Below are 143,866 nucleotides of genomic sequence, written 5' to 3' on the forward strand. Positions count from 1 at the left end.
ACATGAATGATAGTAAAAGTGGAAGAAGCCCTGACCTGGATGGCCCAGGCTAGCCTGATCTTGTCAGATCTTGGAAGATAAGCAGGGCTGGCCCTGGTTAGTATTTGCATGGGAGACCACCACAGAAGTCCAGGGTTGCTACGCAGAATCAGGCAATGGGAACCACCCCTGAATGTCTCTTGCCTTGAAAACCCTGTAAGGTTGCTATAAGTCAGCTGCAACTTGATGGAACTTTCCACCACCAAAAGTGGGAACCCCCTGTGCCTGGTGAATCACCAAAGCTGCCATAAATTCTCACTGAAACTGAGATTTCTTGCTTGACTCAGTGACCAGGGTCAAACTGAAAATGCACTTGGTGTTCTGTGTTAAAATTATTTCTCAGGCACATATGGACTTGGTTTGGATCAGGATTGAGACACATAGGATAAGGTGGGTTGGATCTTCATCTCAACACCATCTCCCAAAACAAACAAACAAAACCCCCACTATTTGCCCCATTGGGAACATGCATGTTTAGCCACATGGGGAAAAGTCTTCCCAGAGTACTTTCTGGTCAGGAAAAGAGCAAGTGGAGTAGGGTTCCCAGTCCTGCACTGGCAGATGGTATGGCACCTGGGGAGGGTGAAGTTTCAAGAGGATGTGACATCATTTCCAGGTGCTGATCTAGGAATTCTCCCTCAGCAACATGGTAAACACTGTAGTAACAGGGAGAAATTCCTACAGCAGGGGTGGGAAACCTTTTTTCTGTCAAGGGCCGTTTAGATATTTATAATATCATTTGCGGGCCATACAAAATTATCAACTTAAAAAACAGTGCTCCGCTGAGGGATAACGATTCAGGCTGGCAAAATTACTGTAAATAATTGTTTTTCTATTTGAAGTCATACGGGGTGAGCCTAATTTGGCACACAGACCCCATCCTGATCTAGCTTAGGCAAATGTCTAGGTCCAGGCCTTTTTATGTAGAAAAAGCCCAGCAGGAACTTATTAGCATATTAGACCACATCCCCTAATGTTAGCATATAAGGTCACACACTCATTAGCATATTAGGCCACACCATCTGGGATAATCAAGTGCAAACTGAACTGGTGGTAGTTGGCTCCCACCCACACCCACCCCTCCTGTGTAGCTGCTCCCAGCAGACCTTTAAAGGCACCCACATACTCAGCACTTCTTCACAATGCCCACCACTCAGGAGAGAGACAGAGAGATGGGGGAAGAAATGAAAATGAAATGGAGGGAAGAAAGGGTAACAAAGGAAAACAAAGAAACGTGGGGAAGAAATGGAAAGAAAGGAAAATAAAGGGAGGAAGAAAGGGGAATTAAGGGAAACAAAGAAATGATGGGAAGAAATAGAAAGAAATGTAAATAAAGAAATGAGGGGGAAACTTACCTGAACTGTGACAGTGACTTTTCCAGACCCTGCAGCGATCCTGGCTGGCCAGTCAGGCCCCAAGGAGGCGGTTGCGCAGCACAGCTGGGCCCCATGATCCTCACCAGTCAGCAGGGCCCCAAGGAGGCCACCACATGGCTTGGATCAGCCCAGCAATCCCCGAGGGCCAGACCAAGTGATCTCAAGGGTCATTTATGGCCCTTGGGACAGACATTCCCCACCCCTGTCCTAGAGTATCACCATCACCTTCTTCTCTGCACCCATCCCCCCAACTCAAATTATTCAGAGCAGGGGACTGAGCATGGGGGTATGGTTTCCTGGTCCCCCTTGGCCACCAGTGGGGGATGGTGGGTAGTGTTGTCTGATCCAAATCTCCTGGAGATTTGGGGATGGAGCCTGGGGAGGACAGGGACCTCAGTGGAGTACAATGCCATGTCCAAGGTATTCATTTACTCCAGAGGAACTGATCTTTTTAATATGGAGATGAGCTGTGATTCTGGGGGATCCCCAGGTCCCACCCTGGAGGCTGGCATCCTAGGGGGCAAGGTATGACTTGCTGCTTGGGGCAAATGGCAAGCCTGGTCCCAATATAAATCAGGACTCTGAACCCCTATGAATGAACTTAAAAAAAATCAATAAAAGCTTCAAACACAGAACTGACAGAGCACATCTGGTTTGTCCTAAATTCAATGGAACATGCTCCCAAATTATATACATAGGATTACAGCCTTAGACAAGCCATTAGTATCAGCCTTGGCCATTTATTAACTGGGTTGAAAAGGTTACTGAGATATTGGAATGAAAACATTGTGAATGAACAAAGAGGAAGGGGAAGTCTGTATGCCTCACTCACTGCTGGAATCCTTCAGCCCCACCACAGCCTGTATCTAGGTCATGCTGAGCAGTGATATCTTCTGTAGTTGCTGCTGAGCTGCCCGAGGGAATTGCCCTTGTCCCCGATGGACCGACCTTGCTGCCAGCATGCTTGGAAAGTTGCACTCACCCGGGTGGGTTTCTCCTCTCCAAATGGCACCACGAGGGAAGAAAGAAAGGAAGCTAGTATGCCTGACCTATTCTACACAGGTTGTTCAATGGGGTTGGGAAGCAGCATTTCTTCCCTTTTCCCCATGGTGAAAAGTTGTCCCTGTTTTTTTTCTCCAATCCTACCTGCTTTGCCCTGAAGTTTCGTGAAAGATCACAGCAAAGCCTGAATGCCTGCTGGGGGCAGGAAAGCCAGATTTTCCTGACCCTACTCATGTGGCAGCCATTTCCCTTCCTGACTCTCCCCCACCCCTCCACAGCACTAATAATATCCTGATGGTAGTCAATTGCAGTTAGTGAAACCATGCAAATAAAACAGGGTTACATTTCTTTGTCCTTCTGTGCCAAGGTCAAAGATTTGGAAGAGGCTCGGAATATAAGAACATAAGAAAAGCTGAGCTGGATCTGACCAGTGGTCCATCTAGTCCAGCATCCTGATTCACACAAGACAAGAGACACAGACACAGTGGCCAAGCATTTAGAAGACAAAAGGCCAAGGCTTTCCCTTGAGGTTGCCTCCTAGCTGGTTTGCTGCCTCAAAATACAGAGGTTCCTTTTTTCCTCCACAGCTTATGGCCATTGATGGACCCATCCTCAATGAATCTTTCTAGCCCCTTTTGGAAAGGCATCTGTGCTTGTGTTTGTACTCTACATCAGGCATTTAATGAGTTAGGCCATTCCTAATTAATGTTCCTGTCACAATGCTGAAGTCAAAGCAGTGTCTTTTGCTGCTAGAGGGATATCCTTTTTAGAATTTGTCTTTTTCCTACTGTGAGCCCCATGTAGCTGCTCAGAATTGGCTGCCTGGATCTCTAACAATTCTAAGGAGAGCATTTCTTTTTTCTGCAATAACCTTGAATAAGCACAGTGGTTCACAACGCCATTTGGACAGGCTCATTCCTGACTGAAACAAGGCCTTTAAAGAAAAATAAACCTGCTTCTCAAACTGTGAATTCCTTTCCTGAGAAACATGATTAGGCATCGGATGCGTATTACCTCAGCGTATACTCAGACGCTATTAAAACAAATTACTCTATAGCAATATAAGGAAGCCCTATTCATTCACAAATCATGAGGAGGGGAGAATAGGAAACTTCCCCAAGGAGTGTGAGAAAGAACAGGTCTATTGTAAGTTCAGAAACTAACATTTAAAAATTGATTTATTTTGCTAATATCACAGAATGGGTCCCAAAAAAAGATAAAATAAACAGATCAATGCAGGTTTCACTTCCCTTCTCTCTTAGAAGAAGTTGTGTGTAAGCTGCTGATGGCAAAAGGATACTGTCTTGTCTGTTGTTGGGTGAATGTCCTTTTCTTGGGTTGTGCAGAATTTGGGTAATTAAGACTTGAGCCTGTTTAGAACTGTGTAGCCATTCAATTAGATGACCCAGATTCTTTCGCTAATGAAACTGTGTAAAGCCTGAAGAAGGTGACGCATAATGTTACAAACCTCTTTTAAGTATCTCTGATGTAATTTGTGCCATACATGAATGTTGCTAAAAGGGGATTAGAAAACTGGTACAAACCTCTTAAACATGTTATATTATACACACAAAAAATATTATTGTGCATAACTGTAAGGTGTGAAAATGTAAGATGACCCCTCCTTTTTTTATGGCATACCTGTAAAAAACCCCAGTCTTGAATTTGATGTTGGAGAAAAATCAATCATAGAAACCAGACTAAGGGGTAAGAGACAAAGACAAAAGCTGTCATTTTGTTCTAATTTATTCACTAAGCAACAAAAACAAGATAGCAGAACTACTCAAGACCAAAACACTTTATAACATTCCATTAATCAGCATAGAATATTTCAGCACCAACCTAATACTAAAAATAGTACACTTGTTCTGGAGTTGCCTCTGAAGCTTCAGCAACTACTGGTGCAAGCAAAGAAGAGGCTCATAAGCTCCAGGACACTTTGGTCAAGGCATTTCCTTGTAACTTGGAGGCTCAGTGGCATCAGCCTTCCCAGGGTTCTGGTATATCACCAGTGCCCCCTGAAAAGGGTATCCAGCACCAGAACCAACCTAGGCTTCCCAATCCCCAGGTCCCAGAGGGGGATCCCCCAGTTTTACAGACTTCCTGCCTCCCCCAGCCAGCTGGCTGGTGGGGGGAGCCCCTCCCCCACAGCCATCATGCACCTCCATGAACGATTCCCATAGGGAATGATGGGGAATTGATCCATGGGTATTGGGGGCTCTGGGGGGGCTGTTTTTTGAGGTAGAGGTGCCAAATTTTCAGTATAGCATCTAGTGCCTCTCCCCAAAATACCTTCCAAGTTTCAAAAGGATTGGACCAGGGGGTCCAATTCTATGAGCCCCAAAAGAAGCTGCCCCTATCCATTATTTCCTATGGAAGGAAGGCATCTAAAAAGGTGTGCTGTCCCTTTAAATGTGATGGCCAGAACCCCCTTGGAGTTCAATTATGCTTGTCACATCCTTGTTCCTGGCTCTGCCCCAATGTCTCCTGGCTCCACCCTCAAAATCTCCTGGCTCCACCCCCAAAGTCCCCAGATATTTCTTGATTTGGACTTGGCAACCCTAAACCAACCAGTTGGTTCTCAGTAGTTACCTAATGCCCAACCACAATCTAAGGGGCCTAACAGGAAAGCTTGGCCCATCTTAGTGGGCCCTCTCAACCAAGCATCTATGAAATGTTATTATTGCAGAATCCCCAATCACGTGGCCCAGGCCTGTCAGAAGAAACAGTGAGACCAGCAGGGGGCTCTCAAATACCAGTTCCTTTTAATAAGCAGCTGCCACCCCCAAAGAGCTCCATCATGCATGATGTGCCTGGCACAATGATATCACCCAAAAGTGATATCATTGCACTGGACAAATCACATGGGGGGGGAGACACTCTAGCAATTTGGATAAAACCTCTATGGTACCATAAAATTGCTAGAACGTCCCCTGTGTGATGGAGCTCTTTGGGGGCAGGGATCCCTCTGGGGGCCAGCTCTGTGTCAGTGGGTTGGGGGCCCCAAAACTGGGGGAACCTCCACCCCCAGTGGGAAGCTAGGAACCCTAGTATCTTGTGCCAGATACATTGACACAGATGCAATTTTTTAAAAAAAAACATTTGTTCTTCATTAAGTTTGCAAAACTGTTGTTAAAAGTGTGTACACAGTTGTGCACGTAAGGACCTTTCTGTGGATCACAAACTGTTCAATAGATTTAAAATAATCTTTTTCATATGAAACTGGAAGATTGTGAGCTCCCACTAACCTTTTGTAAACAGCAAGTAAAGATATCCTTTGCTTGTTGTAAAAGCGCTTTAAGGCCATTCTTTGACAGAGAACAAAAAAGATATGAGGAATTCACTGTGAAAAGTTTTGGGTGAAGTAGTAGAGCTGTGGGAAAGTGGTAGGAAATTAAATAGAAAAGGTTGGAGGAAAATGCTGCTTGTGAGAAATGGTTTAGATTTCAAAGCCAGGGGAAAGAACTTAAAAGTGAATCAGCATGTATCAGCAATGGAACCAGCTCCTAGCACCTTGCGCTTTCTATTTCAAATGCATATATTGCTAAGCTTTTCTCAGTAAGCTTCCAGATAAGGTTTTGGGAGAGGACTGCACCTAACTGGGTTCTTTGAGAAAGCTGGCTCAACTCAAACAGGTGTGATTTGCAGACAAAATGACTAAAGGAGTTTTGGGGCCAGAAGGTTATTAACAAAGACAAAGAAGATGACAAATTATAGAGAAAATTATTGCTAGCTTGTAGTAAAAAAAGAATGGGAAGACACTTGCCCAATGGGGCTTGGGCAGGAACAAAGGGTGGTTTGATTTTTTTTTTTTTAAAAAAAACCCAAATACTTTACATAACACACTGGGCATAATTTTAATTTGCGATATCATGGTAAGAGTTAGCAAGAAGAAACAGAGTTCCTGGATAAAGGTTCATACTGATGGTGACTGAGGAATCTGCTCTCAGGTATATTGACACACCCATTTATTATCCTGATATAGCATACATCCAGACGAAATGTTGTTTTTGCCATTTGCTGTTAGTATCCTTACAAGGAAAGCTCACTGTCTGCACAATCTCTATGAACCACCGTTAGTAATCTTGATTCAGAGACAGTTTAAGCTTCCTCTCCTCCACCATGTCATTTCCCCTACAGCTGTTTATCTCACTAGGGCAAACCACACCAACTCTAGGCTTCCCAAATCCCCCGCCTGGGCGGGGGATCCCCGATTTGGAGCCTCCTCCCCCCGCTTGGCAACAATCCAGAAAGCGGGGGGAATGGCGGCCCTTCCCACGCAGCCTAGAACCCAGCAGCTTCTCCTCTCCCCTTCCCACCGATCCCTGATGCTTCTCCTCCTCCCTTCCCTTCCCTTCTCACCTCCGATCGCAGCAGCTTCTCCTTGCTCCTCCCCTTCCCACCCAGCTCCATCGCAGCAGCTGCTTCCTGCCCCGCCCCAAAGGACCATGTGCCTTTGCACCTCCGGAGGTGGCGAAAGGCTTCAACTTTCTGTGTCTTTGTTACTGTGAAGAAGCTGGCTGGTGAGTAGAGAGCCAATCCCCTACATCAGATCTGCGAGAAGGGGTGTGTGTGGAGGAGAAGGAAACGTCGTCATTATTCCCTATGTGAAATATTTATCATAGGGTATAATGGGGAATTGATCTGGATGTTTCGGGGGCTCTGGGGGAGCTATTTTTTGAGGTAGAGGCACCAAATTTTCAATATAGTATCTAGTGTCTCTCCCCAAAATACCCTCCAAGTTTTAAAATGATTGGACCAGGGGGTCCAGTTCTATGAGCCCCAAAAGAAGGTGCCCCTATCCTTCATTATTTCCTATGGAAGAAAGACATTTAAAAAGGTGTGCTGTCCCTTTAAATGTGATGACCAGAACTCCCTTGGAGTTCAATTATGCCTGTCACACCCTTGTTCCTGGCTCCACCCCCAATGTATCCTGGCTCCACCCCCAAAGTCCCCAGATATTTCTTGAATTGGACTTGGCAACCCTAACCAACTCCCCAGGGTTGGGCAAATGCAGGGAGAGGCTGGATTGGACCATAGTCTGGACTGGAATCAGGTATCCAAGGGCCTTATCATTTTTTTTAAAATGCCTGGATCTTCAGCCATTGAACTCCCCACATCACCTCTGATTTGGTTGGCAAGATTATAAATAATTGTCCAAATCACAGTCCTTCCCAGCCACTGCTATTCTCTTGCTCTCCAAAGCAGAATATCTCGCTCTCTCTTCATATATATATATATATATATATATATATATATATATATATATGGAGAGAGAGAGAGATTCTGCTTTGGAGAGTGAGAGAATAGCAGTGTGTGCATATATATATATATATAGGCATACCTTTAACAAACTGTGAGCAGAGCACTTTGCATGCAGCTGGAATGTGAAACATTACAGAGAAATGTCTGAAGGTCATTGGATTCTGGATGGTGATGCTCATCCACATGACTATCACTGATTTTTGTCTTGAAAAAATAATGGAAAGGACTTTAGGAACAAGATGTGACACTGGGTTTGAAAAGATTTTGCTCTCCTGCCCAGGGCTTTTTTTGAGCAGGAACTCACAGGAACGCAGTTCCAGCTGGCTTGGTGTCAGGGTGTGTGGCCTAATATGCAAATTAGTTCCTGCTGGGCTTTTTCTACAAAAAATGCCCTGCTCCTGCTTTCAGAGTTCAGATACTGAACCAAGATTTTTAAGATGGCCCAGGCTAGCTGGATTTCACCATATCTTGGAAGTTAAGCAAGGTTGTCCCTGGTTAGTATTTAAATGGGAGGTGATGGTCCAAGGCTACTGCCCAGTGGCAGGCAATGGCACCCCACCTCTGAAAATCCTACAGGGTCACCATAAGTCAGCTGCAAGTTAACAGCACTTTCCACCGCTGCCAAAAGGGCACAAAGATCTAAATTCCATCTTGGAGATGCAACTGACTTCTGATTTTTGTATAAATCATATTCAGAATTTCATTTTTTGCCAGCTAAGGCGTTTGATGTTAATTTGATCAGATGGTATCTATCATCTTCTAGTCAGTTTCCTTTCAGTCAGATTTAAACAAAAAAAAAAAACTGGCATGAAACTGACTAGAAGAGTTCCATACTATATGAACAACCCTGCCCCATCCACACAACAGATGAAAGCAAAATATTCAAACACTTCAATAGCACCATTTCCCAGAGTACCAGTCCTTTGCTTTCATGTAAAGGGAAAAATTCCACAGAAGGCCAAATAACAGCCTCAAGAACTCCAGAGAAAAACTGTGTGTGTGCGTGTGTGCGTGCGTGCATGAAGTCACTTTTTATTGGAACAGCTACAGGGTCCAGATATTAAATCCAGTCTTGCAGAAGGGCTTGCTGTGATTTTCACAGAGTGGACAGATTGCCTAAGCAAGCATGTTTGTGATGGAAATCTATAGCAGGCGTGAGAGGGAACTTGGCATTACGGAAAAGTTTGGCATTTGCTGCTTTCTCCTGTTCATTTCTTTTCATCCTTTGCCAGAGCACAAGGAATACAATCTGCAACCATTAAAGGCAATTAAGGAAGCACACGACAGACTCCAGGTGGCTTCAGATTTGCAACTCTAATGGAGTGAGTGAGCTAATAGCATCTACTTGCATGTTGAAAGGCAGGGGGGGCAGGGCAGCCGATGGTCTTCCTATATCTTTGATGCTCTCTAAGAGCTTTGATTCCTCAGCAACCCTAACTAAAATTGTCTTAACAGGCAGAGCTAAAGCCTAACTCCATGTTACACATGAACTCATGTAACTAAACTCTGACTGCTATTTTCAATGAACTGAAGCAGAGGGAAAGATTTTTACTGGAGTTGTAGTGGGGTAAGTGAGTGCCCTGAACTCCCTGGTTTGCCACTCTGAGTTGTCCCCAAGTTGTCCCTATCACACATACACACACACACAGAGGCTTCCAGACTTGTTTATACCTGAGGATTAGGGATGCTTCAGCACCCACTAATACAGCTCACATCCTGTTCACCATTCATAATGAAGTAGCTGATTTATCAACAGACTATTTGTCTGTTTGCATAGCCATTCATGGCTGCTTGTCAGGATGCTTCACCATAAACTTTTCGAACAGTACAAGGTTTTTGCACAAGTGCATTCTCACACAGCCCTGTTAGCCTTGCTCCATGCCCTCAACTTCCCACCCCTTGTGCTCATTCAATAGAGTAGTGGTAGAAAAATGGGGGAAACAACATCACAGGATCCATGATTTTGGGGGGAATTCCCCCAAATCTATGATCATTGTGACAGCCTTGATGTCACTTCCAGGTGCTCATATGGTGCCAGTGGAGTGTAACTCTCAACCCAGTTGAATTATATTCTCCCCTTCTTGTGATGCCATTCCACTCATCAGGCAGTTTTTTTTAAAAAAATACAGTTCAATTAGTTGCAGATAATATTAATCAGTCAAAAATTAAAAAAGCCAACTATTCAGTGTTCATTTAAGTAGTCTTTAGTGATGTTAACTCAGACAGTTTTGGGAAAACCTGTCCAACAGGCATTCAATGCCAAACCAAATAGATCTAGTGTTAGACACAGTCAAACAGGGTAAGTTCAACTATCAGACAGATTTGACAAAAAAATTCATGGCATCCCCATTGAGGACAAGTGTTTGTAACTTTATAGATGGAAGAACAGTGGGGCATTTGTAATTTGAAGTGGGGAGGAAAAACTATCTCTGGAAAGATTAAGGCCCTTTTCCTTTCCTCCTTCAGTTCTTGATCCCACCCCCCCCCCCACCCCACACACACAAAACCTGCTTAGGGAGTGTTAACACATTGTTTGGCCTCACAGCATATGTTCATTAGCCCATTTATTACCAGGAGAAAGAGAGACGAATTTGTCCAACACTGCCAATCTCTGTCACACTTTTTGCCTGTTCAAAACTCCCATGCACACAAACAGAAGCCAAGGAGTTATTTGAGAGGAAGCACCTGAGCATGGGGCTTCCACACAAGCAGATTCTGCCCTTCCTTGAGCATCTCCCTTCATTTCAGCAAATCTTTAAAGAGAAATCAGGTTTTGCATGGCTAAGCCAGAAAGTGAAAGCCACAGGGTAACAGCTCACATGAAGAGATGGAGCAGACCTTTCTCCTTCTGCAAATTGCCTGAAAAGCTACTGGGACTGCTGTCTTTCAAATTCTTGTCTAAATTATGCAATGCAATGTTCAAGAAAGTTGAAATGCTACTGTAAATTTACCTTCAGTGGACTGAAAAATCTCCACTACATGTATTCAAATAGATTTTGTGCTTTCCACAAATTAGCAATGTGGTATATTTAAAACTGCCTTTGTATTTTTTACATTTGTTATCTACCTGCAAGAATGGAACTGAAAAGTGCTTTCAGTGGCACTATGAATTTGGTCACATGAGGAAAGGGGAGAAGAAAAGGGAGAAGAGGGAGATCCACTGTGTATGCCATGTTAAGAGGTGAGCCTTTGACCTTCATCTAACTCATTAACAGCAGGAGATGAGAGAGTTTAAAAAAGAGTCCCAATGAAAGGGAACAGTCAGGGAGGAATGGTGCATCTTCCTTCAGGAAAGCTTGATAATTTACAATTGAATAATAAATGGTGAGAGAACAGAAATTGGGAGTATGAATTGGAGTTTAAGAATGAGGAAGGGCGGAAGACTTGAAAGCACAGCAGTTCCAAGAAACTTTATTAGTGCTTCGCTGGAACAGCTCAGTGCTACAGTTGAAGATGTTTTGGTTGTTTAAAATCATTGCAAGTTGGATGGGGGAAAAATAGGAAAATAATAGAGTAAATGCTAGGGTTACTCATGTCATCATCCAGATTGCCTGTTAAAACTAAATGAACAAATAAGGGTAGTTCCAGACTAAATTACTACTACAAAACCACCCAAGATTTCAGCACCCAGAGAACAAATCTAAGCAAGACTACTTAGAGTTCTATTGACTGAGGCTTGCTCCCCGGAAAGTGCTCTTAAAATGGCACTGTGAGTTACAGCTGTCATTCCAGGATTTCAGTTACTAAGCCTGCAAAAGATTGTCTTCCAGTATTAGTTCTGCATATCATCCCCATTCTGCAGAGGACTATAGCTTGGGTTTTTTTGCCTCATTTTCACCATGCATGTTTGTCAGGTTTTCTTTTTCATTCTGCATTTCATTTCCTCCCTTCAGTTTGTTTTCTATTTCACTGTTTCCTTGGGTTTTGTGAGAGTGGCTTTGTGGCAGTTTTTACCTTGCTTCACCTCCAAGCCAAAAGTAAATTAAGAGCATTCAGATTCCCTCAGGTTCTCTCTGTCCTGTCCCTCGTAGACCATTCCCCCACCTACATTTTAAATTTATTTGCAAGCTGCATGAGTCTAGTGAAAGGAGACCCTTGCTAGTGGCTTTCATGCCACTCGGGGAAAAAACTACTCCCCTCCGGGCTGCCCTCTTCTGCTGGGTAGCATGAGAAGGCAGTGTGCCAAGCTGTGATTGCCAGAAGCCATTGGCTCCCCACATGCACAGCCAGCCCAAATGGGCTGTCCTTTCCCACTGCGCAGTTTCAACTGGGCAGTAGCAGGAGGCAGTGCTGAGATGCATATGCTGGGAGTCATCAGCTCCCCATATGCATAGCAAGCCCAACCGGGCTGCCTTCTCATGCACCTCAATTCAAACCAGGCCTCCCAGAGCCTGGTGTATTATTCTGTGTTCAGAATAAATACATTGAAGGGAAAGAATGGTGTCTACTGCAGACACAGAATCCAGTCAAGCTTAAAGACTTGACTTCTCATATTTTCTGCAGCAAGCTGTGTGTGCATATAGGGCCTACATCTTGTGAGACATTATTTGGTCCAAAATACTATTTTATTTTTAATTACCAAGTCAATGTGATTCTTTTCACCCAGGCATGGTAATATTTGCTAAGTAAATCTGAAACCAGGTCAAAATATAGATGAAAGGCCTATTTAAAAAGCCCAGGAAGCTGCTGTCCAGATTTCTAACAGGCATATATATTGACCCTGAGTCAGCCAAGTAGAGTGGCACGGGTCCAACAAGAGGACAGTTCTCAAGAGAAGACAACATCATTCCTTTAGTCGATTAAAAATTCTGCATCACCTTTTGTGAAGAGGTAATTTAGTTTGGTGACTAAATACAAACTGCAAGGAGGGCATTTTGCCCAAGTGAATTTCCTTCTGTTACTCCAGCCTGGAATGACTCTTCCTTTTTTTCTGCTTTAAACTAGTTGCTTACCAATTGAAACAACAGTTTGGGGCAGCCACAAGATAGCTGTCTTGCAGCGGCGAATGAAGTCATGCCACAATACCAGAACAGCAGGAGAGATTCTTCAGAATGAAACACACTGTAAAAATTTGAGAAGGCATCTGGTATTCTCATATGGTTATGAAATTCAGTGTGTTCAGAGAAGCACATTTTCAAACAGATATCTATTGAACATGTTTTTTTCTTTGAAAGTGACTGCATAAGAACTGGCCCTTACTATAAATACCAGCAGAACAATCTGATCCATAGGTATATAGGGAAGGAGCCAGAAAATGGCAAATTTGTATAATGTGGGGAAAGTTAAACCACATGTCTGTGGGCCAGTACAAACAAGCATGATTTCTCATCACTTGCTTACTTTGTATTAAATGGCTCTCAGCTGAATCATCCTTCTGGACCACTGCATGGTCTAAAAAAAAGACCCACGATGCAAAGAGCTGGGGCTGATCAGTGCCTGGATGGGAACTTAAGTACGTCACATGGAAGTCCATGAAAAAAAAAGTACAGTAACATCTCATAGCAGCAAATTCTGTCTTTTGTGTGCCCTTGGTTTACTAAACCAAGAGGGAGGTTTTGGTCTTCTTTTTTTTAAAGTAATATTTTCCTGCATATTTGAGGAGTTCAGCCCTGCACAGAAACCTCTACTTTGTGGGTGGCCCCACTGCACTGCCCTACCAGTTGGCATGCAGCCAGTAATTTTTCTGTTTGAGGGAAATCTGCCAAGAAATTATAGTTAACATCTTCTCAAGTTCTCTTCACAGGTTTATGTCCTGTCTCTGCCACAGACATCCTGTGTTACTGCAGAAAACCTACTCAGCATTTCTCTGTTTCCCCTGTGGTATTTTTTTTCACCTGCTTCACAGCAGATGTTGTATGCAGTGTGATGGTCACACATCACACTGCATACAACACATTCCAAAAAATGCAAACTGGGAACCTGCTTGTTATGTATTGACCTTAAAGGGTCTCAGTTCTCAGTACATTACACTGCTATACTGACTGGGGAGAGAAATGCCACTCCCCACACATACACTATCTTCTGGTTTCTCTTTTCAAGCCCTTTCTATTCCCCATCCCATTTCCCATGCTCTCTCTTCTCATCCATTCATGGAGAGGGCAGGATATAAATCTAAGGTAAATAAATAAATCCGTTTCCCAGAGCTCTGCTGATGCTTCCTCCCAGACATGAAGTCTGTCTGGGCTGTCTAGGTCCAGGTTCCAGTGCCTTAGTTGCTAGGTGATCTCACAGTCCCAACTGATCTCACAGGACTTTGTGAGATCATGGTCAGCATTTTCTGTTTTGAGGAAGTGGTGGTGTTTGATTTTTACTGAAAATCTGAAGATTCCCCCAAGTTTGTAGAAAAATCTTGTTTGCGTGGGTGTGAAAGTGGGTACAGAGAGAGAGAGGTTGAGATTGCGCAGACATTTAAATTCATACTCTTGAGCAGTTGTTCAGAATTAAAAACAAAGATTTTAAAAAGTAAAGGTAGTCCCCTGTGCAAGCACCAGTCATTTTCGACTCTGAGGTGACGTTGCTTTCACAACGTTTACACGGCAGACTTTTTACGGGGTGGTTTGCCATCGCCTTCCCCAGTCATCTACACTTCCCTCCCCCCCAGCAAGCTGGGTACTCATTTTACCAACTTCAGAAGGATGGAAGGCTGAGTCAACCTGGAGCCGGCTACCTGAACCCAGCTTCCACAGTGATTGAACTTAGGTTGTGAGCAGAGCTTAGGACTGCAGTACTGCAGCTTTACCACTCTGCGCCACGGGGCTCATACAAAGATTAATTTTAAAATGGGGTGACTTCAGGAGGAGCAGATTTTGCCTGCCTGCCTGCCCTACTGCCTCTCCTGACTGGGAGCTGGACTAGTTGACATAAATTTCTACCTCCTTCCTCTCCCCAGACATGCGATGAAAGCAGTGTGACAACCTGCACATGCCAGTTTCTAAAAACTCTCACAAGATGCTAACTCTTCTAGAGAGAAGTTGGCCATCATTTTTTGGTTTCCTGCTGCCATGGCAGTCTCTGGAAAGAAGTGGCAAGCTCTGGAAAGAAGAAAGAATCTTGTTACTATTAGGGTTTGTAGAATCTTTCGGGATCAAGTGCCGTGTTCTACTGGAGAAAGTTTTCCTTCCAGACGTTTCGTTCTCAGCTGGAAGGAAAACTTTCTCCAGTAGAACACGGCACTTGATCCCGAAAGATTCTACAAACCCTAATGATGTTACCAACCGTGAAAACCTGAAATCTTTGATAATCTTGTTACTGTCCAGGAAATCTTAAAGAAAGATCTTTTAAAGAAAGCAGAAGTGAAAAAAGTAAGGCAGCTTAGCTCCTCTAGGTATATGATAAGTGTGTGTGTGACAGCAATGATATGGTAAAGTCACAGGGGGGTGGGTATTGCCATCACCTCAGGAAACAAAATAACGATCCACCACGGAAGATTAGAAGTTCCAGGTCTGTCGAGGAAACTATGTGGAGAAATATTTTTCTCACACAATGTGACTGGCTGTGAGGTTGAAATGCCATCTAGTGGTTTTCAACAACTGTTAAGGTCATTAGGAATGGCTATAACATTTGGGGCATATCTACTTGTCTCTAATTTTAAGCAGTTTTTAAAAATCAGAGTCACAACCTGCATTTTTACCAAAGAAGTCAGAGCAGCATTTTTGAAGTTCCCAGGCTCCAGAAACGTGGCGACAGAAGGTACCTCTAAGCATCACTGTGAGGGAGGCTTAGAGCAGAGACATCTCTTTATAAAGATATTTCCTGAATCTTCCCAGCTGGGTGCTACAATGCTGAGACTAATTATAGGATGTATTCCCTGTTATTGTAGGCATTATACTGCTCTTACTGCATTGTTTTGTATGAGAGCCAGTTTGGTGTAGTGGGTAAGTGTGCAGACTCTTATCTGGGAGAACCGGGTTTGATTCCCCACTCCTCCACTTACACCTGCTGGAATGGCCTTGGGTTAGCCATAGCTATCACAAGAGTTGTCTTTGAAAGGGCAGCTGCTGTGAGAGCCCTCTCAGCCCCACCCACCTCACAGGGTGTCTGTTGTGGGGGGAGAAGGTATAGGAGATTGTAAGCTGCTCTGAGTCTCTGATTCAGAGAGAAAGGCAGAGTATAAATCTGCAGTTGTCTTCTTCTTTTTTAACCCTGTAGTTGCATTCTCTGCATTGTCTGACATATCATGCCGGATCCTTTTCTGCAGTTTCTAATTTTTGAAGCCGTGGTCCTTTTGCATGTTTTTTTTTCAGATATGCTATCATGATTGCATTATTTTGCAATCGCTCCTCCAATTTATTATCATCATCATCTCCAGAGCAGTACTCTGGAGAAGTGGCATAAAAATATCCTAAACAAATAAATATAAATATCTCACTCTTCCTCCAAACACTTCAGAGGAGCATATCTTGTCCCCCAGCATTTAGCATTTTTTCCCATAAAGAAGCTTAGAGAAAAGCTTCTTTTAAAAAGGGCACTCAAGTTGCTTCCACATTAGCTTGTCTTCAGTCTGGAACTACCATAATTTATCCAATCAATTTTAATAGAAAACATCACTGGCAGCCAATTGCATCCAGTATTCTCTCTCTTGTCCTCCTCTTTTTCAGACCTGATTTATGGTGACTTTTAAAACTTAAAACACCATTACAGTTCAGTCAAAATGGACTGTCAAAGTGACGTGGGAGTGTCTCAGGGCTACTGTTCACTTAAACAAAGGGGAACCCATGAAGCATCTCATTCCCTTTCACTCTATTGCTTTTCCTTTGTGCCAACAGAGCTTGCAGCATCTTCTTTTCCTTCTCTCCCACCTGCCAACCTACCTTTATATCTATCTCTATTCAGAAGCCACTGTCCCACCAACACACCTTCCTCTGTTCCTTCCCACATCTTCAGTTTCCCCCTTTTAGCATTTTTCATTCCCCCTCCATCTTTATTTTCCCTTTTTCTTCTTCCTTTTTCTGTTTGTCTCTCTCTTTATCACCCCATGCTGACACTGATCTTTGGAATCCTCAGCTATGGGCTGCTTAGCAACCCTCCAAATATCCATCAAGAGTTCACTATATGGTCTCATGAGATCTCAGTGGCACATATTTGAAGAAGCAGACATTGCTTCTATGATTTTGATGTTCTAACTGCCAATATATTTTTTACATTCCATATTTTTCTACAAACCTGGACTTCCCAAACACTTGTAGAACAGTACCCCTCATATGTCCCTGGCCCCATTATGTGGGTTTTATAATCCACATTTACAGCCCAGTTCTGTTAGGTGCAGGGACATTGTTCCTCCTGTAATGCTGCTGGATGAATTAATTACCACTGTGGCCACATCATTTATGAATCAATAGTTAAGTATCAGTTCTTGGTTTGTTTGGGGGGGGGGGGTTGGGGGGGATACTTCTTTTTCTTTTGCAAAACCATTGTTATTTTTTGTCTTATTTTAACTCCGAAACAGCACTATTAAAATAATTTAAAAATTAATGTGACTACACAGAAAAAAGCAGTAGTCAAGCCTCTTGGGGAAAATACTCTCTTCTTGGGAAAAATAATGGCTATCTAACAATTAAGACAGAAAAACAATTCATGAATCCTGCAGCTTTATAACTAACTAGTTACACTTTCAACAAAGAGATGGAAAATTCCATGGAGAAATGGTATCTTTACTGAACAGCACTTGCTACTTGAGTAAATATATGGTAGAATGTTGCCCATGCAAATGGGAACTGTTGGGTTTTCTTATGGAGAATACAGCACTATATTAAGTACCATGTGGAACCACAGTTTCATTTCCAGTTGCAACTGATGGCAAAAAGAGATGACAAAACACTGAAAAAGTGCTAGTGTGGAAGTTGCCCCAATGAACAGTAAGCAGTGAGTTGACCATTGATTTCTCCTGTCCAAATCTGACACTGCATCCAGTCTACCGTATTGGCTGCCTTTATTGGCTCCACTGATGAACAAAACACATAAAAACTTTACAAAGAATCTATCATTCTTTAGAAGGTGAACCAGGAATCTGTATGGCACTTGGGTCCAGTACTTGCATAAAAATCAATTTGTGTTTCCCACGGCACAGGTCCTTGGAATTCTGACTGTACTGTCTGTGGTGTGGCAAATACCTAAACACTTTCATTTCTTGAAATTGTCCTCTTGTGGAGTGCCTTGATTTTTGTAATGTCTCTCCGCTTTCCATAGTACTTTCATACAGCTTCATTTTTTAGCTGAGTGCTCTGCTTGGATTTGGCAGTTGTATAATGGGAGGAATTAAAACTACCTTGCCCCATGGCTCTTGAAATAGCTTTCAAAAGTTAAATGCCAAAACTGGAGAAAACACTGGCCATATATCAGGTCAGTGTGAGAAAAAGAAAATCTATAATCTAAGCACAGACAAGTTTCTTGGAAAAATTCACAGAGCTTGAAATAAAAAACCACATCTGCAGAATTATTTGACCCTGTGGTCTTTTTGACACTGGGAGAAAAGGGGGGGGGGTGGATAGTAATCTGGGGTAAATGATGCTTCCAGTTAGACAGCAGCAAAAAAATAGGTAGACAATTTGGTTTTTTAACAAGTGATAGAGACAATAAGATATTGAGCACATGACAAGAATTCAGAAACATTTGCCCATGTTCTTTGGTAAGGTCATTTTATAAAGGCAACAGCTGTCTTTCCTTTTCCTATTATGTTGTGTTTTTCGTCTCTCTCCATCGCACACAAAGCTAGAGTCAGATGGAGACTTTTGTGGGAGGTGAAAGTCATGGTGGAAAGTGTGTGCCCACTGAGGCATCCAGCGTTGTATCGTAGATCACATTTTCTTTTTGCACAAAGGTGGCATAGGGCTCCACCTCATTCTCCTACAAGAAAAACATATCTCTTGAGAAGAAAATATGGCTCATCTTCCAAAGAGGTTTCTAAAGTGTTTCTACAAAGGAAAGGAAGTTTCTAAAACTTGTTTCTTTGTTACATTATATACACTTGAGACAATGAGCGTTTTCGCACTGACCTTACTCGGGAGCGACGTCCCTCTTCACCGCGCAGCGTCTGCACGGATTTCACACTAATTGCTCCGCAGAACCCGGAAGAGCCGCAAAGTCTGGCAGCTTTTGCGTCGCAAATGTAAACTGGTTTTTGGCCAGTTTACATTTGCAACGCAAAAGCCGCGGGACTTTGTGGCTCTTCCGGGTTCTGCGGAGCAATTAGTGCGAAATCCGCGCAGACGCTGCGCGGTGAAGAGGGACGTCGCTCCCGAGTAAGGTCAGTGTGAAAACGCCCAATGTTTTGACTTACCTCTGTTAAAAAGAACATGGAAGGTGAACTTTATATATGTGGTCTTTTTTGCAAAGTGAAACATACTGAGCATATTGGTGTCAAAAAGACTTAACATTATTACCATAAACCATTGATTGTTTTTTAATACAATATTCAGGCATATAAACATTGTCCAGTTAATTTAATTCCTTCATTTACACCTCCCCAATGTGGCCCCCAAATGGTTTATATTCTCCCTTTATTTTATCCTCACAACAACCCTGTGAGACAGGTTAGGCTAAGAGTCCGTGATAGGCTCAAAGTCAGCTAGTAAGCAGAGCACAGATTTGATCCTAGGTCTCCCAGATTCCAATGGAATCAAGCCTGATCCTGGTTTCTCCAACATTCTCATGTTGATGTATTGCACAAGGATCAAAGACTGAACACTTGCCTGTTCAGAAAATCTCTGATTACTCACAATTTGTTATGACATCTGAATTCAAGCATGCCAACAATGTGTCGGAATCCAGACATCACAGCAAACTGAACTTTGTTTCTTGCCCATAATTTAGGATTTAGATTCCTAGATTCAGGACAAAAGCAAACACCAATTTATCGATGCACCTAGTGTCAGACATCACAACAAGCTGGGATTTATTGAGGACTCCCTAAACCAGAGTTTGTTTGTGATATCCAAATACAGTCTATGATAGAACCTAGTTTTGTAAAAGATTACATATCAAACATTAATAGCATTTGAAAAACAGATAGTCACAACTATATCTCCAATCTAATCTCTTGAGATAACAAAGAGACATTGACAACAAATCTCCACCCTCTAAATGATATTTTCTGCTTCACTAATCATCTTCTCTTAATCCAGCAATGCTATGGTAATCTAGCACAGCTACTAGGCAGTAAAAGTAAGCAACACTTACATGGCATGGTAATATTGGCTAGGACACTGTGCATATGTGCAGTGTTAAAAAAATCTGTCCCAATTGAATATAAAGATTTTCACAGCTGAGTGCATTCCTTATTTATTTGTCTCACCTGGATGCTGGGTCTTGAAATTGTTTCTGGGCTTTTAGATGTATCAGCTTCCTTTTGCCTGATATAAAAGGAGAATATAATCAGATTGCATCTCTCCAGTCACATACCACCCCAAATCAGTTTGGATCAATTTATTATGTTTTCATATCAAAGCACTAAAAGTGACCCTTTTGATTTTCCAGCTTGAGCATATTATGCACTTGCTGTGACACAACAACTCGTAAGATTACCAAATTTCAATGCAAATATGAAAGGATTATTCATTCCCAGGGCAAAGTTCTCTTATTCCAGCGCTGGTGTTGGTGCTGCTCATCTTTCCCTCCCTTGAATGGCATAATGGGAGCCCCTCGCACTCCATCCTAAGGACCTTTTCCCCAAACCCAGAGGCAGAAGAGCACCAATGTACACTGCTCTTTCTCTGCTTGAAAATGATGGTCACCAGAGCAGCTGAACAACAACCAACTTACAAAAGGCCTTTGTCATACGTACTTTCCATAGAGGAGTCTGCCGAGATAGATAAAAAGCAAAATCAGAATAATTCCCAGGAGAACACTGAGGATGGAATACAGAAGTGGCATTTTAAAGTCCAGTTTTTCACCATTTCCACCTAAAGATTTGCAAGAAGTGCCAGAAATATTAATTAGCAGGGATCAAATGAATTTAATCCATTAAATCAATGCAGTTTAAGGTACAGGACAGATTTCAGCTGAATGCTAAGAGAAGCTTCATAACAGTAGGTTGAACTCATGGAACATCTCTGCTCACTAGGGCTGTAAGACTCCTGGTGGGACCTGGATATCTCCCAAAGTTACAACTGATCTCCAGATGACAGAGATAATCTCCCCTGCTTTGGAGCCTCTATAGCATTATTTCCTATTGATGTCCTTCCACTTCCCAAACCCTGCTTCCCCAGGCTTCACTCCTGGATTTTCAGGAATTTCCCAATCTAGAATTGTTCATTCAGATGCTTTTGCACAAATGTAACCATAAGAAAGTAACTACAAATAGTCCTTGAGCTAATTTAACTTGACCATATCCCATCTCATGTTTTCACTTGCACAGCACACAGCTCACAGTCTATTTCAGCAGTGTTCCTCCTGATAGTCATTACCTGAGGTCATCTCCTTTGATCAAATCATATTTCACCTCCAAATTAGACTGTCTTTTGATTTTTGTAACATCAGTGATAGGATATGAGTATGTGGACAGTGGCCTTGGCATTAAGTAAAATTTCTCATCTGCTATCGTCTGGCAGGATCTAACACATGATGAGGAGTTCAGCAATGGGACCAGTTACCTAAGGGTAGGCAATCTCCCTCACTGGACATCTTCAAGCAGAGGCTAAACAGCCATCTATTGGGATACTCTTGCATGGATTTTTCTGCACTGAGTAGGGCACTGGATGTGATGGCCTCTAAGATCTCTTCCATCCTAGCACTCTAGATGCTAACACACCCAAATCACTGGCCTTCATTGCCTGATTCACTTCATAGCATCTGCAAGGGGTAGCTGTGACACGTATATCTCAAGCACGCATGTCAGGCTCAAATCAATGAGCTACCCATGTTCAGTCACCTTGGAAACCATCAAGCTCTATCATTTAGCCACTATCAAGGCTTCTCTCCACAGTATAGTGTTTTTCTTATATAGCATGAAACTCCCCTATACTTAATTAGACCATCAGTCCATCAAGGTTAGTATTGTCTACTCAGACTGGCAGCAGCTCTTCAGGGTCTCACTGGCAGAGGTGTTTCAGATCACCTGCTACCTAATCCTTTAACTGGAGATGCTAAAGATTGAACTGGGGACTTTCTGCATGCCAAGCAGATGTTCTAAAACTGAACCATACATTCTTCCAAAGCGCTTTGGGAATAATATTTTTTATGAAAGAATAATGTGGAGAGCATCAATAAAACTTCATAAACAGAACCTGATAACCATCCAGCATCCTAGTTGGGGTTCTTAAACAAATCAATATGAACATCCAGTACTAACCTAAGGATTTGCATGGAGATTCATTATGAGAATCATCCCAGAAAAAAACATTACAATGGAGTACCAATGAGGAAAAAGGGGTGGAGCTGTGGCTCAGTCATAGAACATCTGCTTTGCATGCAGAAGGTTCCAGGTTCAATCCCCAGCATCCCCAGTTTTAAGGACCAGATAGTAGGTGATGTGAAAGACCTTCACCTGAGACCTTAGTGAGATGCTGCCAGTCTGAGTAGATGATACTGACCTTAAAGAATCAATGGCTTGATTCCATATAAGGCAGATTCATGTGTGTGTTCAAATACCTATATCAGTCAAGGAGATTTCCTTCTTTTTAAGAAATATAGGCCAAAAATAAAATGGCTACCACACAATTGAAGAACCCCAGAACATATTACCTGTAGAATGAAACAGTGTATTCATTTCTTTGGAAAATTTATCAACTTCCTGCACACATAAGTTGCTAAGGAAGCTCACAACATAAATTAATACTTACACTCAACAATTAAAACGAATAGAATAATCAAATACCAAAGAATGCAGCCACTGATACTATGACTATGAAGAGAATGATGCAGCATAACTAAAACAATTAGAATTAGACCATCTGGGAATCAACTAATAACAAAGTAATAACATAACAAAGTTTGAGTCCAGCGACACCTTTAAGACCAACAAAGTTTTATTCAAGGTATAAGCTTTTGTGTGCACACAGATATAATTAAAGTATGTGTGCACATGAAAATCAATACCTTGAATCAAACTTTGCTGGTCTTAAAGGTGCCACCAGACTCAACCTTTGTTTTGCAGCTCAGACCAACATGGCTGCCCACTTGAAAATAATAACAAGGCAGTGAAAGATAAATAGTCATGTGGGCAGGTAAAAAGTCTGGATTTGCATCACCCATATATTTCTAACACTTAGGAGTTACCATTTAAACTAAAAATGATGAACACCGATATAAAACAAATATGTTAAAAATAGGAAGAAACTGAAACATGAATAAAGAACCTAAAAATAAAGGCAAATAAGTAGCGAGGATATAATGAAGAGAAGATGAAGCAGCAGGAAATGAAAGAAATAATCAAGATTTAAACAAAAAAGAAAGACTTCAGCTGACCTGAGGAGGCATTGAAGTAAAATGGAAGAAAGAGTCATGTACAAATTGAAGGCTGTTCTGAGAACTCTCAAGAGAGAATTCCACAAAGGGGTATTACAACCAAACATAAAGATAAGATCCATAATGTTACCTGATTGGAGACTTAAGACACGGGAACTGTTCCAAGCTGGATGGGAAATGTGGCAAGTTAAGTTATTCTCTTCAGCGCTAGAGATATTATATGTGCTTATGACAGTCTCTGTGCCATTAGGAAAAGTTTCACTCACAATGCTAAAATTCTGTTTCAGGCCCCATGAGATCTGTGCTGCTGGCTTTCCTGCGGCTGCCACACAAACAGCAGTTCCATTGGAGCCATAGGTCAGGAGCACCTGAGGAGGCACTGAAATAAAATGGCGGAAAGAGTCAGCTCAATTTACCAAGTGTGGTAGAATGTTCAAGGAAAGCATAGCTGGGTAGAGATAAAAGGGATACAGTCATGTTCTGTTTATAACTACGCTGAGAAAATGAAAAGGGTTTTGAACAGAAGTGCTGCTTGCCTTATGAGTAATGCCATTTCCATAGCAAACACATTTCCATTCTTACCAACATTCTGAAAATGCAGAACATGTAGTTTCAAGCACTGAGTCATCCATGATCCCTTGAACAACAGAACTCACTAGGTTAAGTGTTTAAACACATTCATTCAGAAAGCACGGTGGCTGTCTATGCCACTCCACACAACAATTTCTAGCTGCGCTGTGGTTTCTACAAGCCCTGTTTGACAAGAGGAAAGGAATGCCTGTGGATGGAAGAGTATAGGGCTGGTTCCAATCCTAGTAATACCCTGCATACACCTGCTTCCTTTGCAAGGACTCTCGAGAATCATAGAGCTGGAAGGGACCTCCAGGGTCACCTAGTTTAGCTCCCTGAACAATGCAGGAAATTAACAAATACCTCCCCCCCACGCACCCTTGTGATCCCTGTTCCATGCCGAGAAGATAGGGGGAGGATCCCTTTAGGATCCCTGGTCAAACTGGCTTGGAGAAAAATTGCTGCCTGACCCCAAAGTGGCAATCAGCATTTCCCTGGGCATGTTAGAAAGGGCCATGAGAACTAGGCACTGATGCAACCCTTCTGCCCTCCCTCTCATGACCTGCCTAAGTTCACAGAATCTGCATTGCTGTCAGATGATCATCTTGCCTATGTTTAAAAACCTCCAAAGAAGGAGAGCCCACTACCTCCTTAGGAAGCCTGTTCCACTGAGGAACCACTCTGCCAGGAAGTTCTTCCTAATGTTTAGCCAAAAACATTTGATTTAATTTCATCCTGTGGGTTCTGGTCTGACCTTCTGGGGTAACAGAAATCAACTCCACACCATCCTCTAGATGACAGCCTTTCAAATACTTGAGGTGGTGATCATATCACATTTCAGTCATCTCTCTCCATGCTTAACAAACCCAGCTCCTTCAACCCTTCCTTATAGACTTGGTCTCCAGACCCCTCCCCATCTGGGTTGTCCTCTGGACACATTCCAGTTTGTCAATATCCTTCTTAAATTGTAGTGCCCAGAACTGAACACAATATTCTAGGTGATGTCTAACCAGAGCAGAGTAAAGTGATACCATCACTTCACATGATCTGGGCACTATATATCTGTTGACAGTACTTAAGTTCTGTAAAAAAAATTGTCAGGTGAGGGAAAACTTTCATCCACAGAAGATACCTTCTTGTTGTGCCATCTTCTTCTTGTGCCAGTGAATAGCACTGTGTCAAGCATGGTTATTTCTGTAACATGTTTTTCTTATAGAGAAAGAGCAGGTCACCAGCTCTCCTCTGCTCCCCTCTTATTTACAACTATTGGGCAAGTAATAAATCCATCTGGCCCAAGGATGTTTATACTATAGCCTGGCTGATATTTCTTTCAAGTCGCCTCTCCCACAGGTTCACACAGACAACTCTTATCTTCTACCAGAATAGTGTGAGAATGGTTGACGTTTCCAATAGCCTAAATTCCTTAGTAATAAAACAGATAGTGGTTTAGCAACCTTTGAACCCATGACTCAAGCATGCATCTGTATGGTAACCTTTGATGATATCCTATATAGCAACTGTGTAACTGTGTGTACGTCATTAATCCCAAGGCTTGTGCCCTTGGTACAGTTCCTGAGTTTCTAACAATAAAACAGCTTTGATTTAAAACAAAAGACTGCTTATTGAGAAATATCAGCGCTTGACATTTTGGGAGTAATCTCACTTGGGGATGTAACTGAATTGGAAACTTTCTACCCCAATAGCGGAGAGAGCTCCAGATAACGGAGAAGCTTCTGAAAATCCAGAACGACTGATTGGTGAGGATCAAGGACTCGACACAGCCCCGAGACAACCTCCGTGGCACGTACTCGATGCCAGGAGGCCGGCAGGGCAAGGGTCTCCACTGCACATACAGTGACTATTCATAACCCCAATGGATTGGGGCCCCAAAAGGTCCACTAGCCTAATAGATGAAGCACCCGCTCGGAGAGAGGCGATCTTAGCGCTGCCCCCCCCCCCACGCACATGAGTGGGAGATGACAGCGACCAAGGCACTTCGGAGGCAAGTGGAGGAGTTGGTCAGGAAGAACAAGGCCCCGATCTGTTCCCAGACGAGGAAGAGGAGGAAGAACAAAACCCCGACAACTAAATAGAATAGTGTGAGAATGGTTGACGTTTCCAATTGCCTAAATTCCTTAGTAATAAAACAGATAGTGGTTTAGCAACCTTTGAACTCGTGACTCAAGCATGCATCTGTATGGTAACCTTTAATGATATCCTATATAGCAACTGTGTAACCGTGTGTACGTCATTATTCCCAAGGCTTGTGTCCTTGGTACAGCTCCTGAGTTTCTAACAATAAAACAGCTTTGATTTAAAACAAAAGATTGCTTATTGAGAAATATCGGCACTTGACACACTGCTGAACAACTCTTTTTGGTGTCATTATTTGAAAGCAATTCCGAGAAACAGCATAAACCCCCCAGCATGGATATATTCTTTTAGTCAAACAATATGCAGTTCTAGTGGGCATAATTTGGAGGAAGGGGGATAGAAAATTCTCCCTGTTGCATACTGCTTAAAGGGGGATGCTATGATATATACTGTGAATTTTGAAGGTATTTTGTAAGAAAATTTCGATGACCTAACTAAGTTTTCTCTACTCTCTGAAGTGCTTCATTATGAAACTAGTATTTCTTTTACTGCATACTGAAAAGTATTCTTTCTTCCCTGACTTTCTTCTCTTTCTGTCTGCTCTGATATTTATCTACAATTGATCCCAACTGTTTCTTTTGTTCCTCCCCGGCTTTATGCAATCTTCCAGACTTCTCATTGAGCTATGCTTATCCCTTCTCTGTCCTGGATGACAGACAGACATCATTAATCTAGATAAGATTTGAAGAACAATTATCATTAAATCCTCCTGAAGCTAAACTTTCTTGAGTCAAATTCTCTTCAGCTTTACTCTATAATATTCATTTCTACTGTGTCCCCTCTCACTACTCAAAGCATTTTTCTTGACCACCATGGACTTATCTCCTCCACATTTTATATTACTACTTAGAATTCTTCTCCTGTATGCTGACTTTTGTTCTTCCAAGTCCTTTTGCCTTTATATTTCCTTTTAGGAAGCAGTCTCATACATAAAGCAACGGATGTTAGGCCTTTCTCCCATCAGGTCTTTCTCTTTCTCATTGAGAAAGCAAAGCAGAAACATCTGTAATGAGCTGCACTTTCACACATACAGAATAATGCACTTTCAATCAACTTTCAATGCACTTTGCATAGGGTTGCCAGGTCTGTGTTGAAAAACCTGGACCCTTTAGGGTGAATCTGGAAGAGGGTGGGGTTTGGGGAGGGAAGGGGCCTCTGCACGGTACAATGCCATAGAGTCCACCCTTCAAAGTAGCCATTTTTTTTCCAGGGGAGCTGATCTCTGACAGCTGGAGATCAGTTGTAAAAGAGGGAGATCATCAGGCTCACATGGAAGCTGGCAACCCTAACTTTGCAACTGGATTGTACTGTGTGAAATAGCAAAATCCACTTGCAAACGATCGTGAAAACGCATTGAAAGTGGATTGAAAGTGCATTCTTCAGCATGTACGAAGGTATTAGATGATGATTTGCAGGAAAAGAATAGCACAAGTGGTTGCTTACCTAACACAGTTAGAGCATACTCGTGGATGAAAGTGCCCTGATCGACTGAAGTGGAGCACTTATAAAATCCTTCGTTGAAAATCTGTACCGGTTTTATAAGAAGAGCATGTTCTTGATCGGGTCTAGAAAACCAGTTAATGTTCTTACTGCAGTTTGTATCAGATAGATTTTTGCTTCTCATGTAGGATAAATGACAATTTGTCCCATTTATCAATTTCACATTCCATACTGTTAGCAAGGTTATTTGCTTTTTCCAAGGATGCACCAGTGTGGCAGACATACCAACCACTGCAGATAAATTGGATTTTTCTGTGAGGAAGGATACAGAAAGAAAAATACCATTGGATGGTGTTAAAGCTGTAATTTGGCTTGAGCAGGAATTTGTGCCAAACTCCTAGTCCTGGACCCTTCTGTTTTAAGTGATCCCACAAAGGAAAAATGATCTAATGTCTTCAGGGCTGGGATGTGAAAGAGACAGTATGTGAAAACTGGAATTTAGTGCTTGCACTTATTAACCTATTTGCTTTGAAAATACAAAGGGAAAATTCATTTTTGGATTAATTTCTCTGAATCTATCATACAAGTTGTGATTTAAAATTCATTTCCATAGATGAGACATTGTAATTTTTTAATCTCCAGTTTATGTATATTAGCCATGGCCTTTACTTTGCCTGTTGATCAAGCCATTTTATATTAAAAAACAAAAGAAACCACATAGATGTAAAATAGTGTTATCACCCGTGCTACAGTATTAATAAATTTGAGAGAATAGTCAACATTACCTTCAGTCGACTGAGTGGCAGCCTTGGTCACTGTTATTGCTCTAGCAGGTCTGTTGACAAGATGCTGTACAGAGCTGTTTTGAATGGAGCCTGTTGCTGGGAATGACCCTAAAAAGAGTCATGATACAGCACCCATAAAATCTCATTCACTCTCATATTATAGAATATATATCTCATATTTTAGGTGCTTTTCTATTTCTTTTAATTTAAAGGTAGAAAAAAGTGATCAGGCAAGTCAGACACAAATTCATGTGCCTGATGGTTAGTTATTTAAATGTGTTAATGAGACATACTATGTTCAGCAGAAGATCCCAACCCCAAACCATTTCCCACAGCCATTTCTCTTCTAGAAACTGTAGTGTGTCTTTAGCATCACATTACTTTGATAGGAATTATTAGATGTGCATATTATTAATGAAAGGGGAACCAGACTTTCATGGCCTATGACAATTTTGTTTTTTAAAAAACTTACACAGGCAGACTATAAATAGCCAAATAATGAATAATAAATATATATGGGAGGGACTGTGGCTCAGTGGTAGAGCATCTGCTAGGTAAGCAGAAGGTCCCAGGTTCAATCCCTGGCATCTCCAACTAAAAGGGGTCCAGGCAAATAGGCATGGAAAACCTCAGCTTGAGACCCTGAAGAGCCGTTGCCAGTCTGAATAGATAATACTGACTTTGATGGACTAAGGGTCTGATTCAGTATAAGGCAGCTTTATATGTTCATATCTGGGATGTATTCATAACTCCAAGCCAAATTCCAAGGTATCTCAGTAAAATATTTCACCCCTCACCCACCCAAAATTGTGTGCACACAATCTTTTGGGTGGAGAAGAAGGGCTGCTGATAGCCACCATGGGTCCTCAGACAAAGATTCCACCTGGGCCACCCATATGACCTTGATCCAAAACAAATCACTTGGCTTGCTGTTACCATGACTCTAAAGTAATAACATAATCTCTTGTCTGTCCATCAGTTTTATTTATGTTACTTCTATTCCACTTTCCTCCCCAAAGGGAACGCAAAGTGACTTCACCATTATCCCCTCCTCCATTTTATCCTCACAACAACCCTGTGAGGTAGGACAGACTGAGAGTGTGCGACTGGCCCAAGATCACCCAACAAGCTTCCATTGTAGAATGGGGATTTGAACCTGGGTATCCCAGACTCTAATTCAACACCACTACACCATGTTGGCAGGGGTAACTCATCAGAGAATAAAGCTAGGAAATTCAAACTTGGCCAGCAGCTTCAGAGTGATTGTAGGAGTTCCAGGGCCAAAACTGACATGGGAAAATCCTGGCCCAGGTAAGACAAACCACCACCACTCTGTGGTATTTGCAATAAAAGCTATGGCTTGCCTCTACCTCTTGCAGCAGCCATTTTGGGGTGGTTCTCACCACCCCCTCTCAAAATTCCGAAGGTGACTGTAGGCTCAGAAAGGTTGAGGATCCCTGGTTTAGAGTATCAGACAAGGATTTGAGAGACTGAGATGTGAATTCCTGCTGTTCCCTGGAAGGTTACTGGGTAACCTTGAGCTAGTCACAAACTCTCAGCCTAACCTACCTAACAGGGTTGCTGTGAGGATAAAATGGAGGGGAGGAGAATGGTGTAAGCTGCTTTGGGTCCCCATTGAAGAGAAGGGTGGGGCATAAATGAAGTAAGTAAATAAGTAAGTAACTAAAAATAAATAAATAGAACAATCTCTAATTCGTTAGAAAAAACTAGAGACAGGCAAAGTCCCACCTGTTACAAAATTTGAGGCTTACAACATACATATATCACAGTGGGCCCAAATATGACAAGCAGATGGTGAACATCAGGCCAGTGCTGTTTCTTCTCATGATCCTTTGCAAAAGAGTACATCCTTCAACACAGCTAATACAGAAAGCCACAGAGATTACAAAAAAATGTCATCATATAACGCCAGGTAAAAGGTGCAACTTACCAACTGGGACCATGATCACTGTGACAGCAAGCAAAATTCTGTCACTCCAGGTCTTCATAACAAAATGAATGTCAGATTTCATGTCTCACACAATTCTCTCACTGCCACGTCCATTGTGTCATACATCTAGCCACTCTTTCCTTTTGTACAGTCCTCTCCTGTCCAGCTAGCATCTCACTTTTCCTTTTCACATCCCTAGCTTCCCGCAGCAAGTCTGTGTGTTCCTGACTGATTAGGTCCTTATGGCTGGGGAGGTTCCTCTTTCTGCCTTGTCACTGACTTAACAGGGCTTCCTGTGCTCACTGTCAAAAGTGAACCTTGCGGAAACAGCTCAAGACTCTTTGCTCATGATTTCTCTGTACAAAACTGATGTCTGGGTGTAGATAAGCTTCTCCTGTTGAATCTGAGAGGGGAAAATAATAAAATTTGTACATCAGCTCCAATCACCACTGAGAAGGCCACTTATTTCTAAAGCTTTCATTATCTGACACTTGTCTGAAATTTTACAGAAGAGATGAGTTGGAGCTGGAACGCTTTGTGTGTGCTTTCATTCCAGCTACTTCTCTATTATTCTCCTGAATTAAGGAACAGAACATAAATTATTCTCCTGAATTCAGGAACATAAATTAAATAATAAATAAAAGTACATTTTATATCTCCAGTGGTAGAAAAGAGTAAGAGTCCAGTAGCCCCTTAAAGATTAACAACATTTGTGGTAGGGTATGACAAAGCAACAATCATTTTTACCCCAACAAAATGAAGAGGTAAAGGTCCAGTTGGGAGGGAAGGCAGCATGGTAGCCCACGGAAGCCAAGAAGGATTAGTACTTGGATGGGGGACCACCAACGAAGACTCTGTAGAAGAAGGCATTGGAAAACCACCTCTGCTTCTTGCTTGCCTTGAAAGCCCATTGCTGGAGTCACCATAAGACAGCTGCTACTTGATAGCATTTACGGTATGTACATAAAGGTCCAGTTCTTCCCAGACTTGCTAACTTTATATAACATTTCTGTTCATAGCAAATTAACCTGAAGTTGGCTGATGTCAAACAGGACACAAAGTTGTCCAAAGAAGGATATAATGTGTGTGTGTGTGTGTGTGTATGGGTAGAAATATGCCCACAGCAAGAGCTTTGTTTACTGTTTTGACATAGCAATACACAGTGCTGAAGAGGCAAGCCATTGACCATCCACATACTCTCAACCTTCCCGGCTCTTCACATAAAAGCTCCTGGTATTAGCACATTTGAGCCTCCATGTTCAGATGCTGGGCTATGGCATTCAAGTATTTGGCTGACCAATACTAGAAACAGAACACTACACAAATGCAGATAGGTGACTTGCAAAGAAGACCACAGTCTGAGTTCATAGCAAACATACGAACAGAGTTCCAAACATTTCTACATCAATTTATTTCCCCAGAATATTCAAATCCTACCCAAATCAATCCCAGCCTACATCAGCTCCCTATCCATTCTTGCTTCCGATGCCTTAATGTGTTAGGGTGCAAAGCGTTATCCTGAACAGAGCTATACCTTTCTTCCATGGATTTAGAAGGGTGTCACTCTCCTGAGGATTGTACTGTCAAAGAAAGGGTACACAGCTGCTGTCCAATCAGCAGTTGCCTGACAGTTCCACAGCAGTAGCCTTCATGAATCACAACCGTTTCCCCACTATGCCTCAGAATTTTTTTCACATTCCTTTGTGCTCTTTCAGCAGCACCAGCTCTGAATCACTCTATTTTTTAAAACAAAATTCAGTCATTCCAGTCACGTTAATTTTAAAGGGCTGGTTTTCCAAAATGTCAAGTGTCAGCATTCTGTGCATCTTTAAAGAAGAAGATACAACAGATGTAATCGAGAACCCTGCCTGACACAAGTAAAAAAAACCCCAGAATGACCTTAATGAGAGCCAGCTTGGTGCAATGGTTAAGTGTGTGGATTTTTTTGGGAGAACTGAGTTTGATTCCCCACTCCTCCACATACACCTGCTGATGTGATCTTGGGTCAGCCACAAGTTCTCACAAACCTGTTCTGCTCAAGAGCAGTTCTGTGAGAGTTCTCTTAGCCCCACCTACCTCACAGGGTGTCTGTTGTGGAGAGGGGAAGGAAAAGGAGATTTGTAAGCCACTCTGAGACTCCTTTGGCTAGGAAAGAGCAAGATATAAATCAAATCTCTTCTTCTTGATTGTAGACACTTGAGTTTGGTTAGTTAGAGCATAAATCATAACTTATTGTCAGGGACTGCTTGTGGGCATGGGAAGGAGCAGATGACTGATAGGTAAGTAAGAGGTGCATAACAATTTATCACAACAGCTTTGACTGTAACCTCCAGTCACATGGTAGGTTCAGCATTACCACAGACATCACCATTAAAACAAAAGAAAGGAAGAGCAGGCAGAATGGGCTTATTACCTGGCTGGAGATGACAGATATCCTCCACCCCATGTGGTTATAGCTGCTGCTAGGTAGTCTTTCAAGCGGCTATGCTGTTTCCCAGATATTTGTTTCTCCTATGTTTGGTTGCTGTTTTTCAAGCATAACTCATTCAGGGGACCCAGAAAAAATGGTGTAAATCTTCCTATCCCTAATTTGTCAGATGTAAATGAGAAAATAGCAGGCTTTGATTTTAAAATCTCCAGAAGCATTGCATTACAAGTATATTGCACTGATGAATTCATCCAGACATGAAGGACTCTAACCTAGGATGCAGCTGTTATATTAAGTAGTTTAAATGCTATGTTTGTGGTACAAGCAGAGACTTGCGGCCCAGCACTTACCATGACATCCTATGCAATGCACACAGTCAGAGGAATGTTTGAAAGGTTTGCTTTCATTGCTTATTCTGAGAAACACCCACATACCCAAAAGGCCTGACGCAAACTTCCTTTTGTGCCACTCATACAAATGATGATTTTAACAAGGGTTTAAATGTATTGCCTATTTCTGGCTTGTTGTGCAAATACAGTTTCCCTATTTTCAATATTTTGCTGATTTGCCATCTTCTGAGCATGGATGTGTATGTGTGGGGAGGTATTTGTGAATTTCCTGCATTGTGCAGGCGGTTGGACTAGATGACCCTAGAGGTCCCTTCCAATTCTATGGTTCTATAACTTCAGCTCTATAATTAGAAACAGTATGCAATATTTCTGAGAACTGCCATGAATAAGCAGGGACTCATGTTTCATCCCATCCCCCCACCAAGCTCATTCATCACTCCATCTTTGGTCTGGTGACCCACTCTTCCCCCATGCAGAGACCTGAGATTAACTCTTGCGGGAGGGGTAACCTGGAAACCCTCTCCTGCCCCCCCTCCCCACCACTCTGGCCTCCAACTCATCTAGGATTGCCAGATCCAGGTTGGGAAGCTTCTGGAGATTTGCTGTTGGAGCTTGGAGAGGACAGGGACCTCAGGGAGGTATAATGCCACAGAGTCCATCCTCCAATGCAACCGTTTTCTCCAAGGAATGAGCTGTAATTCTGGGGGATCCCCAGGTTCTGCTTGGAGGTTGACATCCCTAGTTGCCAACAGCAGACCATGAAATTTCTGGAGATTTAGGACAGAACTTAGGGAGAGTGGAGTTTGGGGAGAGGAGAGAGCGTAGTAGGCATGTAGTGCTATAGAGTCCATGCTCTAAAGCTGCCATTTTCTCCAGCAGAATTAAGAGTTGCCAGTCCGGGGGTGGGGGGGGAGGATCCCCTGATTTCACAGGCTCCTGCCCACTGCTGGCCAGAGGGGGGAATCCCCACCCCTGCCAACAACCACTGGCAGCCACCCCCTCTCCCTTCCCTCCTGTAAGATTTAAAGAGACCTCCAGCTGATTGGTGGGAGCAGGTGGCCCTCTGATCAGCTGAAGGGCTCGTTAAATCTTGCAGGCGGGAAGAAAGAGGGGCAGCCTCCAGCTGCACACCTGACTCCAAGCTGAGAATTTGCTGCTTGGCATTTTCTATTTATTTTATTTTATTTAGGCAATTTATAGTCTGCTCTTTCCCCAAAATGGGCTCAGGGTAGATGACAACATTCTAAAACAGTATAAAACAACAGTTAAAAATCAAATCAAGCAATACAATTTAACAAATCATAAGAAGGCATGGGCAGCCCTCACTTGCAAAACACCATTTAAAGGGAAAGTTCCCTTCAAATGGTGTCCTGCAAGCAGGGCCAGGCATGCCTGCATTCCAGGTGGCAAATTCACCATTGGGATTTGAGGCATGCCATGCAGGGTGCCCACTTGCAAAAACCATTTGAATGGAACCTTCTCTTTAAATGCTACTGGCATTGCACACACCTGAATTCCAAGCGGCAAAATTTGCCACTTGGAATTCAGGCATGCACGGTGCCTGACCCCGCTTGCAAAACACCATTTGAAGGGAACCTTTCCTTTAAGTGGTTTTTTAAAGCAGGCCCCGCTGGTGCTTAAAAGAGGTCACTTCTGTAGGATGTCATCACATCAGGGATGCCCCCAAAGCCCCTGGCAGCCCTCAGCAGAACTGATCTCTGTAGCCTGGAGATTATTTGTATTTCTAGGAGAAAACAGGGTTGTACTTAGCTGTAACTGTTCTTCATAGACATCTTCTGTGCAGTAGACACTGGAGGATTATGCTTGTGCAGGCCAGCCATGAACATTTTTTCCCTAACGAAAAGGCCCTAGAGAGGCACCCCTCCCCTCCAGAGCTGGAGTCACTGTGTCTTTTGGCAATCCCTGCTGGGGCCTGGATGTTTTTCAGAGAGCTTGTGTAACTGCCCCCGTCCTCTCAACTTCGTATTTCAAGGAGGTCTCCCATCTCCCATCCAAGTACTTGCCAGGGTCATCCCTGCTTAACTTCTGAGATCTGATGAGATTGGGTTTGCCTGGGCAATCCAGGTCAGGCGCCCCTTGCCCACCTTTTTGAGTTGAATGGATCATGGCCACGGAGCAAACGTGGATACTGATTTGCCCCTCCCTACAGGTGTTATGTTGTGCATGGAGTTACAGATGTGCAAACTCTCTAAAGTCTTAGAAACTCTTTAAAATTATAAAAAAAGCAGTTTTTCCTTTAAAATGATAAAAAGCTGCTCCCCTGCTATGAAGCCTCCCTCCATCCTCCTGCACAGTGTACTCTTGAGGCAGAAGTGCTGGTCAATATGATATAGCCTCTGTGATGCAGCGGTCAGAATATCAGATATGGATGGGGATTTTTTCCTCCTGCTGCCACAAAACTCACTGTTGGATCTTAGGCCAATCACAGGGTGGATGGGGGAATTAAATGGGGGAGGGAGGAACCATATATTCTGCCCTGACCTCCTTGTAGTTCGGGTGGTCTACAAAGTAAAGGTAGCATGCTTTGTGAAGGTGCTCAGAACCACCACACACATACAAAAAAATCCTATATCCAAATGCCTGTTTCATTTTCACAAACCTGTTTGAAACACTCTAGTATCAATACCAGTTTAAACAGAACTTCACACAACAGGGAATTGTATCTAATCATTCCATGATCCATAGAATGCTTCCTTAAATTCCATCCTGGGATTTAATCCCACCCTTAACCTCATCCTGGTGTAAAACATGTGTAACTGCATGAGCTCAATTGTATTCCCTGTTATGCATTTCAGGTGGTAAAAACTACTGTGGGGGTGGGGAGAAACTGTCTTTTGTTTATGAAACTCTATATGTATGCGTTGAGCTTCATACCATTCCTCCAAACCATTTCATGGTGCTTTTTGTATATTTCTTGCCACCTTGTGGAGAAAACAGAAAGCAGATGCCTTCATGCTAGGAGAGGCAAAAACATCATTCTAAAGGTGTCAAGGGTAATGCCAATTTAGAATGGCCCAGAATTCTTTATAACAGAAAATGCAATTATAGGTTATTCTGTATTGGACAGCTAAAAACGTTTTGCTGACAAATTTAAGTGAGACTGATGTGTTTGCATATCTGTTTCCTGTGCCCCCACACACTCGCCTTCTATTTTTCCCCCTCACACTATTATTCCTCTGGTCTTCTGCACATGTTTTTTCCTATGCTTATACCACTTATCTTCTACACACAACTTCTTAAAGTGACTTTACATACTCCCACATTCTTGCAAAGGGATGGCTTCCAGGTAGCCAGCGTGGTATAATAGTTACTGCATCAGGCCAGGATCAGGGAAACCCAGGTGTGAATTCTAGGAAAACTCACCGGGTGGCCTTGGACCAGTCAACCTTTTTACACCTTAACCTACCTCACAGTATTGTTGTGAAGATGAAATGGAGGGAAGAGCAACTGGGTCTCTACTGGGGTGGAAAGCAGGAACATCACCTGCTAGAGTTACATATAACGATCACATCTGGTAACAAGTAAAACAAACCTCACAGTGATCCACTTTACTGTAAGAAAATTAGTATACAATTCTATCAAACTGGACATCTGGCAACCTTAGCCCTCATCTTTGGATAAGGGCCTAGTATAAACCCAAGCTGGGAGACTGAGGTCTAAGCCTACCGCCCCCTTTGTCATCTCCCAGAAAAGCGCTGTGTATATGTCATATGCTTTAGTAGGACTAGAAACAGGTTCTAAGCTGAGCACCAGACTTATCTCAAACTCCCCCATCCCATAAACTCTGAATTTATTGAAATATTTTTATGTATGAAGATGATATTGGATTTATACCCTGCCCTACACTCTGAATCTCAGAGAGGCTTACAATCTCCTTTACCTTCCCGCCCCCACAACAGACACCTGTGAGGTAGGTGGGGCTGACAGAGCTCTCCCAGAAGCTGCCCTTTCAACGACAGCTCTGTGAGAGCTATGGCTGACTCAAGGCCATTCCAGCAGCTGCAAGTGGAGGAGTGGGTAATCAAACTCAGTTCTTCCAGGTAAGAGTCTTCACACTTAACCACTACACCAAACTGGCTGTATAAAAGGTAGGGAGTCTTAGGATGTGCACACACACTTCCCCACAGTAGTCAGCAGTGAAGCTAGAAAACAAGGAAATTCTGTTTGCCAGCTCCAGGTTGGGAAATACGTGGAGATTTTGGGGGTTGAGCCTGAGAAGGTCAGGGTTTGGGATAGGGAGGGACTTTAATTGGGATATTGCCATCAAGACAAGCTTCTAAAGTAGCCATTTTCTTCAGGTGAACTGATCTCTGTTTTCTGGAGATCAGTTGTACTAGTAGGAGATCTCCAGCTACCACCTGGAGGTTGGCAATACTAACAGTTCTAGAATCTCTGATCTGTAGAAGGGCCTGGGCCAGCAGCAGCTTGTACAAAATGCTGCTTATTCAATGGTTGACTTCAGTAACCCTCATAAGATTTTGACACCCAAAGAGACAGGGAAATACATTGGCATACATTTCTTTTTAAACTTGATATTCTGCAATTTAGTTTCAAACCCTTCCCCACATAACAGCTCCGTAACAACCCACTTCCTGGCTCCCAAGACCCCACAGGGTTCTGATCATTACTTTCTTAACCCCACCTTGGCTTGGGCCAAAGGACCTTCTCTTGATGTACTGGCTCTACGCTTCCCTCCCCTGCCCCCCCCCCCCGGCATAGGTAGGAAGATGAACACCACAGCAGTCTACCAGTCACTCATTTTATCTCTGCTTGAGAACCCAGCACAGGCAACAGGTAAGGACTGAGAAAGGGGGAAAGGGTGCGGTTATTGTGTTCAAGACTGAGGGATGAAACTAGGAAAGGATTCAGGTGATTGCTAATGGTACAGATTCTTGAACAGCAGGTCTGAGAATTTGCATTTAGTTTTCAAATTTACGAATGTACAGGTTTTTTAACTGATTCATCTGTGCTCTCACTGTTCCAACCTTGAGAAAGGTAATTTATTATGAATAAACGACCTTATGCCCAGATGAAATCTTAGAAACAGGAATGAAGAGAACAGTTTTGAAACAAATGTTCTCTGGAAAATTGCATTCAGTGCTCAAAGGTATCTACATCATACCTTCAGAGGAAACAAACTGGATTGTCTTCACAAAGACACCTGCAGGGAGCTGTTCCTGTTGGCAGCAAAGGATAGGAATCTTAATAATGGATTTAAATTAAGGATGGTAAGGTATCGACTGGATATTAGGAAAAACTTTTTTACAGTTAGAGTTGTTCAACACTGGAATCAGCTACCCAGGGAGATGGTGAACTCCCCCTTGCTGGCAATCTTTAAGCAGCGGCTGGACGAACACTTGTCAGGGATGCTGTGTTGGGCAGGGGTTGGACTAGATGGCCTGTATAGCTCCTTCCAACTCTATGATTCTACCTTATCTTCTCTGAAAGCACTTTGGCGAGAATCTTAGAGCTTGTATTTTACCTTTTAAACTGCAGATAGATAGAATACAAGCTTGCACGTATATTTTTATTTCTAATTTCATTGATATATGTGTATACTTTTTGTGTTGGATTCTTGTATGTTTAATAATTTCAAGAGTGATCAGACTGCTTTTAAATGTAAAAAATCTTAAAAGATAACAGGGAGTGCTCTTTGTCTTAGATACAAGGTTTTTATTTGACACCGGAACAAATGAACTTCTGACCTCTTTTCAATCAGAAGACTGATTATCTGTAACAAGATGGGTTATTAGAGACAGTAATTATCTCAGTACAGCCCTGTAGTGGTTAACAAACTGCTTTGGTGCAGATAAAGAGACACTTAGTTTCCATGCTGCTAGCAGCCAGACCCCTCCTACAGATGGGCAGTCTTACATGCACCCCTCTTCAATTATCACCCCCAAAATCATTTGTACACTGTACAGCTTAGCCTATAAATGGAACCAAGATGGAGGTGAGGCAAACAAAATGAACGCTGGTCAGAGACGAGCCTGAAAAACTATTTTGGGTCGGTAATTCAGGGAACTGACTTGCTAATATCTCTCTCCTCACCCCAAAAGTGATAATCTCAACAAGGAAAGGCAATACCCTACCTTGACATGACCTCATCACATCTGGTCCACATCACTTCCCCTGCCTATCCACCCTAATTAGCAGGCTATTTGTACAGTTCAATAACCTCTCCCATCCTGTATTCAGGGATCATCAGAGCAACATTATAACTTTTAGTTTACATCCAGCAATCTCATCAAAGAACACTAAGACTTTCACTTTACACCAGGACAGGCTCAAGTGCCATTAGCATTTCTCATGCAAATCATTACAGGTTTCCCTTGGTCTTTATCCATCCATGGGAAAACCATCTCCAAACACATTGCTTTCCTCCTAAAAAGCAATTCATGGTATTGTTTTAGGGGCACACACATCAGACTGCCTTAGGGCTAACTTTTCCTATATCTGAGCACATTTTGTCCAGTGCAGTGTGTGGATGATCTCAGTACTAAACATTGTACCCCCATGTATTTGCAGGCTTCTTCCATGTCTTCAGGAAACACTAGCCATTTCCCTCGTTGTCTCCCACAAATCTTGACCTCCAGGACCTGGTAAATATTGCCCACCCCTAATTACTTCCCTGTCACTTCCTAGAATCATAGAGTTGGAAAGCACCTCCAGGGTCATTTAGTGCAACCCCCTGCACAATGCTGGAACCTCCCTCACACATATACATCCCCAGTGACCCCTGCTCCTTTTTACTTCCTCTTAGTTTGTGTATTTCCCCCATGTATATATATTTACTCTTTATTCTTTTATTAATAATAAATACTTTTCTGGTTTTCCAGCCTGGTTTATTTGAGAGTTCTCAGGGAACAGTCCTTGTAAACATTGATGGAGATCCCCTAGTTACCCCTTCTCACTGTGTCTCCTTAAAGCTAATTCCTCCATCTAATTAGAAGACAACCCATTTGGGTCTGTTTTGAAGTAATGCTTCCCCTATGGGTGGGATAGTACTGTGTTATAGAGGCATGGGGCTGGAGAAAGTATGATTTTTTATTTTGTTGAGAAAAGAGTATAAGCTATACCTTACTAATCCTGGTGGAGGTGGGAAGAGCCATCAAATCACTGCCAACATTGCAATCTCAGAGGGTTTTCGAGGAAAGAGATGAACAGAGGTGGTTTGCTATTGCTTTCTTCTGCATAGCAACTCTGGACTTCATAAGAACATAAGAGAAGCCATGTTGGATCAGGCTAATGGCCCATCCAGTCCAACACTCTGTGTCACACAGTGGCCAAAACCCAGGTAACATCAAGAGGTCCACAGTGGGGCCAAACTCCAGAAGCCTCCCTACTGTTGCCTCCCAAGCACTAAAAATACAGGGCATCACTGCCCCAGACATAGTGTTCCATCCATACCTTGCAGCTAATAGCTACTGATGGACCTCTACTCCATGTTTATCTAATCCCTTTTTGAATCTATGTTTGTAACCACCACCACCACTTCCTGTGGCAGTAAATTCCACATGTTAATTTCACATTGGGTGAAGAAATATTTCCTTTTATCAGTTCTAAACCTACTGCTCCTCACAGGTCTCCCATCCAAATAGGGCTACCTTGAGCTATGCAGGTCAAGACCAATTTTTCTTAGTACATTTCTTCCCACATTGCCACTGACAAAGACATTTAGCAGATGAACACACACCCAAAATTGCAGGCATTTTATAGGGAAAGAATAATTTACACTGAAATTGTGAACAGAGTTACATCCTTCTAAGCCCAAAAAAATAAAGTTTAGGTCTGTTTAAATTTTCAGCTGTGTTGGTCCATTACAATTATAATATTAAAACTGTAGGATAATATCTAAGAACAAGCCAAGATATTACAGAAAAATCAGCAAGTTTTGTGTGACTCTTCAGGTTGGATGGAATGCTGACAAAAGCAGTGCTGCCGGGGGTGGGGCTGGGGGGTGGGGGGAGGTTGGAGGTCTTTGAGGGTGTGCTGAAAACACTGCAGTGTGGACTGTGGTGCAATTTCTGGAGCACAGAAAACGAAAATTGAGAAAAACCGAGAAAAAATTATTAATCCATATGATTACAGTTGCTAGAATCTTATATGCAAAATATTGGAAAGTCCCCAAAATTCCTGATAAAGAAGAATTTTTATCGAAGTTATTGGAAGCTGCTGAAATGGATACTTTGACTACAAGGTTAAGAGATGGAAATTTGTAGGAGTGTAAAAAGACTTGGGAACCAATATATGTCTGGGCCAAAAGTATGGGAATTGTTATGAGAAAATAGAAATTGTATATAGTAAAGCCCCCAAACTCCTTGTATAAATGGGTGGAAGGGTGGTGGTGTGGGTGATTGTAGGAATGTCAGTTATGTTTATGTTAGTATGTTGTGTACTTACAATAAAGTTTAAATTTATTAAAAAAAAGGATCGTTCTCACCCCAATCTCTAAAGCTGCTGACTCCACTGTCCTTTCAAAACACCCTCTCCAGCTTCTAACTCCTTCTCCCCCACCCACCTGCTTGGCCACTGCTTCTCTCTTCTGACTGACTAGAAGCCAGAGGGAAGTTATAAAAGAACAGCTGAGGTATCATTAATGCATGGGTGGACATTCCTCCAACCAGTGTCAGTTTGTACACACCACTTTATAAAACATTCCTTAGCAACCTTGATGGAGAAATAAACTGCCAAAGACAGCTGTGGTGCTGTGAGTGAAAGTAGACTCACTGCGGTCTGAAGAAGACTGGAGCCCTGCAACCACCCAATTCTCCACAGCAAGGCAAGAGACCAAACACACAAAGGTTCCTCAGGCTGATCCATTGATAAACCAATGGCCATTTAAACAGCCGCTTTTGGGAAGGGCACTCAAAAGGAGAGTAGTACAGGACACCCGTAGCACCTCAAGCCCTGCAGTACCCAGCACAGCAATCCTTGAAATCTTACCTCACAGTTTTTTGGGGGTTTTTTAAATGCAATTACAATCTAAACTACAACACATTACATAACATTTTGTTACAGGTCCCCACTTGTATATTACAAAAATATAATTGAACATGTTGCAATTTTAAAAGTTTATTTTGAAGAAAAGACCCAGCCAACATGGGAAGTCAGGCATACCTAAGAGCACTGAAAGACAGACAGTGCAGCTCTATACAGAGTTCTCCAGTCTAAACCCATGAAATCAAATGGGTTTAGAGTAATGTTGCACAGGATTGCACTGTAATATACAGTTCAAGCACATATTGACTGCAACCCAACAGATTCTTGCTTTAATATCTAAGTCCCAATGAGTTCAGTGGGTCTTAAGTAAATACAGAACCAGACATTACAGAAAGATGCTTGACCACCATTGGTTTTAGTAATATACAAATTCAGCTCATACTTTCATTCAAATGTATTGCTTAAAATATAGCAATTGATTTGTTCTAGCCTAGCAAATGTATACACTGTAGTACAATGCTGAAGATGGAGCTGTATAAAGAACTTAAACTGATTTATTTTGCAACCTTTACAGAGTTTTTGAAAAAAAAGAAACAGGGAAGTCCTTCATTCCTTTCAGAGACAGGTAGGAATAACTGTCATGAAGATAAGTGAAAACTTCCAGCTACATGAGCTACAAAACATCTCAGCAAATGGATTCCAGAATAGTACACAGAACTGTGGAAACAAACACATATGATTTTCTGTGAGCATCAAGAGAATGTGATTATTTCTTTCCATTCTTCCATATGCAGCTGCTACCTCTGTTTCAGTAAGAATAATGTATGTATGATTACCTGATTGGAAAGACTTGAGGAAAGCACCCTTGTGTATTCTTCTTTATGAAATCTTGGATTTCAATCACATTTTTTGCCATCACAGATTTTGGTGCTCTGTCAATTTTTGTTAATATAAACTGAGAGAGAAAAAATTGAGGCATTTTTAAAAAAAAGTTTGAATGCTTTGCAAAGTACATGTTAGAGTTCAAATTACATTTATAATCCAACACATATAATTTAACACTCTTGTCCTCTATTCAGCTTTTCCTCACTCCAGGCTCCATGCTAATGTGGATTCTTGTGAGGGATGAAATTTAGTATTTCATTCACTATCTCTCTCCAAGAAGAAGTGATGCCATGATGATACACAAGCTGAAACATTAGAGTCAGATCCTCTACCACTATATAGTATTTCAAAAGGTAATGTGCACTAGATGGAGTACTGGAGGTGAATGGGTTCAATACGTAAAATTTTCCATTCTCTGTAAGTCTTTCCCATCTTCTTCCAGTTAGATATTTAGATAAGTATCTGATATTTTCACAAGACAGCCTACAGTAGGGCAGGCAACTTCTTTAGAAGTGGGGGGCATCTTGTAAAGTTATACCTTGCAATCACATTTCCAAATTCATCTCCACAGACATGAGGATTAAAACAAGATGTGCAGGTGAAAACTCACTCCCCTCCCTTGCAAGATGCCAACTGTAATCAACAAAATCTCTTGTAAAGACCCTGAAAATCAACTTGTATTGTATTTTGTGGTTGTCAACATATGTTATTTATCTTGTACTTTTCTCCCTTTCTCACAATACAAGAACTCGTGGGCATTCGATGAAATTGCTGAGCAGACAGGTTAAAACGGATAAAAGGAAGTACTTCTTCACCCAAAGGGTGATTAACATGTGGAATTCACTGCCACAGGAGGTGGTGGCGGCCACAAGTATAGCCACCTTCAAGAGGGGTTTAGATAAAAATATGGAGCACAGGTCCATCAGTGGCTATTAGCCACAGTGTATGTATGTATATAACATTTTTTGCCACTGTGTGGCACAGAGTGTTGGACTTGATGGGCCGTTGGCCTGATCCAACATGGCTTCTCTTATGTTCTTATGTTCTTATCTTGCAAAACATGTTTCCAATTCACATACATCTAATTTTCAAGAAATCTTGGCTGTTTTGTTTGTTTCTTCAGATTTTTTTTAAAGTTAAAAGTCTAACAAGTAGTTTTCATACATTGGTGAATTAACCAAAATAAGATACAAAAAGGTTTAAATCTCCAATTCAAAACAATTAGCCAAAATGTTAGACTGTACCAATACTTTCTAATTTTAACATACAATTTGAGTATCATCACTTCAATATACTGCATTTTCACATTTGATGAAGTAAACAAAGAGCATAACTTACAACATAAGGAATCCCAAATTCTTCCAACATTTGTATAGCAATATGGTCTACTGGCTGAATTCCTAATACACCATCCACTAATAAGAAAGTCCGTTTCAAACTAGAAAAAATAAAACAAAGCCCACTAAGTTTCTTATGATACAGTTTTTTAACAAATTGGTAAAATGCTGTTTGGATCCTATTACTGTTAGGTGGATCTCTAACTGGTTGACAAATAGCACCCAAAGGGTTTCTGTGAACAGTTCCTCGTTCTCTTGAAGAGGAATGACATGTGGAATGCCTCAAGGAGCTGTTCAGGGTAAGGTTGCCAAGTCTAATTCAAGAAATATCTGGGACTATGGGGGTGGAGCCAGGAGACACTGCGGGCGGAGCCAGGAACAAGGGTGTGACAAGCATAACTGAATTCCAAGGGAGTCCTATGAGGAAAGGCTGAAGGAGCTGGGTATGTTTAGCCTGGAGAGGAGACAATTGAGAGGTGATACGTATCATATGATCACCATCTTCAAGTACTTGAAGGGCTGCCATATAGAGGATGGTGTGAAGTTATTTTCTGTTGCCCCAGAAGGTCGAACCAGAATGCACAGGTTGAAATTAAATCAAATGTTTTCAGCTAAACATTAGGAAGAACTTCCTGACAGAGTGGTTCCTCAGTGAAACAAGCTTCCTTGGAGAGGTAGTGGGCTCCCCTTTGGAGATTTTTAAACATAGGCAAGATGACTATCTGACAGCAATGCTGATTCTGTGAATCTAGGCAGATCATGACAGGGAGAACAGCAAGGGTTGCATCAGTGCTCAGTTCTCATGGCCCTTTCTTACATGCCTAGGGAAATGCTGATTGCCACTTTGGGGTCAGGAGGCAGTTTTTCCCCAGGTTGGTTGGGCCAGGAATGTATGAGGGTTTGGGGTCCTGTTGGCATCTTTTGGGCATGAAACAGGGTCACTGGGTGTGTGTGGGAGAAGTATTTATGAATTTCCTGCGTTAAGCAGGGGATTGGACTAGATGACCCTGGAGGTATTTTCCAACTATGATTCTAATCAGAACTGAGTTAACTACAAGAGAAACCTACCCTTCTCATTTCTGCACAGGAGCCCATACAGAGAACTATTGTACCACATCTCTCTACCTCTTCTATAGCAAAATCTTCCTTAGCATTTGGCAGCAGGATACAGATGATCAAACTATCTTCAGTGAGAGAACTCACAGAAAAACTTACTCATTTTAGGGGTTCTAGTTCCTCTTTCAAGAAAGAGTAGGCTTCCCAATCCCCAGATCCAAGCGAGGGATCTCCTGGTTTTACAGGTTTCCCCCCGCCCCCAGCCAGTGGGGGAAGTCCCACCCCCACAGCTCTAGATCTCTGGCAGTTTAGGGAATATTGGGGAATTGATCAGCAGATATCAGGGCCTCTAGGGGGGCTGTGTTTTGAGGTAGAGGCACCAAATTTTCAGTATAGCATCTAGTACCTCTCCCCAAACTACCCTCCAAGTTTCAAAACGATTGGACTCGGAGGTCCAATTCTATGAGCCCCCAAAGAAGGTGCCCCTATCCTTCATTATTTCCTATGGAAGGAAGGCATTTAAAAAGGTGTGCTGTCCCTTTCAACGTGATGGCCAGAACTCCCTTGGATTTCAATTATGCTTGTCACACCCTTGTTCCTGGCTCCGCCCCCAAAGTCTCCTGGCTCCACCCCCAAGGTCCCCAGATATTTCTTCAATTGGACTTGGCAACCCTAAGAAAGAGTGAAGGGTATTTGAAAAATAATACTAATATTTTTCTTTCTTTTACAACCTTTCCTTTTCTCCCCATAGAGGCCCAAAGCAATTTACATTGTTCTCTTCCATTTTATCACCACAATTATGTGAGGTAGGTAGGTTAGACTGGGAGTGTGTGACTAGCCCAAGGTAACTGTGGCAGAAGCCCAAGCTTCTATGGCAGAGTGGGGATTTGAAACTGGGGTCTCGCAGAGCTGAACATCATACTACACTGTCACACCATATTTACATGTTGTCTTTGAATGTGAACTAGTATCTCTCACTACTGAAAATCACATTTTACTACTTGTTATAAAATGGGATGGAAAATGCCATTTTGTTTAACCTACCCACAGAATCCTAAGGACAAGATTTAAGTTAAAATACAAGAATAGGGATACTTTCTGAGTTATCTTACTTCTGGCGCTGGGTTAAATAAGGCTCCACCATCTCTGCAAAATCTTCAGGTGCCCTGTAGCCATAACCTGGCATATCCACCATTGTAAATAATTTCCCCACTTTGAAGAAATTCATTTTCTTTGTATGACCCTGGAGAAAGATGGGAAGGCATTTGTCTTATTCCAATTAGTAAGTAAAAGACAAAGTATCTTGAGACTGTGGCTGCCTTACTGAAATGTCTATTTATAAAAAAGTGTTCTGTGTGTTTTAAGATACATATCTACCATTTATCTAATGTTCCTTACATAAAAATGCAATCATACACTGTGCTAGGGAGAGAAAGGCTGGGAAAAGGAGGCTGGGTAAATCAGGTTGGAATCTCTGTTAATAACGAAAATAACGTCTAAATGAAAGTTTCCTGATCTGTTAATTGTGCTTATGACATCAAGAATGCCCCTCAGACTCACACATTCCTTCTTGGCCCCATGTGCTCCTCCTTTGGTTAAATTGCCATCTTCTCTTTTCAGTGCTAATTAGGGTTAGTGCCATAATTAACTTTAAATCAGAGTCCAAGACCCACTTCAAGTCAGTTTCACACTCTGGCCTGTGGCTATTGGTGTACAATGGTCTTAGGTAGATCCAGGTAGGCAGCTGTGTTGGTAAGCAGTAGAACAAAGTTTGAATGCACACAAGGTACACACAAAAGCTTATACCTTGAATAAAACTCTGTTGGTCTTAAAGGTGCCACTGAATTCAGACTATTCTAATGATCTAAAGTGCCAGATGTCAGGTTTAACTACATTATGTTTGCAGAGAACCAAAATCATAGTAGCCACTATAAACTGATCCATTATTATATATATTAACTCCAGTGGTAGCCACAACCAGAAGATTTGTTTGATATGCAAACTGTCTGGATTGTGGTGGTTTGCTCACATAAGCAAGTTACTATTTGATGCTGCAGTCTAAGTATGGCCACGGATTTGCAACACGGCTCTTGGAGCTTCCATTCAATGAACTGGATTTTCAAATAATTTCCAGCACCCTCTATCAAACTGAATTATTTCCATCTGTTACATTTTAACTTAACAATTCAGGACATAACAGAAACATCTTGTTTTCTGTTTGGTTCAGTTAGTATAGACTTCCAAAGTAATACATCACCAAATACTACTTACGGGATGTTTTGAAATTCTAACTTCAACATCAGGAGCCAATGCAAACAAGGCTTTTATTAAGGAGGATTTTCCAACATTGCTTCTTCCTAAAAAGCAAACCTAGGGAAAGAAGTGGTTTTACTGCACATTTATCCTGCTCACCCAATGGTAAGCATATAATTTATTTATTAAGTTGGATTTTCAAACTGTCCTCTGTAAAGACAGGGCAGTGTACAAGAATAGAACATATTCATATAATAAATACATAGTTAAAAGAGTTAAAATACAATAAAACCACAACAGTCAACCTGCAGAGGATGGTATCTACAGAGTGGTAATTTTGGAGAAGGATCAGGAGTTCTGCAGGTAGAAAATCAGAATATTGTTGGAATCAATTATGAAAACTGGACAAGGTTGTATTTAATGAATTCAACTATGCTGCAGCCCAAATATAAACATGTTTACCAGGAAGGAAGTTTGAAGAATTCAATGGAATTTGAAACCTAGTAGTTCTAAGACTGCAGCCTTATAAACTAATTTTAAAACTAATGGGATTTAATGTTCACCATGAAGTGTTTTAATGCTGCTGCCTCCCATAAACATGTTTAGGAATACAGGTTTGGTTTACCCTCCCCTTTCTTCACCTCACCTCAGGCTGTGACAATTGTGGGATATGATCCATCCGGACAGCAGAGATGAAATAGTCAATGATGTGCTGCCGTGATGGTATGAAAAATGCCTCTGCTCTCTTGATGTCCTCCTGGCTAGGGCTGAAAATCTGAAAACATGAAGTGTCCACACCAGGGGCCATATATTTTGTCAGCTGTTGGAGAGGTGAAGCAATTCCTGTGTACTGTTTCTCCTGTAACTGCAGAACCTCTGAAAATGAAGCATATTTGGCTGGGGTACTGTCTCTGGCCACAACCTGCCTCCGCAATAGACAGTTAATTATTTGAAGCTTTGTTGCTTTTGTTAACTGGACCATCTTCAGTCATAGATCTTCCAAAATGAAGTGATTCATCAGCTAATTCAGAAGTTTTATCTTAAAAAATGAAACTTTCACTCAGTGCTCTTCAGTTGAAAATGCTGTTCAAAGAGAATGAAGCCTTTTTTTTAAAAAAAAAATAACAATTACAACCCCAATTAGTTTTTCTTTTAAACCCCCCCTTCCAATATTTTAAAAATATTGTTTCAAGTGCTTGCAAACTGCCTCAAGCACCTTTGACAGAGGAAGTGGAGTAGAAAGTTTTAAAGTACATAATAATACATATTAAAGCACTGTGTTCATCTTAGTATGGAGGTTAAGCCACACAAACATTAGGAACCGGATGAAAGGGAAAATAACTCTAAAAGAGAGAAAGCAACAGCATTCTTATATGAGAACCTAACTTACAAAACGGGGTGGTTCCAGAATAATTTGAAGACTTATTATTTGCAGGCAGAAAATCCACACTTGTTAAAATAAGATTTACAGCTTTTTTTTTTTTTTTAATAGGTATCAGAACTAAGGTTAGATGTTCCTAAACTATAATGTTACCTGACTGTTGACTTCATCAGCCCTTAACTCTTTTCATTAAATCAATCCGCAGCCATCAGCATTTTGTCTACTCATGACCACTAACACTGAATAAGGATACCAGCCTCCAGATGGGATCCGTGGATCTCCTAGATTAGAATTACAGCTCACCTCCAACCTACAGAGGCCAGTCCCCTGGAGAAAACAGATGCTTTGGCCAGCAGACTCTATGACATTGTATTCCAGTGAGGTCGCTGTCCTCCCCAGGCTTCCATTCAGAAATCCCCAGGAATTTCCCAACCTGGATCCGGCAAACCTACTCCCCTTTCCCCTGCCGGTGTTGAGGGAAGACCTGTCAACCCTAACACCAACTAAAATTCTTTTCCCACTTATTAGTATATATTTAACGTATAAAGACAAGCCTCTATAGGTCATCAACAAAGATGGAAGGGGAAATAACAATAGTAGGAAGAGCGGGAAGCCGTCTCTCAAGTAGCTGATGAAGGAAGGTGAACTTAGTGCAGCTCAAGCCCATCTGGCCTTATTACTGAGTAAGTCCCATAAGAACATAAGAGAAGCCGTGTTGGATCAGACCAATGGGTCATCCAGTCCAACACTCTGTGTCACACCGTGGCCAAAAACCCCAGGAGGTCCAGCAGTGGGGCCAGGACACAAGAAGCCCTCCCACTGTTGCCCCTCCCAAGCACCAAATACAGAGCATCACTTGCTCCAGACAGACAGTTTCAACAATATGCTGTAGCTAGTAGCCACTGATGGACCTCTGCTCTGTTCCATATGCGGCTTTCACGGAATTGTGCACAGGAACGAAACTCAAACGTACTACATGCCTGCAAACTCACGCTTTTCTGTGCAGCAGACTCCAGGACTCAACCAACAGCAGCGCATGCTCTCAACTCCTTGATCCGGAAGCCAAAATAATCGGCCTCCACTCCTTCCTGGACAGATTATACGCTTCGTCCCGGTTATATCTTTGCATTTGCAGTGGAATTTTTTTTAACTTAAAAAACAACCACCGTGTTCTGTTTACGGCTCTTGCTCATGTTTAGAATGAGCTTTGTCGATTCAGAGAAAGAGGGCAAAATACTTCAGTAGCTCTACTGAGCATGCTCGGTAGTATTGTGCAGCGAAACGGCTGTCCGAGTTTTAAGGGTCATCTTGGAACGAACGGGAAGGAAGAGGTTTTTCCCTCCGTAGGCACTAAAAGAAGGAGCTGGAAAGGGCAATGGCGGGACTTCATTTGATTTGAGGAGGCATGCGCAAAATAGACCGGGCATGCTCCGTAGTATCTAGTAGACAGCCTGTGAACGGGTAGAGGCAGTCAGTCGTGAGGCTAACAGGAAGCTTGGTGGGAAGAGCCAGGAGGGGAGCGCCTCTTGCAGTCATGGCGGATGAAGAGGAAGACCCCCCTGTAAGCGGGATGCGCGTTGGCCTAATGTGAATAGCCCTGCTCAGGATTAGGCAGGCGGTGTTAAAACAGAGGGGCTGGGGAAAAGGAGCTTGGTTTTATCCTCCGTTGGCAGACCTGCAGGGGTTTCCTGGCTGACGGGCAGAAGTGGGGTGAGAAAGTCAAGGAGCAGGTTAATATCTGACGAGACTCGGAGGTTCTGCAGTTTCCTTAAAGACCCCTGCACACCCGTGGGCTGGAAGGCCCGTTTCCGATGTTGTTATTGCAAACTGCGAACCAGCTGCAGGGAATCGTCGGAGGAGGAACTGTTTGGACGTCCCACCTCACCCACGTCCCCCCCCCCCCCCAAAAAAAATCTCAGTAATTTCCCGCGCTCTCTGGAAGTTGAGCAGGCTAACTGGTTATTGTTTATTATTAATTTAGTACATTGTTGCCTTGTTCTTCCTCTAAGCCTGGAGCTCAGGGCAGTTTATGTTGTATTCAACCCTCTATTTTATCTTCACAGTAAACCTATGAGGTCGTTTAGTCTGAGGGAGAGGTTGGTCAAGGTCACTCAGGCAGCTTCATGGGTCTCCTGCTTGCTCAGATGCTCAGCTTCTAACCACTATAGCTTACTGGCTCTGCCTGGCTCTGTTTTTCCTGTTCCCTCATTAAGTGATGCTCAGGTTTTCTCAGCATTGTGATACTTCTGGAGCATTGCAGAGTTTTAAGGGAGTTGCCCCCTCCACTTCGTTACCTTGCAAAGTCACATCTTTCTGCAAACTGAGGGGATTTTTTTAGTGTCAGCCTAAAGAGAATTATATCCTTTTGAGCCCATTGATGTAAGCCTAGCTTAGTACAGTCAGTTTGGTGTAGTTGTTAAGTGTGCAGACTCTTATCTGGGAGAACCTGGTTTTATTCCCCACTCCTCCACATGCATCTGCTGATGTGACCTTCAGTCAGTCACAGGTTCTCACAGAGCTGTTCCCCTTAAGAGCAGTTTGTTAGAGCTCTCTCAGTTCCATCTACCTCACAGTGTGGGTAGGGGATGGGAAAGGAGATTGTATGCCACTCTGAGACTCCTTTGGGTAGTGAAGGGTGGGATATAAATCCAATCTCTTCTAGATAGAGATACTACTCTTGTATTTTGTATAGCAGACAATACCTTGTGTAATTTTTTGTCATCTGCACAGGGGCCAGTTGGTTTACTGTTGGATATAGCAGTAACAGTCTGGCTTAGTACCATGACTTGGTGTCTGATGGTTTACAGAGTAACAACATAAAAACAGGTCTCTTATCTGAGGCTACTAAAATCCAAAGTGTGGCAAACTGATCTGTTTATTCATGTAGCTATTTGGTGGTGGAGGTGGTAACTATACTTTTCTGCAGTACCTTTCTCATTAACTGTGGCACACTAATCTAGACTGCCTGCACATCTTGTTCATCCTTGTCTTGGATTTTGTTTCTATTTAGTTTGAAGAAGATACTGAGGAAGCTGGTGGAGGCCCAGATGGTGCACAGGGCAAAAGGAAACGGTTGTTCTCCAAAGAATGTAGGTTTCTGTTATGTGGCTTACACTGTTCTCCCCTTTCTAAGGCATCTCCCTTCCCCCCCCAAATAAACTTGTTGAGTATTGAAGTTACTGAGATATCTCAAGGCATATCTTCTGGCATCACTGTTTTACCACTCTATACTTGTTCTAATGGATAAACCAATATAGAAAACTTCTAATGCAGTACACATCTGCTGTCACGTGTGCACGAAAGCGTGGAGAAACACCATTTTAGGTTATGGTTATCTGGGAGTTGGCAGGAAGAGGCCATCAAACTGGAGTCAGGCTTCGGCCTAGTCTCTTCCTCCTCCCCCCGCTCCCCTCTGGTCTGGAAGCAGCAATTCTGAGGAGGCCTTCAAGAGAGGCAGGAAGTCTTTCAGGCTGGTCTCCCAGAAGGCTGCAGGCGGGAAAACCAGTTCCTGCACAGGAACTGGGTTTTATATTGGTTTTTGGCAGGAAGCAGGCAGTTTGATTGGACTGGTGAGTTGGTTCTGAATGGTATGGTCAAGGCCAGTTGTATAGTAGGGAAAGAAGGAGCATTTTTCCCTACATCAATTTATGTCTTCTGTTCACCTTTTTTAAAAAAATGCCTGTATATAGTTATAAATTTTAAATAAATGTTTTGTCTGTTTAAAAAGGTGTAGTCCCTCTGTACCACCAAGGTTCCACAACCACCTTAGACCACACTACTGTTAGAGGGACGTTCAGGGAAGGCATACAGTTGGCAAGGGTGCCAATCCTCCAGGGGTCTCCCAAAGAAGGACTGTGGTCTCTGTGTTAACCAGGTGCTGGGTTGGCAGAGGACCTTGAGGCCACAGAACTGGCAAGGGGGATTGAGAGTCCTGTTCCTCTCAGTCAGGAACCCCTAAATTGAACAGGTGGTGGCAGCGTGCCCTAGTGGTGGGAAGAAGATAAGCTCCCTTCAGGAGTTGGCAACTCAAAAGGGAGTTGATGGGACCGGGTCTGGAGGCAGAATCAGGCCAGTTTCACCACACCTTGAATAAAAGTTTGTTGGTCTTAAAGGTGCCACTGGGCTCAAACTATCACAGCTACTCACTTGAATCATGCATGCATGTGTGTTGTTCAGTATTTTGTAATTTGATTTGTAGCTTGTTTGCACACTCCTTGAAAAATATTGTTTAAATATGCTAGCAGTGTGAAAACTAAGCATGGAGTATTTGTGCATGGTATATCATTTGTTTTTGTGCATGCAATATCAATTGATATTTTAGTCACTGAGTGAATGGGCGTGTGTGAACTTAACCTGGCAGATAGGATTTAAAATAGTCTGTCCTCATACCTGTATTTTTTGGTGCCTGTCATGTTACTCAGGGTTGGTTAGTGTAGTTAGATTTTAGGCAGTTGCTTTCCAAGTAAAATAGCAACTTGTTTCTCCTCAGATCCAAACAAGCTGGTTTAATATTTAACACCAACTTGATAGAGACATGCAGAACTCTGTACCGGAGAACTGTCTTTGTCAATATTCTATATTAATTCAACTTAAAGTCTTTTGAGGCCTTTTCTGCCAGTGTTTTGATGGGGTGAGAGGAATCGCCTTTCCTCTAGTCTTTGATGTAGCAGCTCCCTGAACAGTCTTTGCCTTGAGACTGGCTGTTGCCAGGGCCTAGCTATCTCCACAGCTGTTCAGCCCTCCCTCATCTACAGCTTTCTCAGCTCTCAGGTTTTTCCATCTCCTGAGAGGATTCTCTGCTGCAGCTACTGAGACTTTAGGTCTGTCCCTGTTTCCTGAATTTCTTCTGATCTTCGTCTCAGCTTTTTTCTGGCTGACTAAGCTAGGTCTCCTTATACATTGCACGAGGGCTGAAAAATCTGACTTGATTGGCTGCTATCAAAGTTTGCTAAAAGGGCCAATAGAATTGCTATGTTCTCCTGCTGTCTGATTTGTCTCTCTCTAACCAGGCTAAGGGACCAATATGACAGCGCTATTTTCCTCCTCCTCTAATTGATTAGTTTTACAAAACCTAAATTTAGGTTTTACAAAACCTAAATTTGCATGATTATTCAAATTTCTTTTATACACACACACACCCCTTAAATTCATTCTAATACATATATTTACAGTTACACACACACCAATTATACATGGGTTTTTTGGTTTCTTCACAAGTGCCATTTCGAGCACCTACTACATACTGCATGTTGGGATGCGTGCTTTCCCTGGGTACTCAATACCTTTATGTTGGGTTCTCAAGACCTGTTGCTGTTAGTTTTCCTGAAGCTTTATATAAATAAATTGTCCTGTGGATGTTGCACCATGGATCTTCTTCTGAATACTTCTGCACCTGTGTACACCTGTGAATAGTACTGAACATGGGTGAGGAGGATTCTACTCTTTTTTGTACTGGTGGAAGATGATAAAAATGGGGGAGCAAATTACATCTTCCCATTCCTTCCCCCAGACTTAGGGAACTGCTATATGTAGACTGTAGTGCAGTAGACCAGTGTTGGGATGTGGCTCTATTTACCATGTTGGAATCCTTGGCTGGATTGCTAGCGTGGGGCAAGAAAAGCATCACTGTGTGGAGCATACATACTTGTAATTGGCAGTGCCTTTCAGCTCTACTTGGTATGTATTTTTATCTAATTTCACTGGTAGTTTGCCCCACCCCAAAAGCTTCGAATAAGTAGCATTAGCCTCCCCATATACTTAACTGGCAGAGGAGACACCACCTGACATCCCCACATAGAAGTGCTACTGTGCAGCCCAACTTGAACATCAAATAGCAGATGAAATTTGAAAAGCCTTTAAAAGTTTCTGTAAGATGCTGCAGACTTGGGCTTGGTGAGTCTTCAGAGAAAACTAATCCCACAGAACTGCAGCATTTACTAGGGCCGAGTATCCTGTCCCTTTCATTTAATCAAATTCTTCAGAAACTGTTCCCCAAAACAGCAGCTCTGGTGTGGGTATGTGCCCATTTTCCACAGTGAAAAAACAGACAAGGAATTCATTTAGTTTCTTTGCCATTTCCTTATCTTTTTTAACATTTCTTTATTAATCTGAGCTTGAAAACATACATATGATTGTCAGTTGACATTGTCAATTTTTGTAGTGCTTAAGAACTCTACAGAAATTCACTATGTGGTGTTTTTATATTAGTGTATTTGAAATTAGCTTGCTTAAAGATTTTGGGAGAATCTTATTTATTTACACTTATGATCAGTTAATGAAGACAGGGTGCTTGCACTCTACATGACACCATAGGAGGTTTTTTTGTTTCCACAGTGAGATGCATGATGTATGGCTTTGGAGATGACCAGAATCCTTACACTGAATCTGTGGATATTCTTGAAGATCTGGTCATTGAATTCATCACAGAAATGGTAGGTCTTACTGGTATAGTTGCACTGAAGTGGGGTAGCCAGAGTAATGGGACTTGGGTTGTTTTCTTCCTGTGTTTTAGTTTAACTTGAAACTGAGGCTAGAAACACTTGAGGGAAAGACCTGTACTCATGCTAAAACATGTTGCCTGGGTGAAAGGCAGGCAGAAAATTGCCTGTAAAGAGATTGCACCATGTGTCCACCTGAATGTAGTCTTCTCCATTTACATGGGTGGCTGTTTAAAAATACCCAAAGGCCAGGCCAGAATCTCTTACTTTTTTGAACATGTTAGGGAGATGTAACCCAAACAATAAATTTTCCACATGTAGAAAGTTCTTCATATGGGATGGTAGTCATGAGAGAGGACTGCATCATGTGCAGCATATTTAAATTTGTCTGCAGGCTGAATTGTTCAGATGCCCCTCATAGGCAAGTGCTGTCTACTCTGACTCATAGTGGTTTGGAGGAAGGGAGAGCAATGTTATGGATACAGCTTTTTATCAGTCCTGGTATCAGTGATCCTTTAACAGGATGCTACCCATTCAGTGTGGGCCTTATCCATGTAAAGTATGTTGTAGTCTTCTCCCAATTAAAAAAAATATTCAGTAGTCTTTTCAGATTGTAGTATATGGAAGATGCCCCCCCTTAATGTTTAAGAATAGAATTCTGATTTCATATCGTCCCAAGAACTGTGTTTTTGTAGTAAACTTGTGAGAAAATTGGGTTCAGGAATAGTTACATCAGCAGTCTATGGGTTCCATAGCTGAGGATTTAAATCTATCATGTCCATGTCTAAACCCAGCATCCTTAATTTGTGCAACAGAAGTGTCTGATTTTTCAAAGATGTAACATTGACTTCCCCAATACTTATATTAAGACATTAAACCTTTTATTCTTGGTTGTGCAGAGTTAAAAGTTCTGCTGCTGCATCAAGAATGCAGGCCACCATACATACATTCGTATGCTGATGTGTGCATCCCAAGGGAAGAGCATTCATTTGCTAGCACACCAGATTTTACAGCTTGATTCCCTTTGTTTACCAGGAAGTAAGTTTGGGTCCAACAGAACTTGCTTCCAAGTGTGTCAGATATTAACTTACTAACTTCAGTCCCTGATCTTTTTTTGTGTATAAACAATTTTATTGGTAACATATGGTAGCAAATCTATATCAATATCTTACAACTTAAAGAAAAATTTATCTATCCCATATCTTACTTTTCCCCCACCCCTCCCCCCGTTATTTGACCCCCACCAGTGTTATTTACTTTAAAAAATCCCAAATATTAAAGGTACCCTTAACTATTAAGAAAACCAAAAGTTATATTCTTCTTTTAAAACTTAATCATTATCAAAAATTGTCCAATGTCCTTTTATTTTCCACTCTTTTTCTACGTATCTTCTGAACTTCTTCCACTCCATCTTAAAAACTTCCAAATCATAGTCTCTTAATATTCTTGTTAATTTGTCCATTTCACTCCATGTCATAACTTTTATAATCCAATCCCATTTTTCTGGAATTTTTTCTTGCTTCCACAACTGCGCCTACAATGTCTATCTTCTTTTGGAAATGTTTCCATTTGTAGTCCCAACAGAAAAGTCTCTGCAGCTTTGTTAAACTCATATCCCAAGATCTTAGAAATCTCTTGCTGAATCATCTGCCAAAACATTTTAGCTCTTTCACAAGTCCACCACATATGGTAGAAAGAACCTTCATGCTTTTTACATTTCCAACATCTGTCTAGCATCTTATTATTCATCTTTGCCAATTTTTTAGCAAAAAAAAAAATCAGTGCCTTTTCAAAATTTTTATTCATGATCCTTCCCACCATTTTCTTTGTCATATATCTTATAACAACATTTCTTGGTAGATTATTTTTCTTGGCAAAAAGTGAATTCACTCTGTACACATAGTCATACATATTTTTAGTCTCTTCAGGATCTTCATCTAAAAATTCTGCAATTATTTTTATTATATATCCTTTCTAGTCACCATCCTCCACTTCAGGTACTCCTCTCAGACGTATCTGAGTTTCCATCAATTTGCAGTCATGGATTGTCATATACTTTCATTGGAATCATATACTTTCATTGGATTGGAATCATTGGATTGGAATCATATACTTTCATTTTTCCTTCTTCTTCCTGCACTTTCTTAGATGTTTCCCCAGTTTCCTTTCTGAGATCTTCTATATCCTTTTTAATCTCTGCAATAATTTCTTCTTTCGATTAATCTATCATCTTCCTTACCCCTCTCATCATTCTGGCTTCCATCGCGTCCAATTGTTCCTGCATCTTCTCCAATGAAAGAGCCCTTCTTCGGGGCTGCTTGGCTTCAGACATTTAAAAACACCCAAAATTTTAACCTCACAGATTTCGGATTTAACTGTCAGGTTCAAAAGATTAGGGCTTGCTTTTTATAATAAACTTAGTTTCACCTTCCTCAGAGCTTCCTAGACCAAGATATAAATTTTTAAAACTTTTAAACCCTTCAAAAAGCAACGAAATTTTAGATCTCACCGATTTTCATTTTGACTGTCAGATTCAAAAGAGTAGGACTTGCCCTTTACTTGCCCTTTACGGCAAGCCCAATTTCGCCATCCTCTGAGCTCCCAAAGTCCAGATATTTATTTTTAAAGTTTTTAAATTTTCCAAAATTGCGGCTGCAACTTTTTATTACTTCCTGCAATTTCTTTTCCCTTTTAAAAATTTCTGAGGACCACACAAATAATATGACCAATAGTTATCTTCTTACCCTGTTTTCAGTTGATTCCAACAATTTATACTGTCCTGAATTCTTTTTATAACAATGTTTATAATTTAGCCTCCCAGCAATGGCCGCCGATGTTTCTCAATGGTATATATTCCTAGAGTAGGTTTTCTTTCCACTACTTCCTGTTTTTGTTACCACAAAGTCACAAGGAGATCTCACAATACTTGACATATTTCCTGTCTTGCTCAGATGTGCTGCAGGTCTGTTCCAGTATGACGATGCTGCTTTTACTTCCAAAACCGCAAGTAGACAAAACAATAAATTCCTTCTCACTTTTTAGCAGTTTTTAACACTGTCCTTTATATTTATAAAATCCAAATTTCACCTCTTCCTTCCCTCTTCTTCCAAGCTCTCTATATTTTCTTTTCCCACCTTTTAACTTTGTCCCTTTAAGCTATAAATAGCTCCGGAATGAAAAAATAATCTTCTGTACCTTTTCTTCCAATTATCCAAGTTTCCACTGGTCTTTCAAAGCTTTAGATGTTTAGCAATGTCCAAGGTTAGGATCCTGATGAGCTTATGTCAAATAAATGACTCTGGGCAGTTCTGCAGACGATGACTATGCAACTTCTCCTGAGACCCCTCAAAGAAGTCCCCTCCGGGGTTCCCTTTTAGCCAAGGTAAATCTCCTTAAAATTTTCTGAGCATGTCTTGGACTATTCTGTAACTGAGAAAAGTAAGCAGTAGGCATTAATTTGCCTTCCACTACCCCAAACAGAAGTTCCAGCCTGCTCCTGTTATGAGAGACAGCTCAGCTCGGCATTTTCCTCCCCCAGAAGTTCTCTTCAGTCCCTGATCTTTAATGTTAGAGGAGGCTGGATCTTGCAGAAGAGTTTGTGTAAGGAGTTGGCAGAGTGGCTATCTTCTTCCAACAAGCTACTGTTTGTCCCAAAAATCTTTTTTGGGGATCAAGGGATGGTAGTATAGTGTGGAAGCTGGGAACAGGCAAAAATCACCTCTCAACTGATGTTTTCTGAATTAAATTCATTGTTTCTTACCAGACCCACAAAGCAATGTCAATTGGACGGCAAGGACGAGTACAGGTTGAAGATATTGTGTTCTTGATCCGTAAAGATCCACGGAAGTTTGCTCGTGTGAAAGACTTGTTGACCATGAATGAAGAACTGAAACGGGCTAGAAAAGCATTTGATGAAGCAAATTATGGATCCTGAAGCCTTTTGTGTAGCAGATTCGTAGTGCATGCAGAACATAAAAAATGCTTCTGCTTTGAACTGTACTTTTTCCTTGGAGCCAGGAAATACATTGATCCTGCTGGACCAGCTTGCTTCGTTTGAACTACAAGCCTAGTTGGCTGCCTGCTACCAACAAAAACTGCTCTAGTTAACATTTGTTCACTCAGTTGTGTCAGGAATTTTTTTAATTTTGTAAGTGTATGTAATATAAAATTGGTTGTCCATTTTTCTTTTAAAGATAATAGTAAGTTTTAGAAATAAGTTTGGGTGATCCTTGGCCTCATACAGTGGGGCGTGCTTGAACTTTCATTGCAAACCCTTTGTTCAGGGAGTTCATTAAACCTCTACTATGAAAACCTATGTGAACAGGTTTCATACCAACAGTAATGGCTTCGAAGTGCAGTTCTGTTTTTAGTACTGAATTGTGCTTCTGAAACAGAGGTACTAGATGTATTTATCCTTTTAACAGTTCTACTACAGAGTCACTTTCATGCTTAGTAAGCAAGTTCTGCTCTCTAGTGTACATCTTAAAATGAAATCAATAACTTTCTATATACCTACATGTTAAACTGAGAATCATTTAAAGGCAGGGTTTTTTGGGGGGTGGGGTTGTATTCAACCTTCAGTAAAAATCTGGAGTCCATAGTCATGGGTCTGTTTCACTGTTCCCTAATGTGGTACCTGTGAGTGTTCTGGCATTTACTGTGTTTTCACTGAAGGCAAGACTTCCAGCCTTCATGCAAATAAAGAACTTTTGATCTAAATCCTCCCCACTGCTCACTGCAGAAGGATCCAGAATCAGCTAAGCAGGGCTTGCTGATCCATTGTGTAGCAGTGAGAAGGAGTGGGAAGATGGGGTAGGCTGGGGGACATGTGATTTATTTCAAGCACAGCACAAGGTAAGCCAAGAACTTCTCAAAGTCAGGGCAGGGACTACAGGGAGCAAGTCAAGTGGCTGCCTCCCTGGAGAAGACAAAGAGTGCTATATGCTGAAGCTGGGAGTAAAACTTGTTTTATTCCCTAGTTAGGTACCACCTTCATGCAGCACAAATGGTCCATGCACTTAACCACTACACCAAACTGGCTTTCCTACATAAGCCAAAATGGCAGCATTTCATTTTCAAACCTGATGTGAGAAAGAAATAGGCAGACAGAAGGGGAAAAAAGAAAGAAGGTGCAATATCTTTGAGGGGGGATGATCACCAATGTAGGAAGGGAGACTGAAACTCACCTTCACAGTTTTATGGGTCCTTCTCTTGGAAACATTTAGAATTGCTGCAGTGTGTGCCTAACACATTGTAATAGAGCATACCTTTGTTTCATAAAAACACTCAAAGACAATCAAATCCAATTTAATGTAATATAGCACTATATGCCTATTGCTTCAAAAATGTCATCAATATCATCTTTACTCTTACTAATTTCCTCTTGTAGATGGGCAGGCTTTCCTTCTACTGCCTCATCTGGTTCCCCAGCTATTCCTCTAGTACAGCTTTTGTCAGCATCTCTCACATTAGATGAATACTCAAACTGCTGAGCAAAAGAAATGGGAATGCCACCACTTATAGTATCACTACAGATAGTCTTTTTCCAGTCAGGTACAAAGCAAGATCGTGTCTTCTTTGAGTTATGGCTTAGATTTCTGGAATGTTTGCGCTGCCTCTTTAGTCCAAGCCCCTGCTTTGGTTTCTGCCTAGAATATGACACTGTTAGGTATCTACAGATAGTCGTTTTCATGTAACCCAGTTTCCTCTGTAAACTGTAAAAGAAAGAGATGAGCAGCTGTTAACAACAATAGCAACAAGGAAGGCTGTTTTGACATTACTAGTTTTCAAACAGCCTCCACAATGAATCCAAATTGATTATTCTGCATAAACAAATATTTTGTACAAGACGAGAGTTCTAACTAATCCAGAACAGCCTCCATTATTATTTTAAGTCCCAGACAGGAAGCAACACTTTTAACACCATGCCTTCAGCTGGAAACATCCTGCTTCACACCTTTTATAAGAAGCCTCCTGTGACAGTTCCACACAGTGATGCCACAGCACCTTGGTATTACCACTCACTCTATTTTCATACTGATTTGATAGGATCAGATAATGTTTATAAATGATGTTACTACTGTGAGAGAAATAGAGGATCACAATGACAGGATCTGGGAGACCTAGGCTCAAATCCTGCCCTTGTAAGGGGGAAAAAGGAGGATATAAATTTTGTGCATAATAAAGTTCCTATTCCAAGGAGGCTTGCTGGTGACATTGGGCCAGTTGTTCCCTCCCTCTAGCCTACCTTGCAGAGTGGCTACAGGAATAGGCCAGAGGGATGAACAGTAGTATGTGCTGCTTTAGATTCCTACTGGGGAGAAAAGCAAGGTGCTTAAATTAATGATCTAGGACTGCTGTGCAATACTAGCACAACACTGCTAGGAAAGATACACACACATGCACATGGAATGGGAGAAAAGATAGTTTGCATATTTCTGGATTGAAGGGGGCCAGAAAAGTGTAAACAGGGAAGTAAAGATCCTGTGAGACAGGGAACCAGAAAGGGTAATGTAAATTTCACATGCTGATAAGATTTTTCGAATGAATAAATTATGCAAGGGTACATTTTAGCCCCTACTGCTTCTTCCCAACCTGATCATGCTCCCTCAGTTACAGACTTCATAGTCAAGAACAGTTACTGAACAGGCAGTGTATTGCCATAATGAACACACCTGCATCCCTGAGCTTCCACATGCTGCAGATGCCTGATTTTCAAAAGCTTCATTCCCAAGCAAAAAGCTTGTGATCTAAGTTTCTTGCTTTTGCACCAGTGGATTGTTGTTCTGAGTTCATTAGACAGTTCTTCAAAGGAATGCACTTCTTGCAATTTAGTCAAAAAAGGCTTAAGATGCTGAGATTTAAGGGATGTAGATCTCTTTTTAAAATGAGGAGGCTTTACTTGGAATTTGTTCTGAAATTAAAACAAAAAACAAGGAAATTAGTACCATCAGGACGTGTAAAAGAGAACCGTTTATCCTCTGCAGAAGAGATGCTGAGCACTAAATATTACACAAAGTCTCAGAAGTAAACTAGCAATCTGCTTTTACCACTGATGTGAATAAAAACTGATGTGATGCAGAATGCCTTGCCACTGGGGGCATGCATACCTCAACAGCACTTCAGATATCAGCTAGGAAATTCTACTGTATCCAGGGGAATGAACATATGCAATGAACATATGGAGCAGAGGTCCATCAGTGGCTATTAGCCACAAGGTACAGATAGAACTCTCTGTCTGGGGCAAGCGATGCTCTGTATTCTAGGTGCTTGGGGGTGGGGGGGGCAACAGTGGGACAGCTTCTAGTGTCCTGGCCCCACTGGACCTCCTGAGGGTACCTGGTTTTTTTAGCCATTGTGTGACAGAGTGTTGGACTGGATGGGCCATTGGCCTAATCCAACATGGCTTCTCTTGTTCATTAAGCAGGCTTAGCATCATTGTATTAGCTCCTCCCCTCTACAAAGAGGAAGGAGGGACAAAGTTGTTCACATTAACAAAGCATTCCTAGTACAAACAGAACTGTTCAATATGTAATTTATCTAGCAACTAAACATGCAATAAGACATTGCAAAAATGACTAGCCTTCACGCTTACATTGTAAACTTAGATTTACTAAATAACTAGAGCTAATAATATAAGCAGCCTTTCACAACTAATCAATGCAGCTGAAGGGAGCTTCATATATTTAAGATATGCAATGTAATTAACACAGAATGATACAAACCATCTCTAGCAGTGCAGGATCAGGATGTCTACATAAAGTCCTAACATCGAATACTAAGTCATTTCCAAGATCTAGGAGAAAAAGAACAGTTGATATAATAGTAATGTTCCATTTGTTTAGGATCATAGCCAAAGTAACAAAATTGTTCTTGAAATCAAAAGTGCTCACATTTTTCCTCATTCACTGTTACAGAGCATCTGTCTTTGGGAAGTAAATTTTCCTAGCAGTCTGGTTACATGGCATTCTGGGACAAGCAGCTAAAAAATTTACAACTTCAAAAGCATCCACACAATTCCTGGACCAAAGAAGGCATGATCCAGTCCACTTCAGGCAGACTACTCTTACACAGAGGATTCCTGTAGGCTCAGAGCCCTGTCCCCCTCCCCTCCCCAGTCCCCTACACACACCTCCTGTTTCCCCATCCAGCTTGTAGACAGCTGGTTTCAGTGGGGATATGAAAGGTGCAAGGCCTCATGGCCTTATATGATGCTTGTATGCATATATGTAGACAGAAAAGTGTGTGTGCAGAGAGATATCTAGGGTTCTATTAAGCCTACAGAAATCCTCAACATGCAGCTACTGCACCCATAGTAGATTGGATCATACTGTTGAATTAAAGCTAGTCATGCAGTTCTAGCAATTTAATTATTACAAGGAACTGGGAAAACCAAAGACAGGAGAACTAAAAAAGACTGCTCACACATTTGTTGTACAAGAATGGTCATCATCACCTATCTCTTCCACATTAAGAGGTTGTTACCTTGGTTGGTTCTGTTAATCTGAACTGGCTGTCCAACATCAAGGGATTTCAGCATTTTGTTTGTGAGTCTTGAAGGAACTGCTGCACGCACCAACTTCCTGGCCTTGCTTACTGAAAACCGTTTAGATAGCCATGATGTTTCAGTCTTTTTTTTAAATGCCTTGGGCATTTTCTTCTGAATCTCCAAGTAGTCAGTTCCAAGAAATTCATTTATTTTAGAAGGAAAGGCAAATTCTTTAATATAAGGCCTTGGCTGACTTTGTGAAACTTCCTGAAGCAATTCAAACAGGCTCTCATATAAAGAACTGAGGCTTTTTAGCACACCTCTGTAAAGAATCCTGATTTTAAAAAAGAAAGGGGAAAAAACATGAAAACACTCATATCTGTTAAGCAGCAGCCGTCTCTTATGCCCATTCTTTTCTCAAAGGACTCCAGCACCTTCCCAAACCTATTTCTACCTCCATTCAGTTGACCTAATCAACTCTCACCAATCGTAATGCTTAACATCGAGGAATCCATGTTTGAATTACTGATGCCAGACTGACAGAAGGACCGGGAAAAATACAGTGAGAAGCTGAAGATACCTTCTCTGCCATTTTAGCAGTCCTTTTAAAAGTAAATGCTTGTAGATTGTTTTCCAGATTTTGGCATCTCAAACTCGATGGGGTCCACGGAGCTCGCTCGCGGCAGCCCCCTCAAACCAGGAGGTAGGAGGGGTGCCACAGCTGTGGCACCCCAAGGAAGACTCTGGAGGGGCCTTCTGATAGCAAAGGGCTCCACAGGAGCCAGGGAAATGGCAGCAGCTAGTCCTTGCCTCTTCTGGCTGCCCCGATGCTCCTCCATCGCAGTCACCATGATGGCAGCAAGAGATGAATACCTGCCTGCTTTTTCTAACAAGCTTCTACTATACTATATCATATTTCTACCTTAAACATCGAGATGCTACAGTGCAAGTAAGTCTTTCTTTTTATTACCACCAACTAATGGATCTTCTGGTATAATGCCAATCCAGACTGTTCAAAAAAAGGGGGAAGAGGAGGATATTTCCCCCCCTTTCTCTTTTCCCGAGTGAGGCTTCAAAAAGACAAAGAACAAACTTAACAACTCTTAAGAATTTAAATTGATCTGAACCGGGGTATTTGAATGGATTTGGCTTACAACTAAACAAGCTACAATAAGAGTATTGTTTTATCTTAATATGGTCTGAATAAAAATCACATATATTTTTAAGAGAAATGCTTCTGATATCTGATTGGGATGGAATTGATTACAAGCGGACTGTAAGAGGAAAGCACATAGCCGGAGGAGATTCAGAAAGATAGATTATCTGGGACTTGGGAGTTGGTTTTTTAACTGATTACCAGACTGAGTTTAACTGTAGAGAAGATAACGATTCAACCAAATGAAGCGTTTTAAAAAAAAAGATGTTATGGTTGCCATATCTTCCTAAAAGTAGGAAATCGGTTTGTTGGCAGAGTTAATACAAGATAAGGTGGAAATCTTTGTTTTAAAACACAGCAAAATGGAAAATATATAAGAGTGGACTGATGAAGGGATCCCAGTGATGTCTATGGAAATGAAAGAGCTGGATAAAGATCCAGTTGGAAAGGAGTCGAAAGAAATCAAAATGGAGACATTGTGTGCAGCTACGAAAAGGAGACGAAAATCAAGCCGGATTAAAGCTTTTGCAGGAGGAAGCGATGGCGTGGAGATCTCATTGTTTTCAATAAAATGGATATATGTGCTAAAGTGAGAAAAGGCAGACTACTTTAAGAAGACCAAGTTGTGGAAAGCTTTTAAAAAGAAGGGATTATAGATTGTTGCTCTTTCTGGTAATTGGTTAACATGGAATTAATAAAAGGGAACTGGCGTAAGGCCTTGAATGGCTCAGAAACGACAAGCAAGACTTCCAGAGAAGCGTGACTTTGAAATGGCAAAGAGACTCTTAAAATCAGAATGCTGCTTTTCTGCTTGCTATTTGAATTATGAAGCGTATATTTTTAAAGTTAAATAGAGCAATTTAATAGAGAGTAGATTATAGAGAGGCATGATTTTTTCTATGGGTTAAAATAAATAAGGGTGAGAGAGGAGGCCATTTTCACTTAGAGATTCTATTTTTTTTAATCAAATAGAGCATTTTAATAGAGAGTGGATTATAAGAGAGTATACGATTTTTTTAATTCAAGAAAAATAATAAGTATGGAAAATGAGGCTGTCATTGCTTATTAAATTTGTGTCTGTTGTTCTTTCTCTCTTAGGGTAATATGAAAATAGGAGATATAGTCTCCAAAATGTTTAATGAAGTTAAATACTTAAAGTTAATTACTTAAATATCTAACAGATAAATAACTAATTTGGATCAATTTTTAATAATCTAGACAACACAGGTATTTGGAAGCTTTAAAGATCTGTTCCTGCTTATTTTTTACTTTTTTAAAATAATAGATCCTGTTGATAATGTAACATAAAGTACTACTAGTTTTATTTTGGTCTTTTATTGTTTCTATTTTTATTTTTTTTTATGTTGGAAACAATTAACGTAGTATTAAGGATAAAATGATTATATTCATCTTATCTGCTTACTATTATGGTTACTACTGTTAAAATTAGTACTTATCCCTAATATGGTTAAGATTACTTAGTGGCTTTTATTTTGCGGTTGCCTTTGATGCTTTTCTCATTTGTTGGTATCAAAGATGAATAGTTTAGATTCATATTATAAGCATAAGTAGCAAAAAAAACCTATAATAGAATATGACTGTAGAATGTAATGGTTGTATTGGATTAAAATGTAAGACCTGCCAGTAGAAAAAATTTAATATCAGGTTTGAAAGGTAGAAATATAACAGCTATATCTATTGCTTTTCTTTGTTTTGTTTTTCCCCTAATTCCTTTCCTTCTTTGCTTCTGTATCCCCACATTTTCCCCCCTTTATACTGAAAACCAATAACATTTTTAAGCATAAAAGTAAACGCTTGTTTTCCAGTTGCAACCAGGGAAATGGCATTTTAGGGTAACTGATTTATTTTTGAAACAACAATTTTATTTGTTTGGAACACAGCTGATCTGATCAGTTACATCTCTGACCCAGGACTACACTGAAACAAGTAGATGGTTTTCAGTACAATCCTAAAAAGAGTTAGGTACATCTTTCTTTACTCACTGACTTTTTCAGGCCAGCACTGCTGCAAAACAAGACAGCATACTTGCAGCTGCTACAGTAATAGCCAGTTTGCAAATAAGGGCATTTTCTATAAGAGCCTAACCTTTCTCTCCTCTGTTCCTTGCACCCAGCTCAGCCAGATTTTGCAAAGAGGCAGCTGGGGTATTGCAGAAAAATATTAATTTTCCTCAATTTCTCTCTCTTTACCACCCTTTTCTTATTCATTTCTCTCTCCCTCCACCTAATTTTTCTGTCTCCCCCTCCCCCCAATTTATTTTCAGTTCATGATCTCAAGTCCTTCTCATCCCTATCCTTCTTGGCAACAGAATGTACTTAAGAGCAGTACAGCAATAAACCTTTGTTAACATCGTGAACAGAAGGGGAAGAGGGAGTTTATATTGCTCTATGATCTAACAAAATAGCAAAAGGATGTTTCTGTCTTCCCCCCTTTACCTGCATGGTAATGGAACATTTTCTGTTTTAGTGGTTATATATGTGAAACAGAAGTGAAAACTCCCAGTTCAGACACTGGATTGTTGTTATTGTTGTGTTGGTGGAAGATCTTATAGTCCTTTATAAAGGCTGCTTTGCTATAAAAGAAGAGTTGGTTTTATATCCCACTCTTACTGCCTGAAGGAGTCGTGGAGCAGCTTACAATCTCCTTTTCCTTTCTCTCCCCTGTGAGGTAGGTGGGGCTGAGAGAGCTCTGAGAGAGTTGTGACTGACCAAAGGTCACCCAGCTGGCTGCATGTGAAAGAGTGAGGAATCTAACCTCATTTTTCAGACTAGAGTCTGCCGATCAACTACTACACCATGCTGGCTTTTTAAAATATCATTTAAATTTAGATTTATAACAAATACCATATCCAGTCTTTCTCCCCAGTGGGGGCCCAAAGCTGCATTGTTCTCCTATCATCCATTTTATCCTCACAACAGCTCTGTGAGGTAGGTCTGGCTGAGAGTGTGTCACTCAGCAACTTTCCATGGTGGGCTGGGGAACTGAGTGTTAAGAGAATCATGACAGGCTGCTTAAAAGCTCTCTTATTACATGTTGCCTGTCAGGAAGATGACCTGGTGCAGGGTGTTCCAGCTGGCTATGCAACTTCCACTGTCATTCTAGGGCTGGTGGCCAGTTTTCAAACATAGCTTTATTTTCTAAGTTATACCTGCCACAAATAGGGACGCTTGACTTCCGCTACAAATAGCACAGGGTGGTGGTCGTTTGCCAGGGTTGTCCCATGCCTTTCAATCTGAGCTCCCACAACCATCCTTTGCCAACTTTGAGTCTCCTAGCTTTATTCTCTGGTGAGTTATGCCAGCCAGCATGATGTAGGACCAGAATCTGGGAAACCCAGGTTTGAATCCCCACTTTGTGGTGGAAGCTTGCTGGGTGACCTTGAACTAGTCACACACTCTCAGCATAACCTACCTCACAGGGTTATTGTGAGGATAAAATGGAGAAGAGAATGATGTAAGCCACTTTGGCTTCCCTTTGAGGAAAAAGGCTGGAAATAAATAAAAGATGGACAGACAAGCCGATTCATTTTTTCCTATAGGTTCATGGTAACAACAAGCCAAGTGAATTCTGTACTTATGATACATTGTGTGGATCAGGGTCCTATGGAGGGGCCCAGGTGGAATCTTTGCCTGGGGGGCCATGGTGCTTCTCAGTAGCCCTGGTGACCTCACATGCCACAGTAAAGCTACTGATGGCTGGCAATGTGTGAAGTTGATACTCTGCTCAGGGAACACAAGGTAGCATGTAGAAACAAAACAAAAATGTTTTATACATACCATAATCTGCTCAGCAATCCCAAGACCACAGTGTTGTGTAGAATGTGTTCTTCCAAACACAGATGCTTAAGATACAAACTGAGAAGCTTGTTGATCAAGGATGGACAACTGACCAAAAAAACCAGCATCTACAAATAGATGGACTCGGAGTGTAGAAAATTCTAAGACAGGCCCAAGGAAAAAACTCAGAAAATTATTTAGGCCAGGGGTGGCCAACGGTAGCTCTCCAGATGTTTTTTTGCCTTCAACTCCCATCAGCCCCAGCCAGCATGGCCAATGGCTGGGGCTGATGGGAGTTGTAGGCAAAAAACATCTGGAGAGCTACCGTTGGCCACCCCTGATTTAGGCTAATTTACAGAACCACACAGAGTTGCAAAAGTTAATAATGGAAAACTGAAACATACAACAGGACACTTCCTTGATAAATACAAGAATTTCTAAACAACCCTGTCTTGCCTGAGAAACCCACAGCATCTCAAGCCTTCATCTCAAAATAAGAACTGCAAGAAATTTCCAAACTTCTACAATGCAATCTTAAAAGCACAATTACACCTTTTTAAGTTCACTGAAGTCAATTGGCTTAAAGGCATGTCTGTTCAGGATTGCCCTGTCAGATCTCAAACATTTTAGAAGGATACAGAAATGCTGTGCAACAGCATTTAAGTAAACGTAGCAAGAGCTTGCAGCCTCCCAAAATCTTCACTAGCACCACTTCAATCACAGGTTGGCTGAGTACCAAACTCTCTTTGGGATGTTCTGATTTCTGTTTCCTATAAAATAAGAGAAAAACAGAAGACACATGGACATTATGGATTGGCAGCCTTCTTTATTTAACGCTGGCATGTACCTGGCTTAATACAATTTCTTAATATCTGATTCACAAGCAGAACATTTTGCCATGGATTGTTCCTTTGATAATCATTTTATTATCTATTAAACTTAACTGTTTCACTTTTGTTATCCGAGTTTTCCTCAAAAATGGCGAGCATAGCAACGCTGCACAGGGCTACTCCAGTCTATGTCTGTTGAAATCAATAGGCTTAGGCTGGAGAAACTGCATAGGACTGCACTGCATACCTCATTTCACATAAAGGGCTCCTAACATGCTGGATTGGTCACACAAAAGGAATGGAAGGACTTCAACTTCCATTAATGGAAGATCTTTAACTACATGGTATCTTTACTTTCTACTTCATAAAGAAGTGTAATTTGAAAGCTTCCACAACTTTACATTACTATACATCTGTTCATCAAAAACTTTATTGCCCTGTAAGCTATAGAACCACAGGCTCAGGTTACAACCCTAACAACACTTTATTGGAAGCAAGCCTCGCTGATAATATGGGACCTACTATCGAGTAGATCTGTTTAGGATTACTGGTGAAGTAAGCCAGTTTATGCTACTTACATGGAGCCCAACTCCGCAAGTTTTTCAACTGATTGCTCCAGATTCATTAGATTTAAACGCTTCAAACACTGTTGTACCTGAAATAGAAAAAAATCACATATATTTTCACTTTACTTTGGATGATTAGCTTTAGAAACAAGTCTTTAATCTTGGAAGTCTTTACTTTTATACATGAGCATAAGAAGAGCCCTGCTGGATCGGACTAATAGTCCATCTAGTCCACCATCCTGGCTCACCCAGTGGCCAACCAGTTCCTCTGGATGGCCAACAACAGGGCATCGAGGCCAAAGCCTTCCCAATGTTACCTCCTGCCTCTGAATGTGAAGGTTCCCCTCAGTCACCATGGCTAGTAGCCACTGATAGACTTATCCACCATGAATCTATCTAAGCCCCTTTTAAAGTTGTTTATTCCTGTAGTCATCACTACATCCTATGTCATTTCCACCTGTTGACCCAACATACAATTGTCTGAATTTCTAATCTATGACAAAGCAGCTAGTATAAATAAAAGGAACAGCATTCAAACACAAATTTACCAAGAACAAGATGGGTAGCCATGTTAGCCTGTCTGTACCAGCAGAAAAGAGCAAGAGTCCAGGTAGCACTGTAAAGAGTAACAGAATTTGTGGCAGGATCTGAGCTTTCATGAGTCACTGCTCACTTCTTCAGAAATATGAAATTTTGTTAGTCCTTAAGGTGCTACTGGACTCTTGCTCTTTTCTACTGGTACCATGAACAAACTGTCAAAAGTCCTCATCCCATCCCAGGCGAAGAACTTTACTGCTCTCAAAATTTTGCTCTACTATTAAAGAATAACATGGCTATCCATACAAATCTAAGTTCATACATTATCTTCATCATCCCTGATACATTTATTTATTTCCCTTGTGGCTCAGCAGGTTATAATTCCAAACATTAAAAATACACAAGATATAGTAAAAACCCATTTATAAACCTCCCCAAGAAAATGACTGTAACATAAAGCCCATTAAAAGCCACTGTCTACAAAACACGCTTATAATATTTTCTTATAACTTCTAAAGTAATGCCTTTCTCAGGGAGCCTGCTCCACAAGCAGAGAGCTTCTATGCGCAAGGCATGGACCCTAGTCTGTCAAGTCAGTCAGAGGACTTGGATGAGATACTTCTACAGCAGATTGCAAAGTTCTCTAGGAGAAGGGATACAGTGATCATGGGAGATTTAAATTACCCAGAAGTCCAACTCTGCTAAAAATGAAAAGTCAAACAGATTCCTGACTTGTCTTGCAGGCAACTTCCTTTTCCATAAAGTGAGGAAGGAAACAAGGGGATCTGCTATCTTGGATTTTATTCTCACTCACAAGGAAGAATTGATTGAAGAAGTAGAAATAGTGGGCACCCTGGGCAGTAGTGACCATGTGATTTTGGAATTTGCAGTCTTAGGGAAGGGAAAAGCTATACGTAGTCAGATTTATAGGTTGGACTTTAGAAAGGCAAACTTTGATAAACTTAGAACTATGCTGGGTAAAACCCCATGGTCAGAAATACTTAGGAGGAAGGGGGTTCAGGAAGGGTGGGAGTTTCTTAAAAGCAAAATACTGAAAGCGCAATCACAGATGATTCCTATGAGAAGAAAAAATGGAAAAAGCCTAAAGAAGTCAAAGTGGCTCCATATACAGCTCTCTAAAGACTTGAAAGACTCCTTTAGGAATTGAAAGGAAGGCCTTATAACCAAGGATGAATATAAACAAATCACCAGTGCTTGCAGAGAAAAAGTTAGGAAAGCTAAAGCTCAATATGAGCTTAGGCTGGCCAAAGATGCTATAAACAACAGAAAAAGATTCTTTTCTTATGTTCAGAGTAAGAAAAAGAGCAAGGACACGGTAGGCCCATTGCGAGGGCAAGAAAGTGAAATTGTAACAGGTAATGAAGAGAGGGCAAAACTGCTCAATTCCTACTTTTCCTCAGTCTTCTCTTTTGAGGGAAACAGTGCTCAGCATGGCAAAAACAGAACATATAAGGAGGGTATGAACTTCCAACCTAGGATCAGCAGAGGGGTAATACATAAACACCTAGTTTCTGTAAATGAAACTAAGTCCTCAGGGCCAGATGAATTGCACCCAAGGGTTCTAAAAGAGCTTGCGGATGTAATTTCTGAGCCTCTGGCTATTATTTTTGAGAATTCTTGGAGAACAGGAGAGGGGTTGGAAGATTGGAGGCGGGCAAATGTCCCCATCTTCAAGAAGGGGAAAAAAGACGATCCGAGTAACTACCGACCCGTCAGCTTGACGTCTATACTTGGAATAGTTTTAGAACAAATCATCAAACAGGCGGTCCTGGAACATTAAAAAAGAATGGATGTGATTACTAAGAGCCAGCTTGGGTTTCTCAAGAACAAGTAATGTCAGACTAACCTGATCTCTTTTTTTGAGAAAGTGCTTACATTGCTGGATCAGGGTAATGCTGTAGACATCATTTATCTTGATTTCAGTAAGGCTTTTGATAAAGTTCCACATACCATCCTTGTTGACAAGTTGGCAAAATGTGGTTTGGATTGCACCCAAAGAGTGCTTGTGAATGGTTCCTCATCCTCTTGGAGAGGAGTGACAAGTTGAGTGCCTCAAGGATCTGTCCTGGGACCCGTTTTGTTCAGCATCTTTATCAATGATTTGGATGAAGGAATAGAGGGAATGCTTATTAAATTTGCAAATGATACTAAATTGGGAGGGGTTGCAAACACAGAAGAAGACAGAAACAGGATACAGGATGACCTTGACAGGCTGGAAAACTGGGCTAAAATCAATAAAATGAATTTTAATGGGGATAAATGTAAAGTTCTGTGTTTAGGTAGGAAAAATCCAATGAATGGTTATAGGTTGAGGGAGACTTATCTTAGCAGTAGTATGTGCAAAAAGGATCTAGGGGTTGGTATGATCTAGTGGATCATACGCTGAATATAAGTCAACGGTGTGATGCGATAGCTAAAAGGCAAATGCAATTTTGGGCTGTATCAACAGAGGTATAGTGTCCCGATCACGTGAAGTGATAGTATCGCTTTACTCTGCTCTGGTAAGACCTCACCTGGAGTATTGTGTTCAGTTTTGGGCACCACATTTTAAGAAGGATATAGACAAGCTGGAATGGGTCCACAGAAGGGCGACGAAGATGGCGAGGGGTCTGGAGACCAAGTTCTATGAGGAAAGGTTGAAGGAGCTGGTGATGTTTAGCCTAGAGAGGAGGCAGCTGAGAGGTGATATGATCACCATCTTCAAGTACTTGAAGGGCTGTCATATAGAGGATGGTGTGGAATTGTTTTCTGTGGGCCCGGAAGGTAGGACCAGAACCAGTGGGTTGAAATTAAATCAAAAGAGTTTCCGGCTCAACATTAGGAAGAACTTCCTGACCGTTAGAGCGATTCCTCAGTGGAACAGGCTTCCTTGGGAGGTGGTGGGCTCTCCTTCCTTGGAGGTTTTTAAACAGAGGCTAGATGGCCATCTGACAGCAATGAAGATCCTGTGAATTTAGGGGAAAGTGTTTGTGAGTTTCCTGCATTGTGCATGGGGTTGGACTAGATGACCCTAAAGGTCTCTTCCAACTCTATGATTCTAAGTGGGTTACATTAAGTGGAACAACCTGAAGGTGGCAACCAAAACAGCAGTTGACACAGGGGGACATATGGGAAGAAACAGCTCTTTAGACAGTGGGTCGCGAGAAATGGTGACTGACAACCAGAAGTTCAAACGGAAGAGTTCTTCTAATCATCATGCTTACATTAATTCTGAGGCTATTTTTATTTTCTGACCTGTCTGAGAGACCAATATGGCCTATGATGTCTCATTTGGTAGTAGAAATTATGCATGATGGCATGCAAAGTTTCTCCTTCTGCAACCACAGCTTTACTTTTGAGAAGGTTCTTGACCACATGACACCTCTTCATAACAGATGAAAGGCATTTCACTAAAAAAGAAAAACATAGTAAGACACTTGTATGCCACTGTGCAGTAATCCAGTTCAACAAAATAATTATCACAAGAAATGTGGCTCAGGCTCAGTTAAACTCTTTTTAAGCCCCCCCTTCAACTTGCTCCCATAACTTCTGAGAGTTCACATCCACTTGAAAGTCAACATTTTTTTCAGTTCTCATGTTGAAAACGAACACATCAGATTCCCAGAATCCTTTAAAACCCAGAATTCAAGGCTTTTAACAGAAGAGAGATGCAGTGCAATCTTGTGCACGTGTTTACTTGGAAATAAAAATGAAGTTAGCGAAGGACACTTTCGAGTAAATGCATGTAGAATTGTAACATTCAGTATACGCCTCTTTTTCTAAACATGTTTAACTCTGACCGAGGCACAAACGTTAAATTTCTGAAATATACAGTGTTAATCAGCTAAATTCCAAAAGAGTCCAATACAGAAACCCAGCACGTCTGCAGCTAGCAAGCTTCAATGAACGCGCTCTCACATGATTTTAAGCTTAAGAGCCTTACGACATCCCCACCCCTCTTCACCTGAGGGATGTAGGGCTGACACGGCTACCGTGCCGCTACAAGCGGGCCACGGAACATCCAGCTGATTCCACACCTCACCGCTGCCTGCGGGCGCCGCCATTTTTCCCGTGAGGAGAATGTGGACTGAACCAAATTACAGGAAGGGGGGAGGCGGTTGACGGCTTCAACCAGTCAGTGGCTAGGGGGAGACGAGATTCCGGAGGGGATGTGACTGCTTGTTCTCATAAAGCGGAAGTAGAGGGCCTGCGCTGTAGGTTTTAAAAGTAGTGTTACCCAATGCCCTTTTTTGGGTTCTTTCTGAAAAGCCGATTAAAATACTCTTTTGGGGTTGGAAGGCTAGGAATATTTCTAGTTAGTGGTAATTATCACAGTTTAAATAGTAGAGGTATTTATAATGAGATTTGTCTGAAGTAGTCAGTCGGGAACTATGTCCTCTTTATTCCTATTCAAAATATAGTAAGCTTTTCGACCAAGACAGCACATTTTCGGCGGCTGCAGTGAGGGCTTTTTACGAGCAGGAACACAGTTCCGGCTGGCTTGGCATCAGGGGGTGTGGCCTGGCCTAATATGCAAATGAGTCCCTGCTGGGCCTTTCCTACAAAAAATCCCTGTGTGAAACAATGGTGATGTCCGGGGTGTGGCCTAATATGCAGATGAGTTCCTGCTGGGCTTTTTCTACAAAAAAGTGCCCTGGCTGCAGTAATTGCAAACTTCCAAATAAGGCTATTTTTTACAGCCTAGTTTTTCTGTCTTCCTTCCCTTGCTGCCAGATCTTGCATAGGGAGCTAGGGTGTTGCAGCAAAATATTAATTTTCCTTAATTTCTCTCTTTACTACCCTTTTCTCGTTCATTTATCTCTTCCTCTACCTAATTTTTTTGTCTCCCATCCCTTCCCCCCCCCCCCAAAAAAAATTATTTTCAGTTCATGGTCTAAAGTCCTCATCACTATCCTGCTTGGCAACATAATGTACTTAAATACAGCAGTAAACCACTGTAAATATTATGAACAGAAGGGGGAGAGGGAGTTTATATTGCCCTATGATCTAACAAAGTAGTAAAGATACTTCTGCCCTCCTCCACTCTTTACATGCATGATAATGGAACATTAATCTGTTTTGCGGTTATGCATGTGGAACAGAAGTTGGAACTCCCAGTTCAGACACTGGGTTGTTGTTGTTGCTGTGTTGGTGGAAGATCTAATAGCCCTTTGGAAATGATACTTTGCTATATAACAAATGATGTAATTTTTAAAAATGTAATTAAAATTTAGATTTATAACAAATACCATATCCAGTCTTTCTCCCCAATGGGGACCCAAAGCTGCATTGTTTTCCTGTCTTACATTTTATCCTGACAACACTGTGAGGCAGGTCTGGCTGAGAGTGTGTCACTCAGCAACTTTCCATGGTGGGCTGGGGAACTGAGTGTTAGAGTATCATGACAGGCTGCTTAAAAGCTCTCTTGTTACATGTTGCCTGTTGTGAAGATGACCTGATTCAGGGTGTTCCAGTTGGCAGTGCAACTTCCATAATCATTTTAGGGGTGGTGGCCAGCTTTCAAACATGTAGGTTTCTTTTCTACCTGCTACAAACAGACTCTGCTTCCACTACAGATAGCACAGGGCAGTGGTCACTTGTCTCACCTGGGCCAGGATTTTCCCATGCCTTTCAGTTTGGGCCCTTGAACTCCCACATGCATCCTGAAGCTGGTGGCCAACTTTGAGTCTCCCAGTTTTATTAGCTGGTGGCCCTTAGTCAGCATGTCAGCATGATGTAGTGGTTAAAGTTCTGGACTAGGATCTGGAAACCCAGGCTCGAATCTCCACTCTGCAGTGGAAGCTTGTTGGGTGACCTTGAGCCAGTCACAAACTCTCGGGAGTCTCAGCATAATCTACCTCGCAGGGTTATTGTGAGAATAAAATGGAGGAGAAGAGAATGATGTAAACCATATTGTGGGGGGGGGGGGAAGGTTAGATATTTTAAAAAAGCAAATAAATAAAAGATAGACAAGCCTTTCTCCCCCTATCTATTCATAGTAACAGCAAGCCAAGTGAATTGTTTTGTTATGATACATGGATTGGATGAGGGTCCTGTGGAGAGGCCCAGGTGAAATCTTTGTCCAGAGGTCCTTGGACTCTTGGCAGTCCTGGTAAATCCCCATTAAATTCAATGAGACTTATTTCTGAGTGAGCAACAAATTGGCTTGGTAGGTTACTAGTCTTGTCCAAAGCAAAAACTGTGTCTTGTGTAATACTTTTTAATACTGTAGTTCCAGGTCATAAAAGATTTGTTACATCCTACTGAGGGAGCATATACAGCCAGTATGTGTTTATTTAAGTTCGGATGTGCTACAGAGAATTTGGGGAACCTTGAGAAATCACGGGGGGCGTCATATGATTTGGAAATTTCCTCCCCACATCCAAATGTCTCCATACATGATTCTCAGGGGTTCTCTCCCCCCTCCCTTTTAGTTGGTTCAACTGCTCTTAGCATTTGTGCCTCCTGGAGCATTATTGAGTCTTTGCATTATTTGGTTAGTTCACAAAGTTTTCAGCATATTTGGGAGGTGCCTTGAATTAGAAGAAACCCTAGCCTACCTGTTGCTGACCCAGTTTTACTGCTTTTGTAACTGAAAAAGCAACCCAGTTGGCTACTGGATGATGTGGTGGTAGTTTTCATCCCACATCCCTACAGTGCGCAAAAATGTTACTACAACTTTAAGAAAGAGGAGCCTCATTCCCTCTAAACAGCAACACCTGCAATTTTTTTGAGCTATGACTCCACCCCCCCTCCACCACCCCCCTTTTTACTGGGCTATGGAGTATGAGGACATAAAAGGGTTCAAGGGTGCATAATTTATTTCTCTGTAAGGCAGCCAAGTTTGCAAAAAATGGGGAAAGGGGGAGGGCAGCCTTCTAGTATGCATTATAAAAAAGATCTTGTTAAGGTCTCATTAGCTGAGTTTCTTCAATACTATGAACAGCCGATCAGTGAGGAACAAGCATGGGCTATTTGTTTCCAGTGTTGTTATAAAATGAGAGAGTTAATGGCTCAAGGAGGAGATTCTGTGTTAAAGATGATAGTCTTGGAAGATATTAATAACCTTTACATCCATTCTGATGGTAGTGTGTCTTTCACTGTACAGCAAAGTTTGAGTGGTAAGAATGATAATTGGAAGCTATTTATATTAGTCTTGTGTCTCTGTGGTTTTTTGGGGGAGGGTTTGTTTTTCACCATTAAGTGTATGTTCTCTTCATTATTTTTAAAACTCCTAGTATATTTATCCAAAATTAGGTTCTATTACTATTATTTGGCCTTCAACCAAAACATATTCATTCAGGGGATAGAAAAGTGTTATTTCTAGAAGTATGAGAGTGCTCCTTTGCAGTAATTTGACAAATTTAGTGAAGGAATGGTTAAATGTGCAGCTAATTCCTTTCTGGTTTTACTCAGCTGTTTATAATGCTATATTATCGTTTTGCAATTAATTGTTGTGCTGTTATAGTATTCCTTGATTTGTTTTTGTGCCTCTTTGTGCAGTATGAAACATAAATCTTAAAAGTTTGATCCTGTTTGGTAAAAATTAAAGTAATGATAATTTCTTAGCTACAGGTGAAAATTTTCAGAAATGTTACAATACATGATTGTATGTGTATATGGGAACACAGCGAAAGTAGAGGGTTGCTTCACAACTGTTCAGTTCTTGATTTTCTGTGAATGTGGTGAGAATGCTACAGACAATGAAAATGAAGTTCTAGGAACAGTAGGCTTGTCAGGTCCAATTTAAGAAATATCTGGGGACTTTGGGGTGGAGCCAGGAGCAAGGGTGTGACAAACATTGGAGCCCCGTGGCGCAGAGTGTTACAGCTGCAGTACTGCAGTCCTAAGCTCTGCTCACGACCTGAGTTCGATCCCCAGTGGAAGCTGGGTTTTCAGGTAGCCGGCTTGAGGTTGATTCAGCCTTCCATCCTTCCGAGGTCGGTAAAATGAGTACCCAGCTTGCTGGGGGGGGGGAAGTGTAGATGACTGGGGAAGGCAATGGCAAACCACCCCATAAAAAGTCTGCCGTGAAAACATTGTGAAAGTAGCATCATCCCAGAGTCGAAAACGACTGATGCTTGCACAGGGGACCTTTCCTTTTCCATTGGAAATAAGGATGGGGGCACCTTTTGGGGGGGCTCATAGAATTGGACCCCCTGGTCCAATCTTTTTGAAACTTGGCAGGTATTTTGAGGAGAGGCACTGGAAGCTATGCTGAAAATTTGGTGCATCTACCTCAAAAAAGCAGCCCCCCGAAGCCCCAGATACACAGATCAATTTTCCATTATACCCTATGGGAATTGGTCTCAAAAGGGAATAATGGCGTGCCCAGCAGACATTTCCCTCCTCCGCACTTCTGATGACCCTGAAGTGGGGGGAGGGTCTTCAAACCACAGGATCCCCTGCCCCCGCCTGGGGATTGGCAACCCTAAGGGACAGCAAGGGGAAGAGATTAAATAGAATGTATGTAGAATGTCTTTTTGCAGTTCCTGCTTCCTATACTTATAATGCAGATTTGTGTGTTAGATGGAGAGCAGCTTCAAATGGTGCTGGCTTTGAGTTAAGCCTAGCTTTTTTGGGTAAGAGGCAATGAATTAAACTTCACAGGTATTACCAGATTCTAACAAGTCTGCACTCTTCAAATATTATACACTTTAACATTTCTTTTCCCAAAGGCTACTGAAAAAACTAAGGGCTTTTTTTGCTATTTTTTGTATTCTTCTGTCACCTTGCTCATGTATCCTTTCTTTTTCTCTCTTTCTTGTTCCAGACAGTCACATGACTCAGCAGCAGAATGAAAGGTTGGAAGATATGGTAAGGCTCAAACAATTATATGTCCTGTATTCTAAGCTTCAGTGCAACACAGATTGGCCATGTCTCATATATGGTACTTTGGTTGCTTGTTGATGAAAGAATATATTGTCATCTTGCTAGTGCTGTTCTCAAAGGAGTATATTGGAGCAAAATGAATAATTAGACTATGGGAAAGTCCCTTCTGGATGGATAGGGCTCAGCAAGTATGTTCCTTTTCTGGGTACTCTCTACACAAGTGCAGTTCTGGGTTGAAGAACAGCTCTAATACGCTTGGGTCTGTCCAGTTACAGAAGCATGCTATCTGTTGTTCTTTCCAGGCTGCCTTGCTGAGCCTGTGGGCACAACTCAGATTTTGAGAGCAGGTAATAGGTGCCAAAAACAAGCTGCAGGGGTAAGGATCAGCTATAAAATATTTGAGAAGTTCTGTGGAAAGTATCTTTTTATTCCATGATCGAAATAATTTTGAAATCAGTGTTCTCTGTAGAGATCTCTCATGCTCTTCTAAAGTATTTTCTACTCCAGCAAAGTGTAGGGAAGCTCTTAATGGCTCTTCCTTTGGAGAAGAAACAAGTAGGCATCTGGAAATTGGGAGGGACCATGATGCCCATTGACACCATGTTAATGCTGGACATAATCCTGGGCCACCCTATGAGCACTCTTGAATAGGACTAAGACTGTACCTTTAAGAAGGGCTAGGTATTCACAGCTGAGTGCACAATCACATCTCTGGAAGAAATATTGGTTGGAGGCAAGCAATGCTTAGAATGGAGCTTAGACCTTCATGCTGAAGAGAGGAAGTGGGTTGTTCATCTAAAAGTGGAATAGGATTTCCTGATGGGGTATAATAGTGTAAAATTATGCAATCATAGTAGGGTACCAGCAGCATAGGAATATCCCCTTAACTATCTAAATTATCCATTTGCGCATGTTGTGGCCAGCTCATAGTGCCCAGGAGCAAGGAGTAGGAAGGCAAGAAATGTGAAATTGGCAGTGATGCATGTTGAAATGAAGAGTATTTATGCAGCTATTCCTTGGAGGCTATCAATATAAATGGTTTGATAAAATTTGCATTGCTTCCAGTTTCCATCTGAAATTACCATTCAGCAACTGCTTCTATGGACAGAAATTAAAATTCTGGAATTGTTAAGTTCTGCTGACTTATGCCATCTTTACCTTGTAAATGTTGGCAAAATTGAGGTTTATGGTCAGAAAGGGTAACATTTGATTCTCTACGAAACTGGTTCCCTAGGAAACGATTTCTCTATGCCTTAGTCTGATGTTGTCTTTTTGAATTAATAGGGTATCCCTGAATTTCCTTTATAGCTCACAGAACTACTGGGAAAGTTGGTTTACAGAGCACTGGACTGGGGAATTGAGAGCCATATGGAGAGAGAGTTGAGTGAGTCCTTGGAGAAGCTAATATCCTTTATGCTGAAGTTGAATCTAGAGGCAACACAGTCAGCAGTGACTTTCCAAGATGTCATCAAGGTTTTGCTTTTGCTTTTATTTCTATAATCTAGCTACACTTTTAGGCATTCATTCTTGCTCTGCCCAGGCCTCAGATTCAGTGGGAGCTCACAAGAGCGCAGCTCCTGAACCTTTCTGAGAGTTCCACCTCCTTGTCCATTGAATAGTATGTGCAGCTGCATAATAATCCCTGGATGAGCTCCACCACCTATTTTTCTACAAAATGACCCCTGGCTGTGCCTGAATCTCCATTTTAGAATAGGGAAACTGGTTTGTGCTGTAAAAATTGCAATGGCTTTTTACAATGGAAAAATGGAATGGGAAGAGGAAATTCGGACTATATTATGGGTTCTTAGTACTCCAATGGACAGGAAGCAAAGGAGAAGAAAGCCATGTATGTACCATGCACATACTTCTTGTGTGTACTATGCACATACTTCAAGTAATTGCCCAAGTATGTGTGTTTTTGTGCCATTCTAACTGTCTAAATGAATGGTAATATCTTAAAGCTAGATATTTTAAGGTTCTCTGGGAAAGATGGATGTAGAAGTTTTATTTCCGAAATAGAGGACTTGTGATGGATTATGGGTAGCTTGTTTTTTTCATGCCTGCCTGATAATCAGCAGACAGCATAGCATGGGAAGGCTATTGGTAATACCAGGCTGACTCCCTGTGATTAGAAATTCTCTTCTCCTTTATGATGTTCAGTCCTTTGGAACCTAAATAAACTTGAACTCTGTATTCTATTTCATTATAAATCTTTTAAACAGGAATCCAGAGATAACTTCTCCTTTTTCATTTTAGATCTGTGAAGATCACTTTCTCAAGCCTTCTGAAGCTGCTGATCATTACACCGTGATCTGTCGAGTGCTCTTTGCTGAGTACATAGAACTTCAGAAGCTCATGTTGACCATACAGAGATGCAAAGAGGTATTTTGGAATGCAGATGTAGTGTCCACCTGTTTTCTTCCATTGCAACATTTTCATTGTGTTGTCTTTTGAAGCTGGAAGAAAAGTTATACAAGGGGTTAGGAGAAGATGTAGTCTAACTGCTTTGGTAGAACAAACAAATTACAAAAGTCTTTTAATGTCTTTCAGTATTTGGGAAGAATGGATGTTGAAGACTGCTGTCCAAGGCAGAAGGCTAATGATTGGGTAGGGATAACCGTTTGGCTTGTTTCATATTAAGTTTTACGTTTTAAAAGTTCTCATTGAATTGATGAAAACTCATACATACAGCAATTACTGTCCTGTAGGGAACAATGTGTGAAAATTCAAGTAACCCCAACAACTGCCTGGCTAGATTAAAGGTCCATCTAGTCCAGAATTCTGCCAACTGGATGACTTGGGAGATTCATTGGCAGGGAATGTGGCATCACCAACCAAAGTTGGCCCAGTTATATACCATTTCACTCTCTTAAGTGCATTGCCTACTTTCCCAAGCAATGGGAATGAGTGTCTTTAAAATATTTTGCTTAAAGCAGAGCACCACAGAGGGAGGGGCAGTAAATATACCCGTGTAAATAGGCACTTGTAGATTGTATCGGATTCCCACACACAGCCTCCCTTCAAGATTTGACACGTTCCAGCTGAGGCTATCTGGTTTCATCTTTGAACTTCCTGTGGCTTCTAGCTGCTGCTATACCACTCCTGTAACTTTTAGGATCATTTATTCCAAAAGCTGCTGAGTAATTCCTATTCCTCCATCATTGGCTTCCACAAAAGCATCAACCAACCATCCTAGAATACCACCTATCTGGGAGCTGGCCAGAACCTGCAGTGCTATATCTCTATGTGCCTCTTTCCCAAACCCCTTCAGTGATTCTGTGCAATCTGCAGTGCTGTGTATGATGGGTGTTCATGTGGCCCTCACTAGTTTCATTCAAGGGACAGTTCAGTTGTGATACTCCTTTTTTTTTTTAAGGAAAGAGAAAACTAATTGCTCCCCGTGCAGATTAGGCTAGTCAGAGGCTGGTGTCACCTGTGTCCCAAATCTGTTGCCTCCTATAGCCATTCTGCTGATATTTTCATGTAGAACATAAGAACATAAGAGAAGCCATGTTAGATCAGGCCAATGGCCCATCCAGTCCAACATTCTGTGTCACACAGCGGCCAAATATATATATATATATATATATATATATATATATATATATATATATATATATACACACACACACACACACTGTGGCTAATAGCCACTGATGGACCTCTGCTCCATATTTTTATCTAACCCCTTCTTGAAGGTGGCTATGCTTGTGGACGCCACCACCTCCTGTGGCAGTGAATTCCACATGTTAATCACCCTTTGGGTGAAGAAGTACTTCCTTTTATCCGTTTTAACCTGTCTGCTCAGCAATTTCATCGAATGCCCACGAGTTCTTGTATTGTGAGAAAGGGAGAAAAGTACTTCTTTCTCTACTTTCTCCATCCCATGCATTATCTTGTAAACTTCTATCATGTCACCCCTCAGTCGACGTTTCTCCAAGCTAAAGAGCCCTAAGCGTTTCAACCTTTCTTCATAGGGAAGGTGTTCCAGCCCTTTAATCATTTTAGTTGCCCTTTTCTGAACTTTCTCCAATGCTATAATATCCTTTTTGAGGTGCGGCGACCAGAACTGCACACAGTACTCCAAATGAGACCGCACCATCGATTTATACAGAGGCATTATGATACTGGCTGATTTGTTTTCAATTCCCTTCCTAATAATTCCCAGCATGGCGTTGGCCTTTTTTATTGCAAACGCACACTGTCTTGACATTTTCAGTGAATTATCTACCATGACCCCAAGATCTCTCTCTTGGTCTGTCTCTGCCAGTTCACACCCCATCAACTTGTATTTGTAGCTGGGATTCTTGGCCCCAATGTGCATTACTTTGCACTTGGCCACATTGAACCGCATCTGCCACGTTGACGCCCATGTAGTGTTAAGCAACTGCTTTTTGGAGTAGAGGAGACTAATGAATTAGATTGTAATTTAAAGGCAAATGTTAAAGTTTCTGTAATGAATACTTCAGCCTAAGTCCTGTCCATACAACTGTTATGCAAGTTCTTGTACCTATGGCAATGCAGAGACAGTTTAAGTAAGGAACTCCGACCTGAGTCTCTGAATGTATGACACTTTCATATTAACAGTCATTTGCTATATTAAATGCCGGGTACCATCTTGGTAAAATATGTTCTTCAATCTGAGCTTCCTTTTTAGGCTGATTTATGGCAAGATGTACTTGGTGGCTTGCAGAAGGGTGCGAGGCTCCACAAGGCCATGGAACACCCACAGCCCAGGACTTCTTTGAAACAGTGTTCCTGCTCTCTGTATGATACAGTGGTAGATGATATCAAAAATAAACACTACACCCTCCATAAGGTGAGTAGTATTGGCCAGGTAGGGGTGCCAGCCTCCAGGTGGGATCTGGGGACCCCCCAGAATTCCAGCTTATCTCCATTCTAACTGCGATCCTTCCCGCTAGAGAAAAATGGATGCTTTGGGGAGTGGACTCTATGGCATTGTACCCATCTGTACTCTTCATCCCCAAAGCTCCAGAAGTTTCCCAACCTGAAGTTGCCCCCCCGCCAGTCAGCTGGCCACTCATTTTATTATGCACCCTTATTTGTCATCGTTGGAGTGTATTATACTTCGTACTTGGTAAAGATGAAACTGCTCACTGACATGCCTGTCTCAGAATTATGGTCTTGTCAAACAAACCACATTTACTGTGTTATATCACAACACAGTCTTGTATTGGACCAACATTTTTTTTAAAAAAACCCTGTTGTATCCTTTTGGCTTTGTACTTTTCATAGTACCCCATCCCCTAGAGAAGAAGACCTTTAGCTTTGATTCATTGTGTTTATTTGAGGGCCAAAGCAAGGAGGAGGATACGTACGCTATATCCAAGAGATAATCGGAGTTTTTGAAGTGGCTATCCTCAGTGCAGTGTGTATGAGTGAGAAAAGACTTCTGGAGAAGGTTGAACATTGGCATACAGGAGCACAGCATTAAAAAAAGAAAACCTTGGATAGAACTGATGGGTGACAGCCATTGTTAAAACTTGGCTCATGCTCTCTGCCCCTCACCGATTTTGTGGTATTATTGGCAAGCTTTGTTACCAGCAATGAAAGCAGTTTATTTTCTTAGAGTGAATATAGGGATAAAATGTGTTATTTTCAGTTTCCATCCAAAGCACATCTGAACCTTAATGTTAACCTAGGGTTCTTTTTTGTGTTTGAAGGCATGAAGAAAACATTTGCATCAACAGTGTAGTAGGCAGGGCTTCTTTTGAGCAGGAACGCACAGGAATGCAGTTCCAGCTGGCTTGGCCAGTGCTCCGGCTAAAAAAAAGTCTCCAGCAGAGGGAAGGCGCTAGGCAGCCATGCACTCCCAGACCACGCACTCCATCCTCTCTGCCACCTCCAGCCTCCCAATCGGCTTGTGAAGAGAACAAGAGATAAATTCATAGAACATGGTCATGTAAAGAGATGTGGAGCCGCCCATGAGCTTCCTGGGAGAAGCTGGGCCTTTGCAATTGCAGCCAAGAATCATTTTGTTTTTACATTGTTTGTGCTGCAGCTAACACTTCTTTTGGGTTTTTTTTTTTGTAGTACTTCCTCCAGTGTTTTAAATGTATAAGGGTTTTCTGCAACCCTGGGTATCTTCCCAAAGTTGCAGAAATATTTCTCAACTTTTTACATGATATTTTAACAAAAAGATTTATTATACAAAATATCAAAATGTTGACTATGCAAAGTAAAGAGATAGTAATATGTGACAGTCTATATATTTTAAGAAAGTATAGCAGATGCAGACTTGTATTTTTTGAAAGTATTCTCTATGCAGATTAAGACTGATTTGTAATCTTTATTTCTTATCCCTTCTTATCCCCTATTCCTAATTCTTTGAAACTAATAAAAACTTTTAAAATCAGAACATTGTAAGAGCTACATTTGTTTGTTTACCACAGGAGTGAAATTGTTGCCTCTTGGCAATACAGTTCTTAGAGAGTTAGACTCTTCTAAATCCATGGACCTCAACAGGCTGAGAAATGAGTAACTCTATTTACGATTACACTGTCAGTATCTAACTAAATGGCTTAGGCTTATGATGTTCTTTCAACATCTTCATAACAAATCTGACTTTGTTTGGCAGGCATCGACACGGCAACTGAGAGAGAGAGTCTGCCAGGCACCCAGTCTGCATGATCAGCTCATGATGGAAGTGAAAAAGCCCCCGAAGCTTCGACCAGTCTCTGCACACAAAAGTAAAAACAAACAAAAAGGTATACAATACCTTAGATGTGAACAACGACTAAAATAGCTTAGTTATTCAAATGACTGAAATGCCTAAGTGACTTATAAAGGCGGTACCTTTGTAATGTAATGTAATGTAAAATTTTATTTATACCCCGCCCTCCCCCGCCAGAGCAGGCTCAGGGCGGCTTACAACATTTAAAATGAACAATACAATAATAAAACATTAAGAACACATTAAAACCAATCAGTGATTAAAACATTCCTAGACTAACAGTGGCGGTAAGCATTATTAATTTAGCAGTAAACATTGGTACCATCATTAATGAACGCCTGTTTGAAGAGGGCGGTCTTGCAGGCCCTGCGGAACTGATCTAAGTTCCGCAGGGCCCGCACCTCCTCTGGGAGCTGGTTCCAGAGTTGTGGGGCTGCGGCGGAAAAGGCCCGAGTGCGGGTGCTTTGCAGTTTTACTTCTTTCGGCCCAGGGATATTCAGTTTATTTTTGCCTACTGACCTCAGTGCTCTCTGGGGCTCATATGGGGAGAGACGGTCCCTCAGGTAGGTCGGTCCTTGGCCATATAGGGCTTTAAAGGTTATGACCAGCACTTTGTACCGGATCCGGTATACAATCGGCAGCCAGTGCAGTCCGCGCAGCCCAGGCCGTATATGCCTCCATCTTGGAAGACCAAGTAGTAGCCTGGCTGCTGCATTCTGCACTAGCTGCAGTTCCCGGGTCCGGTATAGAGGCAGCCCCATGTAGAGAGCGTTACAGTAGTCCAGTCTTGAGGTGACCGTCGCATGGATCGCCATCGCTAGGTCCTGCCGCTCTAGGAAAGGGGCCAACTGCCTCGCCCGCCTCAGATGAAAGAATGCTGACTTGGCAGTGGCTGTTATCTGGGCCTCCATTGATAATGAAGGCTCCAGTAAAACACCCAGGCTCTTCACCCGTTGCGCCGTCTTCAGTGGCGCCCCGTCAAAGGCCGGGAGAGATATTTCCTTCCCCAGAGTGCCACGACCCACCTGGAGAACCTCTGTCTTCGCTGGGTTCAACTTCAGCCCGCTCAGTCTGAGCCACGTTGCAACAGCCTGCAAAGCCCGGTCCAGGTTCCCCGGGGCGGAGGCGGGCCGGCCGTCCATTAGTAGATAGAGCTGGGTGTCATCTGCATATTGATGGCTTGATGTGGTTCTGCTTCTGTTAATCATGGTTCTATATAGGAACTGTAAAGGAAAGAAGCAGTGTCTATGTAAATAAAGGCATTTAGCTATTTAACAGCTCTTACTGGTGGTTCAAATCTTTCAGAACGAGGAAATGTTAGGTAGAACAAATACTTTGTGATGACAATACAGTCGTTTGAAAAACCGCATTCAGAATTCTGGTCTGCGGTACACTGCTCATTATAGTAGTGTCCAATGATATGCATATGTGAGTGTGCTGTCACAGTATCAGTTATAATTTCTCACATTCCCTTTCAATAGAGTCTCTTCAGGTTTAGCTACCAGTAGTCAAATGATACATGTGTAACTAGCCCAAAGTAATTGATGTTATTAAGTGATCTTGCAGTGACTGGTATTAGGGGGACAGTGTTTTTTATTGAGCAAATGGATAGTTTAAATAAGTTAAATAGATGACACCAAAACTGGAGAATAAGCTCCTCAAAAAGAGTTAAGCTTCAGAAAAGTCACAAACAGTGCAGTTCTAAGCAAAATTGTACTGTGAACGTTATTTGAAAGTTCATTGGGCTCCAAAACCTAATTTGTGAAATATCAGATATACCAGCACAAAAGTTGAACGTGTCTTGTTCAAGAAAGGTGGGGACAGAGAGGCAAGGGAGAAGTTATTGACAGCTGATAAAACTGCACATATTGGTGATATTTGCCCAAAGGGGCAAACTCTGGATTCTAGAATGTGAGATTAAATGGAAGGAAGCGTTGAGAACTGTTGAAGGGGAATTTGGACACAAAAAGAGAAAACAGTTTGAACCCAGCTTTTGCCAAATAAACATTCTGTATTAAGCTGGGAAATCAATTCAGATTTGTCTCTGCAGCCTTACCTTGGCAGAAACACAGCATACATGACTAGTTTTGTTTGCTTTATTTACATGCATCCTTTTTCTTTTGTTGCCTTATGATGTGTTCTGTGGCTTTTCAGAAGACTTTGGCAAGTTCTCCTCAAATACTCCATGTGATATCATCCTTGACCAAAATGTTGGCTCAAATATAACTGTTTCAAAAGCTAAAAAGCTAAGGTTGAGTTGCATCCAGTCAGATCCCGAACTTAAGGTATTTTTTTTCTTACCACAGGGTACTGTAATGAAAACAAAAATTCTGTATTGGTATCCAGTTTTCCTTGCAATATGTCGTCTAGGTGGGTGGGTTTGCAGCTTTCTATCTCTTCAGTCTCACTAAATGTAGTGATTGTAACCATTCATTTCTGCAGGGATCTCCAAGTACCAAAATATTTAGCTCTGATTTTTACAGAGAACCTGCAGTGGAAGAACTGCAGGGGACCTGACTAAGTTTTAATAGCTAGGATTCTGCGGTTCAAGCAGATTGTTCCGTGTGCAACTGAATTATGTCACATGTTGCCACTAATGCAGTTCTCCAGTGTTCCTGTAGCTCCAATCATGCTTTTCTGTTGTATATTTATTGGTAAATTATTAGTATTTTGAACTCCTAAACAAACACCTTTAGCACATATTTTTGACAAACTGTGTTCTACAAAACTTGAATCAGTTCTGTGTGGGCAAGCTAAAACTAATGTGCAAAAGTAAAATTTAAAATATCCCTCAGTATTCAGGTAAACCTTGTTTACTGTGAGCTCAGCCAGTATTAATGCATTTGACTTGTATATTTTGAAGTGCACTTTTAGGCAATTGCTTCTTTCTCCTGTGAAATTGGTGGGTACTAAATATTTAATTTTGACTTAAGTTGTTCCTGCAGTGTTAAAGGTCATAAGAGAAACACTAGAGCATCTTCAGCAGATTATTTGCCAGACTCTGTAGACACATGGTATATTGTCCTTTTCTAGAACCACATAATTGATCAGCAAAGTGTATTAAAGTCCTCTTAAGAAAAGTACACGTCTGAGGTTAATACAGGCTTGGAGATGGCTTCATTCTATCTCTGTTACACCTGCAGGTGAAGTTTTTGTTGCCATTATTACTGATATCATTTTAAGATGAACTTGCTTAGGTATCTAGAGTGAAGTTTGAGCCCAGTGACACCTTTAAGACCAACAAAGTTCTGTTCAAGGTCTAAACTTTTTTTGTGTTAAAACAATTTTTATTGGTAACATATGGCAGTTATATCTAATACTAACAAAATATTAATAATTACTTAATGGCTTCCCCATACATTACCCTTTTCCCTTCCCCTCCCCCCCAGTCTTAATTATAAACATTGGTAACATAAGGTAACAATTTCTATTTCTACATCCTTAATCATTTTTCACCACCATCCCCTATATTACTTTCTAATTACCCTCCCCCCGTTACTTGGCTCCCGCTGATGATAATAATTCAAAATAATAATATTTAAAGGTAATCTATTCTAATCAAGAACCAATATTTATACTCTATCTTCTAAAACTTAATCTTAATCATTATCAAAAACTAACATTTAAAGATACACTTAACTACTAAAACCAAAAATTAGTATTCTTCTTTCTTCTAAGACTTAATCATTATCAAAAATTGTCCAATGTCCTTTTACTTTCCACTCTTTTTCTGCATATCTTCTAAATTTTTTCCACTCCATCTTAAAAACCTCCAAATCATAGTCTCTTAAAGTTCTTGTTAATTTGTCCATTTCACTCCATGTCATAACTCTAAGGTCTAAGCTTTCATGTGCCAGCACACTTCTGCAGATACATGCTGCACCAAATAAATTACATTAAAAACTGTAAGATCTGTGAATGGCAATAAATTAGCATGAAATACAAGGATTTGAGGGACGGTGGCTCAGTGGTAGAACATCTGCTTGGTAAGCAGAAGGTCCCAAGTTCAATCCCTGGCATCTCCAACTAAAAAGGGTCCAGGCAAGTAGGTGTGAAAAACCTCAGCTTGAGACCCTGGAGAGCCGTTGCCATTCTGAGTAGACAATACTGATTTTGATGGAACAAGGGTTTGATTCAGTATAAGGCAGCTTCATATGTTCAATTAACAAAAAGACCCTACCAATTATCTTAATCCAATCTCAGCTAGTACCCAGTACTTACACATCTTGACTCTACCTGGCCTTTCCTGACAACCAACCCGCCCTCTCTTCTTATTTGTAATGGTTGAGGAAATTCTGTTTCACTGTATCTGAGGAAGTGCACTTGTACACGAAAGCTTAGAATTTGAATAAAACTTTGTTGGCCTTAAAGGTGTCACTGGACTCAAACCTTGTTCTGCTGCTTCAGTCCAACACCTGCATCTGTGTTCTAGAGTGCTTAGTTTAAATTGTTGCACAAATACATTAAAAATGATCAGATTCCTTTACACCAATACCGGAGAGTAGCGTTCAGTTTTAGCTTTAAAAAAGAGATGACAGACAAAGCTTTGATTTCTTGGCTTCATTCCTAGTTGTTGTCTACTTGCACTCGGAAGCCATCTACAAGATGGTCATTACCAACCCTTGCAGATTTGATGGGAACAAGATTTGCAGAACATGTGGCTGAAATGAAGGATTCCAGCCAAAGAGTCAGTATATTTTCTTCAAGGTTGCAGGTACTTCAAAGGAACATTGCTACCTCTTCCTGATTTATTTCTTCCAGAAATGTCACTCTTGTCTTGTAAACTTGATCACATCATTTAAGCTTCCAAATCATTGACTACAAATTGGTCATTTTAAAAAATTTTCCTGGTTTAAATTTAAAATACCAGTTTGCTCTCCCTTCCCAAGCATCATAAATATCACTGGTCTTGGTTTCATAGTTACTGGAACAAATCTAAAGATTCAATCCAAAGCAGTGCAAACAGGATACAATGAAGGACTGCCTCCTCCCACGTTGTCCAGTCCACCAGTTAAGATCGGCCAGAAACAGGTCTGTGGGAGCTAAGAGGGCACCAGTGAGGATTGTAACTTGGTGTAAGAGTGAGGCTCCAGACAGAAATTTCTTGTTCACATTTGACTGTGTCTGGAAAGCCCTTGGAAGAAAGGCCAAGTGAACCCTCATTACTCACTGGCAAGTACATAAGGCCTTTGGGACTAGGGATGGCTGGCATCCCTGGAAGCTTTCAGGGCATAACGTCAACCCTCTGAAAGCTCCATGGTATTACTGCAGGTTTCCAGAGTGTTGGCTGTCTTTGCGGCTGAGTTTTCACCAGGATTTGACATCATGTTGCTCTACATCATGTCTGCCTCCCCCCCACACACACACTATTTTTCCCACTGTCCTGGGTGCAAGGGCAGAAGGAGGGCCAGGCTGTCCAGAGATCATTCACCAGAACCAGGCAGATGGCATGCCTGTTTGGAACCCAGTTGTTTCCCACCCTACTTTAGATGAAGCTTCTCTATTTATTTAACCACATTAAAATTTTGGTGCTAGTGCACCCATTGGGGTTGAGAAAGAAGTTGCCAGCCCTGAAGCGATCTTTTTCCTTGGAAATCAAGATTTAGAATATGCTACTGATCTACGTGCTGTCACACCAAACAGAATTGGAACTTCTACAGATTTTATCATCTTGTACTGCAAAAACTTGGCAACTCACTTGTTGCTTTCCATTCCCTTACAGGTTTGTCTTGCTTGCCATAATGAGTTGTTTATATGGCCTTACATTTGTCATCTTTGTAGCAGGTAAGCTGATTTGAAGCTCTTTTTTATGATTGGATGAAACAGGTTTTCCTGTAGTTCACACTAATATAATATTCTATCAAGCCTTATACCCATTCCAGTCAAGATGGGAGCGAATATAATGTTTGAACTCTATGACTAATCATAAAGATAAAGCACCAGTCGTTTCCATCTCCAGGGTGATGTTGCTTCACAGCGTTTTCATGGTAGACTTTTTGCAGGGTAGTTTGCCATTGTCTTCCCCAGTCATCTTCACTTTTCCTCCAGCAAGCTGGGTACTCATTTTACTGAGCTCCGGAAGGCTGAGTCAACCTTGAGCTGGCTACCTGAACCTAGCTTCCGCTGGCATCAAACTCAGGTCATGATCAAAAAGCTTGGACTGCAATACTGCAGCTTTACCACTCTGCACCATGAGACTGCACCATAAATTAGCTGTGGAAGACTCTTCACTTGATCTTCTACTAACTGGCCTTTAAATGCTATTGTAGCTATTACGTGTCCACCACATGGAAGTCTTCAGTGAACATATGAAGCCACTGTAAAATCACATCACACCATCAGCCCTTCCACCTTGTCCTTATCTGTTCTGATTTGCAGCAGATCTCCAGGATCTCTGGCAGAGAGAGGACTTTCCAGTTACTTGAGATTTAGTTTATTTCCCAGGATCTTTGGGGTGTGCTTTGCTAAACAGACCTTCCCAGAGAAAGTAAAACACCCCAAAATGTATACTGCCTAAAAATGGGTGATCTTCTGCTTTCAGTTTTTTATTAACATTCATGGACAATTCTCTGTTGACATGCACTTATTGCTAATACTTGCTTTGCAGCTCGCCTGCTTGTAAGCATGAATGTTGTTGGAGTATACACAGGGATATTGGGGGGTGGGGCAGGATTCTAGGAGCCTGTTCTGTTTTCTCAGATCTCAGTCCACTCCAAAGGATTTCTGTACGAGTGGCATCCTAGCACGTACTGAGACAGATCACAACCTTATGCCCTCCACCCCACTCATGCTCCCATTCCATATTACCACAACTATTGACTGGCTGCACCTTTTTTATGTAAAGGGTCAGAATTGTTCACTGTTGCTTTCTCAGTGGATACTGTTACATGTCCACAGGAGTTCATAAAATCAGTGCCAGACTTCAGTGTCAACACCACTTCCAAAAATCAGCAATCCACAATTGCAGTATTAAAGTCCTGAAGGTGTAGGGTATATTTTAACGCCCCCCCCCCAATAGCTGTTTTGACTCAGATGGCTAGCCTTTCTACAATGAAGCCCAAGTCATTTCAGACAGATGTCCTAACCACAGGTTTGTTGACCTGAAACTGTCAAGGCCTGGGGCCTTCCTAAATGTAGGGCTCAAATAATTTTTTCATTGGATATACGAACATTAACTTTTATGTTGAAAGACTGGGAATTGATTCTGCCCTCTAGGCTCTGACAAGTGCTTGCTGGAGCTGTTGGGCAATTCTCTTCTACCATTTGAGCAGGGCTTTTTTGGTAGAAAAAGCCCAGCAGGAACTCATTTGCATATTAGGCCACACCCCTGATATCACCATTGTTTCACACAGGGCTTTTTGGTAGAAAAAGCCCAGCAGATGCTCGTTTACATATTAGGCCACACCGCCTGAGGCCATGCCAGCTGGAATTGTGTTCCTGTGCGTTCCTGCTCAAAAAAAGCCTTGCATTTGAGAAATATGAGCATTTTCTTGCCATTGCCCCAATTCAAGCCTTTAATGGTAACATGTGAAATAACTGTGCTGCAAACCCACAACAATATATAAAGAAACTGTGAGAACCAGTGCTTGTTTTACTCGTTAGTATCATGGCAACTAAGTGTCTTATGTCTTTCATTTTAGAGTGAACTGTAAGGATTGCTGTGTGAAGGTATGTTTTCCTCTTTCAATAGGTTATTGATCCATGAAAGGTCCTCTCCTCTTGTTCCAAGACTACTAACCTTTGTGGGAACCTTTTGAAGAATTTTGTTTAAATACTTTTTAAGAACATAAGAGAAGCCATGTTGGATCAGGCCAATGGCCCATCCAGTCCAACACTGTGTCACACAGTGGCCAAAAGACCCAAGTGCCATTAAGAGGTCCACCATTGGGGCTAGAAGCCCTTCCACTGTGCCACCCCCCCCCGCCAAGCACAAGAATACAGAGCATCACTGCCCCAGACAGAGTTCCAACAATAAGCTGTGGCTAATAGCCACTGAGGGACCTCTGCTCCATATGCTTATCCATTCCCCTCTTGAAGCTCTCTGTACTTGTAGCCACCACCACCTCCTGTGGCAGTGAGTTTGTATCTGAACTTCCAAAAAGCTCCTGCTCTGAGTAGCATGCTGCCTGGCTTCCAATATATTTAAAAGCTTGTTTTAAAAAATTAGCAATTTATCCCCAAATTCATTCTTGACATACCATGTTGCAGAGTTACATTTGGTGCAGCAGTCCCTTGTTTTGTTTGAGGGTTTGCGTGCAGTTGCCCTGAATCCTGCAATCTTTCTAAATACAGCCTGGTTGTATGCATGCATATGATAAACAATTGATACAGATGTCCAGAGATGACCATGCTGTGGGCCCAGTCAGGATCTGGTCCATGTTTCATTTTTAAATTACTTCATTAGGATTTAAAAATGGCAGCAGCATCAACAGGTCAGACCTGTGAACGCTGTCACATCTAGTTTGCCCCTCACTAGCATAACAGACAGGTGCCATTTGGAAAACCTTAATATGTGTTGTGTGGATTGCCACACTGACTTATAGCCAGTATATGAAATTCCCACATCATAATACAAATTAAGTTAACGTCTCCTTGAAGAAGGTTTCAGCATCCTGAGTGAGGGTAATGCAAAGGATGTGATGGGTGTACAAAGACTGCATGACTGTTTTCTATAGTTGGTAAAAGTAGTCCTCTGTGTAAGCACCAGTCGTTGCTGGCCCAAGGGGTGATGTCACATCAGGACATTTTCTTGGTAGACTTTTTAACGGTGGTTTGCGAGTGCCTTCCCCAATAATCTACACTTTACCTCCAGCAAGCTGGGTACTCATTTTACTGATCTCGGAAGGATGGAAGGCTGAGTCAATCCTGAGCTGCCTACCTGAACCTAGCTTCTGCTGGGATCGAACTGAGGTCGTGAGCAGAGCTTGGACTGCAATATCACAGCCTACCACTCTGCACCATGGGGCTCCTTCTATAGTTGGTACTGTTCACTAAATGCCATGACATTCTTCTCTTAGGTGACGATGCCAGTCAGGCCCTGCATACGCCTTCCACTTAACTTTTTCAAAATCATAAGATTCAGCAAAGAAGATCTGGCCCTACAAGGTCAGAAAACTCCACAGCTGTTATATGAAATAGAACACTGGGATTGTTCAAGGTAGGAGTTCAAAAGCCTACATCACTATGTATCCATAGGGCAAAATGCTAACTGCACTAAATACTCTGTGTGTGTTCAAAAAATGGGATCTGACTCTTAGGTGGAATAGAGAAAATCAAAGAAACTGTGGCTATGAATTTGTATCTTGAAAATAATCCTTCAGAAGTAGACTAATTTATAGATGCCAGTTCAGAGAGCCACATTTAGGAGCAAATAATATATGCCACTAGAACTACATTCTGACTCAACTTTAGCTCTTCAGAATCCCACTTCATTTCCCAAGATGCTATTAATAACAAATGAGCATTATAGTCTTTCTCCTTAGAAAAAAAACGGCATCAAACAGTTAAAAGGGGAAACAAGAATTGTATATAGGCTACCACCATCTTTGGCTCCTTCTTGCATTCATATCCTGCACCTGCAGCCTTTTACTGTGATGAAAATCATCATGTGGTCAAGGTCTCCCTTAGAACCCTGTGAATGGTGTTCAATACCCACTTCTAAATGCAGGTGGGTATAGTGCCTTTGGAGTAGCAGATCTCACTGCAGTCCAAAACAGGCTGTCAAATTGTCACTTGCTTGGTTCTTCTGGGTCAGTAAGGACTTCCATTTAATTTTGCTACTGCAAACTAACATGGCTATCCATCTGGAATTATTATCAGGGATTTATCTGTTCCACTTGTTATAAGAGACACCTGCATGTTTCATAAACTGCAGCAGGTAAAGGATACAGTCTCTATAATTAGCCTGTAAGTTTCCAGAATGCCATTGTGTTGAGAACAGAAGTCACACACACAAAAAAATATGAATTAGCAATATTTCTAGTAAATGAAGGCCTACCAAGGCAGCCTTTAAAAATATTAAGGGAATAGTTTGTAAAGAAGTCCCAGGGAATTAGTTCTATACAGCCACTGCCTTATAGACCCTTTCTGACACTAGAGGGGAATGGATCCAGGGCTGTTAGAAAAGACTGAAAATAAATTCTTCCTTTTTGTAACTTCTAGAGTACCTCTGGTGCTTGAACCTCATTGCTTAACACCGCCCCTTGCATCTCGCACTAGAAGCATGATGAACTGGCCATCTCTGGACATCTGTATCAAATGTGAACAACACCTTCTGGAGATCCTCTCCCGTCAGGTTCAGCAGAAGAGTACTTGTAAGAAGAGATCCTTGTCGTGGACTGAATGGGAATAATATTCCCCCTGCTCATTTGGAGGAAGACAAATGTGGATTGGTTCCATAAAGACCTAGACAGAAGAACCCTCCTGCTAGTTCTCTGTAATTTTGAAGGGCCAGATACTGTTATCTGCACTTGGGAAGTTGCACTTAAAAAGAAAGTTATTTCAGAGAATTGGATCACATGGCATAAACAAACACTGAAGCACTTTCATAAGCCAGGCCGAACCCTCTCTCCCTTTTGCCACCTCTGAAGCCAGCACTTCAAGCACGCCACATTGAAGCTCACTGAATGATTAAAACTATGTGCTTAGCACAAAGTCATAATGTAGGCTCTGAACGGGGTGGGGGGGTGACATCCTATTCCCCAGATATGGAGTGACAACACTCTCCAGTATTCATGTACCTGGAAGGAAATAGATAACCACACCACTAAGCCCTCTCACTTTTACACACCTCCTGAGTATTCCATGGAAAGTCATCTGAGAAGAGCTGTAGATCGCCCTCTAAAAATTCTTTAGGATATTCTTTTGTGCTCTTTGCTCTCCTCTCCCAATGTGCTGATCCTTGTCTGGCAACATATGTAACTATATAAATTAGGGGGGTTGTTTTGATTTCTGAGTCTTAAGCAGGATTTGTTTTCCCTACTGTTGAGAATTTAAAAACCATTTTGATATTTCTGAAAAGATGGATGTGAAGAATGAAATAAAAGAGCATTTTGGTGAAACTGTCATGAAGAGGCCAAAAGGTTTGAAAAGCAAAGTGAAATTGTGGGCCATAGTAATCAGAGAAGGTTAAGAATTTCAAAACTAAAACTATTTCATCCTTTTAGACCTGCCATATTGTATGGCCTGCTAGTGTAACGTTTAGTTGTATGTCAGCATCCTTGTTTGCATTTCCTTCTCAAAAGCTTCATTGTTTCATTTCACTTCCATTGATTTCAGTGCTGCTCTAATCAGGGCAAGTACAGTTGTGGCTCACCCAGTAGGCATATCTAGGCAATTGCCTAGGGTCCCAGTCAGTGCCTGAGATGGAGAGGCACCAAGTCAGGCAGCAAGTAGCAGTCCCAGGTGTGGTTGCACCATGGGGTTCAGGCAGGCGCAGCTCTCTCACCTCACCCCAAGGTTCCCTTGATGCCAGGCAAGGCTGGGACAACTGTTGGGAGACTTCTGAGGGGAGGGCCTCCTGAGTGCCCTGCAGCTGTGCTCACTTGGTCGGGGGGTGGTTGGTATTGGTTGGTGAACACCGAGGAGGAAGAGTATTTGGCGGAATGTGTATCCGCTCAGGCTGTAGTCTGGCTTTGCTCTCCACTCTAGCAGCATCCAGAGAAACAACCTGCTCCCAGCCACAGGATCCAGCAGAACTTGGCAGAAGCACTCCAGCATGCTTTCTCACTCCTTCACTCACCTGCAAGCCAACTACTGCTTCGCTTGGGCACTGGATGCCTATAGACCAGCCAGGCACTTCATCCCCCTCTTGGCAGCTGACACAGGTGCAGCCTTGTCAGCTGTGGATGACATCAGCCTGTGACAGACCACCTTGCGTGGTGGGCCTGGCTGAGGCTCCACTTGCGGGGAGGGACAACACACTTCTTGAGGTCCCTTGGTTTGTCACCCTTAGTCTCTGAGACAGCACTGGCACCTACAGCAGTGCGTTCATCTTTTGCATGGAAGCAAATCTCACTGAATTGCACTGGACTTATCCCCCACATAAGAGGAAGAGATTTGCAGCCTGGGTTTTTCATGACAGCTACTCAGCCAACTTCTTTCTTCCCCATCTTGAGAGGAAAGGGCTAGGGAGAGCAAGCACAAGAGGGTGGTCTGAATGTGGGTACCTTTCCTGTAGCACAGGGAAGGGCATAGTTTCATCGAGGGTGCCGAAATCTCTTTGGCCAGCCCTGATTGCTCTTCGCAAGCATTGTAAGGTGATAGATGATCCTTGAACCAGCAATCATGGATGAAAAAGCAGTTGCAATAAACCTATTAGAACAATTCTTTATTGTAAGATTTACTTTACAGTCAGTGAAGCATCTATAACACGCTAAACTTTCGTGATTTCCTCCCAACTCCTGATGTCCTGAAAGTCTCTAATTGGATTGTAAGGCAAGGGAGAAAATATACAATGCAACGTTTGATTTGCTCATTACTAATTGAGTCTACTTTTGGCACTCTTAACAGCTTGTTTTGATTTACAAAGTTCTATTGTTTGGACGTAAATGCTCATTGCTAGTTGTGGTGACCTTCTGACTGGCTTGGGCAGGGCAAGAAGCTACAAGTTTCCCTTTCCAAACTAGGAAAACATCCCTATCTGGCAAGGTGGGAGAGTTACATTTGAATACTGAAAATACAAGTTGGAAATGCTTTGTGAAGGACTGAAACTTGCAACCCTGCAGAGTTTTCTTCTAGGGTCCAAAATTGCGGAATGTTTTTCATGATCCTAAAAAACATCTTTCCTCCTTGTCCCATGTCTGATAACCTGAAAAAAATGTGGAAAACAGATTGGTGAATACTGAAGATCAAGGGTCATTGTAGAAAAACAGGTGGCGAAGCTCATCCAGGGATTCTTATGCAGCTGCACCTACTATTCAATGGACAAGGTGGGAAGGAGGAGGGGGAACCCTCAGAAAGGTTCAGGAGCTGCACTCCTGTGAGCTCCTACTGAATCCAAGGCCTGCTGAAGAAGCACATGCAGAGAAGCAGCTGCAAGTCTGGCATCTTGCTCTATAGGACCAATGGACATGGCAAAACTACTGGGGAAAGTCATATTTGACACACTAACCAAGAGGGTGCTCTGTGTGGTGTGTGTGTGTGTGTATGTATATGTATATCTATATATAAAAGAGACTGTATAGCAATAGCATAATTTGTCCCATCAGCAGTGACATCCCACAATGTCAGGCAGAGAGCACCGATTGCCTGAGATTGTTTTAACTTGATTGAACTTGCCATACCAGAGGTGGTGGTAGTAAGGGTGGATGAGTCATCCTGGCCAACCCAAGATGAGGCACATGCTGCTGCTCTCCCAGGTCCACCCAGAGCAGAGGGCTCTGGTGCTTTCTCTGCACCCAAGTCTTGGAATCTGCTGACATGGCCAGGGTGGGAGGGGCTTGGTGGTAGCTCAATAGCTTAAGCTGGCTTGAACCTGGTGATACTGCCCTGTAAGGGTCAATACTATGAATGAAAAAGTGAAATGATATTTCTGGCAGCCACAGGCCTCATCCTCAGCAAACTTTCCACATAAATAACTTGGAGAGCCTGCAGTTGTAAGCACTCATGTGTCATGGTTTTCATGAGGTATGGGGATGTGTTGCCCACAGCCCATTTCATCGGGGCCCTGGGCAATTAATGTTATTTTCTATATATCCTAAGGGAAGAGACTGTCTGTCACTGTCCTTTTGAGCCTTGTTTACTCATTACTATTCATCACCTGGTTGCAGTCTATTGCTGTGGAACATGAAGTTTCTGTCAGCTGTTGTCCACATCTGGGGTTGCCCCAGGGTTGGCTGAAATCTTCCTGCTGTCCAAGGCAGTGATGTGGCACAAAAGGGGGTATACTGCTAAGATGGCTCTTCACTTTTCAAGGTGCTTCCACTCATGAGGTTGAAGATGGTAGTTTTATGTTGTGAATACATAAGAATATAAGAGAAGCCATGTTGGATCAGGCCAATGGCCCATCCAGTCCAACACTCTGTGGCACACAGGGGCCAAAAAAACCAAGTGCCATCAGGAGGTCCACCAGTAGGGCTAGAAGCCCTCCAAATGTGCTCCCCAAGCACCAAAAATACAGAGCATCACTGTCCCAGACAGAGAGTTCCATCAATACACTGTGGCTAATAGCTGCTGATGGACCTCTGCTCCATATGCTTATCCAATCCTCTTGAAGCTGTCCATGCTTGTTGCTGTTGCCACCTCCTGTGGCAGTGAATTCCATGTGTAAATCACCCTTTGCAGCATGTGGAAGTTCCCTCCCTCCCAGAATGGTCTTGACAATCATTTAAATGTCACCAAAGTTTATCTTGTATGTTGTTTTAATGGAGTACTTGTAATTCTGAGTTGATTTCAGTGGTGGTGATATTTTGGTTCTTTGGCTGCATTTTTAATATAGTCCTAACTGCTTGAGGCTTCCCAGTGGGGGCTACTTAGTCATATGAATTGCCTTTATTGCTAATTTGTCTTGGATTGGCCTTGTGATGGTCTGTAGTGTGCTTTGAATATACCATTGAATTGAAAGGGATTTTCTTTTTTTAAAAAAAGAAAATGTCAAAGCTAGCTCTCCAGATACCATGCTGCCCCAATTAAACTGTTAAGGACCAAAACTTTAATCCTAAAGTTGCTTTATGAAAGTGCTCCACTAGGTGGCAGCAGATACTACAATGTCCATGCAGGCTTATTTATGCTCCATTGTGTGGTAGAATGGGCTTTACTGGTGTTGGAATCCATCACCTGGTTGCAGTGAAACAGACCCTTTGAAAAAGTAGACTTAGAAAAGAGACTAGATACGTTAAAGATGGATTTAATGTAAGTGTGACCGCACCCTAGGTGTGGGCATTAGAATAAAGTTAAGAGTCCACTAGCACCTTTAAGACCAAAGCTCATAAGATGAAAGTTCATATCTTGAATAAAACTTTGTTGTTCTTAAAGGTGCCACTGGACTCTTAACTGCTTCAGACCAACATGGCTGCCCACCTAGACCTATCTACATGTGGGCATGACATCAGTGTCTTCCATAATATCACTATAAAACACTTGTGCCGTGGTTTTTTACTTGATAAGAAATAACTTTTAATAAGTTTTAACTTTTTGTGTGTGTACCCACCTTTGCTTCTTCCTCTCTCCTCCTACCTCTCTCATACTTTCTCCCTTCTATCACCTTTTCTTACTCTCTCTCTCCTCCACACTTGTCACTTTCTTCTCTTTCTGCCTCCCTTCACTGTTTTTCTGCCTCCCCGCCCCATCTTTCTGCACCATCACTCTCCCAGCCATCCTCCTGCTTCTCCCCCCCCTCCCTGCCCTGCCCCCCATAGCAGCAGTGGTGGTGGCAGCTCTCCAGGAATCATGAGTGATCTCCCACCTCCAGAGATCAATTCCCCTAAGGGTTGCCAGCCCCAGATTGGGAAATTCCTGGAAATTTGGGGGTGGAGCCTTGGGGAGAGAAGCAACCTCAGCAGGCATAATGCTATGGACTCCACCCTCCAAAGCAGCCAGTTTCTCCAGGGCAGCTGATTGCTGTCACTTATAGTTGTAATTCTGGGTGATCTCCAGTCTTCACCTGGAGATTGGCAATGGTAGTTCTTGTGGAGAAATGGCTGGTTTGGAGTGTGGAGTCTATAGCATTCTATCTGTATGATGTCTCTCCCGTCCTCAAACTCTATTCTTCCTATGCTCCATCCCTCAAATGTCCAAGAATTTTGTAACCTGTAGTTGGCACCTTTTTCTCCTTCCCACTCAACAGCCATCCTACCTTAATCTGCCCCTCTGTCTGCAGCCTTCCATATCTACCCCCCTCCCAAACAGCATTTACCTAGGAAGACTACAGTAGTCTTTCTCTACAGTGTGGACCAAAACACCTTGCATTATGCTCATCTCATTTTTATCTACACAAGAACCCTGTGAGGTAGGTTAGCCTAAATATATGACTGGCCCAAAATCACCCAGACAGCTTCCACAGCAAGATGGGGATCTGAACCTGGGTCTTGCAGACCTACTCTGAAGCTCTAACTTGCTTTTTTGGGTGGTTGCTATTGAATGGTAACAAGCAGCCAGACCTCATTGAATCATGCAAGTCAAATGGTATCAAATCAGCCAGAGAGTGCTGCTAGGTCTTGGGTTGCACCTGGAGATCCCGCCCCCCCCCCGGCTCCGAATTACAACTGAACTCCAGACAACAGAGATCTTCTCCCCTAGAGAGATTGGCTGTTGTGGCATTATATCCAGCTGAGGCCTCTCCTTTCCCCAAACTCTGCCCTCTTCAGACTCACCACAAAATATCCAGAAACTTCGCAACCTGGAGCTGGCAAGCCTTGTAAGGCCTGGCCCAAAGGATCCCGCCCTTAAAGGCCCTGCCCCCTTTTTCTGCCCTTAACTGAATGAACCAACCTTGGGATACTATGGATGCCTAGCAACAGCCACAGAGAAAACCCATTTTTAAAGCAACAGGAGCTTCTTTTATCATTTTCAGCTTTCTAAAGCTACCCAGAGTCGGTGAGGGGCGGGGGGTGAGGATTAGATTCCATATTTTTCTGCAAGCCTTAGGGCCCTTTTCAGGTGTGCAGAATGACCTGCCTTGTCTTTTCACAGATCCAGTCACTGGATTTAAGGTATCTTAACTTCATTATTAGAATATAAGATGTGAGGATATGTTCCAAAATGGTGGTATCCACAGGTAACTCTTCAATTAAAATTTGATTATTTGCTTAAATGTTTTTTGCACATAGGGTACTTAAGGCAAAGTTGCAAAGGCATACTTCTACTGAGGAAATTCTAGGGGACTAAACCTAAAGGTGATAGAAGGGCATAAAGAACATGGACACAATTTTCATACCTTAAAAAAATAATTTTGACAGGATGTAAATCATGCTAGTTAAAAAAAAAACTTATAAGACTATGCAGTTGACCTGATTAAAAGTTGGTCATTTGTGCTTGGGCAACAATCATTAATTTCTTAATTAAACAAAAAGGGGGTGCTGATCCAAATTGTTTTATGGATAGACAAAAAAAAGGAATACTGTATGAAATGATACTTCAACAGTTGTACATGGGAGATGTACAAAAGCAAATTCTGTCAATTTCAGATCATAAACTGGCAGTGCAGTATAAAAATTAATGCCGATTGGTAAGTATGGCACGCAGGGCTTTTTTTGAGGAGGAATGCACAGGAACGCAGTTCCGGCTGGCTTGGCACCATGGGGTGTGGCCTAATATGCAAACGAGCTAAACAACGGTGATGTTGGGAGGTGTGTCCTAATATGAAAATGAGTTCCTACTGGGCTTTTTCTACAAAAAAGGCCCTGATGGCATGTATATTTACTAATTGGATGCATGCCACGGGATTAAAGACTTAACTGATATGAAGAGACAGCGTACAAGTTCTTAATGGACTTCCTGCCCTCTATTAGTGTTTTATAATAAAACTTTTAATAGTGTTGAAATCCAAGTCAAATAAATATGGACATGTAATTAAATGGTTAATTGCAGGCAGGGCTTTTTTTTGTAGCATGAACTCCTTTGCATATTAGGCCACACACCCCTGATGTAGCCAATCCTCCAAGAGTTTACAGGGCTCTTTTTTGTAAGCTCTGGGAGGATTGGCTATATCAGGGAAGTGTGGCCTAATATGCAAAGGAGTTCCTACTACAAAAAAAAGCCCTGATTGCAGGTATGCTTAAAGGGGATTATAGTCAAATGAAGATGCCCCAGCGAAATACTTGCCAGCAGAGACAAAGATCAGTCAAAACCACAATTAATTGAATGGAAGAAGGATGAAGAAGGATGTTTGAACTTGACTTTTCAGACTCCAAATGAATTCTTGTTGCATCTGAATTCGAATATATAAAGATCAGCGGCAGGTTTTACAAATGTGGTGGCAATGCCCTAAAGTACTAGAATATTGAGAGATAACCACATATAGAAAGGGGGGGGGGTGCAAAAAATTTTTATTTTTCCAATTTTAAATGTGTGGAATTGGAATGTCTGGACAGCTGCCCGAAATGTTGGATGTTCTGAAACAGGTGAATGTATTGTAAAATGTATAGCTGGCCAGAATAGAAGCATTGACTTGTATTCAACAAGCAGAAGCTACTAAAGAGGATGTGGCCATTTGCTTTCCCAGGCATGGTTGTGAATATGCTGTTCGATATACAACACAATAATATCTGGGCAACCACTTAAAGGTAAAGGTAGTCCCCTGTGCAACCACGGAGTATTTACCGACCCATAGGGTGATGTCACATCATGACATTTTCTTGGCAGACTTTTTATGGGGTGGTTTGCCATTGCCTTCCCCAGTCATCTACACTTCACCCCCAGCAAGCTGGTTACTCATTTTATCAACCTTGAAAGGATGGAAGGTTGAGTCAACCATAAGCCAGCTACCTGAACCCAGCTTCTGCTGGGATCAAACTCAGGTAGTGAGCAGAGGTTGGACTGCAGTACTGCAGCTTACCACTGCGCCACGGGGCTCTCTACTTAAAGGTATGCAATGCAAACTAATTCTGCAACATATTCAATATTTTGTAATGTCTCTGCTGTATGACTTGGAGATCCACAAAATATAAACATTTGACTAAGAAGCTGTGAATAATTTTGTTCAACGAGCTAATATTTCCAGACTCTAGTCCTAGAGTGTGCTGAAATAAAATATACTCATGCTGAAGGAAAGTAACCACAAAACATCTGAAGCTGGGGAGGGTGGGGGAAGAGGATGGTTGTAACTGCCATGCAGGCCCTATACACTAGTCTGAGGAGCTGTTTTTATTTGTTGGAAAACCTTTTGTCTGTCAGATAGCCCAATAAAGATGGTTATGCAAAGAAGTTTGGTTAGCTTAACATTAAGGTACAAGAAATTAATTGGTTTATGTGTGAACCCCACTTTGCCTGACTTCTTTCAGTTTCTCAGCTAGAATGACTTATTTGAAGTCTAGCCTACTGCCTGTAACAAGAAAGCCATAAGGGAGGGGGGAGTGTGTTGTTCAACAAACTGTAGTTTGTGAACTGAGACACTTCAGTAAACCACAGTGCAATCTATGGTAAGTAAACCAGTTACAAATCCTAAACGGAAATCCTAATTTGTTGGTGTCTGCATTCTGACATCTCTCTTAACTAGAGCCTGATAAAACGATAATTTGTTGTTCTATCTGAACATAGCCTTTCCTTTAGAGAGCAGCGACTTTTCAATTGATAAAAGTGGGGAAAACGTCAAGTCTATCCTGTTCCTTCCTTTCATATAACCCTCAGCTGTTATGTAACTATCATCTGGCTTTAATTACATGATATATAACTTGGGTTTCTCCAAATGGGAACCCAAAATGGCTTACAATGTCAATAACATAGCCCTGCTGGATCACACCAGTGCTGCATCTAGTCCAGTATGCTGTCTCACACACAGTAGCCAACCAGCTCCTCTGGAGTGCCAACAACAGAGCATATTTCTCCTGATGTTGCCTCCTGGCACATGGATTCAGAGGTTTGAATGTGGAGATTCCCTTTAATCACCATAGCTAGTAGCCATTGGTAGATTCATAGAGGACTGGCTTCTCTAATCCCCTTTTAAAGTTGTCTGTGCTTGTGGCCATCACTACCTTCTCTGGCAACAAATTCCACATTTTAATCACTGTGTGTGTAAAGAAATACATTTTGTCTGTCTTCAATCTACTGCTCATCAAATTCATTGGATACTTTTGAGTTCTAGCATTTTGGAAGAGGGAGGAAAAGTTCTTTGTCAACCCTCCTTACCCCATGCATAATTTTTTTTAAAAAAACCTCTGTCATGAAGTGGATTGACTCAATCAAGGAAGCCATGGCCCTCAGTTTGTAAGACCTGAGCAAGGCTGTTAATGACAGGAAATTTTGGATAACGTTAATTCATAGGGTTGCCATAAATCAGAGGTGACTTGATGGCACTTAACAAGCACACACATCATCCCCTTACTTGTCTCTTTGGTAAACTGAAAAGACCCAGGCTTTTCAGCCTCTCCTCATAGGGAAGGTGCTCCATACATATACCTCATCTTCCATCTGATCAAGAAACTGGGACGGGTACCCTTGGTAATCCTTCATCTTTGAAGAAACAGGGATTATTTCAGAGCCAAGGAGTGATTCTCATTCTGCCCCCAAGTTTCAATGGACATGAGTTAAAACCTCTCCTGGGGCTTCTGCAAACTTAGTTGTGTCCTTTCTCTCCTCATAATTACTCAGCTCATAACAGGTTCTCGTAGAATGGCGGCAGGCTCTTTTGTTCTCTAGTGTTTTTTGTGAGACAATATCTGTCAAACCAATCCATGGAGATAAATCAAATGCACACACAGCCATGGCTGTTAAAGCTACAAGTGGCTTCCTCCCTCTGCTGTTTATTGTGGTGGCTTATAAAAGAAAGTATGGAATTAAAGGGCTGGAAGGAAGGGTAGGGAGTGGGCAGAGAAAAGTGCTTCCAGGAAAAAGAAGTGACTTCTAAAGCTCTGTTGCCTTGTTGAAGAATAGCAGTCTGTGGTTGCCATGTGAAAATACTAAGTTGATTGAACATGAAATGTTCTGTTTACATGAAAAGGGCCTCTAAAGGTAATAACTGGGTCTCTGTCAATCTGTAGCATTTGTACTGGTGACATATTTCTTTGACTTAAAATGCACCCTTCTCCAGGGTGGTTGTGGCAGCAAACCTCTTTCTGACCAACATGCACATACTGTATGCATATGCATTTGGATATTTATACCCTGTTTTTATTCCCAGTCAAGAGCCAGAGAAGCTTACAACATTCTTCCTTCCTCCGATGTTATCTTCACAACAACTGTTTCAGGGTGAGAGTGATTGGCTCAGCATCATTCGTCAAGTTTCCATGACAGAATACTGATTCAACCCTGCATCTCCAAGACCCTTGTGGCATAATTATTGGCGTGTTGGCATACAAGAGACATTATTGAAATATAGTTTTTAACATTTAATGATCTTAACCTCTGTTGAAAAACCTCCAAGGAAGGAGAGCCCACCACCTCCTAAGGAAGTCTGTTCCACTGAGGAATTGCTCTAATGGTCAGAAAGTTCTTCCTAATGTTGAGCTGGAAACTCTTTTAATTTTAACCCATTGGTTCTGGTCCTACCTTCTGGACCCACAGAAAACAATTCTGCACCATCCTCTACATGACAGCCCTTCAAGTACTTGAAGATAGTGATCATATCACCTCTCAGCCGCCTCCTCTCCAGGCTAAGATGGAGAGCAGGATGGAGAGTAGCCAGGTCTTGGAGGAGGAGGAGGAAGAGGAGAGAAGGATGAGAGGAGGAGAAGAATAAATAACTATTTATACCCTGTCCTTCATTATCTGAAGGAGTCTCAGAGTGTCTTACAATATCCTTTCCCTTCCCCTCTCCACAGCAGACACCCTGTGAGGTAGGTGGAGCGGAGAGAGTTCTGACAGAAACTGCTCTTGAAACAGAAACTGCTCTGTGACATCAGCAGGTCACATCAGCAGATGCACGTAGAGGAGGAGGGAAATCAAACCCAGTGCTGGCCTGTTGAGGTGCTGGCTCTCTGGTCCAGAAGCAGCATAGGAGCAAGATTAACACAGAGTGGTATGCAGTATTTTGTTCAACGCTGGGCCATTAGCTGTGGCTCATTGCTGCCTTAAGTGTTGCACCTGCTCCTGGCAATGGCCAGATGTGTTCTAGTGGCAGGATTACTAGTTGTACACTGTGTAACTGGTTCTGCAGATCCTCCCAAACGTAATTACTGATTCATAGATGACTGAAGGTACTAGTCTTGTGTACTGAGTCCAGACTTGACTCTCCTGGGTTTTTGAGTCCTAAGCTGAACACTGCCATGCAAAGAAGGAAGAGAATAATAATAATAATAATAAAATTTTATTTATACCCCCCTCCCCACTGAGGCAGGCTCAGGGTGGCTTACAAGGTATGGCAAAAGCCATGTTGAACAATAAAACAGTTATACAATTCAATACAATTTACAATTTACCATTAAATTTTTACATAATCTAAAACAGTCTAAAATCAGTCTAAAATAGTCTCATCTCATTGCTATCTCAGTTATATTAATGTTAATGATGGCGTGATGTTTATTTCAGGCTCCATCTTGGAAGGCTAGCTGGAAGAGGCCGGTTTTGCACGCCCTACGGAATTGGCTAATGTCCCATAGGGCCCGCACCTCTTCTGGCAGCTGGTTCCACCATTGGGGTGCTTTTATAGAGAAGGCCTGTTCTCTAGTTATTTTTAGTTTGGCCTCCTTTGGCCCAGGTACTTCCAGAAGGTTTTGTGAGCTGGATCGCAGTGCTCTCTGGGGAACATATGGAGAGAGGCGGTCCCTAAGGTAAACAGGTCCTCAGCCATATAGGGCTTTAAAGGTAATAACCAGCACCTTGTAACGAACTCGGTAAACAATTGGCAGCCAATGCAAAGATAAACAATATAAACCAAATGTTCTTGCCCTGAAAACAAAGCTTGAAATAGTTACAGGAACACCAAACCCTCTTTTGGTGAGAATGACCTCCTGGAAGGTCAGCTTAGGATCAAGCTACATTTCATCAAATCAGCAATGAGGTCCTTGTGGAAGCTCAGTGTAGAAGTGCCACAGAGTGATTTGGACTGAGACTGTGGTATGGGGAGAGAAGGGGCATCTGCTACCCCCATACCATTTTCCTAAACTAAAACATACCCCTGTGGAACATCTACATTGAGTTCTCACAGGGAACTTGTAGTTGATGTCTTCCTGAAAGTGATTATCTGGTAATGGTGAAAGGGGGAGCACTGTTGTTTAACTCTAGTTCTGTAAGCATGCGTGGTTACTAAGAAAAAGTAGCAGTAACAATGGTTGGAAGGAGAAGAGGGGAGGGGGGAAGATTAGGAGTGTTATACTTTTAAAACCTGCGCGCGTTGGTGCTAGGCAAGATTGTGAGGGAATTCACCAATCAGTGAGTTCCACAGGGGGTTTGGCTTAGGTATATAAGGACTGTGCTGCGACACAGAAGGCGGAGTCGACGGGTGGAAGCTAATCTATCCGGGCTCCCCGTGCTTTGCAAACCACGTTCTATTAAACAATCCTTGTTGGACCCACCCGTGTATGAGTCATTGTTTAACATACAACATCTGGACAGGCTCTACACGTAACAATGGTAGCATGTAGTTTGGCCTTTACTATAGAAAACTATTAGACTCTGTGTAAAGAAGTGCCATGACCTTTGGATCTTCATACCTTTGCTTTCCAAACTGTCCTGCTTTGATGTACCTGGCTTTCTCTTCCTAATGATTACAGGACACTAATCTGAGGGGCAGTCCATCTCCAGCTCATGCAGATTCCCTGAATGGGTTCAGCCTCTCAGTATTTGTGCCTGTATAGTTATATAGCTGTGAGGGAAGGGGCACTGCCCAACAAAAAAGTATTCCTGCATTGTCATATTATGGCAAACTATAGTTTAGATTCCCAGTTTATCACCCTCCGACAAACCAGAGTTTGGGTGGCCAAACAGTAACAGTCAGAATTAAGATTGGTTGCCTTTTACTGACAGAATCAGCTTTGCTGGCTACCAACAGCCACTCAGGTGGGAGAGAGGAGTATACTCAACCAATGGTATGCAAGTACTCTTTATTGATAGTTTGATGGGCTGAAGGGCACCACAGTCCGAACCAGTCCCAACAAATCAGGGAGCTCAAATTTGCCAAGACAAAGGGGGTTTTAATATAAAGGATGTTAATAAATAGTTCATATGCTGAAAGTACTTAGATACTTTAAATGCTTGTTTTTAATGAAAAGGAAATAAGTAATTGAGAGCGTAAATAAAAAGCTGAGTAAAGAAGGTCAGAAATATGTGAAGAGTATCAGAAATATGAACTTTAAAACCCTTCTCCTCCCTCCAGCATTTAACTTTTCTCACACAGATATTATGCATGTCTGAATTTTCACACTAGTTATGAAATGTTCAAGATTTCCCATTTTAGTATGCAATACAAAATTGCCTGTCCTATTATATATCTGAGCTCTGTAATAGTGAAAATAGAATTGACAGGCAGGATCTAATACAAGATACGCATTATTCCTCTTTTCTGTATCCATGACAAAAAAAAAATGGATACAGTCAGAAGGTATGATAAATACCTCAGTAATTACCATGCTCCATTATGGTAGGAATTCCTTAGAATGGAATGGTGTACTAATGGCTCTCTTTTCCCCCTTGTGATGGAGCTGTGGGTTAAGTATGATAGATATAAGACAATTTCAGAGCATTTGGGGCCAAGGCAGAGTCTGCATCAATAGTAGCTGAACTTGAACAGACCAATAAGCTGATGCTTTCCCTCTCCTCCCACCCCCAATTTCTCGATCTATATGTCTTTTCTTAGGTGCTTTGTTATGCCTTTAAATACCTCTTGGGTCTTTCCAAGGTCAAAGTGGGGAAGGGGAAGTCAAGCTTGAAAGGGGCTGTTTCTAAAGTAATGAATCTCCCTAATGTGTGAGGATGTGCAGTTTCTTGGTGAGAAGGGGTAATATTCATTCTGCCCCAAAAGTTTTGTTATTCTTGATGTTACACATTTTTGTTTCTGTCTGAGTCAACAGGAAACACATTATGGCTTCCTCTAAATACTCTGTTCTTATCCATTTTTAAAATTTCAGAGGCTAACCCTCCATGTTCAATTTATGCCAGTTTCAATTTTTAACAACAGAATGGGAACTTTAAAGTGTTTCTTTAAATACTGATTTTTCAAATGCTTTACTCTGTGTACTAGGTACATGAAACATGCCTAGTGTTGTGAATGAGGAAGAGTGTATTAACTTGGGGAGGGGGCAGGCAGTGATCGCCATTGCTGCGCAATGAAGCATCCTGGACCTTGACACTACTTGGGGGTGATGCTGTAGCACTCACCCAAAAACTCAACAGGGTGTGCCAGAAGTGATATAATTGCATGGAGATAATGGTTGCTCTTCCCCTTTGGCCAATCTGTTTCTACCCACCCACCATCTTGACATCAGCAGATAGCGGCCAAAATTGCCAGGAGTTTGTCTGCCATAATCAGGCACCTGGCAAGCCTAGCCATATGATATAGGAACTGTAGTAAAGTACAGAATTGGGCACAGTTGAATAAAAAAGTTGGCTGGAACCAAACCATGATATGGAAAATCCATGATCAGATTTTCCTTTAAATTTTAAAACAAATGCAGGAATCTCCAAATTTGGTTACAGCAGCAGAGCTGAAGAATGGGTGCTCAAACCCTGTGCCCTTTTCTGTACCTAAATTACGTTCCCTGACTCTGAATGTCATCTGACCTGCTGGGAAAATCATACAGGTACCACAATGATTTTTCCATTGCAGAAGTAGGAAGCTTCTTTAGATGACAGACAAGGTCACAGGGAAAAGCCCAGTACAGCTGTCTAATGCAAACCAAAGCCCTCTAGCCCCCCCCCACACACACACCAGTTGCAATCTTGTCATAGAGGGGTGCACATCACATGTAGTTTGATCCAGCTGCCAACCTCTAGGGGGAGACTGAAGACCTCCCAGAATTACAACTGATCTCCAGAGAACAGTCCCCTTGGATAAAATGGCTGCCTTGAAAGATGAATGCTAAGGCATTATACCCTGCTGAAGTCCCTCCAGTTCCCCTGTGGTTCTTATGGCCCTCTGCGTACAGTAGTATCAGAACTGAGGGAATGAATCTGAATCTATGGCTGTAAAAGCATGTGTGCCTACATGTGTGCTTGTATAGATGAGGACACCTAAGAAGGTCTTCAGTTTATGAAGCAGCCTCCCCAAGCAACCAGAAAATAAATTAAATATTACAATAATATTTACTTTGGGGGTTTTTTCCATAAACTCCAGTTAATCAAGAGCTGAGCTGGATAAAAAGACAGGGCTTATGTCCTCATTTTTTCCTTGTCTCCTGCAATGTCAAAAAGTCTATTAAATTCTATTTATACAGATCGTTTTCAGAACTGTGTTTATATTATTGTGGGGGAGGAACGGGAATGGGAACATGAAATCTCCATCCAGAAAGTGTCTGGCTGAGGATGAAAAAAGATTCTACAATAATAATAAAAAAAAGAACACTGCAGCACATATGCTCATCTTTCTTGCGCTCTTATTCTCCCTCTTTCAAACTGACTTATATGAGACTGCTGGGAAAATTCTTCCTTGAAGCAGCACAAGGACTAATTTGGATCAGGGCCAGAGAGTAGGGGAACGAAAAGCTTTAGCTTCCCCCCACACACACACACACACGCACACAAGCACTGCTGCTTCCCCACGTTTTGTGGTCCTATGGGTGTTATTTGCCACCTTGGAGTGCTGCATGTGCTGTAATCAGTATGTTAAACCCTACAATGGAGAACCCAGCCCTGACTCATGCAAAAATATATTGTCTCATTTTGTCCACAAATACACAGTTTGGAGGGATGACATAAATGTTGCCTTTCCTGGCAGAACTTTTCTCAAACTGGGATTGGGGGACCCCTGAGGGTCCTCTATGCACTCCATGAATCTTTTGTAAGGACACAAGATAGGACCTTCTCATGCGCCTCCAGTTAATACGAAAAGGGAACCTCTTCAGTTGTTGTAGAAATGTTGTAGGAGTCTCCATTTCAACAGGAGAAGTGGGACTAGCTTCCTCTTCTTTCAAAGGATGAGCATGCATACAGCTGCTACCACCCACAGTCACCTAGCTCCCTAGTCACCTCCAAACACTGGCAAGAAAATATTTAGATTGGTGACCAAGTTCTGGTAGCTTGTCCATACGAACTCTATTGAGAGATGGTACTAAGAAGGTACATATTGTTACTTGAGGTATAAAACTGAACTGGTTTTCACTCTGTTTTCTGATGCAAATGATTTTATCACAGAGCTATAGAGATGCTACTACTTCCATTAGGATTGCCAGGTCTCTGTTGGAAAATACCTGGAGACTTTGGGGGTGGGTCTGGGAAAGGGCAAGGTTTGGGGAGGGAAGGAGCCTCAGCAGGGTACAATGCAGGTTGGTTTTTGGACCTGCCAAGTGATAAGTTTGTCAGTTGGGGGAGGGTAGTGTTGGGCTCAGAGAGTCGACTTTGAAACTGTCCCTGTGTGGGAGTTCCCCGGGCCCTGTTCAGGGCATGGGGGGGGGGGGGTTGGGCTTTGGTCCTGTCCAGTGATCAAGTTGTACATCTATATGTGGGTCCACTTGGCCGCACTGCAACAACTGAGCCATTCCTCTGTCATCAGTGCCACTAGGTTTTTCCTTCTTAGTGCTGTGGAAACCTATAAGTGGAGGACTGGAGCACCCTGGAATCGCCTTGATAATATGCCAATGCTTAGTCACAGAAGACTATAGATTGGGCTAACAGCAAGTGTGATCATAAGCCCAAATGCTGATATTAGATTTTTCCTTTGTTCTAGTTACAGTACAGAGCTCCTTGTGATCCCAGTGTTGGGCTATACACCTTTGCCGTATGAATCTACTGCTGTGGAGCCACAATCTCCAAATTGTATAGATTGTAAGTTACTGCCGCTTTCATTGTGTGCATTAAAATTTGAGTTCCTTTTGAGTTGTTAGACCTGCCCATATTGAAGACTGTCTTGAATGCTTCACATGATGAGATGAGTAGTGAAGATAAGAGTTCCCATCAGTCTCTTTACAATGAGTTTTCAGTCTATCTCCCTCAGTTACAAATGTAGTGATGTATAAATACTTACTTTGTTCCAATCTATGTTGCCCCTAATCATATTTTCTTGTTTGAAAAGGAGAGAGATGTTGTCAATAGAAGAGGATCTCTTCAAAAACAGTTTACTCAATGTTATTACCACTATAAAGCTTCTCAGGTCATACCATGGAAATGTTTGCCACACTCAGGGTGATCGCTCTGCCCACTGCTATACATTGTACTTGAAAACAAAAATCCTCTCCAGATATTGAATATTGTCTCTCTAGATCACTGTCCACCAAGTCAACTAAAAACAAGTAGGGGAGCTAAGTAATGGCAATTCGTATAGTATTTCCTGAAGAAACAGCCTAGCCTCTGGTTGGGGGCTGTATGATGAATTCCCATCTAGAGACTGTAATACTACATTGTGAGGAATCTGCATGCCTTCTACATTAAGATTATTATCTGAGGTGTTTTCCAAGTAAGCTGGAACAAAAGTGTTAGGACCTTGATCTCTGTACTTAGAGACTTGAGGATCAAATTACATCCTGATACAAAGGGACACCCAGCAGATGGCATCCCTGGCTTGACTCAGTCACAGGCATAAGTTCAGAACCCATTGTGAAGATGGATTCTAGTGGTGAAGACTACCTCTATTAAGTACAATGCTTAGTCTTTCAAACATGTTAATATTACAATCCTGACAGCTAAGAATAAATGTAGATTTATTCCAAAATCTCAGGGGAGGAGGAAGATTTTATTGTGAATCTCTCTACTTGGGAGCTTACCCCTCTAGAATTTAAGGTACTTAGACTGGGTCTTGGTTTTGTCCCCACTTCATGATATAGTGCTATCAAAACCAGAGTTGATTTTTTCTGATTGATTAGAATGTTAAAATTTAAAATCTGGATTGAGGTGGCTTGGCGGTACTGCTGCTGTTAGACCTATCGGCTGCGTTCGATATGGTTCGATATCGGCTGCGTTCGATATGGTCGGCTGCTCACCCGCTGCCTCGCCGATGCAGGAATTCGGGGGCTAGCCTTACAGTGGCTCTCCTCCTTCCTTGAAGATCGGGGACAAAGGGTGGCGATTGGAGGAGAACTGTCCCAGAGACACCTACTTAATTGTGGAGTGCCTCAGGGGGCAGTTCTCTCCCCGATGTTGTTTAACATTTACATGCGCCCCCTTGCCCAGATTGCCTGGAGGTATGGGCTGGGTTGCCACCAGTATGCTGATGACACCCAGCTCTATCTGACGATGTCCCTATAAATCTGGACCAGGCGTTGCAAGCCGTGGCGAGTTGGCTCAGGCTGAGTGGGCTGAAGCTGAATCCAGCAAAGACAGAGGTCCTTTGCGTGGGTTGCGGCGGGCCAGGAGGGGAGATCTCCCTACCAACCTTTGACGGTGCGTCACTGATACCAGTATGCAGGGTCAAGAGCTTGGGAGTGCTACTGGAGCCTTCCTTGACAATGGAGGCCCAGATAGCTGCCACTGCTAAATCCGCCTTTTTCCACCTTAGGAGGGCGAGGCAGTTGGCCCCCTTCTTGGAACGTAGCGACCTGGCAACTGTGATCCATGCAACGGTCACCTCAAGGCTGGACTACTGTAATGCCCTCTACATGGGGCTGCCCTTGTACCGAACGCGGAAACTACAGCTAGTGCAGAATGCAGCGGCCAGGCTGTTAGTGGGACTACCACGGTGTGAGCATGTACAGCCCTGGCTGCGGGAGCTGCACTGGCTGCCAATTGTGTACCGAGTTCGTTACAAGATGCTGGTTTCAGGAGATCCCACAAAAGATATCTCTAGCCTAATTAAAACAATGGTACATGAGGCTTTGGCTATGGGACATATTGAATTATCCACCTCCCAATTTTTAATTAATAATTTTCCTCACATGCCCATTTTTTACATCCTACCCAAAGCTCATAAACCTCAGACCACCTCCAGGCAGGCCAGTAATTTCAGGCTGTAATTTCATTTTGGAACCTTTTGTCTACCTATGTTGATGCTTTTTTTACTGTCATTTGAGAGATACAAAGGATTTTAGCTCTAAAACAGAAGGCATGAGAGCAGATGTCACTGCTTTGTATACAGCAATTCCACAAGATGAGACTATAGAATGTATTAGATCAGTTTGGGAGAACAGAGATCCTTGCTGGCCACCTACACAGTTTCTGGTAGAACTGGCTGAACTAGCAATTGAAAAAAACTATTTCAGATATAAAGAAGATTTTTTTTAAAAAATGCAGAAGTAGTGAGTGTCAATGGGTAGTAGATTTGCCCCTAATGCAGCAAATCTATTTATGGCCCAAATAGAAAAGGAATTTATTCATAACAGAACAGCCAGCCCATTCTTTGATACCATTATATTTTATAAACATTATATAGATGATGTGGTGCTTCTTTGCAAGGATGCCAGCAAAATTTAGAAATAGTAGGGTGATTTAATACTTTACATCCAACTATTAAATTTACAGGTGACAATAGTTTGGAACAAATTGATTTTTTTGACACTACAGTCTTAAAACTAATGATAATAGTTTGGCAGTGAAAATTTTCTGAAGCCAACAGATTGTAATTTATTTCTCCATTTCAAATCCAATCATCCACAGCATATGAGGGAAAATTTGCCCATCAGTTAATTTCTGCAGGTACAAAGGAATTCAACATTTGAGAGAGACTTTCGTATCCAAGCTACATGTTTGGTGCATCAGTTTAGACAAAGTGGTTACCCTGATCATGTCATCAATAATGCCTTGACAAGAGTTAAAGCTTCTACCAGAGAGGAATTGTTACAGGACAGGACAGTTCAACAGGACAGTAGGATCAAATGTGCTTCAGATTATACAAGTTTAGCAAATCCTATTAGAAAAACTATTCATAGGCATCAGAAGATTGTTAGTCACTTACCTGGTTGTACTACACTTGGCTTAGGAAAATACAGATTTTCAGGAATATATTAATCACAGTTTATCAACTTCCGCAAAGACAAAAATATTACTGCCAAAGGCCACCATAAATGTGGATCCTGCTCAATTTGTCCATTAGTGTGGGAAACATTATATCAAAATCAGAAATATCAAAATTCAGTAGAGCCAGTTTACTAGTTGTTCTACAAAAAATCTATATATCTAATGTTTATGTAAATGTGCATGTAAAAGTTTGTATGTTGGGTCCAGTATGCATGCCATTAGGGTACTCATGGCTGAACATAAATCTAGAATTTGTTGTAAATATGCTGATGCCACCTTGACCAATCATTTTGTCAATATGGGCCATAAATGTGATCATTTTTTATTTATTATTCTGGATCATCTAGATCCATGTAGATATGCTTGGGAGGATACACATAAAATGTTATTGCAAAAAGAGGCCCAATGGATACATAGAGTGGGAACACTTTCTCCTGGGGGACTGAATTCTTCCTTGGATTTGTCATCATTTTTTTAAAATAAGAACACTGAAAAGCAGTGCTGGATCAATTTTGTACGTTTCACTTCTGCTTTTGAGTGCTGGTCTCCTCAATTGTATTTGTTAAGATTGATTAAGACTAAAGAGAAACCCATGAATTGGTATTGCAAAGAAGCCCAATGGATATATAGATTAGGAATGCTCACTCCTGGGAAACTGAATTTTTCTTTGAATTTGTCATCATTTTATTAATTAAGAACACTGAAATATAGTGTTGGATTAATTTAGTGTTTCCCACTTTTGTTTATGAGTGTTGGTTTTCTTAACTTTAAAATGAATGTTAAGACTGATATTTGTAGCTTTAAGAATAGAGAGAAACCCATCCGCTTGTAATCTGTTGCCTTGCAATTCGTGTGAATATTTTTAAGAGCAGTGTTAAACATAGATTGGTAGGAGACGTTAATTCTGACTGGTAAGAGATATGGAGCTGAGCCTAACTGGAATATTTTGATCGGGACCTCAATTGTACATATGTATTAACAGGGCTTTTTTGTAGCAGGAACTATTAGGCCACACACCCCTGATGTAGCCAATCCTTCAAGAGCTTACCGAGCTCTTCGTACAGGGCCTACAGTAAGCTCCAGGAGGATTGGCTACATCAGGGGTGTGTGGCCTAATATACAAAGGAGTTACTGCTACAAAAAAAGCCCTGTGTATTAATGGTGAGTGTGACTTTGTTTGATGGATTAGATGCATTTATATAGTGAATTTGTTGTGAGTTTAATTATTCTTGGTGTTGCTATTTATGAGTTTTTTGCAGAAGACTTGCCTGAGTTTTCCTAAGGAAGGAACAGGTCCGAAGCGCTGACTATCCGGAACTGCGTAGTTTTCATTTGGAACAGATTCTGTTTTCTACAAGCCCCAATATATTGATGTTCAAGGACTTGCAGAATTTATATAAACAGTTTATTCTATTGTGTGCTTGTTTTGGTTCGTGAAGGAAGTATGCTGCCTTAGATTTGTGCTGTGACTCAGAAGTGGTTTTGCTACTACCTATTTTTTGACATCTGCTTTCCATAAATGTTCATAAATTGGTTATTCTATTATATACATGTGTTTGTAACATACTGTACTTTGGTTTCTAAATCTGTGCATACATTTAGTCTGTTTTGACTACAGATTTGTTTTGTTATTCTACTGATTGTCACACAGGTCATAGGGTGGGGACCCTGGACCCTACCTGTGTGCTCCATAATGTCATACAGACACCTAGTTTCCAATGAAATGAATAATTTATTGGCTTTATTCATTGCAAACAGCAGCACTGGGGGTAGTAAAAGCAGCAAGGGGCAGGCGCCGCGCTTGTCCTCCTTCCCTCTTCACCCTGGCACTTCCTTCTCTTTCTCCTGACCTGGTGCCCCTCAGCTTGCCTCTAAAGTGGCTTGCCTGCCCAAGAGATGCACCATTCTGAGTGCACAGCACTGGCTAGCTGGTGCACATGTGAGGGAAAGCAAACTCCCAGCCGAAAGTCTCGGTCTGCTGGCTCTTGTTTGCACTTCTGCCCCCTTTTCTCTTTGCTCCTCCTCTCTCCAGGATGAGGAAGCACTCTCCAGTGTTTGAGCTCACTGGCTGCCCTCTCCTTTCCCACTCCCCCAAACCTGCAGGGAGCAGTTGCAGAGATGAGAAAAACAGTGAGGGTCGGTCAGCCTCGGGAAGGGACTCTTGTAACCAGCTACCACTCAAGGTTTTTTTTTCTTGCAGTCAGCTGCCCAGCTTTTAATTTTATTTTTTAAAACTTGTTGTGACATCGTTTGTGATGTCATTTTGGACCCTGCAGCCTCCCCTAAAATTTTATCCACTGGGCCCCCCCCCCCAACTAAAATTTTCTAGCAACCCTAGTAGGTAGTTTGCCTGACTGGGGCCTGTCACAATGTGGAAGTAGTTTTCCATACCTGCATGGAAGAGGGAATTTTAGCTGGTGCAGCCTTTCTACCTGTTTGTGCTGTTGACATCCCTGCTTCTGCCAAACTACAAAAAATGTAAGAGCTTTGCCTCCTTTGAGGGTTCTCACCCCGCACTAAAGTATTATACTTTTTTTGCCATAACAGGAGAAAAATACACACTTTTGAGTGTTGAGAACTGATTGATGCGACTCCTCGCAGGCCTCAGTTTGCTAGTTAAACCAGTGCATATTTGCAATACAGTCCTTCAATAAAACGAAAGATTACAAACGATGTGGTCCAGATGTTAGTGCCAAAATCATGTACCTGGAGAGTATTCTTTAGCCCAAATAACGCCTGATGTCCTGGGGAGGGAGGGCAGACCATGTCCTTAGCTTGGAAAGTTCTATGAATTCCAACTAGAGGTGCCAATCCCCAGGTGGGGGCAGGGGACTCCCCAGTTTGGAGGCCCTTCCCCAGCTTCAGGGTCATCAGAAAGTGGGGAGGGGAATATCTTCTGGGCACTCCATTATACTCCATGGAGACCAGTTGGAGAACTGATCCAGGGATATCTGGGGCTCTGGGAAACCTGTTTTTTTAGGTAGAGGTGCCAAATTTGCAGCATCATATCAGGTGCCTCTCCTCAAAACATTCTCCAAGTTTAAAAAAGAGAGGACCAGGGGGTCCAGTTCTAAGAGCCCCAAAAGAAGGTGCCCCTATCCTTCAGTATTTCCAATGGAAGGAAGGCATTTAAAAGGTGTGCAGTCCCTTAAATTTGATGGCCATAACTCCCTTTGGAGTTCAGTTATGCTTGTCAAGACTTGCTTCTGACTCCACCCCCAAAGTCCCCAGATATTTCTTGAGTTAGACCTGGCATCCCTAATTCCTACCAACCAAGGAGGTGGAGACTGTTTGCAAAACTCTTCCAAAAATCCAGCTGAAATACACTGACATGCTATTGAAAGGGGTTGTTTTTTTTTTAAAAAAAAAAATTTAGAATAAGACGAGGGAGGTAGGTCACATTAAAAAAAAATTAGATCAAGATTGCCACAGATACTCGCAGTAGAATTACAGGACCACAACAGTGCTTCCAGTGGAGTTTTTCAATTGCATTCCGTTAGGCAAGGCACCAATCCTAAGAGTATGCGTATCTTTAGCAACAGGTTTTGCTGCAATCTGTGACTGGAAATATTTCCTCTCCATCATTCAAACAGCACAGGTCATTTTCCCCCCTTCCTTCTTCTTTGGAAAAGAGGCATGGAAACGGAGAGAAATGTTCTGTACCCAGGTACCGTAGTTTGGTATAAGGTGTTTGTAACAAGAGATTCCTTCCTTCGAAGGGGACCCTCTAAAAGAAAACACAAACTTTTAAAGTACTTGTATTTCAGTAGGTCAACTTTCATAGAAAGTTCTCACAATCAAACATAATATGCATACACATACATGTGTATGGATGTGTGTAGATCGGGGGCAGGGGCAGCCGTTAAATAGCCTTGCTGAGAAAGGTATTTCTTGTGGAAGAAAAAAGGCAGGCCCCTTGCTCCCTACTGAGCCCATTTCTCCTGCTTTGCTGGAGCTGTCAGGCATGAATCCCAGTAGCATTCCGTAACTAATTGACAGTAATGGGGGCCATTGGGAGTCTAAGAATACATGGCATTACCCAGCATGCACTGGAACAAGGAGGAGGGAGGGGGCTCAGAGGGCAGCTGTGGGGGAAATAAAGAATGTCTTTTAAACTCTTTCTCTTTCTCTCTCTCTATTTTGCACAGCTTTTTTACAGAGATGTGGATGAAGCAACTAAAAGGCAAATGATTTCTGGGAAACTTTATTTCTCTAAAATTAAGAAACAATGCGTGATATACACACTTCTTTTCTGTCATCCATAAATGTCTCAGTGTGGGACTATGATACCCTGAGGTAGAAACAGATGGGATTTCCATTTAAAGTTAGTGAAATCTGAAGAAAGAATCTCTAGGTGGTATTCCTCCCCCCGCCCCCACACTTTCCAATTTAGAACCGTCCATAACATAGGATATTCTGCTGACACTCCTGTTGAGTCGTATTTCCTAACAGCAGACCTCTCTGATTGAAAATCCCCTCCAGGTGAAGACCTTTTTCTTTAGACTGAAAAAAAAACCCTTCGCATTTAGGTGGGGGATTGATGGGGGGCTGGCACTGAAGAAGCTATGAGATTTTCCTTGCTATTATAGTAACTAGTTCAGTGGAGTGTTCCAGCTTTAAAAATGCCTTTTAAAATCCTTAAGACTCTTCATTTCACAATTGACAAATGTGAGGGATTCTTCACATTCTGACTAAAATGTTCTGAGAAAATTAGCTAAAACAAAACACCCCCAATGTAGCAGGATGGGTCTTTCTGCTATGATTCTCACACAAAGCTTTCTATCACTGTCCTACAAGAGAGAGAGAGAGAGAGAGTTTGGTCACCATTAACATGAGTGATTATGTCCAGAAGCTATCACAGAGGAGCCTCAAGGGATATTTACTCAATGAAGTGGCACTTTTAGACATATGCAATTAGTCATTTATAACCCTGCATTCTTAACCAAACTTTGTTCATGAGGTAGCTTATAATAAACACTTTAAAAGCTAAAGCTCTAAATAGTCATCATTAGCAAAATTTTAAAAATTAATGGCCGGCAGCAAAGAATAAGAGACCTATCAAACCAACAAACTTCAGGCTCTGGTAGTTAGGTAGGTAGGTAGGAAGGAGGAAAGGAAGCTTACAGAGATGGCTAATGGGACATAGCTGTTCTCTCATGTACTACAAGGGTAGCATAGGTCTGCCACCACTTGCCATAAGATATTCCGCATTGCAAGAGATTGTAAAAAAATAGCAGCTCAAATAGCAGCTCAAATGTAAAATGATTGCTTTTGGTGTTCTGTAGATTTCTGGTCTATTTCAGGTTTTCATCATTAGGATAGATAACTGGGTAAACTATACTAGGATGTGAAGCTGCCTATGCAGTCAAACTCTTGGTTTATCAAGGTGTACAATCTACTCTGTGTGCAATCTACTCTGACTAGCAGCAGCTCTACCACCTTTTTAAATGAGAGATGCTGAGAACTGAAGGGCCTACTACATTCAAAACAGATGGCTCTGCCACAGGTCCACAGCCCCTTACCACCATAGCTACTTCCCAAGTAGTTTGCATTCTGGGGGCGTGGATAGCAGTGGTTTTCTAAACATACATTACCAAATGCTAATGAGGAAAAGAGTATCTCTTTGAAATATTGCTGCTTGGTAAGGTTTAGTTAGGGAGAGCAGATGAAATTAAGATCAGGGTCCTGTATCTTTAAGTACAGAAGAAAGAAGTCAGCAAATGCAGAGATTAGTGAACTGAAAGGTACAGGAACCTTCTCTCCCCACCTCCCCCTCCCCCCCCCCCCCCCGCACCCACAATTACCTTGTATGTTTTTTGTTCTCCCTTCATTAGAGTCTTGTCCCTGCTGAGTAGTGTTAGTTGCCAGGGAGTAGTAGGCATTCCTCTGCCACCATACCCAATTGCCTGTGACAGGGGTAGCCAACGGTAGCTCTCCAGATGTTTTTTGCCTACAACTTCCATCAGCCCCAGCCATTGGCCATGCTGGCTGGGGCTGATGGGAGTTGTAGACAAAAACATCTGGAGAGCTACCGTTGGCCACTCCTGGACTATGGCTGATCAGGGAGGGAAAGGGGGGAAGAAAAAATGACATTGCCGGTGCCATGACATCATGTCCAGGTGAAACTCCAGAAGGTGAAACTCACAGGCTACAGCAACACTGGCTTTACTGGGATTTCTAAAGCATCACAGGGGTGGATGTGATGTCTCTTCTGAGTTTTCTCCTGAAACTTATACCACAGTACCCACAACACTTTTCCAGGGCTCTGCTCCTGGAAATCTCCTGGAGGTTGTCAACAACACTGGAAATTCTATAGCCAAATCATGTCTAGACCATGGATTGGATCCTGATCAAATTTTCTGCTGGGAAGGCAACAGAATGAAGAGTTTCTGTGTGCTCCCTCCCAGTGTAGCTCATCTCCCCAAAATGCTTCTCCTGCAGAACAGGATTCCTAAGAGCAGCATGAGCAGTAAGTGGGGGATTGGCAGTCAGTTGGGGGAATTTGTAAAGATCACCTCTGTAGTTGGGATCCAAACCAAATGAGCAGCATTTGATGCTGCAGCTGACTTGCCAGGTGCCTCCGAAGATAGCTAAGGCCACACAACTTGCAGCCTAATTTCTACCTACAGTAGATAAGGTAGCTGAAACTGTCAGACTGCCAGATCATCAGACTTTCTTTAGGAGACATTATTTTTCTATGCCATCTTATAACTGAGTTCTCCAGGCAACCAACAAATAAACAGACAAATATTCAATGAAGTCTATAAACAGTGAGACCGATTTCCCATTCACCGTATGTCGCTCTGGCGTTCCTCTTTTCAGCGTAGCGTCCTTCCGATTTCCCACTATCTGCCCTGAGGCTTCAGCAAAGATTGATGTTTTTGTGCAGCAAAGAGAAACTGGTTTTTAGCGGTTTCTCTTTGCCACGTAAAAACACTGACACAAGCTGAAGCCCCAGAGCAGATAGTGGGGAATTGGAAGGATGCCGCGCTGAAAAGAGCAACATCAGAGCGGCGTAGGGTGAGTGCGAAATTGGTCTGAGTCTTGATTGACAATTGACACAGTCAAATATAAACCAATAAGCAGGAGCAGCTAGCTGCTAGAGCTAGTATGGTGTAGTGGTTAGAATGCTGGACTAGGACGTTGGAGGCTCAGGTTTGGATTCCCCCCCTGCTATGGAGTCACACACTCTTAGTCTAACCCACCATGCAGCTTGTGAGGATAAAACAGAAGTGAGGAGAGGGATGTAAGCTGCTTTGGATTGCCAGTGAGGAGAAACAAACAAATCAAGAAAAAAACCTTGGGGAAACAAATATGTCAACCCTTGGAGTCCAGAACTAAAATGGGAAAATGCAAAGAGGAAATGTTGTGGATGAAGTGCCACAACAAAAAAGGCTCTGTGGAGAGCAGTCAGCAGGGGTCAGAGTTCTGAATCAGCATTGGGGAGACCCATGTAAAAATACCTGCTTGCCATGAAATTCACTGGGTGACTTTGAGGATCATGTACACTTTTCTGAACTCCTTGGAGGTAATTTTCTGAACTCCTTTGAGTAATTCTGTAAACCTGTATGCAAACATTATGCAATATTAGTACTTCAGGAGAGGATATATCCTCAGGAGACCAGAACTTGTCCTCTAAAATATTAGACATGAAGCACTACAAAACTATGTAAATATGGAGTCTGATAGCAGTGCATGCTTTCTGCACAGGGACTATATCGTAATGTACAGCATCTATCACTATATAGATATAATGTGATAAATCTGTGGCACAAGAGGTGGGGGTTATTTCTGAAGCTAACACACAAACACATACATGTGACTTACTATAAAGGCATAATATATAAAAATGTTCCCTTTACATAAGCAAGCCTAATTACATTTCCCTTTCCTTGATATCTGGCTTTTACTGACCAGCACCTTAAAATGAGAGGTAATTAATGAAGCTAAGGTTGGCCATGCTGACGGGGTTAGGAATGAGAAGCATCTTTTTAAATAATAAAAAAGATAAGTGATGAATAGAGCAGCTAATCCCAGGAAATCTTGAGAATATAGTGCGATGCCTGTGAGGCCTCTCTTTTTCTTTTCTTTTTAATTTTTTTTCTTTTCTTTAATTTCGCTGCAGCACATATAATCAATTATGGCCTGAATCAGGGATAAGGGGTGGGGAAGCACTTCAATTCATAAATCAATTTTATACGGTCATCAGTCAGGTTGCGAATGCAAATACCTCTGTCGGTTTAGGTTATTCAGAATTAATTGACTCCCACCGGGGCTGGGCTGCAGATGGAGAGGAGCTTTCTCACAAAGTCTACTCGGACTCAGCATGGGGGCGGGTGGGCAGCCTTCCTCGGCTCCTTTCCCCACCACTCTCTGTATTATACTGTGGTATAGAAGATGAAGGGAGGTGAGTTTTGTGTATGAGAGCAAAGAAGGGGGGAATGCTTGAAGAAAGAAAGGGATATGCAAAGATTAAAGTGCCCACTGCCTCTTCAGCTCATGGACACTTTTATGTGATTAGAAATGCATTGCTTTCAAGGGCAAGCTTTTAAGCCACGAGCTTCTCAAGGAAGAAAACAAATAGAAATGCCGAAACTCAGTGCTCAGAGCTTGAACTGGTCTCATGTCATTAAAGAGCTACTTTTCTATTGGTTGTCTGGCATCTGGGCCACTGTTTTAAAGTCAACCCAAGGTCAGGAGTGGTCATAAGTCATGGACAACTAGTTCTTGGTGGGGGGGAGCATTTGCAATCAGACTCCAAGTAGACAGCAATCAACCTTTGTGGAAATGTGACTGTTTAAAATGTCCTGTCTCTATTCCTGAACCTCTTAGCAGAGGGGCTGTGTGGTGGATTTTCATGTGATTAACAGGCCAGACCTGCTTGTTTTCTCACTATGATATTTGATACCATACGTAGATTTTTTAAATATGCTCTCATGGTGGAGCTGGACACCAGAAAAAGATCCCATAAAACACTGAGGAGTTTGGTTTGGCATGTCATCCACACCTGGCACCATGAGATCACATATGCAGAAATATGCTTCAGGGCATAGGATGAGTAATATGCCGAGAGACAACAAGTTATAATGGCCTGTTAAAAGAACATAAAGGTAATATGGCTGAGGAAATTGAAAGCACTTCAATCAAACACTGAGACACTACATAGATTTCTGTGCCTACGTTCTGGAGGCGGGGAACACTCTCAGTTTCATATGCTGTAGTACATATCTGGTCTGGATTGCTACCTCTCTTTATTTCAAACAAAAACCAAAACAAAAGTGTTGTGTGGGGGCTAACTTTGACATGTAAGTTATGCACACGGTGTCAACCAGCAGCTCATACCCTCCCCTGCAACATGGATAATCTTTACTGTGAAGCAAGAATTATATGTGCAGATACCTGCACAATTAGCTCCAGCACACAGTAATGTATGAGCCTTACTATTGTGTCCCACCAACTTTTAATGGTTACTTTGTTGTCTTATTTGATTTGAGAAGGCAGACCAGAGAAAATATACAAATAGGTTATTTTACCACAGTTTGCTTCACAGAGGCACTGATAGCGAAGCCATCTCCGTAGGCTTTCCTGTTAATACAAGTGAAGAGCAGGTAGCTGTGCGCTGAATCCTTGCCCTTCCTAGTTTCTGAAAGCTTGCCAGTAAGGCTGCTTGGGTGTTCAAGGCAGTTAATGCCTCATTGAGAGGCAGTGAGGGCACCACTGCTTTGGTCACTCTCATAAATGAACTATTCTGGGAAATGGATCTCCAGGACTTCCCAGCAACTTTTGAAACTGTCAGCCATAATATTGTTGTGAAGCACCTTGCTGGATTAGATAGTGATGGTATTGTATTATGGAGGCTGTGATCCTATCTGAAGGCTAAAAGCCAGAAAGTAACATTGGGCAAATGCTTCTCTATTTAGTCACTATTGGCTCAGGGTTACTCATTCCCTAATAAAGTTCAGATTGGACTACTGGGGGGGGGGGTTGCCAGGTGTTTGGGAGGAAACTTCCTGCCTCCTGCTGGTTCATCCTGTTTAGCTGGGTGCTGGGGGGAAAGTGGGCTATCACTGTTATGCCAATGGCATTACTTCCAGTGTATCTTGGAAGTGATGTCATCATGTCAGGCAACACTCTAGCATTCACCCCATAGAGTTTGTGAATACTTGAGTGTTGCCCCTACATCCTAATATCACAACATCATCAGTATGCTCCTCTGTAAGGTGAGTCTACTGCTGGTTGCCAGCCTTGGGCTGCAATCACACGCACTAAATAATGCACTTTCAATCCACTTTCCAACTGTGTGACAAAATCCAGTTGGAAAATGCATTGAAAGTGAATTATTTAGTGTGTGCAATAACAGCCTTGGTCTGCCAACTCTAGATTATTGCACTCTGCATGGAACAGCCTTTGAGAAGTGTTCAGAATTGCAATTTCCAGTGCAGCAAAAGTTAACTGAGCATGCTGCATATGATTCCAGTTTTAAAACATCTGCATTGTTTTCATATAGTTTTCATGGACCAGTTCAAAGAGATCAAATGCCTAAAACCAGATTACCTTAAAGGTCTTCTCCTTCAATACAAAACTATCTAAACTTTGCATCATCATCAGAGTCCTTGCTCTGTTTGGGGTATAGTGGATGGCAACATTTAGCAAGGCCTTTTTGGTGGTGGCCAAAAGAATGCTCTCATAGGGAATGTCAAGAGAATCCTCCCTTGTAGACATTTAGGGGGCAATTTACAACTTTGCAATTTTGCCATGCCTTTGGTTATAGCTTTATTAGCCAGTTGGTCAGACTGATTTCAGTTATGCTTTTAGGGAATACTGCATTAAATTGATTGGTTTCTTTTAAGAAATATTTTGGTAACTCCTTAACTATTGTGTTTTAATTTAATTATTGTTGCTAGTTGACTTGAAGTTTGAAGTAGGTAAGAAGACTAGATGTAAACATTTTAATAAACCTAATAGAGAAATAAAGAAACCTACACATCTGGGTTGGAGGTGAACTAGGCCTTTATAGAAACAAAAGCAAAGATGCACAATGTCCAGCTATATGATTCATAAACAAAATTGTCTCACAATTATCAGTGAAATAAAACTTGTAGAAGCACCGCATACAGGCCAATATGTGACAGCAACTCTCAAAGAATGCAAAGAAAGCATTTTTGCCAACACATGAGAAAGCAATCTGGAATGTGCTATGTGTGGATCAAAACAGTATCCTTGTTGATAATCCAGAGTTATATCACTTTTCTTGAAATAGAGGAGCAAACACGATTCCTGTAGCTCTCATATTTCTAGTTGACACATACAGAAAGTTTGCTGTTTTAGATGAAGCCAGAGAGAGGCAGGTGCTGCACAGGGCTCTCCCCCAACTCTCCAATCTGGCAAATGCACATCAACGCTTTCTGTCTGAACATTTTCACTTTTCAAACACAGAGTCCACAACATAGTCCCATTAGTGAATGTCAAGCCTGACCTCCAATAGTTTTTGGGCTTGCTCCATTTTCAGCTCACCATTTCAATGGACATAGGCCAAAGCTGAAACTGGTCTCTGTTCTGAAATCCATAATTTTGCCAACAGTGACTTGAGCAAAGGTAGTTCAATGGTTGTTTTTCATTGCATCCAGTGAATAGTACCTTGGGCAGTGCTGGCACCACTCATATACAGTATGAATTTGGAAAGGAAAGGGTATCTCTGGTTGACTAAGACCAGTCGTATCAATAGTCCGAAACCAGAAAAACCCCATGTGACAGGTGGAACTGGTAAACTGGTTTGGACAGCATTAATGCCCAGGATCAGCCAGCAGCCTTTCACTCAAATGCCCACCTTGGGAAAAAGGATGCAGTTGAGGACAACTATAGAATGAAGGGAATAAACAGAAAGTTTCCACAGCCAGAATTCATATAGTCAGATAACAGAGCTAGGGAGGAAAAGAGGAGTTGGAGAATGTGATAAAAGGAAAAGTTGGGGACAGGAAGGGGCTTTCTCCAAGGACAGCAGCTTTTGGATTTAATAATAGCAGTGGGTAGATGAACACAAGAGCCTTGCTGGATAAGAGTAACCTTCCATTCTTTAATTTGTACATCAACAACAACAACAACAACTTTTATTTGTATCCCGCCCTCCCCGCCGGAGCAGGCTCAGGGTGGCTAACAACATTTCATACACTAATTATACAATCATTAAAACTACTACATTAACAGTGTAATTAAAATTCTAGTTAAAATTCTAAAATTAATAAATATGAATAACATATATACTGGTGCTATGATTACGTTTACATTTATGATGGCGAGTTCTTTAGCAGTTTCCCTCTTATTCGGTGAAGGCCAACCGGAAGAGGGTAGTCTTGCAGGCCCTGCGGATCTGTTCAAGGTCCCACAGGGCCCGCATTTCCTCTGGAAGTTGGTTCCACAGGCGTGGAGCCATAGTAGAGAAAGCTCGGTTGCAGGTGCTTTGCAACTTCACCTCTTTCGGCCCGGGGATGTTCAGCAGGTTTTTCTCAGCTGACCTCAGTGCTCTCTGGGGTTCATGCGGGGAGAGACGGTCCCTAAGGTAGGCAGGTCCTCGACCATATAGGGCTTTAAAGGTGATAACCAGCACTTTGTAACGAATCCGGTATACAACTGGCAGCCAGTGCAATTCGCGCAGCCCAGGCTGTATGTGGCCCCACATTGGGAGCCCCGACAGCAATCTAGCCGCCGCGTTCTGCACTAGCTGCAGCTTCCAGATTCGGTACAGAGGCAGCCCCATGTAGAGGGCATTACAGTAGTCAAGTCTCGAGGTGACCGTTGCATGAATCACCATTGCCAGATCTTGACGCTCTAGGAAGGGAGCCAGCTGCTTTGCCCGCCTCAGGTGGAAAAAGGCTGACTTGGCAGTGGCTGCAATCTGGGCCTCCATTGATAGTGAAGGCTCCAGTAAAACTCCCAGGCTCCTGACCTGGCACGCCGCTTTCAGCGGCGCTCCGTCGAAGACCGGGAGAAGTATTTCTCTTCCCCGGGCGCCCCAATCTAGGCAAAGGACTTCTGTCTTCGCTGGATTCAGTTTCAGTCCACTCTGCCTTAACCAAGTTGCCATAGCCTGCAGAGCCCGGTCTAAATTCTCTGGGACGCAGTCAGGCCGGCCGTCCATCAGTAGATAGAGCTGGGTGTCATCCGCATATTGGTGGCACCCAAGCCCGTAACTCCTGGCAATCTGGGCAAGGGGGCGCATATAGATGTTAAATAACATCGGTGAGAAAACTGCTCCCTGAGGCACACCACAATCTAGTGTGCGTCTCTGGGACAGCTCGCCTCCGATTGCCACCATTTGTCCCCGATCTTCAAGGAAGGAGGAGAGCCATTGTAGGGCTGACCCCCTAACCCCCACATCAGCGAGGCAGCGGGTCAGTAACCGATGGTCGACCGTATCAAATGCAGCCGACAGGTCTAACAACATCAGCACCGCCACACCACCTCGATCCAGATGCCGTTGGAGATCATCCACCAGGGCGACCAGCACTGATTCCGTCCCGTGGCCCGGGCGAAAGCCAGACTGGCAAGGGTCTAAGATGGAAGCGTCATCTAGAAAGCCCTGTAGCTGCGACGCCACTGCCTTCTCTATAAGTTTACCTAAGAACGGTAAATTAGAGACCGGTCGGTAATTTGCCAATTTGGCCGGGTCTGCTGTACTTTTTTTTAGGAGGGGACGGACCAAGGCCTCTTTTAGAGGCATTGGAAAACGCCCCTCCAAGAGGGATCTATTTATGATGTCCCGTAAAGGACATCTAAGCTCCCTCGGGCAAGATTTAATTAGCCAGGAGGGGCATGGGTCCAAATCACAAGTTGTAGGGCGCTCAGAAGAGAGGATTCCGTCAACTTCCTCCAGGCTGAGTGGGTTGAAATGATCCAGGATTAAACCAGAAGATGTTCAGTTTACTCAGGAGAGTAAAAGGAAAGATCTAGGAATGGCTGGAGATCTCCCAGAATGATAATTAGTCACAAGGTAACAGAGATCAGTTCCCCTGGAGAAAATGGCTGCTTTGAAAGGTAGACTCTATGGCATTATACTCCTCTGAAGTCCCTCCCCAAACCCCACCCTTTCCAGGCTCCAACTCCAAAATATCCAAGAATTTCCCAACCCAGAGCTGGCAACCCTAGACTCAGTTCATTACTTCCCCTTCCATATACACACACACACACTGCCTCAGAGATTAATGGTTTCGTCTCCAGGAAGCTCCATGGATTTTGAGGAGCTCAGCAGTGATTCTGTTGCTATCTTAGTCGGGGCCTGGAATCTCAAGCTGTCAGAGTTTCTTCTAGGTGTCCTATCCCTTGAGTAAAGGTCCTGTTTCTTGGTTAACTTGAAGAGGTTTGGGAAACAGCTAAAGAGTCAATGGTGGGAAAACTGGTACTGAGTCTGACAGAGGACACCATAGAGTCTGCTGCCTCGATCTGAGCCGAATGGCTCCTGAGATGCTGCCAGTGTGGCACTGGGGCTTAGCCTGGGTTGCTCCTGGGTGCCATTTGTCTTCTGGGAACATTGACCCCATCAGCATCTTTCCTGGTAAATGGAAAGTCGAGTCTATCAGTGAATATGGCTGAAGATAAAACTTCTACTTAGGGTTGTCAACCTCCAGGTGGAGGCTGGAAATCTCCTGGAATTACAACTCATCTCCAGACTACATAAATCACTTATTTATTTAAGACATATACTCCATGTTTCCTGAGGAGAAAAAATCACTGCTTTGAAATTATGCCCTACTGAGCATGGCATTATGCCCTCCTGAGGTACCTCCACTCCCCACTATGCTGCACCCACAGAAGGGCAGAAATCAGCAGGCAATGGTTTTCATAGCATTGAGGACACTCTTCCCTGTTAGTGTCTGTATGTCAAAATGTTGTTAAAGGCTCATCTACAGTGACTAGTTGAAAAAATTATCATCCTTCTATTCCTATACATTGTTAAAGACCTTCCTGATAACAGCTCTCTGTTTTATGTAGAATAGGTTTTTGCCTCTCACAGGAAGAGGGATCAGGTGGTATTTCTTACCTTAGAAAACAGGAATGGTTTCCAGAAGATAATGGGAAAATAAACTGCAGTGTTGATTCAGTTCTAGAGCTCTCAAAAGAATGTGTCAGAAATATAACCCACAGGTTGTTGTTAAGACGATGATATAAAGATTAGTCAATGAGAGTGATTTTGCATCAACACACAATGGTGGTTAGTACACATTAACTGTTGTGCTGTAAGTGCTGCAAGTTTCTGGAGCTAAATTCTGCCTAAAATTATGCCCTGGGCAAAACCTACAAAAATCATGTTGTAAGGCTGAGAATCCCCCAGTTTGACAAAGCAACCCTAACCCAGTTTGACAAAGGAAAAAAATAATAATTTCCCCCTGAACATGATTACTTTTTTTTCTAGGCAGAACGGGCACAGAGACGTCACAAAGACTGGCTATCTCTGCCTAGGTGGTACCTAGCTCAGATACCTATTTCCACATTTTTTTGAACACAAGATTCAGTTTTAGTAGATTATCTTATCCTCAGCACATAGCAACCCTAACTGCAGAACACTGCAAATAGTAATTTCCAGTAGAGCTATTTTTACTGAGGGCAATGGTCAGTAGAAATTCAGCAGGTCAACTATTGGTTAAAACAGCTTCACTCATTTGGTTGTAAAGTCACAATGTAGACATATCCTCAGACTCCTATATAGACTTTTCCCCTTGTCTTATTTTCTCTTGTGGTATTGAGTGGAAAGTGGTGACAGCCTTGGAAAATACAGTCTTACATATGGGAGATTTGTACCAATGTTTTTTTTTTATTATTATTTTTAAGAAAAGCTAAAAGTGTTTTTGCAAAAGTTGAACCCATCTGTTGGGATTTGAAAACCTTTGCCTTTTTTTTGGCATTTCACATTGGAAAGAAATTTCTTCCTCACTCTTCCCCTTATTAATGAACTTTTTTCAAATTCTGAAAATATATATGCTGCCTTTCAGAGGGAATAGGTTATTTTCTCACTTTCACAATATGGAAATTTGCAATATTAGGCATCTCTGTTGTAGATTATTAGAGCCTTTTAAACATGGAAACACCTCAAAATATCACTTTAAAAAACCTACTGAAAATCCAAGACTATGGATTTTTGGCTTTAGGTAGCATTTGCCAGACCAAAAATCCATGGCTTTAGAAGCTGGTATTGCTGACATAAGCAAACCCCCAAATTTATTGCAGAGCCTCTTTCACAGGGCCCTGGGAAAAGAATGAAGGCTTTAAAACCCCTGGTGGGATTTCTGAAGAATTTACAGCCCTCTTTCCTAGAGACACTAATGTTTTTACAGCCTTGATACCCATGATTTCAGTGCCCTATGAAACTCATATCTGAGTTCATGCCAGGGGCCCAGGACTTATGCACTGCTGGAAGGCAGCCAGTAGTACTGCATGGAGCCATTTATTTCTAGAAAGGATGAAAACTGGGGAGAGGCCAGGGGAGGGGAGAGAGAGGGAATATAAGGTAAAAAAGGAAGAATAGACTCTCTTTAAAGGTGTAATATCATTTGCACATTTCAGAACTTTTTAGAAGTTCACATTCATACTGCTGCATGCTTCTTAAACTCGCACTAGCTGTTATGGCTGAAAGAAGGATTAATGGGTGCTTTCACACAAGAGATTTGGCACAACCTAGCCACGCCTCCCATTCAGGTTAAATGTGCCTGATCACACAAGCACATCTGCCCTCTGGGCCCCACCTGTTCTCCCACCGAGACTTCTCCTCTCAGGATTAAAAAGCCACCTGGAACTTCCTGAATCACATTTAGGTCACATATTCACTGGCCATCTGAATGCCTGAGTGTGACTCATAAGTGGAAGAGTAGTGTGATCACACCAAGCTGTTTCTGTGGCAATTTGGGCCTAATCAGCAGGACATCCTAGTCTAAACAAGCCATTGTGACTGCTCCAATGCTCTGATACTTTGATCCTGGAGAACAACTGGAGGTACAAGCAGATGCATCTAAAGATGGTTTGGAAGCATGCCTGTTTCAACAGAAACAACCTATTGCTTGCATTTCAAGAGCACTGATACAGGCCAAGTAAAATTATGCACAAATCAAAAAGAAACTCTTAGTGATTATTTTTGTCATGACTACATCCTACCAGTACATGTTTGGTGCCCAAATGAAGCAATTTTTGCCAAGCCTATTGAAAAGGCTCCAGCACGACTACAAAAGATGCTGCTATAGTTAAGATCATAACAGATCTAAGACCATGACAGCATTAGAACTGCAACTGACTACCTCAAAAGACATACCCGGTCCTCTAGTTCTCAGGCCAGTAGTTGGCCAAAGAGAATACCAAGTCCTTCCTAGGTCTAGCGGAGGAGAGGAAGTTTTTCTCTCCCATCGATTGTTTGGAAAACAATTAAAGGTTGAATTGGTAAAATCGATGGCCAATAGACAATTACAAGATTGCAACTGCAAGTCCCATTACTGAGTGCTTCAGTTCCAGCTTTACAGTCATCCAGACTATTGTCAGAGGATTGCAAGGGCATGTTCTAGCACAGCTGGTACACATGAGGGGTGTCTTTGCACTGAGGAAAGCTGCTGATATCACTTATGACCATTAAGGCCTCTGCTGCAGTCTCAGTAGTCTCACATGAAATATGGCTAAGAATTATACAGCTCCTACATGCTAGGTCAATAGTTTCAACCTATGCCTTCTAAAGTGATAGGTTATTTGTGGTCACTTCAATAAGGTTTTAATAGAAATCTGATATTGGAAAAATGTATCTCTGTTTGGTTCAACAGAATTCAAACCAGGAGGATGCAAAGAATAAATGGGCATAAGTCTGATATTAGGAAACAAAACTGTTATGTATGTGCCTTGAAGTATGTACTTCCTGCCGGCTCATTGGAGCCAGGAAAGCAGAGCTTGGAGACTGTATAACAATGGGTAGTGGGATCCAAATACCTGCCACCCTGCTCCTATCACAGACCCCTGCCTGTTGGAATGAGCCAATGGCAGGCTAGCGCGGGAGATTAGAGTTGTATATAGCAGGGGTGGTCAACGGTAGTTCTCCAGATGTTTTTGCCTACAACTCCTATCAGCCCCAGCCATTGGCCATGCTGGCTGGGGCTGATGGGAATTGTAGGCAAAAAATGTCCAGAGAGCTACCATTGGCCACCCCTGGTATATAGGTTTGGCCCACAGGCCCTTACTCAGTCTTTGTTGGAAGCAGCCTTCACCATGCTTTCCTTAATAAAGAGCTGTCCTCACTATGATCTCATCTCTGCAATGCTTTGAACCCACTATATTACAAAAACATTCAAAAACTAGTGAGGGAACATTTAACCTTCCAGGACATTCAGTTGCTGACCTAAGAGTATCTATTCTCTTACAAAGGAATTTCAAAGGGAGATTAGAAATAGGAAGACTGCTGAATTGTAATTGATAATGAAGCTCAATGCATCCTCCAGGACTAAATTAACAACTAGGTTTCCTGTCTCATTATCATAGATATTTGGCATCTGAAATCACTCCACTCTCCAAGATATAAGGACCAATGGACTCACATTCTAGCTTCATCTGAAGAAGTGAACAGTGGCTCACAAAAGCTCATGCCCTGCCACAAAGGGGGTGGTTGGGAACCCTACAGAGGCTGGATATGGCCCACGGACTGCATGTTTCACACACCTGATCTAGATCCTCATTCCTCTATTGGGAGACTATGAAGACCTTATTGTAAGGCAGAGAAGAGCACATTCAGGGGACCAATAAATATCTAGGTGGGCCAACTCAGCAGACATGCTGACCAAGGGAGAGAACAGTTCCTGAGGAGAAGTTTGACTCAGATGATCATGTCCCACTTCAGTTTTTCTCTAGTAGTTCTATTTTCCTTGCCATACAAACACCAAGTGAATTGAAGTTCCATCAGATTTTTCCTCACCCATCTTCCAAAGCAATCAAAGCTTTAACATTCCAGTGACCAAGCTACCTTATGTTTGCCTTTTCCCCAGTTCTCCCCCTTCCCCCTAATATCTCCCTATGCTGCTAGGTTGTTCCTGATTGTCCTCTGAGAAGATTTTTGGGTAGTGTTACTGGTTCTTTGGATCCAGCTCACAAGTTCAGATTCTAATTTATAAGGGAGTCACAGTTAGTAGTGACATGTAATTCTAAACTGTGGCTAACACCAAAAAGGGAAAGAGAGACAAATGGGACTGCATGTGCTTGAGACTTGTTGATCTGCAAACCACGGTCACAGCCACAATGGTTGCAGCTCTGTTGTAAGTGCACCAGTCATAATTCTATCCAGGATTGCCACCTAGTTCGTACTAAATCAGTTTTGTGTGTTTTGGTGAGGATGGATGTTACCACTTGAGGTTTTGTTTTAGGCAATGCACAAGTTTAAGTGTTCAAATGAATGAAATAATTGAAGTTTGGGAAGCATAGCTAAATACAAGACAGCACAAACCATGCCTTTGGTTGAGGGCCTAATGAAAGTTTATACAGCTTGTGAACAAGGATTGTACAGAAAATTAAACCTCTGCCGTGCCCTCATGTCATCTGCCAGCCCTTCTTCCAAACCCACGGTTTCCTCTTCCTTTCCAGGGCGCTTCTCATGCCCATAAATTTTTTTGCAAGTTCCTGTACTACTGAGCAGGTCTGTCCATTATACCATGAGGGATGGAGGGAAAGCATTAAATCAAATGTTTAAAAAATCTGTTTTTATGATTGTGGGAAGACGGCATCACACCAAGAATAAGTACATGTACTGTACTTTTTAAAAGTGTCTGCTTCAGCACATGGTTGTATCTGCACGTACTTTCACAGACATAATGAGGAAGTGTGTTTGAATAGAACATTTATACATCAAAACTGTGCATGGATGGTTCAGGTTACTTCAAGTTAAAGCCTGCATCGGCTGAGCTTCTTTCTAACTGCTCTGTAGTCTTCTATCCACTGTTAATAGAGGATCAACCCATTTAATGTTAACAAACAATGTAGTTTCTCCACTATTTTTTCATTACATTTATTCAGGGATTTTTTTAGCAGAAGAAACCCAGCAGGAACTCATTTGCATATTAGGCCACACCCTCTGACATCACCATTGTTTCACACATGACTTTTTTGTAGAAAAAGCCCAGCAGGAACTCATTTACATATTAGGCCACACCCTCTGATGCAAAGCCAGCCGGAACTGTGTTCCTGTGTGTTCCTGCTCAAAAAAAAAAAAAAAAAAGCCCTGCTGAATACCAAGGATGACTGTAAAAAATTTCAGGAGGATCTATCCAAAATGTGTAAAATGTGTAACAATATGGCAAATTATGTTCATTGTAACTAAGAATAAAGTGATGACCAGTGGAACAATTTAAAAAAATCCTTACTAGGTACATGCTGATAATGTCTGGAATTAGTGAAACTGAGAGGGAAAGGATCATGGTGGGTAGCTTAATGAAAATGTTGACTCAGTGTGTGACTGTGGTGTAAAAGCTCCATACTGGGGATTATTAGGAGTGAACTGAAAATAAAACTGCCGATATTACAATTCTCCTCTACAGAATTATGGTCTGGGCTCATTTGGAATACTGTGTGCATTTATGGTCTCAAAAAGAACATTGCAGAGCTCGAAGAAGTATAGAAGAGGACAACCAAGATTATTGTTGTAGCATCTTTCCTCCAGGGCTGAAGAGACTGAGACCTTTTAGTTTAGAAAAAAGATAACAGAGGGATGACATGACAGATAGAGGTTTATAAAACTATGCATGGGGCAGAGAGAGTGGACAGTGAGAACATTTTCTTCCTCTCCCAGAACACCAGAACTCAATTGCACCCAATGAAGTTGGTGGCCAATAAATTCAGGACAGACAAAAGGAAGTATTTCTTTATTCAGGAAGTTATTAAAATGTGGAATCTACTGCCAGAAGATATAGTGATGGCCACAAGAATAGATGGCTTTAAAAGGGGATTTGTAAGCCAAAATGCCCTTAAAATGAGGATGGGGAATTGTCAGGTGGGCACCTGGCTTAATAAGGATCTTTTATCTATGTATACAGGAGCCACGTCCAGAAATTAATGCTTAAATTTACCAGAGACTCTAATTAAGTAAAACAATTAAAATTTATTCCAGAAAAATATAGGCTTACATACAAAACAAATAATTCACAATACACACATACAGTCCTAAGGAAAATAGAGAGAGATATAGAGACAACACATGGATAGACAAACAGGGTGATAATTACCGATCGTAGTCTTCAAGGAAGGCTCCAATGGCGATGAAAGAGGACGGGGGAAATAGGACCCTCAACTGATCAGGAATCAGGGGTGGGTCTAGACAGAGGAACTGGGATACTGCTAGATGCACACATGAGTGGAGCTGGGTCAGAGGTTAAATAGACTACCTTAGACCCTCATGGGATGGGAAGTACAGGGGTGGATGACAGTGGTCAGCTGGTACATGACCTCAGAAAAAGGGGAGGCTCTGCAGTGACCATAAGGGCTGGACTTCTGCAGTAGCCAATAGCAAGTTAATTGGTGGCACCTAATTGGGTGCCCATAACTGACCAATGAACAAGCTTGGGCCCTGGTTACCTGATTGGACTTCTAGGTAACAATGAGCCAGGGTGGGGAAGCTCCAGGATGACCGTTGGGGAGAAGAATGGGGGAAATCACTGGGTGGAGGGGTACTTAAGACTATTAAACTTATCTAAAAAGATGACAATAGATGGCCAAATTACTACCTAGGAAGCACCCAGTTTATACAAAGAACTTGGCTCTGGTTGAAGATGGTCTTCCTCTTCTTCAATGTTCTTCTTGACACCAGTCTTTGTCCTTAGTTCCATTGGACAAAGGCTTAGGTGGTCCGGCAGGGTCCACGCCTAGATAAGCTTGATGGCCTCATGGATGGGTGACATCTGTTGAGTACGTGAGCCTCCCGCTTCGGTGAAATGGAGTCTTGACACTGCTGGAAGATAGCTGGTGTTAGCCTCCCAAAGTGGAGTCTATGGTCAAGGCTGAAAACCGCATGGCTTGGATAGCTCCTAGCGGCGCACCTTCTTCCGCTCCAACGATAGAGATGGTGTTCGCACAAAGTGACTAGAAACCATCCATTCTTCTTGCTAGCACTCCTCCAGAAACACGGAGTGCTGCTCTAGTGTTGTGGCTGTTAGTACTCATAAGTCCTTTCCAGTCTGGCAGCCAAACCCACGTTCTCCTAGCAGATGTGTGTGAGTTCATTCTCCAGGCACTCTGGCAACCAGGCGGGTGACTACAATGTTCTGAATATTAGGGGTATTTTCTTACAGATTAGGCAAATTAATGAGCAAGTCTATAAGTGACTAATACTCATGGTGACCAAAGGAATCCTCCACATTCACAGGCAGAAAACCTCTGTATAGAAGGCAACATCTTGGCCTATGCCTCGTTGTTGACCCTCCATAGTTACTGGTTGTCCACTGTGTGAGACAGGATGCCAGATTGATCCAGCAGAGTTCTTATGATTTACTCTCTCTCTCTCTCCCTTGCTTGCCTGGTCCTGATTTGAAACGGCTGTGCCCAACAGCAATTTAGCTTCTAAATATACTTGAAAGAGCCATTTGAGTATGTAATAAAGTATTGTTATGCTGTTTTTAATTTACTGTTTCTCTTCTCTGTTGGTGACGAGTTTTGTTCTGTTGTGTGGTAGAAACTGGAAGCTGCCTCTGGAGATATTTCATAGAAGGTGCAGAATAGAAATGTTTTTAGTAAATAAATATAGCCAATGGCTGCCATTTTGTGTTTTTGTTTGTTTTTACCCAAAATGAAGTGAAAAGGAAAGAAATACATGCTGAGATTGTGGTTGTCATAGGAGCCCCAAAACAAAACACTTTTACTTAGTAATGTCAATACAAACTCAAAAATGCCATTTTTGAGTGTGAAATATTAAATACACTGAATAATTTTAAAACAAAACACAAATAAACAGAAGCAGGGCTGATAAGAAGCCAAATCTTAACTGCCTTACACATAGGGCTGCCAGCTTTTCAGCTGGTTCCTGAACCTGTGTCTTAAACACTATTTGGATCTTCAGACTCTTTAAAGTAATAACTTTTATAACTGAAAAATTAAGAAATTAACCCTGGAGATCCCTTCCAACGCTATGATTCTATGAAACAAATTGCTGAAAGATGCTTGTCATTCCTTATGCTGGAGACCAACGAATATTATTGTTATTTCAATTGATTCTTAAGTAGAGGTTTTAAACTGCTGTCTCTTTCATAAAATGAAGTCTATGGCTGATAAATATAAACAGATGATATTGATCTCCCTGCCATGAAGAACTTTTACTAGCTGATTCCTGAATAGGGGTCCCAATCCTCCCGCTCTGGCGGGAGATGCCAGGTTTTCCAGTCTCTTCCCCCGCTCCCCCCAAAAACGGCAGCGGGGGGAGGGGAGGGGAGGGAAACGGCGCCTTCTGCAGATTCAGAAACGAATCTGACTCTGCAGAAGGAAGTTCTGAGGAAGAGGTGTGCGTGCGTGTGTGAAGCGGCACGCGCAGGTTTCTGTCGCATGCGCAGTGGCTGAGGCTCTGTTCGAGAGAGCGCGCCATGCCGTTGAGGCGCAGGCTGAGGGAAGGCAGGTCGGCCAGCTCGCGGCTGCCTGGCCTCGGTCTGTGGCGGCTCCGGCGCCCGCAGGACGTTCCAGAGTCCCCGGGGCTATGACCTGCCTCCCTGGCTTCCTCAGCGGTGGCTCTCCCTGCGCCGCCCTCCGCTCCCTAAGTTTCCCCTCCTCGCCTCCACCGGGCTCCCCGCGCCTTCCTCGGCGCAGTCGTCGCCCTCGCCACGGCACCTCAGCGTGGAATCAGTCGTCCCTGGGATCTGTGACTGTCAGCCATGAACACAGATGCCTGTCTCTTGATGAAATTAGATGGGGGTATGTGAAGAGAGCAAGCACACACACACACAGAGCTCTTATGGTTTTTTCTGTGTGCTACACGATAGTGATCTGTTTGGAAGCTACAATGCCTTTTAAAATTTAACTATGCCTCTCTTCCTATATTTCCTTCTGTATATAGTAGGCCAAGGGCTATTTTAAGTTTTAGATTTGGAAACATGTTTTCTTTCTGGCATGATTAGGGCTGTTTGTTTTCTGCCAGCTGCTGGTTAATATTTGGGCGGGGGGGGGGGTTAACATTAGAATAGGCAATAAGCAACTTTAGCTTGACATATATGTAAATGAAGAGTTATATGAAAATAGTCTGTGCCCTATTTTGTGCCCTCAGAGTTCTTGTTTCACATTCACAGTAGAGGAGCTTTTCCTTTATAGAGTGTCACAAGATTGCTAGAAACTATTTTAATAGCTATTTTTGCCATTTTGAATGTGAAGTAAGGTATAAAAACAGCAGGTTGGACCAGGGGGTCCAATTCTATGAGCCCCAAAAGAAGGTGCCCCTATCCTTCATTATTTCCTATGGAAGGAAGGAATTGAAAAGGTGTGCTGTCACTTTAAATGTGATGGCCAGAACTCCCTTTGGAATTCAATTCTGCTTGTCACAGCCTTGATCTTGGCTCCACCCCTAATGTCTCCTGGCTCCACCCCCAAAGTCTCCTGGCTCCACCCCCAAAGTCCCCAGATATTTCTTGAATTGGACTTGGCAACCCTATTCCTGAAGGATCAGGGCACTGATAAAGGCACCAATGAAAGCCTTTTTTTCTGGTCTGGTGGTTACTTTACTTGTCTCTGTTAAGTTAGTCATTTTAATAGACTTGTCTATCCTGCATAGAAATGCTCAGATATGCACACATGAATGCACATATGCTCTGAATAATGGTCGCAGGGAGACAGATTCATCACAAACAAGCACAAGTACATTTTTGCACAGTGACGTCAATAGAAACTAAAAAATGCTGTTTTACCATGGTCTGAAAATAAATATTAAATACACTGAATAATTAGAAAAACCAAACAAAACTTGGCTCTTGGGGTGCCAGATGTTCCTTGACCATTATTCCAAAGCTTCACAATAGCTCCATAAAACAGACTCTGGTGTTCTGCAGTGGCTTTTTTGTTTTGAAATGAAGTTCTGGCAGTCCTGACTCAGATCCAAAACTGTGGTAGGTTTATGAGGAGGATGGAAAAGAGTTGAGGGGGTGAGGGACAACTGTTCTAATATCTGTTTTCAACACTCTGAGCCAGGGTTTCTGCCTTTCCCTGCACACACACTTCCTTTTTAAATAGCCTACCAACTTGGGAGCGCTCATTAAGGATGGTCCTAACTAGGCTGCCCTGTTCACTTCACAGGGCTCCAGACCTCTACCGTTCAGCAATAACAGAAAACCTGTTATTTTACAACTCTGGCAGAGGAGGAGGAGACAGCTTTGTGGTGTGCTCCCTGGAAAGGAAGCAAATGACACGAAATCTGGGATGCTGAGCTGAAAGGGGGACTTTCGCCTGTTAATTAGACCCTTTCCACACACATTCTTGCCCAGTTGTTCTGCCACCTCAATACTCACCAAGGAGACTTGCTGAAACAACAGGGAAAGTATTTGCTCTGAAGCTTTTTCAACATCAAGGGGTTTCATTTCTTTTCACTGTTACACCTGAAGTTTTCTGAACCTCCCTGAGCAACCATGAGTCTTGCAAACGTGGTGTCATTCCAGTCAAAGAAAGAAAGAAAGAAAGAAAGAAAGAAAGAAAGAAAGAAAGAAAGAAAGAAAGAAAGAAAGAAAGAAAGAAAGAAAGAAAGAAAGAAAGAAAGAAAGAAAGAAAGAGCAATAGTTACAGAACATGGGATATTCTGTCATTTTGCTGCTTAAAACCACCTGTTATGGAAGACAGATTATGCAGGAGCCAAGGCTGCCACATTAACTAGATTCTTGATAGACAGTATTTTCTTTGGAGCAAGATGTTCCAGATGAAACCAAAGCATGAGGATTTGAAATTTTAGATAATGGTAGAAATGCCACTAGCTGGAATATTTTTAGTATGGTTGTTTGCAAAGTTTGTGCTTCTGGAAAATAGTTCCGCTTTTTAAAATAAAAACTTAACATTGGTACTAAAGGTGCTGTTCCACCAGCATAACAATGCTTGTATTAGTGTAAGGGCACTGCCACTGGCAGAACTGGCTATTCGAGCACATTTGTCCTTCCTGCTGCAGACCCTCCCTTCTCTTGTTTGTGAGAACCCCTTGCTCCTCAGGGGCAGAATGTGAGTGGGGGAGCTCAGCAAATTACAGTAGGAGCAGAAGTGGGGGGAAATCCTATTCTGCAAGAGGTTGCCACAAGTAGAAAGCAGCAAATGTTTGGGAGGCAACAGTGGGAGGGCTTCTGGAGTTCTGGCCCTGCTGATGGACCTCCTGATGGATCCTGGGTTTTGGCCACTGTGTGGCACTGAATGGATGGGCTGGATGGGCTACTGGCCTGATCCAACATATCTTCTCTTATGTTCTTATGGCTGGGGCAGGGATGCTTTGTATCGTTGGTGCTTGGAGGGGGCAACAGGGGGAGGGCTTCTGGAGTTCTGGCCCTGCTGGTGGACCTCCTGATGGATCCTGAGTTTGGACCACTGTGTAACACAGAGTGTTGGACTGGATGGGCCATTGGCCTGATCCAACATGACTTCTCTTATATCCTTATTCTCTAGGAATTACTTTAGTTGCTCTTGGTATTGAAGTGCTTTTATGCCTCTTTCCTTTGGCCAAAAAACATCTACTGTATCCTCTCCTGTAGTAAAATGTAGGTTCCCATCTCTTGGTGTGGCTCTGCCTCTAGTCTTCTGAGCTAAGATGTACACAGTAGAACTATTTATTTAAAAATTCCTGTGTTGCTCTTCTTCCCACTAGTGACTCTAAGAAGCTAACAAATAAACGTCAAAGTATAACTCAGACAAATGAAAACTATAGTGCCACTACAACTGCTGAGCTAGTCCTGGATTCACTGGCCCAGCTTACTTAGGGCCACAGGCTGTAAACCCAAGGGCCAGCACTCTTGAAATATTAGTAATGGCACAGAAACAGAAGTTCAACCCAGATCCTATTCAGCTGGCAAAACGATGTTCTCAACCTTTCTCTTCTGCAGTAGAAGCAGGCTTGACTGCCACAGGACATGGTGGCAGGGTTGCCAATCCCCAGGAGTACTTAATACAATTAACGCAAATCTCGCCTATTTGAAGCCTGATACAAAAAAATTGCCCCCATTTCAATAGTTACAGCATTTTTCGAGGAAAGAAGAAAAAGGGGCTTATAATGATCAGATTGGCCTATTAAATCCACTAAGAACCAAACTAAATAACTCTGGCTGACTCTCCTTT

General features: G+C 42.1%; 5 protein-coding genes across 7 annotated transcripts; 2 read left to right on the forward strand and 3 right to left on the reverse strand.

Annotated features, from left to right (window-relative positions):
- Positions 1-18,367: 18,367 nt before the first annotated feature.
- Positions 18,368-30,390, reverse strand: LOC132568978 (cell surface glycoprotein CD200 receptor 1-B-like). The gene is made up of 7 exons (XM_060235163.1): positions 29,982-30,390; positions 28,031-28,138; positions 27,249-27,557; positions 23,212-23,460; positions 20,461-20,578; positions 19,972-20,029; positions 18,368-18,524 (listed from the first exon to the last, which is right to left on the reverse strand). The coding sequence occupies exons 1-7, from the start codon at positions 30,061-30,063 to the stop codon at positions 18,426-18,428; spliced, it is 1,023 nt and encodes a 340-aa protein (XP_060091146.1). The 5' UTR covers positions 30,064-30,390; the 3' UTR covers positions 18,368-18,425.
- An 11,449-nt stretch (positions 30,391-41,839) lies between these two features.
- On the reverse strand, positions 41,840-49,995 carry GTPBP8 (GTP binding protein 8 (putative)). 3 transcript variants are annotated; one of them, XM_060234630.1, is made up of 7 exons: positions 49,628-49,995; positions 47,901-48,337; positions 47,273-47,371; positions 46,114-46,244; positions 43,947-44,046; positions 42,560-42,678; positions 41,840-42,440 (listed from the first exon to the last, which is right to left on the reverse strand). In XM_060234630.1, the coding sequence occupies exons 2-7, from the start codon at positions 48,234-48,236 to the stop codon at positions 42,362-42,364; spliced, it is 864 nt and encodes a 287-aa protein (XP_060090613.1). In that variant the 5' UTR covers positions 48,237-48,337; positions 49,628-49,995; the 3' UTR covers positions 41,840-42,361. The 3 variants fall into 3 exon arrangements, with proteins under 3 accessions (XP_060090613.1, XP_060090611.1, XP_060090612.1); XM_060234628.1 differs by having other exon boundaries at positions 47,901-48,357; positions 49,628-49,984; XM_060234629.1 differs by having other exon boundaries at positions 47,901-48,357; positions 49,616-49,966.
- LOC132568621 (transcription initiation factor TFIID subunit 13) lies at positions 48,159-59,410 on the forward strand. The gene is made up of 4 exons (XM_060234631.1): positions 48,159-50,196; positions 51,646-51,724; positions 54,969-55,066; positions 58,836-59,410. Exons 1-4 carry the CDS (start codon positions 50,170-50,172, stop codon positions 59,004-59,006), a joined length of 375 nt encoding a protein of 124 aa, XP_060090614.1. The 5' UTR covers positions 48,159-50,169; the 3' UTR covers positions 59,007-59,410.
- A 953-nt stretch (positions 59,411-60,363) lies between these two features.
- On the reverse strand, positions 60,364-74,641 carry NEPRO (nucleolus and neural progenitor protein). The gene is made up of 9 exons (XM_060234627.1): positions 74,411-74,641; positions 73,702-73,856; positions 69,922-69,998; positions 69,152-69,283; positions 68,514-68,591; positions 63,557-63,894; positions 62,797-62,867; positions 61,747-61,985; positions 60,364-60,786 (listed from the first exon to the last, which is right to left on the reverse strand). The coding sequence occupies exons 1-9, from the start codon at positions 74,508-74,510 to the stop codon at positions 60,396-60,398; spliced, it is 1,581 nt and encodes a 526-aa protein (XP_060090610.1). The 5' UTR covers positions 74,511-74,641; the 3' UTR covers positions 60,364-60,395.
- Positions 74,642-77,178: 2,537 nt separating this feature from the next.
- On the forward strand, positions 77,179-97,038 carry LOC132568622 (protein spire homolog 1-like). Its single transcript, XM_060234632.1, has 13 exons — positions 77,179-77,567; positions 79,220-79,263; positions 80,587-80,751; positions 81,535-81,660; positions 81,829-81,885; positions 83,936-84,097; positions 85,877-86,006; positions 88,127-88,257; positions 90,543-90,686; positions 91,695-91,756; positions 93,613-93,640; positions 94,990-95,129; positions 96,134-97,038. The coding sequence occupies exons 1-13, from the start codon at positions 77,300-77,302 to the stop codon at positions 96,321-96,323; spliced, it is 1,647 nt and encodes a 548-aa protein (XP_060090615.1). The 5' UTR covers positions 77,179-77,299; the 3' UTR covers positions 96,324-97,038.
- Positions 97,039-143,866: the final 46,828 nt, after the last annotated feature.

The sequence above is a fragment of the Heteronotia binoei genome, chromosome 3 (assembly GCF_032191835.1).
Source record: "Heteronotia binoei isolate CCM8104 ecotype False Entrance Well chromosome 3, APGP_CSIRO_Hbin_v1, whole genome shotgun sequence".
NCBI classification, from domain to species: Eukaryota; Metazoa; Chordata; class Lepidosauria; order Squamata; family Gekkonidae; genus Heteronotia; species Heteronotia binoei.

Bases quoted from the DNA above. Each gene is read 5' to 3' on its own strand.
- LOC132568978 (XM_060235163.1), bottom strand. From the start codon at position 30,063: ATGAAATCTGACATTCATTTTGTTATGAAGACCTGGAGTGACAGAATT. The intron at 28,139-29,981 runs GTAAGTTGCACC...GACTCTTTTTAG, and splicing joins AGTGATCATGGTCCCAGTTG to GGTCATTCCCAGCAACAGGC. The intron at 23,461-27,248 runs GTAAGCAACCAC...ATTTTATTTCAG, and splicing joins GTATGCTCTAACTGTGTTAG to TGCCTCCTCAGGTGCTCCTG.
- GTPBP8 (XM_060234630.1), bottom strand. From the start codon at position 48,236: ATGGTCCAGTTAACAAAAGCAACAAAGCTTCAAATAATTAACTGTCTA. The intron at 42,679-43,946 runs GTAAGTTATGCT...TTTCTCTCTCAG, and splicing joins AATTTGGGATTCCTTATGTT to TTTATATTAACAAAAATTGA. The intron at 42,441-42,559 runs GTAATCATACAT...TTGTTTCCACAG, and splicing joins CCTCAAGTCTTTCCAATCAG to TTCTGTGTACTATTCTGGAA.
- LOC132568621 (XM_060234631.1), top strand. From the start codon at position 50,170: ATGGCGGATGAAGAGGAAGACCCCCCT. The intron at 51,725-54,968 runs GTAGGTTTCTGT...TTGTTTCCACAG, and splicing joins ACGGTTGTTCTCCAAAGAAT to TGAGATGCATGATGTATGGC. The intron at 55,067-58,835 runs GTAGGTCTTACT...GTTTCTTACCAG, and splicing joins TTGAATTCATCACAGAAATG to ACCCACAAAGCAATGTCAAT.
- NEPRO (XM_060234627.1), bottom strand. From the start codon at position 74,510: ATGGCGGCGCCCGCAGGCAGCGGTGAGGTGTGGAATCAGCTGGATGTT. The intron at 69,999-73,701 runs GTCAGAAAATAA...TTTCTATTTCAG, and splicing joins CATATTGGTCTCTCAGACAG to GTACAACAGTGTTTGAAGCG. The intron at 61,986-62,796 runs GTTTGTATCATT...TTTTAATTTCAG, and splicing joins ATCCTGCACTGCTAGAGATG to AACAAATTCCAAGTAAAGCC.
- LOC132568622 (XM_060234632.1), top strand. From the start codon at position 77,300: ATGGGGAAAGGGGGAGGGCAGCCTTCTAGTATGCATTATAAAAAAGAT. The intron at 79,264-80,586 runs GTAAGGCTCAAA...TTTCCTTTATAG, and splicing joins ATGAAAGGTTGGAAGATATG to CTCACAGAACTACTGGGAAA. The intron at 95,130-96,133 runs GTAGGAGTTCAA...TGTAACTTCTAG, and splicing joins GAACACTGGGATTGTTCAAG to AGTACCTCTGGTGCTTGAAC.